This window comes from Ranitomeya variabilis, chromosome 3 (assembly GCF_051348905.1).
Source record: "Ranitomeya variabilis isolate aRanVar5 chromosome 3, aRanVar5.hap1, whole genome shotgun sequence".
Classification (NCBI taxonomy): domain Eukaryota; kingdom Metazoa; phylum Chordata; class Amphibia; order Anura; family Dendrobatidae; genus Ranitomeya; species Ranitomeya variabilis.
Genome location: NC_135234.1, coordinates 763221379 through 763365557, shown reverse-complemented (window position 1 = coordinate 763365557; position 144179 = coordinate 763221379). Strand labels below are relative to the sequence as shown.

At 46.3% G+C, this 144179-nt stretch overlaps 1 protein-coding gene and 1 long non-coding RNA gene across 2 annotated transcripts; both read left to right on the top strand.

The window, feature by feature from the left end:
- Window positions 1–38416: 38416 nt before the first annotated feature.
- On the top strand, window positions 38417–132605 carry MOGAT2 (monoacylglycerol O-acyltransferase 2). Its single transcript, XM_077298737.1, has 6 exons — window positions 38417–38858; window positions 52545–52723; window positions 122221–122425; window positions 122618–122792; window positions 128186–128385; window positions 131665–132605. The coding sequence occupies exons 1-6, from the start codon at window positions 38765–38767 to the stop codon at window positions 131817–131819; spliced, it is 1008 nt and encodes a 335-aa protein (XP_077154852.1). The 5' UTR covers window positions 38417–38764; the 3' UTR covers window positions 131820–132605.
- On the top strand, window positions 117002–117484 carry LOC143817365 (uncharacterized). Its single transcript, XR_013224126.1, has 2 exons — window positions 117002–117186; window positions 117293–117484. It is a non-coding gene; the product is annotated as an uncharacterized LOC143817365 (long non-coding RNA).
- Window positions 132606–144179: the final 11574 nt, after the last annotated feature.

Genomic DNA, 144179 nt, shown 5'->3' with positions numbered 1-144179 from the left:
GGGTCCCTGCCCACCAAATCGGAGGCCGAGGGTCCCCGCCCACCAAATCGGAGGCCGAGGGTCCCCGCCCACCAAATCGGAGGCCGAGAGTCCCCGCCCACCAAATCGGAGGCCGAGGGGCCCCGCCAACCAAATCGGAGGCCGAGGGGCTTCGCCAACCAAATCGGAGGCCGAGGAGCCCCGCCCACCAAATCGAAAGCCGAGCGGCCCCGCCCGTCCAAAGCGGAGGCCGAGGGGCCCCGCCCACCACATCGGAGGCCGAGGGGCCCCGCCCACCAAATCGGAGGCCGAGGGTCCCCGCCCACCAAATCGGAGGCCGAGGGTCCCCGCCCACCAAATTGGAGGCCGAGGGTCCCCGCCCACCAAATTGGAGGCAGAGGGTCCCCGCCCACCAAATCGGAGGCCGAGGGTCCCCGCCCACCAAATCGGAGGCCGAGAGTCCCCGCCCACCAAATCGGAGGATAAGGGGCCCCGCCAACCAAATCGGAGGCCGAGGGGCCCCGCCAACCAAATCGGAGGCCGAGGAGCCCCGCTCAACAAATCAAAGGCCGAGCGGCCCCGCCCACCAAAGCGGAGGCCGAGGGGCCCGGCCCTGCCCACCAAAGCGGAGGCCGAGGGGCCCCGACCACCACATCGGAGGCCGAGGGGCCCCGCCCACCAAATCGGAGGCCGAGGGGCCCCGCCCACCAAATCGGAGGTTGAGGGTCCCCGCCCATCAAATCGGAGGCCGAGGGTCCCCGTCCACCAAATTGGAGGTCGAGGGTCCCCGCCCACCAAATCGGAGGCCGAAGGGCTTCGCCAACCAAATCGGAGGCCGAGGAGCCCCGCCCACCAAATCGAAGGCCGAGCGGCCCTGCCCACCAAAGCGGAGGCCGAGGGGCCTGGCCCCGCCCACCAAAGCGGAGGCCGAGGGGCCCCGCCCACCACATTGGAGGCCGAGGGGCCCCGCCCACCAAATCGGAGGCTGAGGGTCCCCGCCCACAAAATCGGAGGCCGAGGGTCCCCGCCCACCAAATCGGAGGCCGAGGGTCCCCACCCACCAAATCGGAGGCCGAGGGTCCCCGCCCACCAAATCGGAGGCCGAGGGTCCCCGCCCACCAAATTGGAGGCCGAGGGTCCCCGCCCACCAAATCGGAGGCCGAGGGTCCCCGCCCACCAAATCGAAGGCCGAGCGGCCCCGCCCACCAAAGCGGAGGCAGAGGGACCCCGCCCACCAAATCGGAGGCCGTGGGGCCCCGCCAACCAAAGCGGAGGCCGAGGGTCCCCGCCCACCAAATCGGAGGCAGAGGGACCCCGCCCACCAAATCGGAGGCCGAGGGGCCCCGCCCACCAAAGTGGAGGTCGAGGGTCCCCGCCCACCAAATCGGAGGCCGAGGGTCCCCACCCACCAAATCGGAGGCCGGTCCCCGCCCAACAAATCGGAGGCCGAGGGTCCCCACCCACCAAATCGGAGGACGAGGGGCCCCACCAACCAAATCGGAGGCCGAGGAGCCCCGCCCACCAAAAGTAAGTGCGGCCCCAAAAGTAAGTGCGCCCCCGGGTGCAAAAGTAAGTGCGCCCCCGGGTGCAAAAGTAAGTGCGCCCCCGGGTGCAAAAGTAAGTGCGCCCCCGGGAGCAAAAGTAAGTGCGCCCCCTGGTGCAAAAGTAAGTGCGCCCCCGGGTGCAAAAGTAAGTGCGCCTCCGGGTGGAAAAGTAAGCGCGCCCCCGGGTGCAAAAGTAAGCGCGCCCCGGGTGCAAAAGTAAGCGTGCCCCCCAGTCCCGTGTGTGAAAAGTGCTGCTGTAAAGCTGGTAGCGCTGTTCAAGCACCATGTATTTCCTTCAGGAAATGCCCATCTAATATATAATTGCCTAGAATACTACTTCCTGCAATTTGTGCCAACTTCCGTGGCTTTGTCCGGAGCTAATGTCCGGAGCTAATGTCCGGAGCTAATGTCCGGAGCTAATGTCCGGAGCTAATGTCCGGAGATAAGTGACGTCACCAGTGTCCTACACCCAGGCAGAGCACAGGGGCCCCAGGCAGCATATGGGGCCCCAGGCAGAGCACAGTGGCCCCAGGCAGAGCACAGGGGCCCCAGGCAGCATATGGGGCCCCAGGCAGAGCACAGTGGTCCCAGGCAGAGCACAGGGGCCCCAGGCAGCCTACGGGGCCCCAGGCAGAGCACAGTGGCCCCAGGCAGAGCACAGGGGCCCCAGGCAGCATATGGGGCCCCAGGCAGAGCACAGGGGCCCCAGGCAGAGCACAGTGGCCCCAGGCAGAGCACAGGGGCCCCAGGCAGAACATGGGGCCCCAGGCAGAGCACAGGGGCCCCAGGCAGAGCACAGAGGCCCCAGGCAGCATATGGGGCCCCAGGCAGAGCCCAGGGGCCCCAGGCAGAGCACAGGGGCCCCAGGCAGCATATGGGGCCCCAGGCAGAGCACAGAGGCCCCAGACAGCATATGGGGCCCCAGGCAGAGCACAGTGGCCCCAGGCAGAGCACAGGGGCCCCAGGCAGAACATGGGGCCCCAGGCAGAACATGGGGCCCCAGGCAGAACATGTGGCCCCAGGCAGAGCACAGGGGCCCCAGGCAGAGCACAGGGGCCCCAGGCAGCATATGGGGCCCCAGGCAGAGCACAGGGGCCCCAGGCAGCATATGGGGCCCCAGGCAGAGCACAGTGGCACCAGGCAGAGCACACACCAAATCGGAGGCCGAGGGGCCCCGCCCACCAAATCGGAGGCCGAGGGTCCCCGCCCACCAAATCGGAGGATAAGGGGCCCCGCCCACCAAATCGGAGGCTGAGGGGCCCCACCAACCAAATCGGAGGCCGAGGAGCCCCGCCCACCAAATCGAAGGCCGAGCGGCCCCGCCCACCAAAGCGGAGGCAGAGGGACCCCGCCCACCAAATCGGAGGCCGTGGGGCCCCGCCAACCAAAGCGGAGGCCGAGGGTCCCCGCCCACCAAATCGGAGGCAGAGGGACCCCGCCCACCAAATCGGAGGCCGAGGGGCCCCGCCCACCAAAGCGGAGGCCGAGGGTCCCCGCCCACCAAATCGGAGGTCGAGGGTCCCCGCCAACCAAATCGGAGGCCGAGGAGCCCCGCCCACCAAATCGAAGGCCGAGCGGCCCCGCCCACCAAAGCGGAGGCCGAGGGGCCCGGCCCCGCCCACCAAAGCGGAGGCCGAGGGGCCCCGCCCACCACATCAGAGGCCGAGGGGCCCCGCCCACCAAATTGGAGGCCGAGGGTCCCCGCCCACCAAATCGGAGGCCGAGGGTCCCCGCCCACCAAATCGGAGGCCGAGGGTCCCCGCCCACCAAATCGGAGGCCGAGGGTCCCCGCCCACCAAATCGGAGGCCGAGGGGCCCCGCCCACCAAATCGGAGGCCGAGGGTCCCCGCCCACCAAATTGGAGGGTAAGGGGCCCCGCTTACCAAATCGGAGGCCGAGGGGCCCCACCAACCAAATCGGAGGCCGAGGAGCCCCGCCCACCAAATCGAAGTCCGAGCGGCCCTGCCCACCAAAGCAGAGGCAGAGGGACCCCGCCCACCAAATCGGAGGCCGCGGGGCCCCGCCAACCAAATCGGAGGCCGAGGGTCCCCGCCCACCAAATTATTCTTACATTTGAATAAATAAAGTATATATGGATTCTAGACTCCCGATTCTTTAGAATCGGGCTGCCATCTAGTGTTAATGTATAAATATATGAGGGGACAGTACAAAGACATTTCTGATGATCTTTATAATCATAGACCGGTGACAGGGACAAGGGGGCATCCTCTACGTCTGGAGGAAAAAAGGTTTAAGCATAATAACAGATGCGGATTCTTTACTGTAAGAGCAGTGAGACTATGGAACTCTCTGCCGTATGATGTTGTAATGAGTGATTCGTTACTTAAATTTAAGAGGGGACTGGATGCCTTTCTGGAAAAGTATAATATTACAGGGTATATACACTAGATTCCTTGATAGGGCGTTGATCCAGGGAACTAGTCTGATTGCCGTATGTGGAGTCGGGAAGGAAGTTTTTTCCCCATGGTTGAGCTTACTCTTTGCCACATGGGTTTTTTTTTCCTTCCTCTGGATCAACATGTTAGGGCATGCTAGGTTATGGGTTGAACTAGATGGACTTAAAGTCTTCCTTCAACCTTAATAACTATGTCACTATGTATAGTAAATGAAAAGCCCCCGAAACAATTATGGAATTGCATTTTTTTTTTGCACTTAGATTTTTTCCCCCCATTTTCCCATGCATCAGATGATATAATAAAATATGCCATTCAACTCATCCCGAAAAAAAAGAAGCCCTCATAGGGCTATAAGGATGGAAAAATAAAGAAGTAAAATAAGGGGAGGAAAAAACAAAACTGCAAAAAAACTGAAAATTGCAAGGTGTTGAAGGGGTTAAAAGCAAGGGGTTTGTTATTCCTTGCAGGAAAAGTGAAGCTCCAGACTCTCATAAAATCTACAGAATTAAAAAAAAAAATTACTCAGTACATAATTTTTTTAACTATTGAAACTAAAGAAACATTTAGACGACTAATATAATATAGAATTAATAATCATATTATTCTCATGTGTTTCTTGTCATACATGCATCTACCTGTATCGCCTACCCCATCTCTCCCTCCATATATCATCCTGACCCCCTGCTCTTCCGCTGTGTTACCTCTGGCTGCTATCTGGAGCAATATTAATCTGGTCAGCACTCGGCCATCTGTCACAGCTGTGCTGCCATACGAGTCACAGAAAATGGACCGCTCCTCCAATAATGTCCGCTCATTCTACATAGAGGAAGAATAGCCAAACTACAGGATGCAAGAAATGAAGAATAATAACATGGAAACTCAGTATGTCAGCATAGCATCAATAGTAGCCCAGTATTACAACTACTATTATTATCTGGGGGCAGTATTATAGCAGTCATATTCTTGTACATAGGAGCAGTATTATAGTAGTTATATTCTTGTACATAGGAGCAGTATTATAGTAGTTATATTCTTGTACATAGGAGCAGTATTATAGTAGTTATATTCTTGTACATAGGGGCAGTATTATAGTAGTTATATTCTTGTACATAGGAGCAGTATTATAGTAGTTATATTCTTGTACATAGGGGCAGTATTATAGTAGATATATTCTTGTACATAAGGGCAGTATTATATAGTGATATTCTTGTACATAGGGGCAGTATTATAGTAGTTATATTCTACATAGGGGCAGTATTATAGTAGTTATATTCCTGTACATAGGGGCAGTATTAGAGTAGTTATATTCTTGTACATAGGGGCAGTATTATAGTAGTTATATTCTTGTATATAGGAGCAGTATTATAGTAGTTATATTCTTGTACATAGGGGCAGTATTATAGTAGTTATATTCTTGTACATAGGGGCAGTATTATAGTACTTATATTCTTGTACATAGGGGCAGTATTATAGTAGTTATATTCTTGTACATAGGAGCAGTATTATAGTAGTTATATTCTTGTACATAGGAGCAGTATTATAGTAGTTATATTCTTGTACATAGGAGCAGTATTATAGTAGTTATATTCTTGTACATAGGGGCAGTATTATAGTAGTTATATTCTTGTACATAGGAGCAGTATTATAGCAGTCATATTCTTGTACATAGGGGCAGTATTATAGTAGTTATATTCTTCTACATAGGGGCAGTATTATAGTAGTTATATTCTTGTACATAGGGACAGTATTATAGTAGTTATATTCTTGTACATAGGGGCAGTATTATAGTAGTTATATTCTTGTACATAGGAGCAGTATTATAGCAGTCATATTCTTGTACATAGGGGCAGTATTATAGTAGTTATATTCTTCTACATAGGGGCAGTATTATAGTAGTTATATTCTTGTACATAGGGACAGTATTATAGTAGTTATATTCTTGTACATAGGGGCAGTATTATAGTAGTTATATTCTTGTACATAGGGGCAGTATTATAGTAGTTAAATTCTTGTACATAGAGGACAGTATTATAGTAGTTATATTCTTGTACATAGGGGCAGTATTATAGTAGTTATATTCTTGTACATAGGAGCAGTATTATAGTAGTTATATTCTTGTACATAGGAGCAGTATTATAGTAGTTATATTCTTGTACATAGGAGCAGTATTATAGTAGTTATATTCTTGTACATAGGTGCAATATTATAGTAGTTATATTCTTGTACATAGGAGCAGTATTATAGTAGTTATATTCTTGTACATAGGGACAGTATTATAGTAGTTATATTCTTGTACATAGGAGCAGTATTATAGTAGTTATATTCTTGTACATAGGAGCAGTATTATAGTAGTTATATTCTTGTACATAGGAGCAGTATTATAGTAGTTATATTCTTGTACATAGGAGCAGTATTATAGTAGTTATATTCTTGTACATAGGGGCAGTATTATAGTAGTTATATTCTTGTACATAGGAGCAGTATTATAGTAGTTATATTCTTGTACATAGGGGCAGTATTATATTAGTTATATTCTTGTACATAGGGGCAGTATTATAGTAGTTATATTCTTGTACATAGGAGCAGTATTATAGTAGTTATATTCTTGTACATAGGGACAGTATTATAGTAGTTATATTCTTGTACATAGGAGCAGTATTATAGTAGTTATATTCTTGTACATAGGAGCAGTATTATAGCAGTCATATTCTTGTACATAGGAGCAGTATTATAGTAGTTATATTCTTGTACATAGGAGCAGTATTATAGTAGTTATATTCTTGTACATAGGGGCAGTATTATAGTAGTTATATTCTTGTACATAGGGGCAGTATTATAGTAGTTATATTCTTGTACATAGGAGCAGTATTATAGTAGTTATATTCTTGTACATAGGGGCAGTATTATAGTAGTTATATTCTTGTACATAGGGGCAGTATTATAGTAGTTATATTCTTGTACATAGGAGCAGTATTATAGTAGTTATATTCTTGTACATAGGAGCAGTATTATAGTAGTTATATTCTTGTACATAGGAGCAGTATTATAGTAGTTATATTCTTGTACATAGGGGCAGTATTATAGTAGTAATATTCTTGCATATAGGGGCAGTATTATAGTAGTTATATTCTTGTACATGGGGCGGTATTATAGTAGTTATATTCTTGTACATAGGGAGCAGTATTATAGTAGTTATATTCTTGTATATAAGGGCAGTATTATAGTAGTTATATTCTTGTACATAGTAGGCAGTATTATATTAGTTATATTCTTGTACATAGGGGCAGTATTATAGTAGTTATATTCTTGTACATAGGGGCAGTGTTATAGTAGTTATATTCTTGTACATAGGAGCAGTATTATAGTAGTTATATTCTTGTACATAGGGGCAGTATTATAGTAGTTATATTCTTGTATATAGGACCAGTATTATAGTAGTTATATTCTTGTATATAGGAGCAGTATTATAGTAGTTATATTCTTGTACATAGGGAGCAGTATTATAGTAGTTATATTCTTGTACATAGGAGCAGTATTATAGTAGTTATATTCTTGTATATAGGGGCAGTATTATAGTAGTTGTATTATTCTACATAGGGGCAGTATTATAGTAGTTATATTCTGGTACATAGGGGCAGTATTATAGTAGTTATATTCTTGTACACAGGAGCAGTATTATAGTAGTTATATTCTTGTACATAGGGGGCAGTATTATAGTAGTTATATTCCTGTACATAGGGGCAGTATTATAGTAGTTATATTCTGGTACATAGGGGCAGTATTATAGTAGTTATATTCTTGTACACAGGAGCAGTATTATAGTAGTTATATTCTTGTATATAGGAGCAGTATTATAGTAGTTATATTATTCTACATAGGGGCAGTATTATAGTAGTTATATTCTTGTACATAGGGGCAGTATTATAGTAGTTATATTCTTGTACATAGGGGCAGTATTATAGTAGTTATATTCTTGTACATAGGAGCAGTATTATAGTAGTTATATTCTTGTACATAGGGGGCAGTATTATAGTAGTTATATTCCTGTACATAGGGGCAGTATCATAGTAGTTATATTCTGGTACATAGGAACAATATTATAGTAGTTATATTCTTGTATATAGGAGCAGTATTATAGTAGTTATATTCCTGTACATAGGGGCAGTATTATAGTAGTTATATTCTTGTACATAGGGGCAGTATTATAGTAGTTATATTCTTGTACACAGGAGCAGTATTATAGTAGTTATATTCTTGTATATAGGAGCAGTATTATAGTAGTTATATTCTTGTACATAGGAGCAGTATTATAGTAGTTATATTCTTGTACATAGGGGCAGTACTATAGCAGTTATATTCTTGTACATAGGAGCAGTATTATAGTAGTTATATTCTTGTACATAGGGGCAGTATTATAGTAGTTATATTCTTGTACATAGGAGCAGTATTATAGTAGTTATATTATTCTACATAGGGGCAGTATTATAGTAGTTATATTCTTGTACATAGGGGCAGTATTATAGTAGTTATATTCTTGTACATAGGGGCAGTATTATAGTAGTTATATTCTTGTACATAGGGGCAGTATTATAGTAGTTATATTCTTGTACACAGGAGCAGTATTATAGTAGTTATATTCTTGTACATAGAGGGCAGTATTATTATAGTTAGAAATATCATCATGTGTTCCTTCTCCCCTTGTCTTGGCAGCTTACACTTGTCTGTTTTCCTAGCAGGGGGCAGCCGTGATGTCTTGTGATTGTGGCATGGTTAGATGCTCTCAGGACATTATGGGGAGGGACTACCAGTATATAATAGCGCATTAATATGATGTGTGATTGGCGGGATGGGTCTGATTAGTGGGAGATATAATAACTATGTGGTCACTCCATCGTTTGCACTTTCTGGTTATATTGTTACTCTTCACTTCCAGATTCCTTCTCTTTGCATAGAGGATTCTTGTGGTCAGAGCTGGTAAGTACTGAATGGATCCGCTCATGCATGAATGGACTTTCCTGGGAAAGTGCAGACTTGGAAAAGCAGGGTCTTTGTTTCTGGGGGCCTAGGAGAGGTTTCTGGGGGTGCGCTGGGTGTTGGCTCTGCAGGGTGTTGGCAGAAGAGCTGACAGTCTGCAGTTGCTGTAGTATAGACGCGTCTATACAGCAATATCATAGATTCGCCAGCAGGTAATATATAATGTCCCACGTATAACATAGGAATAAGAAAAGATGAAATCTGACATAAAAGCCTCCGTGGAGCAATGTTCACACTGTGACGTCTGTACCACTCGGTGAATGGGAGCTGCAAGCAGATGATCGCGGTGACCGCTTGCAGTCCCAGTGCGCTTTTTGGACTTGTCACATGATCGCTAGATTTCTGCCAAGCATAGCTCCTGGGTCCTATAAGAGTCAGATTAGTCCTATCTGTTACTAATGTCAGGAGGACGGCTCCCATAGACGCTGCGGCTGCAGAGGAAGAAGTGAACAATAAGGAAAAAAAAATCATAATTTCCCTAGATATTTTTTACGATCTCTTGTGGGGGTAAAACGTACGTAAAAAAAATTATTTATTAATATAATATTGGAAACATTTATTAAAAAATCAAATTAAAATAATAACAGGATGCAGCAAACCAATATAGCAAAGATGGCGGCAAAATACTGGTCTAACAACCATCCACAGCCCAACAATCCATGGAGGGGACATTGCTTAATACATGAGGCATGAATAGGGCGCTGGTCACACCCAGGCAGGGCCGCCATCGGGACAGTACTGCCAGTACAGGCGCATGGGGCCCAGACTGGGTGAGAAACGCTGCGCGGCCTGTGCTGAGGCAGCATAGCCGAGACACTGTATACACGGCCTGGCAGACTGCGTGGCCCTCGGGGGCCCGGTCTAGTTACTTTGTGTTGTTTAGCCCCGGGTCCCCAGTCACTCACAGCCGCAGCTACTTACATAGTTTGGCCGCAGCAGATGGGGCCGACCACGTCTGACATCAGTGATATTACACGTTACCATCTACCCGGTCATTGTGTCATATTATATGCAGTGAACACCTTTTAGAGCAGGGGTGGGGAATCTTTTTTTTGGGAAGGGCCATTTGGATATTTATACCGTCCTTCGGGGGCCGTACAAACTCGGCCCACAAAGTACATCCTGACTCTGGCACTGGTTTCAGGACGTAATCTTTCATTGCATGCCCTTCGGTGTTCGGTAGTGAACACTGCGTGTGTGCGCTAACAGAGCAAGAAGAAATTAATAAGCTTGTGGCAATCAAACTACACATCCCTGCCCAAGAATGCGGTCCTTGAGAATCTGCCCGTGGGCCTGATAAAAGGTAATCAAGGGCCGTAAATGGCCCTGGGGCCTGAGGTTCCCCACCCCTGCTCTAGTGGATTCGTAAACTGAATATGGTGTGAGTTTCCCCTAGTGGTGTCTGTATATATCTGTATGTAGTGAGCTCCCCCTAGTGGTGGCTGTATATATCTGTATGTAGTGAGCTCCCTCTAGTGGTGGCTGTATATATCTGTATGTAGTGAGCTCCCTCTAGTGGTGGCTGTATAAATCTGTATGTAGTGAGCTCCCTCTAGTGGTGGCTGTACAACATCTGTATATAGTGAGCTCCCTCTAGTGGTGGCTGCATATATACATATGTAGTGAGCTCCCCCTAGTAATGGCTGTGTATTTCTGTATGTAGTGAGCTCCTTCTAGTGGTGGCTGTATATATCTGTACTAGATGGTGGCCCGATTCTAATGCATCGGGTATTCTAGAATATGTATGTAGTTTATTTATGAAGTTTTCAGAATAATGCAATTTATACACAGGATTCGGCCGGCCGCGACCAATTAGCGAAGCGTGGTTCAAATCCCCCACCAATTCAAGGGTGGACTGAGACTGTCGCTGATTGTTCGCGGCCGGGTGTGACCAATCCGTGAAGCCAGGGCCGGCTCCATGTTTTTGAGGCGAAAGAGTCTCAGTGGGCCCCCCTCTTTAACACATACCACGATTCATGATGCACAGATACAGCAGAGAAATATAGCACAGCCAAGTAGCATACAGCCCACGTAGTATATAACACAGCCCACGTAGTAAATAGCACAGACACGTAGTATATTGCCCAGCCACGTAGTATATTGCCCAGCCACGTAGTATATTGCCTAGCCACGTAGTATATTGCCCAGCCACATAGCATATTGCCCAGCCACGTAGTATATAGCACAGACACATAGTATATAGCACAGACACGTAGTATATAGCACAGACACGTAGTATATAGCACAGACACGTAGTATGTAGCACAGACACGTAGTATATTGCCCATCCACGTAATATATTGCTCAGCCATGTAGTATATAGCACAGAGACGTAGTATAGAACACTACCCATTTAGTATATAACACAGCCACATAGTATATTGCCCATCCACATAGTATATTGCACAGCCACGTAGTATATAGCACAACCACATAGTATATAGCACAGCCACGTAGTATATAGCACAGCCACGTAGTATATTGCACAGCCAAGTAGTATATAGCACAGAGACATAGTATATAACACTGCCCATGCAGCATATAACACAGCCACATAGTATATTGCCCAGCCACGTAGTATATAGCACAGCCACGTAGTATATTGCATAGCCACGTAGTATATTGCACAGCCACGTAGTATATAGCACAGAGACATAGTATATAACACTGCACATGCAGTATATAACCCAGGCCATGTAGTATAAAGCACAGCAATGTAGTATATTGCACAGCCACCTAATATATAACACATATAACAGAGCCACGTAGTATATTGCACAGCCCACATAGTATATAGCACAGAGATGTAGTATATAACACAGCCCACGCAGTATCTAACACAGCCCACGTAGTATATAGCAATGTGAGCACCATATCCCTGTTTAAAAAAATAATTAAAATAAAAAATAGTTATATACTCACCCTCCGTCGGCCCCCGGATCCAGCCCAGGTGTTTACCGATGCTCCTCGCGACGCTCCGGTCCCAAGAGTGCATTGCGGTCTCGTGAGATGATGACGTAGCGGTCTCGCGAGACCGCTACATCATCATCTCGCGAGACCGCAATGCATGGACCCGAGCATTGCGAGGAGCAGGAAAGGCGCCGGAAAGTGAGTATATAATGATTTTTTATTATTTTTAACAGTAGATCTTTTGGTCACACAGGGTTAATAGCGGCGTTAACGGAGAGTGTTACACCGCGGCATAACGCGGTATAACTCAGCCATTAACCCTGTGTGAGCGCTGACTGGAGGGGAGTATAGAGCGGGCACTGATGGCAGGGGAGTAGGGAGCGGCCATTTCGCGGCCGGACTGTGTCCGTCGCTGATTGGTTGTGACCAATCAGCGACTTCGGATTTCCATGACAGACAGACAGACAGAAAGACGGAAGTGACCCTTAGACAATTATATAGTAGACTAGATGGTGGCCCGATTCTAACGCATCGGGTATTCTAGAATATGTATGTCCACGTAGTATATTGCCCAGCCACGTAGTATATTGCCCAGCCACGTAGTATATTGCCCAGCCACGTAGTATATTGCCCAGCAACGTAGTATATTGCCCAGCGATGTAGTATATTGCCCAGCGACGTAGTATATTGCCCAGCGACGTAGTATATTGCCCAGCCACGTAGTATATTGCCAAGTGACGTAGTATATTTCCCAGCAACGTAGTATATTGCCCAGTGACGTAGTATATTGCCCAGCGACGTAGTATATTGCCAAGTGACGTAGTATATTTCCCAGCAACGTAGTATATTGCCCAGTGACGTAGTATATTGCCCAGCGACGTAGTATATTGCCCAGCGATGTAGTATATTGCCCAGTTATGTAGTATATTGCCCAGTGACGTAGTATACAGCACAGAGCCACGTAGTATATTGCCCAGCCACGTAGTATATTGGGCAGCCATGTAGTATATTGCCCAGCTACGTAGTATATTGCCTAGCCCACGTAGTATATTGCCCAGCCACGTATGTCACAGGTTAAAAAATAAAAAATAAACATATACTCACCTTCCGCAGGCGCGTTGTAGTTCTGTCGCCTGTGTAGGGTGCAGGCGGCAGCTTCCGGTCCCAGGGTGTGATGACGTCGCGGTCACGTGACCGTGACGTCATGGCAGGTCCTTCTCCCAGACCATCCTTGCCACCGGAACCTGCCGCTTGCATGGAGCGGCCGGAGCATCGCGAGGAGCAGGAAAGGTGGCGGTAGGTGAGTATATAATGATTTTTTATTATTTTTAACATTAGATGTTTTTACTATTGACGCTGCATAGGCTGCGTCAATAGTAAAAACTTGGTCACACAGGGTTAAAGCGGTGGTAACGGAGTGCATTACCCGCGGCATAACGCGGTCCGTTACCGCCGGCATTAACCCTGTGTGAGCGGTGACCGGAGGGGAGTATGCGGGCGCCGGGCACTGAGTGCGGGGAGTAAGGAGCAGCCATTTTCTTCCGGACTGTGCGTGTTGCTGATTGGTCGTGGCAATGGTCGTGGGCGTTTTGCCACGACCAATCAGCGATGTGGATTCCATAACAGACAGAGGCCGCGACCAATGAATATCCGTGACAGAGAGAAAGACAGAAGGACAGAAAGACGGAAGTGACCCTTAGACAATTATATAGTAGATGTAGTGAGCTCCTTCTAGTGGTGGCTGTATATATCTGTATGTATTGAGCTCCCCCTAGTAATGGCTGTATACATCTGTATGTAGTGAGCTCCCCCTAGTAATGGCTCTATATAACTGTATGTAGTGAGCTCCCCCTAGTGGTGACTGTATATATCTGTATGTAGTGAGCTCCCCCTAGTAATGGCTCTATATAACTGTATGTAGTGAGCTCTCCCTAGTGGTGGCTGTATATATACAGTTAAGTCCATATATATATTTGGACAGAGACAACATTTTTCTAATTTTGGTTATAGACATTACCACAATGAATTTTAAACAAAACAATTCAGATGCAGTTGAAGTTCAGACTTTCAGCTTTCATTTGAGGGTATCCACATTATAATTGGATGAAGGGTTTAGGAGTTTCAGCTCCTTAACATGTGCCTCCCTGTTTTTAAAGGGACCAAAAGTAATTGGACAGATTCAATAATTTTAAATAAAATGTTCATTTCTAGTACTTGGTTGAAAACCCTCTGTTGGCAATGACTGCCTGAAGTCTTGAACTCATGGACATCACCAGACGCTGTGTTTCCTCCTTTTTGATGCTCGGCCTTCACTGCGGTGGTTTTCAGTTGCTGTTTGTTTGTGGCCTTTCTGTCTGAAGTTTAGTCTTTAACAAGTGAAATGCTGCTCAGTTGGGTTGAGATCAGGTGACTGACTTGGCCATTCAAGAATATTCCACTTCTTTGCTTTAATAAACTCCTGGGTTGCTTTGGCTTTATGTTTTGGGTCATTGTCCATCTGTAGTATGAAACGACGACCAATCAGTTTGGCTGCATTTGGCTGGATCTGAGCACACAGTATGGCGGCTCTGAAGACCTCAGAATTCATTCCTGTGTCACATCATCAATAACCACTAGTGACCCAGTGCCACTGGCAGCCATGCATGCCCAAGCCATCACACTGCCTCCGCCGTGGTTACAGATGATGTGGTATGCTTTGGATCATGAGCTGTACCACGCCTTCGCCATACTTTTCTCTTTCCATCATTCTGGTAGAGGTTGGTCTTGGTTTCATCTGTCCACAGAATGTTCTTCCAGAACTGTGCTGGCTTTTTTAGATGTTTTTTAGCCTTTTTCTTCTTGATGCTTATGAGTGGCTGCACCGTGCAGTGAACCCTCTGTAGTTACTTTCATGCAGTCTTCTCTTTATGGTAGATTTGGATATTGATACGCCGACCTCCTGGAGAGTGTTGGTCACTTGGTTGGCTGTTGTGAAGGGGTTTCTCTTCACCATGGAGATTATTCTGCGATCACCCACCACTGTTGTCTTACGTGGGCGCCCAGGTCTTTTTGCATTGATCAGTTCACCAGTGCTTTCTTTCTTTCTCAGGATGCACCAAACTGTAGATTTTGCCACTCCTAATATTGTAGCAATTTCTCGGATGGGTTTTTTCTGTTTTCACAGCTTAAGGATGGCTTGTTTCACCTGCATGGAGAGCTCCTTTACTGCATGTTTACTTCACAACAAAACCTTCCAAATGCAGCACCACACCTCAAATCACCTCCAGGCCTTTTATCTGCTTAATTGAGAATGACATAATGAAGGGATTGCCCACACCTGTCCATGAAATAGCCTTGGAGTCAATTGTCCAATTACTTTTGGTCCCTTTAAAAACAGGGTCGCAAATGTTAAGGAGCTGAAACTCCTAAACCCTTCATCCAATTTTAATGTGGATACCCTCAAATGAAAGCTGAAAGTCTGAACTTCAACTGCATCTGAATTGTTTTCTTTAAAATTCATTGTGGTAATGTCTATAACCAAAATGAGAAAAATGTTGTCTCTGTCCAAATATATATGGACTTAACTGTACGTATGTAGTGAGCTCCCCCTAGTAATGGCTGTATATATCTGTATGTAGTGAGCTCTCCCTAGTGGTGGCTGTATATAGCTGTATGTAGTGAGCTCTTCCTAGTGGTGGCTGTATATATACATATGCAGTGAGCTCCCCCTAGTAATGGCTGTATATATCTGTATGTAGTGAGCTCTTCCTAGTGGTGGCTGTATATATACATATGTAGTGAGCTTTCCCTAGTAATGACTGTATATATCTGTATGTAGTGAGCTCTCCCTAGTGGTGGCTGTTTAAATCTGTATGTAGTGAGCTCCCTCTAGTGGTGGCTGTATATATCTGTATGCAGTGAACTCCCCTTGTGGTGGCAGTATTAATATGTATGCTGTGAGCTCCCCCTAGTGGCGGCTGTATTAATCTGTATGCTATGAGTTCTCCCTGTGAAGGTGAACATGGCTAGTGAAATCAATTAACCTTACATAAGCTAGTAATATATGTGGTGTGGCAAGATGGCTTCTACATCCTGGAACTGCGCCCTGGGACCCTTGGAATGTGAGGTGGATACACTGAAGACCATATATGGAATAGACCCAGCAGAGACCTAACACAGACTGATACATTGGCTGCTGAGAAGCTGTGCAACGCTCCTCTTCCTGGCTGCTACATGATCTTTTGTTTATACTAATAAAGTTCAGTTCTGTGCCAGCTCTTGCCGAGACAGGAGTGCACATCCGACCTTGCGTCCGACGTCTTTCTTTCATGCATGCACTTGGCTCATATTTATCAGGTCAGGGACAGGCAATCACTAAGATCTCACCTTAAGAGATCACCCCAAAACCCCTAATAGTGGCTGTATAAATCTGTATGCTGTGAGCTCCCCCTAGTGGTGGCGCATATAAATCTAACTACAGTGTGCGCCTCCTATTGGTGGCTAGTTAGATTTATATGTAGTGCACTCCTCCTAGTGGTGTTTCTATATATCTAAATGCAGTGAGCTTTCCCTAATGGTGGCTGTATAGATCTATATAACACTACTCAAAAAAATAAAGGGAACACTTAAACAACAGAATATAACTCCAAGCAAATCAAACTTCTGTGAAATCAAACTGTCCACTTAGGAAGCAACACTGATTGACAATCAATTTCACATGCTGTTGTGCAAATGGAATAGACAACAGATGGAAATTATTGGCAATTATCAAGACACCCTCAATAAAGGAGTGGTTCTGCAGGTGGGGACCACAGACCACATCTCAGCACCAATGCTTTCTGGCTGATGTTTTGGTCACTTTTGAATGTTGGTTGTGCTTTCACACTCCTGGTAGCATGAGACGGACTCTACAACCCACACAAGTGGCTCAGGTAGTGCAGCTCATCCAGGATGGCACATCAATGCAAGCTGTGGCAAGAAGGTTTGCTGTGTCTGTCAGCATAGTGTCCAGAGACTGGAGGTGCTACCTGGAGACAGGCCAGTACACCAGGAGACGTGGAGGGGGCCGTAGGAGGGCAACAACCCAGCAGCAGGACCGCTACTTCAGCCTTTGTGCAAGGAGGAACAGGAGAAGCACTGCCAGGACCCTGCAAAATGACCTCCAGCAGGCCACAAATGTGCATGTGTCTGCACAAACGGTTAGAAACCGACTCCATGAGGATGGTCTGAGTGCCTGACGTCCACAGATGGGGGTTGTGCTCACTGCCCAACACCATGCAGGACACTTGGCATTTGCCACAGAACACCAGGATTGGCAAATTCGCCACTGGCGCCCTGTGCTCTTCACAGATGAAAGCAGGTTCACACTGAGCACATGTGACAGATGTGACAGAGTCTGGAGACGCCGTGGAGAGCGATCTGCTGCCTGCAACATCCTTCAGCATGACCGGTTTGGCAGTGGGTCAGTAATGGTGTGGGGTGGCATTTCTTTGGAGGGCCGCACAGCCCTCCATGTGCTCGCCAGAGGTAGCCTGACTGCCATTAGGTACCGAGATGAGATCCTCAGACCCCTTGTGAGACCATATGTGGTGCGGTTGGCCCTGGGTTTCTCCTAATGCAGGACAATGGCAGACATCATGTGGCTGGAGTGTGTCAGCAGTTCCTGCAAGATGAAGGCATTGAAGCTATGGACTGGCCCGTCCGTTCCCACACCTGAATCCGATTGAGCACATCTGGGACATCATGTCTCGCACCATCCACCAACGTCACGTTGCACCTCAGACTGTCCAGGAGCTGGCGGATGCTTTAGTCCAGGTCTGGGAGGAGATCCCTCAGGAGACCATCCGCTGCCTCATCAGGAGCATGCCCAGGCATTGTAGGGGGGTCATACCGGCACGTGGAGGCCACACACAATACTGAGCATCTTTTCCTTGTCTTGAGGCATTTCCACTGAAGTTGGATCAGCCTGTAATTTGATTTTCTACTTTGATTTTGAGCATCATTCCAACTCCAGACCTCCGTGGGATATTCATTTTGATTTACATTGAAAATTGTTATGTTTTATTGTTCTGAACACATTCCACTATGCAAGGAATAAAAATTTTCAACTGGAGTATTTTAGTGTTCCTTTATGTTTTTTGAGCAGTGTAATATGAGCTCCCCCTTGGGGTGGCTTCTGGTAGTGAAATTTCAGTAATCATTGCTAGGATTTCCTCACATAACAGTTGTGTCTTCACTCTCTATGGCAGATGCACCTTTGGGGATAGGATGTCCTAAAGTAAATCTTCAAGGTTACCACTGTTATTATTATCCTTCTGTGTTATGTTCCCTGTATCTGATGGAGGGAGGAGGTGTATGGGCCACGTGGGTCTTTTCCTGAACATTTCTATCAATACTCCATTACTGACCTCCACACATTAATGATTGTCAGCCACAAACTTATAATTTATAAAGAAAATGACAGAATTGTGCTGCTCCTGATACACAAGTGCACTGACAAAGTGGAGACCCCCTAAATTACATCACGGGATGCCCCCGTGATACAGTCATATGGGAAGCCAGGAGCCCAGAACCATTATTAACTGCTGTGCATACAGTACATGTCACGTAGGAGAATACTCCAGCTCGTAGTTCTACAACCCCTGGCAAAAATGATGGAATCACCGGCCTTGGAGGATATTCATTCAGTTGTTTACTTTTGTAGAAAAAAATCAGATCACAGACATGGCACAAAACTAAAGTCATTTCAAATGGCAACTTTCTGGCTTTAAGAAACACTAAAAGAAATCAAGAACAATAAATGTGGTAGTCAGTAACGGTTACTTTTTTTTAACCAAGCATAGGGGAAAAATTATGGACTCACTCAATTATGGAATCATGAAAAACAAGCAAACAAAAAACCCTCCCACACATCACTAGTATTTTGTTGCACCACCTCTGGTTTTTATAACCGCTTGCAGTCTCGGAGGCCTGGACTTAATGAGGGTCACACAGGACTCTTCATCAATCTGGCTCCAACTTCCTCTGATTGCTGTTGCCAGATCAGCTTTGCAGGTTGGAGCCTTGTCATGGACCATTTTATTCAACTTCCACCAAAGATTGTCAATTGGATTGAGATCCGGACTATTTGCAGCCCATGACATTGACCTTATGTGTCTATTTTCAAGGAATGTTTGCACAGTGTTTGCTCCGTGGCAGGATGCATTATCATCTTGAAAAATGATTTCATCATCCCCAAACATCTTTTCAATTGATGGGATAAGAAAAGTGTCCAAAATATCAACATAAACTAAGATGTAATGACAGCCGTCTCCCCAGTGCTTTCACCTGACATGCAGCCCCATATCATCAATGACTGAGGAAATTTGCATGTTCTCTTCAGGCAGTCATCTTTATAAATCTCATCGGAACGGCACCAAACAAAAGTTCCAGCATCATCACCTTGCCCAATGCAGATTCACGATTCATCACTGAATATGACTTTCATCCAGTCATCCACAGTCCACGACTGCTTTTCCTTAGCCCATTGTAACCTTGTTTTTTTCTGTTTAGGTGTTAATGATGGCTTTTGTTTAGCTTTTCTGTATGTAAATCCTATTTCCTTTAGGCGGTTTCTTACAGTTCGGTCACAGACGTTGACTCCAGTTTCCACCCATTCGTTCCTCATTTGTTTTGTTGGGCATTTCCTGTTTTGGAGACATATTGCTTTAAGTTTCCGGTCTTGACGCTTTGATGTCTTCCTTGGTCTACCAGTATGTTTGCCTTTAACAACCTTCCCATGTTGTTTGTATTTGGTCCAGATTTTAGACACCGCTGACTGTGAACAACCAACATCTTTTGCAACATTGTGTGATGATTTATCCTCTTAAGAGTTTGATAATCCTCTTCTTTGTTTCAATTGACATCTCTCGTGTTGGAGCCATGATTCATGTCAGTCCACTCTGTGCAACAGCTCTCCAAGGTGTGGTCACTCCTTTTTAGATGCAGAATAAAGAGCAGATCTAATTTGATGCAGGTGTTAGTTTTGGGAATTGAAATTTAGAGGGTGATTCCATAATTTTTCCCCACATAATTGAGTGAGTTCATAATTTTTGCCCTTTGCTTGTTCTAAAAAAAATTAGTAGCAATGCTAGCTTCTTCCTGAATGCTCCCCGTCCACTTTCCCCATCCTGGGCAAAACAAAAGGATGCCATGGCCAATCCTTGTCAGACCGTAGGTGTTTTTTACGTTCTGGGATTTATCATTAATAGTGATGAGCGAATATACTCGTTACTCGAGATTTCTCGAGCACGCTCGGGGGTCCTCCGAGTATTTTTTAGTGCTCGGAGATTTAGTTTTTCTTGCCGCAGCTGAATGATTTACATCTGTTAGCCAGCATAAGTACATGTGGGGGTTCCCTAGCAACCAGGCAACCCCCACATGTACTTATGCTGGTGAACAGATGTAAATCTGACGGTTCTGCTCAACTCTTCTAACTGATTACCTCAGGGAGACACTCTTTACGCCACTACCTGGCCCCGCCTCCTTTCTCAACTGTCACTACTCTGATTGACACCAGTTCTGAACCTAACCCAATCTAATCTCCTACTCTACAGTGCCCCCCAGTGTTCTATCACCTAAATGACCCCTTATTAATACTGAACTCTATTACTAAATCTCTCTATCTCTATCCCTAACCCATAAAGATATATATATCTTACTCAGTACATATACATAAGCACGCTGTGTACATGTTAATACACAAGAGATATCACATAACACATCACTTTACGTGTGAAATGTACCCGCTGTATTAGGAAAGTGTGCAAAGGCATGCAGGGCATAAGCTAGCCCTTCATACACCCCTTACATATGCACTGTGTGGCGGTTATGTAGATACTGCATTCTGATTATGCATGAACTGAATGGCGGTTATATATGCACAGTATGGCGGTTATGTATGTAATTTGTGGCAGTTATGTATGCCCTGAATGGCAGTTATATATGCACTGTATAGCGGTTATATATGCACTGTATGGCAGTCATGTATGCACTGTGACAGTTATGTATGCACTGTATGGCGATTATGTATGCAGGGGTGGATTAAGGGTAGCCAGGGCCCCGGGCTGTTCAGACACTGTGGGCCCCCCGGTCATGTGACGGGGGTCATGTGATGGGGGTCATGTGACGGGGGTCATGTTATACCTGAACCAGATTATTCCAGAAAAATGGTCGGGCCCTACTCTACTGTAACCTATTAAATATTTGTTAAAATATGCAATACAATTTAGGTATATTTGGATTTATTTTTCAATTTTTAAAATGACCAATAATATCACATACAAGGAAGAAATACCACCGCACCATGACCAGACCACAAATTACAACCACAGTGATCGAATAATATCACATACAAGGAACAAATACCACCGCACCATGTCAAGACCACATATTACCACCACTTGGTGACCAAATAGCACATTCAAGGGACAAATACCGCAACACCATTTCCAGACCACATATTACCACCACATAGTGACTGAATACTACAATACTGATCAGTAATAAAAAAAAAAACAACACAATACTATCACCATAAGTGCCAGTATTCACAGGAGATCTGTACTTAGTATGCAGTGTCTCTGTAGAGGTAATACAGAGATAACTGGTGACATTGTACACAGGAGCTCTGTATATAGTATACAGTGTATAGTGTCAGTGTATAGGTAACACTGACTCACCAGTGACGTCTCTAGGTGAAGTCCTTCATCTTTCATCCAGCACAGACCGCCATCATTTCTTCCAGCCAGGACTCGTGTCTGCAGGAAATAACACAGTTATCTCGAGCTCCACTTGGAGAACACATTACTTAATTTTTCCCAACTTCTACATTACACCACATGAAGAAAAAAAGGCGACATAGTGTCACTCTGCACAGTAACAGGACCGCCCCCCCCATTTAAAACAGTGTCCTCAAAAAATAAAATAAATACATCACTGTAGTAATAATATCCCTTAATTAGCCCCTATGTCCAGCATTGCCCCCAGACAGTGTGTTCAACAATCTGCCCCAGTATGTCCAGCATATTGCCCCATAGTGTCCAGCATTGCCCCCAGAGAGTGTGTCCAGCAATCTGCCCCAGTGTGTCCAGCATATTACCCCCAGTGTGTCCAGCAATCTGCCCCAGTATGTCCAGCATTGCCCCAGTGTGTCCTCCAGCGTTGCCCCAGTGTGTCCAGCAATCTGCCCCAGTGTCTCCAGCATTGCCCCCAGTGTCCAGCAATCTACCCCAGTGTCTCCAGCATTGCCCCAGTGTCTCCAGTAATCATCTGCCCCAGTGTGTGTGTAGCGCCCCCACTGCCGCAGGGCCGAGGGGTACCCGGTACCGGGCCTCTGAGTCTCTGCTCTGGGGTTGTCACGGTGGCTAGGCCCGGTCCGTGACCCTGCTGAGGGGCGTACAGTAAATGATGGTTGTGGATGGTGGTAGTGGAGGTGGTGGTGCGGTGCAGTAAATAACGAGGACACCAGGTTGCAGTCTCTTTACCTCTTTACTGAAGGTCTCTGGGTCCTCAGTCCGGAATACGGTTCACCAGGCTGCGCAAGTCCGGCCGGTCCAATGGCACCTCCAGAGTTCTCTTAGCAGGTGGAAATCTGTGCCTTCCTTCTAGCGCTATGTGTTGTGGTCCTTCCCTGCTGTGCTTACGGGATAGTCCCCACAACTGTTGTGTCTGTTTCTTAAGTTCCCTCACAACTCGATTAGATGATGTTCTGCTAATCCTCCGTCCCTCCCTGATGTTACGGTTAGGACGGCACCCGTATGACGGGTAGGCTCGGAGCTCTTCCGGGACCCTAGAGTCGCCCCTCTCCACAAGTTGCCCCCTATGTCTTCGTAGGTGATTTAGGGGAGACAGCCCGCCTGTGACTGACTGTCCTGCCGTTGGTTTGAAGTATTGCCTGAAGCTGAATATAGTAATACTTCCTCGGCGTTCCGGCCGCCGGTTGTGCGCCTCAGTAGGATGTTGCCTCGGTCTTACAGCACGACTCCTACTGGTATTTCTCCTTCTTGCTTTGATCTCGTTTCTCACTCAGCACAATATATCTCGCTTCTGATCCTTTCTTAGGGCACCGCCGCTATGCTGAGCAGGCACGGTCCCGTTACATTCCTTCTTGTAGCCAGGCCTCTGTCAGGGTCCCAAACCTGACAGGGACCCTACCGAATCTTCTCCCACAACACCCTCTGCCACAAGGTGTTGTCTGGTCCAACCCAGTCAGCTTTCTGATCTAACTTCCTGCCTGACCCCCAGTTTACCCACAGTGGTGAGGAGTGGCCTAATACATAGCACCCTTAGCTCCCCCCGGAGGCCCGACTGTGAAATGTATTGGTGTCTGTGATACCTGATCAGATGAACTCCTTCAGTGCCATCAGACGTACCATAGCTCCCCTTAGTGGCGGAGCCACAGTACTGCAACGACCAGGACTCTGGGGCGCTGCATGTGTGTCCTCCAGCATTGCCCCAGTCAGTGTCTCCAGCATTGCCCCAGTCACTGACTGTCCAGCATGCAGCATTATTGCCGTTACTTAGGTTAGCAAAATACACAAAAAAAACCAAACAACCGAGTTCTCCTCACCTGACCAGCGCTCCAGGCGACGAGCTTCCTCCAGCAGCGCACACTCGCTGGCGTCTGACAGACGCCGGCGACGTGTGCACTGTGCATGCGGCCGCCGACTTCAGCTGCCAGCCTCCAATTGGCTGGCGGCTGCCTGTTGTTAACTATTGACGTGCGGGCCGGCGCCCGCACATCAATAGGAAACCGCCGCAGTGTCGGTAGGGGCCCGGAGAGCAGATGAGATGGGGCCCGATGCGGGTCTGGGCCCATAAATTATACATACGCCAGTAATCAGTCAGGGGGCCGTGCAGCGGTGCAGACAGTAATGCCCTCATGGCGGCGGGCAATCTGCGGTAGTAGCCCAGGGCCCCCCCACACCACTGGGCCCTGGGCTACCGTCCAGATTGACCCTCTTATAATCCGCCCCTGTATGTATGTATTGTATGAAGGTCATGCATGCACTGTATGGAGGATATGTAAGCACTGTGTGGCAGTTATGTATGCACTGTATGGTGGTCATGCAGGCACCATATGGCAGGTATGTATGTACTGTACGGTTGTGGAATTTAAACACCTTGGGATATTATTGTGACTTTTCTCTGTTGTGGTATCTCATTTGCATTCTATGGCGGTTTTATACATTTTATAGTAGTGCTGTTGTTTTGTACAGTATGGTGGCAGCTTATTTGGGCTTTGTGCAGCACTTTATACATGCACTTTATGATACTATTATATGGAATATGTAAATCAACATTATATAATACTACATGAAAAATACAAACTAAATAGGTGCCTTCAAAATGCCAGCAACAGTGGTCCTATAACTGGCAACCCTGGTCCAAATGATCAAAAAATACTGTTAACTGAAGCTGATGTTGTATAATAACATAGATTATATTGTGATATTAAAAATATAGTTAGAAAAAAATTGTTCAGATGACTGCCATCTTGTGGACACCATGGTGAAGTGCAGAAAACCTGAAATGATACTGAACCAGGACCCTTTTTTGGCTCCTTGTATATCCGCCTCACAAGCTTCCAGACTGCTTCTACAACTATATATATTTACTGGGGAAATACTTATATAATCATCTTGCCCCATAAAACAATTTTATCATGTATCTCTGTATACAGGGAGCTCCCCCTAGTGGTAACTGCAGACAGGATCTTATCATGTATCTCTGTATACAGGGAGCTCCCCCTAGTGGTGGCTGCAGACAGGAACTTTTCATGCATTTCTGTATACAGAGAGCTCCCCGTAGTGGTGACTGCAGACAGGATTTTATCATGTGTCTCTGTATACAGGGAGCTCCCCCTAGTGGTGACTGCAGACAGGATCTTATCATGTATCTCTGTATACAGGGAGCTCCCCCTAGTGGTGACTGCAGACAGGATCTTATCATGTATCTCTGTATACAGGGAGCTCCCCCTAGTGGTGGCTACAGACAGGATCTTATCATGTATCTCTGTATACAGGGAGCTCCCCCTAGTGGTGGCTGCAGACAGGATCTTATTATGTATCTCTGTATACAGGGAGCTCCCCCTAGTGGTGGCTGCAGACAGGATCTTATCATGTATCTCTGTATACAGGGAGCTCCCCCTAGTGGTGACTGCAGACAGGATCTTATCATGTGTCTCTGTATACAGGGAGCTCCCCCTAGTGGTGACTGCAGACAGGATCTTATCATGTATCTCTGTATACAGGGAGCTCCCCCTAGTGGTGGCTACAGACAGGATCTTATCATGTATCTCTGTATACAGGGAGCTCCCCCTAGTGGTGGCTGCAGACAGAATCTTATTATGTATCTCTGTATACAGGGAGCTCCCCCTAGTGGTGACTGCAGACAGGATCTTATCATGTATCTCTGTATACAGGGAGCTCCCCCTAGTGGTGGCTGCAGACAGGATCTTATCATGTATCTCTGTATACATGGAGCTCCCCCTAGTGGTGGCTGCAGACAGGATCTTATCATATATCTCTGTATACAGGGAGCTCCCCCTAGTGGTGGCTGCAGACAGGATCTTATCATATATCTCTGTATACAGGGAGCTCCCCCTAGTGGTGACTGCAGACAGGATCTTATCATGTATCTCTGTATACAGGGAGCTCCCCTGTTGTGAATTTGCTTTTTGGCTCCCTCTAGTGGTTACTAGTTATTTGACTCTGGGTTTTTCTGTCATCCCTTGTATGCTCACCTGGGTCGTTAGGTCAGGGGTGTTGCTATATAAGCTCCCTGGACCTTCAGTTCAATGCCTGGCAACGTTGTAATCAGAGCTAATCTGTTGTGCTCTTGTCTACTGATCCTGGTTCCTGCTAGATTAAGCTAAGTCTGCTTTCTTGCTTTTTGTTATTTGTTTTTGTTTGCATTTTTGTCCAGCTTGTACTTAATCTGTATCCTGTCCTTGCTGGAAGCTCTAGGGAGCTGGTGTTCTCCCCCCGGGCCGTTAGACGGTTCGGGGGTTATTGAATTTCCAGCGTGGATGTTTGATAGGGTTTTTGTTGACCATATAAGTTATCTTACTACATTCTGCTATTAGTAAGCGGGCCTCTCTTTGCTAAACCTAGTTCATTTCTATGTTTGTCATTTCCTCTTACCTCACCGTTATTATTTGTGGGGGGCTTGTATCCTACTTTTGGGGTCCTTTCTCTGGAGGCAAGAGAGGTCTTTGTTTTCCTCTTCTAGGGGTAGTTAGTTCTCCGGCTGGCGCGAGACATCTAGCGACCAACGTAGGCATGTTCCCCGGCTACTTCTAGTGTTGGCGTTAGGAGTAGATATATGGTCAACCCAGTTACCACTGCCCTATGAGCTGGATTTTTGTACTTCGCAGACTTGCTGATATCTCTGAGACCCTCGCCATTGGGGTCATAACAGTTTGCCAGGCCAGTATTAAATGTTAAATGCATTGCAGAAGCGGGATTATAAGAAAGAAAATTCTGAGTTTTTTTTTTTTCTCTCTCTCATTTTTTTTTTTCTTTTCCCCTTTACCTCTGAGTGGCTCAAGCTTGCTGCAGACATGAATGTCCAGACCTTGATTACAAGTGTGGACCAGCTTGCTGCTCGTGTGCAGGGCATACAAGATTTTGTTACCAGAAATCCTATGTCAGAACCTAAGATACCGATTCCTGAACTGTTTTCCGGAGACCGATTTAAGTTTAGAAATTTCAGGAATAATTGTAAATTATTTTTGTCCCTGAGACCCTGTTCATCTGGAGACTCCGCTCAGCAAGTGAAAATTGTTATGTCTTTTTTACGGGGCGACCCTCAGGATTGGGCCTTCTCGCTGGCGCCAGGAGATCCGGCATTGGCGGATATTGATGCGTTTTTTCTGGCGCTCGGTTTACTTTATGAGGAACCCAATCTTGAGATTCAGGCAGAAAAAGCCTTGCTGGCTATGTCTCAGGGCCAGGACGAGGCTGAAGTGTATTGCCAAAAATTTCGGAAATGGTCCGTGCTGACTCAGTGGAACGAGTGTGCACTGGCCGCAAATTTTAGAAATGGCCTTTCTGAAGCCATTAAGAATGTGATGGTGGGTTTTCCCATTCCCGCAGGTCTGAATGATTCTATGGCCCTGGCTATTCAAATTGACCGGCGGTTGCGGGAGCGCAAAACCGCAAATTCACCTATGGTGTTGTCTGAACAGGCACCTGATTTAATGCAATGTGATAGAATCCTGACTAGAAATGAGCGGAAAATTCATAGACGCCAGAATGGCTTGTGTTTTTACTGTGGTGATTCTACACATGTTATCTCAGCATGCTCTAAACGTCTAACTAAGGTTGTTAGTCCGGTCGCCATTGGTAATTTGCAACCTAAATTTATTCTATCTGTAACTTTGATTTGCTCACTGTCATCGTATCCTGTCATGGCGTTTGTGGACTCGGGTGCTGCCCTGAGTCTTATGGATCTGTCATTTGCCAAGCGCTGTGGTTTTGTTCTTGAGCCATTAGAAAATCCTATCCCTCTTAGGGGTATTGATGCTACGCCGTTGGCAGAAAATAAACCGCAGTTTTGGACACAGGTTACCATGTGCATGACTCCTGAACATCGGGAGGTTATACGTTTTCTTGTTTTGCATAAAATGCATGATTTGGTTGTTTTGGGGTTGCCATGGTTGCTGACCCATAATCCAGTCTTGGATTGGAAGGCCATGTCAGTGTCAAGTTGGGGATGCCGTGGAAATCATGGAGATTCCCTGCCCGTGTCTATTACTTCTTCTACGCCTTCGGAAGTTCCTGAGTATTTGTCTGATTATCAGGATGTTTTCAGCGAGTCCAGGTCCAGTGCACTGCCTCCTCATAGGGAATGTGACTGTGCAATAGATTTGATTCCAGGCAGTAAGTTTCCTAAGGGAAGATTATTTAACCTGTCGGTACCTGAACATACCGCTATGCGTTCATATATTAGAGAGTCTCTGGAGAAGGGGCATATCCGTCCTTCTTCTTCCCCTCTTGGTGCGGGATTCTTTTTTGTGGCCAAGAAAGACCGGTCTTTGAGACCTTGTATAGACTATCGGCTTCTGAATAAAATCACTGTTAAGTTTCAGTATCCTTTGCCGCTGTTGTCAGACTTGTTTGCCCGGATTAAAGGTGCCAAGTGGTTCACCAAGATAGATCTTCGTGGTGCGTACAACCTTGTGCGCATTAAGCAAGGAGATGAATGGAAAACCGCATTCAATACGCCCGAAGGTCATTTTGAGTACTTGGTGATGCCTTTTGGGCTCTCTATTGCGCCTTCAGTTTTTCAGTCCTTTATGCATGACATTTTCCGGAAGTATCTGGATAAATTTTTGATCGTTTATCTGGACGATATTCTGGTTTTTTCTGATGATTGGGACTCGCATGTAGAACAGGTCAGGATGGTTTTCAAGATTTTGCGTGAAAATTCTTTGTTTGTTAAAGGCTCAAAGTGTCTCTTTGGTGTACAGAAGGTTCCCTTTTTAGGGTTCATTTTTTCCCCTTCTGCTGTGGAGATGGACCCAATCAAGGTCCGAGCTATTCATGATTGGACTCAGCCCTCGTCAGTTAAGAGTCTTCAGAAGTTCTTGGGTTTTGCTAACTTTTACCGTCGTTTTATCGCTAATTTTTCTAGCGTTGTTAAACCTTTGACGGATATGACCAAGAAAGGCTCTGATGTGGCTAACTGGGCTCCTGCTGCCGTGGAGGCTTTCCAGGAGTTGAAACGCCGGTTTACTTCGGCGCCTGTTTTGTGCCAGCCTGATGTCTCACTGCCCTTTCAGGTTGAGGTGGATGCTTCGGAGATTGGGGCAGGGGCCGTTTTGTCTCAGAGAGGTCCTGGTTGCTCTACTATGAGACCTTGTGCCTTTTTCTCTAGGAAGTTTTCGCCTGCAGAGCGAAATTATGATGTGGGCAATCGGGAGTTGTTGGCCATGAAGTGGGCATTTGAGGAGTGGCGTCATTGGCTCGAGGGTGCTAAGCATCGTGTGGTGGTTTTGACTGATCACAAAAATCTGATGTATCTCGAGTCTGCTAAACGCCTGAATCCTAGACAGGCCCGCTGGTCATTGTTTTTCTCCCGTTTTGACTTTGTGGTCTCGTATTTACCAGGTTCGAAGAATGTGAAGGCCGATGCTCTGTCTAGGAGCTTTGTGCCTGATGCTCCTGGAGTCGCTGAGCCTGTGGGTATTCTTAAGGAAGGAGTTATCTTGTCAGCTATTTCTCCGGATCTGCGACGTGTGTTGCAGAGATTTCAGGCTGGTAGGCCTGACTCTTGTCCACCTGACAGATTGTTTGTGCCTGCTAGGTGGACCAGTAGAGTCATTTCCGAGGTTCATTCCTCGGTGTTGGCAGGGCACCCGGGAATTTTTGGCACCAGGGATCTGGTGGCCAGGTCCTTTTGGTGGCCGTCCTTGTCTAGGGATGTGCGGTCTTTTGTGCAGTCCTGTGGGACTTGTGCTCGAGCTAAGCCTTGCTGTTCTCGTGCCAGCGGGTTGCTCTTGCCCTTGCCTGTCCCGAAGAGACCTTGGACACACATCTCTATGGATTTCATTTCTGATCTTCCGGTGTCTCGGGGCATGTCTGTCATCTGGGTGATTGTTGTGAATTTGGATTCTGGGCTCCCCCGGTGGCTACTGGTGGAATTGAACTGGTGTCTTCATCTTCTCTGTTCACCTGTTCCCATCAAGATGTGGGAGTCGCTATATAACCTTGCTGCTCTGTTAGTTGCTTGCCGGTCATCAATGTTATCAGAAGCCTCTCTGTGCTTGTTCCTGCTCCTAGACAACTACTAGATAAGTTGGACTCTTGTCCATGTTTGTTTTTTGCATTTTTGTTCCAGTTCACAGCTGTAGTTTCGTTACTGTGTCTGGAAAGCTCTTGTGAACAGGAATTGCCACTCTGGTGTTATGAGTTAATGCCAGAGTTTTAAAGTAATTTCTGGATGGTGTTTTTGATAGGGTTTTCAGCTGACCATGAAAGTGTCCTTTCTGTCTTCTGCTATGTAGTAAGTGGACCTCAAATTTGCTAAACCTATTTTCATACTACGTTTGTTATTTCATCTCAACTCACCGCCAATACATGTGGGGGGCCTCTGTCTCCTTTCGGGGTATTTCTCTAGAGGTGAGCTAGGACTAATATTTTCCTCTGCTAGTTTTATTTAGTCCTCCGGCTGGTGCTGGGCATCTAGAATCAACGTAGGCATGCTACCCGGCCACTGCTAGTTGTGCGTTAGGTTTAGTTCATGGTCAGCTCAGTTCCCATCTTCCAAGAGCTAGTTCCTATATATGCTTATGCTATGATCTCTTGCCATTGAGATCATGACAGTTTGACCGGCCGACAAAGTGTTAATTGTTTGGGCTGAAGCAGGAGAAAAAGAAGTGTTGAAGGGAAATTTTTTTTTTTTTTTTCCCCTCAGAGTTTTGCTGCCTAGCCCTTAATTGCTGTCTAGCTGCTTCTTACCTCCTCTTAACCCTTGAATGGCTCTGTGTCCACCTGTTTGTAATGGATCTTCAGAGTGTAACTGCAGGTTTGCATAATCTCGCCACGAAGGTACAAAATTTGCAAGATTTTGTTTGTCATGCACCTGTATCTGAGCCGAGAATTCCTTTGCCGGAATTTTTCTCGGGGAATAGATCCGGGTTTCAGAATTTTCGAAATAATTGCAAATTATTTTTGTCCCTGAAATCTCGCTCTGCCGGAGACCCTGCACAGCAGGTCAGGATTGTGATTTCCTTGCTCCGGGGCGACCCTCAAGACTGGGCTTTTTCATTGACACCAGGGGATCCTGCGTTGCTCAATGTGGATGCGTTTTTTCTGGCCTTGGGGTTGCTTTATGACGAACCTCATTTGGAGCTTCAGGCAGAAAAAACTTTGATGTCCCTATCTCAGGGGCAAGATGAAGCGGAAATTTACTGCCAAAGATTCCGTAAATGGTCTGTGCTTACTCAGTGGAATGAGTGCGCCCTGGCGGCGACTTTCAGAGAGGGTCTCTCTGATGCCATTAAGGATGTTATGGTGGGGTTCCCTGTGCCTGCGGGTCTGAATGAGTCCATGACAATGGCTATTCAGATCGATAGGCGTTTGCGGGAGCGCAAACCAGTGCTCCATCTGGCGGTGTCCACTGAGAAGTCGCCAGAGAGTATGCAGTGTGATAGAATTCTGTCCCGAAGCGAGCGGCAGAATTTTAGACGGAAAAATGGGTTGTGTTTCTATTGTGGTGATTCTACTCATGTTATATCAGCATGCTCTAAGCGCACTAAAAAGCTTGGTAAATCTGTTTCCATTTGCACCTTACCGTCTAAATTTATTCTATCTGTGACCCTGATTTGCTCTTTGTCATCTATTACCACGGACGCCTATGTCGACTCTGGCGCCGCTTTGAGTCTTATGGATTGGTCCTTTGCCAAACGCTGTGGGTATGATTTAGAGCCTTTGGAGACTCTTATTCCTCTGAAGGGGATTGACTCCACCCCATTGGCTAATAATAAACCACAATACTGGACACAAGTAACTATGCGTATTAATCCGGATCACCAGGAGATTATTCGCTTTCTGGTGCTGTATAATCTACATGATGATTTGGTGCTAGGATTGCCTTGGCTGCAATCTCACAACCCAGTCCTCGACTGGAGAGCTATGTCTGTGTTGAGCTGGGGATGTAAGGGGACTCATGGGGACGTACCTTTGGTGTCCATTTCATCATCTATTCCCTCTGAAATCCCTGAGTTCCTGTCTGATTATCGTGACGTCTTTGAAGAATCCAAGCTTGGTTCGTTACCTCCGCACCGAGAGTGCGATTGTGCCATAGATTTAATCCCGGGTAGTAAATACCCAAAGGGTCGTTTATTTAATCTGTCTGTGCCTGAACATGCTGCTATGCGAGAATATATAAAGGAGTCCTTGGAAAAGGGACATATTCGTCCATCGTCATCTCCCTTAGGAGCCGGTTTTTTCTTTGTGTCAAAAAAAGACGGCTCTTTGAGACCATGTATTGATTATCGGCTTTTGAATAAAATCACTGTTAAATATCAATACCCATTGCCGTTGCTGACTGATTTGTTTGCTCGCATAAAGGGGGCCAAGTGGTTCTCTAAGATTGACCTTCGTGGGGCGTATAATTTGGTGCGAATCAGGCAGGGGGATGAGTGGAAAACCGCATTTAATACGCCCGAGGGCCACTTTGAGTATTTAGTGATGCCTTTTGGTCTTTCTAATGCTCCGTCAGTTTTCCAGTCCTTTATGCATGATATTTTTCGCGATTATTTGGATAAATTTATGATTGTGTATCTGGATGATATTCTGATTTTTTCGGATGACTGGGACTCTCATGTCCAGCAAGTCAGGAGGGTTTTTCAGGTTTTGCGGTCTAATTCTTTGTGTGTGAAGGGTTCTAAGTGTGTTTTTGGGGTACAGAGGATTTCCTTTTTGGGATATATTTTTTCCCCCTCTTCCATTGAAATGGATCCTGTCAAGGTTCAAGCTATTTGTGATTGGACGCAGCCCTCTTCTCTTAAGAGTCTTCAGAAATTTTTGGGCTTTGCTAACTTTTATCGTCGATTTATTGCTGGTTTTTCGGATATTGCTAAGCCATTGACCGATTTGACTAAGAAGGGTGCTGATGTTGCTGATTGGTCCCCTGATGCTGTGGAGGCCTTTCGGGAGCTTAAGCGCCGTTTTTCCTCTGCCCCTGTGTTGCGTCAGCCTGATGTTGCTCTACCTTTTCAGGTTGAGGTCGACGCTTCTGAGATCGGAGCTGGGGCAGTGTTGTCGCAGAAAAGTTCTGATTGCTCCGTGATGAGGCCTTGTGCCTTCTTTTCCCGTAAATTTTCGCCCGCTGAGCGGAATTATGATGTTGGAAATCGGGAGCTTTTGGCCATGAAGTGGGCTTTTGAGGAGTGGCGCCATTGGCTTGAGGGGGCCAGACATCAGGTGGTGGTATTGACTGACCACAAAAATTTGATTTATCTTGAGACCGCCAGGCGCCTGAATCCTAGACAGGCGCGCTGGTCATTATTTTTCTCTCGGTTTAATTTTGTGGTGTCATACCTACCGGGTTCTAAGAATGTTAAGGCGGATGCCCTTTCTAGGAGTTTTGAGCCTGACTCGCCTGGTAACTCTGAGCCCACAGGTATCCTTAAGGATGGAGTGGTATTGTCAGCCGTTTCTCCAGACCTGCGGCGGGCCTTGCAGGAGTTTCAGGCGGATAGACCTGATCGTTGCCCACCTGATAAACTGTTTGTTCCTGATGATTGGACCAGTAGAGTCATCTCTGAGGTTCATTCTTCTGCGTTGGCAGGTCATCCTGGCATTTTTGGTACCAGGGATTTGGTGGCAAGGTCCTTCTGGTGGCCTTCTCTGTCACGAGATGTGCGAGGCTTTGTGCAGTCTTGTGACGTTTGTGCTCGGGCCAAGCCTTGTTGTTCTCGGGCTAGTGGATTATTGTTGCCCTTGCCTATTCCTAAGAGGCCTTGGACACACATCTCGATGGATTTTATTTCAGATCTGCCTGTTTCTCAGAAGATGTCTGTCATCTGGGTGGTGTGTGACCGTTTTTCTAAGATGGTCCATTTGGTTCCTCTGCCCAAGTTACCTTCTTCTTCCGAGTTGGTTCCTCTGTTTTTTCAAAATGTTGTTCGTTTGCATGGTATTCCTGAGAATATCGTTTCTGACAGAGGGACCCAATTCGTGTCTAGATTTTGGCGGGCATTCTGTGCTAGGATGGGCATAGATTTATCTTTTTCGTCCGCTTTCCATCCTCAGACGAATGGCCAGACCGAGCGGATTAATCAGACCCTGGAGACATATCTGAGGTGTTTTGTGTCTGCTGACCAGGATGATTGGGTTGCTTTTTTGCCATTGGCGGAGTTCGCTCTCAATAATCGGGCCAGCTCTGCCACTTTGGTGTCCCCGTTTTTCTGTAATTCGGGGTTTCATCCTCGATTTTCCTCTGGTCAGGTGGAATCTTCGGATTGTCCTGGAGTGGATGCTGTGGTGGAGAGATTGCATCAGATCTGGGGGCAGGTGGTGGACAATTTGAGGTTGTCCCAGGAGAAGACTCAGCTTTTTGCCAACCGCCACCGTCGTGTTGGTCCTCGGCTTTCTGTTGGGGATTTGGTGTGGTTGTCTTCTCGTTTTGTCCCTATGAGGGTCTCTGCTCCTAAGTTTAAGCCTCGGTTTATCGGCCCGTATAAGATATTGGAGATTCTTAACCCTGTTTCCTTCCGTTTGGACCTCCCTGCATCCTTTTCTATTCATAACGTTTTTCATCGGTCATTATTGCGCAGGTATGAGGTACCGGTTGTGCCTTCCGTTGAGCCTCCTGCTCCGGTGTTGGTTGAGGGTGAGTTGGAGTACGTTGTGGAGAAAATCTTAGACTCTCGTGTTTCCAGACGGAGACTCCAGTATCTGGTCAAGTGGAAGGGATACGGCCAGGAGGATAATTCTTGGGTGAATGCATCTGATGTTCATGCCTCCGATCTGGTTCGTGCCTTTCATAGGGCCCATCCTGATCGCCCTGGTGGTTCTGGTGAGGGTTCGGTGCCCCCTCCTTGAGGGGGGGGTACTGTTGTGAATTTGGATTCTGGGCTCCCCCGGTGGCTACTGGTGGAATTGAACTGGTGTCTTCATCTTCTCTGTTCACCTGTTCCCATCAAGATGTGGGAGTCGCTATATAACCTTGCTGCTCTGTTAGTTGCTTGCCGGTCATCAATGTTATCAGAAGCCTCTCTGTGCTTGTTCCTGCTCCTAGACAACTACTAGATAAGTTGGACTCTTGTCCATGTTTGTTTTTTGCATTTTTGTTCCAGTTCACAGCTGTAGTTTCGTTACTGTGTCTGGAAAGCTCTTGTGAACAGGAATTGCCACTCTGGTGTTATGAGTTAATGCCAGAGTTTTAAAGTAATTTCTGGATGGTGTTTTTGATAGGGTTTTCAGCTGACCATGAAAGTGTCCTTTCTGTCTTCTGCTATGTAGTAAGTGGACCTCAAATTTGCTAAACCTATTTTCATACTACGTTTGTTATTTCATCTCAACTCACCGCCAATACATGTGGGGGGCCTCTGTCTCCTTTCGGGGTATTTCTCTAGAGGTGAGCTAGGACTAATATTTTCCTCTGCTAGTTTTATTTAGTCCTCCGGCTGGTGCTGGGCATCTAGAATCAACGTAGGCATGCTACCCGGCCACTGCTAGTTGTGCGTTAGGTTTAGTTCATGGTCAGCTCAGTTCCCATCTTCCAAGAGCTAGTTCCTATATATGCTTATGCTATGTTCTCTTGCCATTGAGATCATGACAGGTGATATGTGATCGTTTCTCCAAGATGGTCCATTTGGTTCCTTTGCCTAAGCTGCCTTCCTCTTCCGATCTGGTTCCTGTGTTCTTCCAGAACGTGGTCCGTTTACACGGCATTCCTGAGAATATTGTGTCGGACAGAGGATCCCAGTTTGTTTCCAGGTTCTGGCGATCCTTTTGTGGTAGGATGGGCATTGATTTGTCGTTTTCGTCTGCTTTTCATCCACAGACTAATGGACAAACGGAGCGAACTAATCAGACTCTGGAGGCTTATTTGAGGTGTTTTGTCTCTTCTGATCAGGATGATTGGGTGACCTTCTTGCCGTTGGCTGAATTTGCCCTTAATAATCGGGCTAGTTCCGCCACCTTGGTTTCGCCATTTTTCTGCAACTCTGGTTTCCATCCTCGTTTTTCCTCGGGACATGTGGAGCCTTCTGACTGTCCTGGGGTGGATTCTGTGGTAGATAGGTTGCAGCAGATCTGGAATCATGTGGTGGACAACTTGAAGTTGTCACAGGAGAAGGCTCAGCGTTTTGCCAACCGCCGCCGCGGTGTGGGTCCCCGACTTTGTGTTGGGGATTTGGTATGGCTGTCTTCTCGATTTGTCCCTATGAAGGTCTCCTCTCCCAAATTTAAGCTTCGCTTCATTGGTCCGTACAAGATATTGGAAATCCTTAATCCTGTGTCCTTTCGCCTGGATCTTCCGGTGTCGTTTGCCATTCACAACGTATTTCATAGGTCCTTGTTGCGGCGGTACGTTGTGCCTGTGGTTCCTTCTGCTGAGCCTCCTGCTCCGGTGTTGGTTGAGGGCGAGTTGGAGTACGTGGTGGAGAAGATCTTAGATTCTCGTCTCTCCAGGCGGAGGCTTCAGTAGCTGGTCAAGTGGAAGGGCTATGGTCAGGAGGATAATTCCTGGGTGGTCGCCTCTGATGTGCATGCGGCCGATTTAGTTCGGGCCTTTCACGCCGCTCATCCTGATCGCCCTGGTGGTCTTGGTGAGGGTTCGGTGACCCCTCACTAAGGAGGGGGTACTGTTGTGAATTTGCTTTTTGGCTCCCTCTAGTGGTTACTAGTGATTTGACTCTGGATATGTCAGTCATCCCTTGTATGCTCACCTGGGCCGTTAGTTCAGGGGTGTTGCTATATAAGCTCCCTGGACCTTCAGTTCAATGCCTGGCAACGTTGTAATCAGAGCTAATCTGTTGTGCTCTTGTCTACTGATCCTGGTTCCTGCTAGATTAAGCTAAGTCTGCTTTCTTGCTTTTTGTTATTTGTTTTTGTTTGCATTTTTGTCCAGCTTGTACTTAATCTGTATCCTGTCCTTGCTGGAAGCTCTAGGGAGCTGGTGTTCTCCCCCCGGGCCGTTAGACGGTTCGGGGGTTCTTGAATTTCCAGCGTGGATGTTTGATAGGGTTTTTGTTGACCATATAAGTTATCTTACTACATTCTGCTATTAGTAAGCGGGCCTCTCTTTGCTAAACCTAGTTCATTTCTATGTTTGTCATTTCCTCTTACCTCACCGTTATTATTTGTGGGGGGCTTGTATCCTACTTTTGGGGTCCTTTCTCTGGAGGCAAGAGAGGTCTTTGTTTTCCTCTTCTAGGGGTAGTTAGTTCTCCGGCTGGCGCGAGACATCTAGCGACCAACGTAGGCATGTTCCCCGGCTACTTCTAGTGTTGGCGTTAGGAGTAGATATATGGTCAACCCAGTTACCACTGCCCTATGAGCTGGATTTTTGTACTTCGCAGACTTACCTATTTCTCTGAGACCCTCGCCATTGGGGTCATAACACTCCCCCTAGTGGTGGCTGCAGACAGGATCTTATCATGTATCTCTGTATACATGGAGCTCCCCCTAGTGGTGGCTGCAGACAGGATCTTATCATATATCTCTGTATACAGGGAGCTCCCCCTAGTGGTGACTGCAGACAGGATCTTATCATGTATCTCTGTATACAGGGAGCTCCCCCTAGTGGTGGCTGTAGACAGGACCTTATCATGTATCTCTGTATACAGGGAGCTCCCCCTAGTGGTGGCTGCAGACAGGATCTTATCATGTATCTCTGTATACAGGGAGCTCCCCCTAGTGGTGACTGCAGACAGAATCTTATCATATATCTCTGTGTACAGTGAGCTCCCCCTTAGTGGTGGCTGCAGACAGAATCTTATCATGTATCTCTGTATACAGGGAGCTCCCCCTAGTGGTGGCTGCAGACAGGATCTTATCATGTATCTCTGTATACAGGGAGCTCCCCCTAGTGGTGGCTGCAGACAGGACCCTATCATGTATCTCTGTATACAGGGAGCTCCCCCTAGTGGTGGCTGCAGACAGAATCTTATCATATATCTCTGTGTACAGTGAGCTCCCCCTAGTGGTGACTGCAGAAAGGATCTTATCATGTATCTCTGTATACAGGGAGCTCCCCCTAGTGGTGACTGCAGACAGGATCTTATCATGTATCTCTGTATACAGGGAGCTCCCCCTAGTGGTGACTGCAGACAGGATCTTATCGTGTATCTCTGTATACAGGGAGCTCCCCCTAGTGGTGGCTGCAGACGACCTTATCATGTATCTCTATGTACAGTGAGCTCCCCCTAGTGGTGGCTGCAGACAGGATCTTATCATGTATCACTGTATACAGGGAGCTCCCCCTAGTGGTGGATGCAGACAGAATCATGTATCACTGTATACAGTGAGCTCCCCTTAGTGGTGACTGCAGACAGGATCTTATCATGTATCTCTGTATACAGGGAGCTCCCCCTAGTGGTGGCTGCAGACAGAATCTTATCATGTATCTCTGTATACAGGGAGCTCCCCCTAGTGGTGGCTGCAGACAGGACCTTATCATGTATCTCTGTATACAGGGAGCTCCCCCTAGTGGTGGCTGCAGAGAGAATCTTATCATATATCTCTGTATACAGTGAGCTCCCCCTAGTGGTGACTGCAGACATGATCTGAAAGGGAATCTGTCACCCCTGGTCAATTTTTATCTATTACTATGGGCCTACAGGTAATTGAATTGTTAAACCCGTCTTACCTTTATGCGTGTAGACAGTGAGAAATTGATTTATAATCTTTTATGTGAATGATTTCTTCCAGGCTCCGGGGTTTGGGGTCCCTAGAAGAAATAATTGCCTCCTCGCTTCATTATACTATCCCCTCCATCCCATCAGCATCATACTGACCTGGTCGGCGCTGTGCGATTCCGCGGTTACACGCACATTGTCCGTTCTTGTCTGGGCGGTGTCGGAATTGATCTTCTGTGCAGATACATTGTAGCAAACAATCAGAATGAGACCCGTTCATGACCCGGCAGAAGTGTGGATCTGTTCTGGGCTGTAGTGGGTTAATTATGCTGGTTGTGGCTCATCCACGGATGGGTGCGGGGCGCATGGATCAGTATAATCTCCGCTGATAGCGGTAGGGCTGATATCGCACGGATCCGTGCAGCTTATTACACTTCATCCCACAGGCCGACGTTCACATTGCAACACGTCGTCTCGTCCCGGCAGACTTTGGACCCCGGTATCCAGCCTGCAGGACACCACTCTCTGCACCTGGGCTGACAGCAATGGCGATCAAATTTGCCTCTCGGTCCCTTCCCTTAGAGCGGAGGCTGCAGACGGCGGCCGTGCTCCAGTGGGTGTACTCCTTCCTGGCGCTGGGTAAGAACGGACCGATGTTTGTGTTATCAGTGAAAAGTTGTATCTAAGCACATTGGGCCCCAGGTGTTATTGCATTTGCCTCTTGTTTGCCTTGTTGTTTGTGTTGTTTGTTTGTTAATCTCTATTTTATATGTGATGACTTCAAATGTTTGTAATTGGTTTCTGCTATTTATCAACTGCAGCTTTCAAAAAATAACAAAAAATGCCCAACTGTTTTTTGCATTCAAGAAAACTTCCTACAAATCTCGCGTGCTTTTAACAAACATCGGACTTTTTGTACTAAAAAGTCATAAAAAAAATAAAATAAAGAGCATTTTTTATTTTGAGCAAAAAATTTAAGAATAATCTGCACCTTTTTGAAGAATTTGTGCAAGAAAAATTCCAGAAAAGTGACTTAAAAACGCAAATGACGAATTGGGCCCATTGCTTGAGTAGTCTGAGAAGTGTATCTAATCCTATCCTGTGTGATACTGTCTGCTGAGCCGTGTATCTAATCCTCTCCTGTGTGATACTGTCTGCTGAGCCGTGTATCTAATCCTCTCCTGTGTGATACTGTCTGCTGAGCCGTGTATCTAATCCTCTCCTGTGTGATACTGTCTGCTGAGCTGTGTATCTAATCCTATCCTGTGTGATACTGACTGCTGAGCTGTGTATCTAATCCTATCCTGTGTGATACTGTCTGCTGAGCTGTGTATCTAATCCTCTCCTGTGTGATACTGACTGCTGAGCTGTGTATCTAATCCTATCCTGTGTGATACTGTCTGCTGAGCTGTGTATCTAATCCTCTCCTGTGTGATACTGTCTGCTGAGCCGTGTATCTAATCCTATCCTGTGTGATACTGTCTGCTGAGCCGTGTATCTAATCCTCTTCTGTGTGATACTGACTGCTGAGCTATGTATCTAATCCTATCCTGTGTGATACTGTCTGCTGAGCCGTGTATCTAATCCTATCCTGTGTGATACTGTCTGCTGAGCCGTGTATCTGATCCTATCCTGTGTGATACTGTCTGCTGAGCTGTGTATCTAATCCTATCCTGTGTGATACTGTCTGCTGAGCTGTGTATCTAATCCTCTCCTGTGTGATACTGTCTGCTGAGCTGTGTATCTAATCCTCTTCTGTGTGATACTGTCTGCTGAGCTGTGTATCTAATCCTATCCTGTGTGATACTGTGCTGAGCCGTGTATCTAATCCTATCCTGTGTGATACTGTCTGCTGAGCTGTGTATCTAATCTACTCCTGTGTGATACTGACTGCTGAGCTGTGTATCTAATCCTCTCCTGTGTGATACTGACTGCTGTTCTGGCCTCTTAGTGATACAGGAAAGCTGTGGCGTCTTCTCTTGTAATGGAGCATTTTAAGAAGGGTCCTGGTGAGGTGGTGGGCGGTTATGGTGGCTCTGTGTCTTCCTTCACAGTCTCTGGAGTTTTCCCTTAATCCTCCATTTATTTAATTGGATAATTAAATACACGGAGCATCGACTGTATGACCCGACACCGTCTCCTGTACAAGGGTGACATCAGGGGTTCAGGACTCTTCATGAATAATAGATGCAATAATGTGTCTGAGACCCCGCACTTATGATGTGGCTGCACCTGCGCCCGACCGCATGAGGTGAACGTGAAGCCAATCTGCTTCTAAGGACTCAAATAGTGAAAATCTGCTCATTAGCAAAATGATGATAAACTATCTTGGTGTTGGAGTCACACAGCTAGGATTCACCACTAGGGGGAGCTCCCTGTATAAAGAGATATATGAGATCCTGTCTGCAGTCACCACTAGGGGGAGCTCCCTGTATACAGAGATATATGATAAGATTCTGTCTGCAGCCACCACTAGGGGGAGCTCCCTGTATACAGAGATACATGATGAGATCCTGTCTGCAGCCACCACTAGGGGGAGCTCCCTGTATACAGAGATACATGATAAGATCCTGTCTGCAGCCACCACTAGGGGGAGCTCCCTGTATACAGAGATACATGATAAGATCCTGTCTGCAGCCACCACTAGGGGGAGCTCCCTGTATACAGAGATACATGATAAGATCCTGTCTGCAGCCACCACTAGGGGGGGCTCCCTGTATACAGAGATACATGCTAAGATTCTGTCTGTAGTCACCACTAGGGGGAGCTCCCTGTATACAGAGATACATGATAAGATCCTGTCTGCAGCCACCACTAGGGGGGGCTCCCTGTATACAGAGATACATGCTAAGATTCTGTCTGTAGTCACCACTAGGGGGAGCTCCCTGTATACAGAGATACATGATAAGATCCTGTCTGCAGCCACCACTAGGGGGGGCTCCCTGTATACAGAGATACATGCTAAGATTCTGTCTGTAGTCACCACTAGGGGGAGCTCCCTGTATACAGAGATACATGATGAGATCCTGTCTGCAGCCACCACTAGGGGGAGCTCCCTGTATACAGAGATACATGATAAGATCCTGTCTGCAGCCACCACTAGGGGGAGCTCCCTGTATACAGAGATACATGATAAGATCCTGTCTGCAGCCACCACTAGGGGGAGCTCCCTGTATACAGAGATACATGATAAGATCCTGTCTGCAGTCACCACTAGGGGGAGCTCCCTGTATACAGAGATACATGATAAGATCCTATCTGCAGCCACCACTAGGGGGAGCTCCCTGTATACAGAGATACATGATAAGATTCTGTCTGCAGTCACCACTAGGAGGAGCTCCCTGTATACAGAGATACATGATAAGATCCTGTCTGCAGCCACCACTAGGGGGGGCTCCCTGTATACAGAGATACATGCTAAGATTCTGTCTGTAGTCACCACTAGGGGGAGCTCCCTGTATACAGAGATACATGATAAGATCCTGTCTGCAGCCACCACTAGGGAGAGCTCCCTGTATACAGAGATACATGATAAGATCCTGTCTGCAGCCACCACTAGGGGGAGCTCCCTGTATACAGAGATACGTGATAAGATCCTGTCTGCAGTCACCACTAGGGGGAGCTCCCTGTATACAGAGATACATGATAAGATCCTGTCTGCAGCCACCACTAGGGGGAGCTCCCTGTATACAGAGATACATGATAATATCCTGTCTGCAGCCACCACTAGGGGGAGCTCCCTGTATACAGAGATACATGATAAGATCCTGTCTGCAGCCACCACTAGGGGGAGCTCCCTGTATACAGAGATACATGATAAGATCCTGTCTGCAGCCACCACTAGGGGGAGCTCCCTGTATACAGAGATACATGATAAGATCCTGTCTGCAGTCACCACTAGGGGGAGCTCCCTGTATACAGAGATACATGATAAGATTCTGCCTTCAGCCACTTAGCATGATGGCTTCTTATTCCGTACATTATGATTCCATACATTCCCCACACGTAACATGATGGCCTCCCACACAGTATTATGTCCCCACAAAGTATGATGGCTCTACAATCTCCCCACACACTGCATGATTCCCCAACATTGCCTTCCAGACAGTATGATGAGCCTCCAATCTGCGCACACAACCTTTACAGAGTATGATTCCCCTGTGTCCCCTTTACACAGTACAATGCCACCCCCCCCCCAAACACAATATAATGTCCCCACACACAGTATGATGCCCCCACAGTCTCCACACACATGACACTGGTATTGTCGAAGGTGTAGTATCTCCAACAGTAAAGTACTGCCCCCAACCCCATCATTTTAAAATACCCCTTAGCCCGCCAACTATGAAATATTCCCCCAATAAAGGCAGGACCAAATTATTTCTTTGGAATGATATAGGCCACAGTAGCCTTTATTTAACATATAACAATTAATACAGTGAATGCAAATGCATTAATTTTAAGACTAGGAGTCCTTGGAGCCCCAAGAATCTGGTGATTGACAACCCATGCCATGAACATAACATAACACCAATTTACTCCCAGCCGTTCTAACCCTGGCTCGGGAGCACCAAAAACCCAAAAGAGGGTTCACTGTTCATGGTAAAATTCCAGGAGATCCGACCACCCCTGCCGGAACTCCCCAACCACCATTCACCAGATCCGAAACATATTAAACTCCAAAAACAGAGGAGACATATGCCAAATGGATCCCCCAAACCAATTTCCACCAACTCCCAGGACTCCCCCCAGCCGCCACAACGAGAAGCCATTGAAAACCTCAAAGGCCCGAGACCCCACCACACTGAAAAACTATGGCCCGTTCAAAGCCTTCCTGTAAACCAAGCGCCCGAAAGTCCATCCCCACCGCATTCAAATGAACTCCGTCGGCCAGCCAAAATGCCCCTTCCCCTCTTTCCAAAATGTCTCACCGCTACGCCTCCATTCGTAGACACAAATGAAGACACAGCCCTATTAACCTTTATCCGTGCCTTGTTTATTTTATCCAATGACCGCATGTTCCTCTAACGTTTACGCGGCACAATTTCAGACCAAACAATGGTCAAACCAGGATACAAAACCCATAAACGCAAAAAATCCTGTTTGATATCTTTTATTAATTCCCTAAAAGGCCGAACCCCCAAATCATTACCCCCAACGTGCAAAACTAAAATATTAGGAACCTTATCCAACTTGACATTGTTATGGATCTCCTGTAAAACTCTATTCCAGGCCATCCCCCTAAAACCAAGCCAACGAATTACCGCCACACTGCGTTCAAAACCAAGCTGTCTACCCTCGTTCCGCACATCGGTACGCTGTGCTCCCCAGTGGACATACGAGTGGCCGAAAATCCACACCAATAAAGGCGGGGGACCTGGAAAACACAAAACAAAGTCACAAAATGTAGAACAGCCAATATGACAACACTACTGTCCCACACCTGCTAAAACACCACAGACCGCACTTTGCGGACGCACATAGCTGCGATATCTATCTGACTGCCACCTACCAATACGCCAAATTGCAGCAGCCCCTAGTCCCCCCAACGCTGCATCTGTTGCGGCCCCAATCCTAAAAGAATGAGGGGCGAAACAAGAATCGTCCAAACCCAGCAACACAATAGCCTTCCTGAAAACCACCGTAAATTGACAAAAAGGAACCATCCTTATGGCATAACAACGACCGATCCCGACTAGGCCGAAGCCCCCTGAAATTTGCCAGACAGGTAACCGGACACATAACCGAACCAGCAACCGAACCCAAAACAATTCTACTACCCCTACCTTCCTGATCGGACTTCAATCACCGCAACCACAACTCGACATAACCAGCTGACAGAAACACGTCTCGAGCCAACAGTCCCCCCATCACTTTTTTGCTAGGTGATACCAATTCACCCACTTGCAATGCCCCAAAAAAGGCTAAAGAAAAAGCCAAACGAAACACAGTTCAAAAACCGACTAACATAAAGAAGGCAAAACCCCACCTAACTTACAAACTAAAAGACACAGGACGCCTAGAATCCACTCGTCTCGGCCGCCGACGAAAACCTTTTACTGCCTGTTTTACCAAAAAGATCTTGGTTAAATCCGGTTGACCGCGCAATTTAAAACCAAACGCCAAGGCCGACATGACTCATGACACTTTAGCAGAAGGCCATCCTGTCGAGGCTCCCCGACTCAACCAAGAACTGTTGATTGCGCAAACCACCCCTATGTTGTCACAGTGAAATCGAACCCGCCTGTTTTGAAAAACCTGCTGCCACAGGTGCACCGCCACCAAAATGGGAAAAATCTCCAAAAGCGCAATATTCCGAACCAGGCCAGAAGAAATCCAAGACGCAGGCCATTTTGACGCACACCATTGTCCCTGAAAATACGCTCCAAAACCCGACCCACCTGCTGCATCAGTGAACAAATCCAATGACTCATTATCAACCACTCCCTCGATGAACAGAGACCAACCGTTATAATTCTGTAAAAACCCACTCCAAACCGCCAAATCCTCTTTGTGTTCTGCTGACAACCTTACAAAGTGATGAGGAGCGCGAACTCCCACCGTAGCACTGACCAACCTCCTGGAAAAGGCTCTACCCATTGGCATGACACGACAGGCAAAATTACTTTTTCCCAGGAGCGATTGCAAGTCCCGCAATGACAATTTATTCAACCGACAAGCCCGCAGCACATCTTCCTGCAATCCAGCCACTTTCTCCACGGGCAACCTAAACTCCTACTGAATGGTATCAATGACGGTGCCTAAAAAGCATAGGCATGTGCTCGGGCACTCCGTTTTCCCGGGAGCCAAAGGAGCTCCAAAGCGATGCACCACCCATTCAACTGCTCTCAAAATCCTTTGACAACGGTTGAACCCAGGCGGGCCGACGCACAAAAAGTCATCAAGATAATGAATAACGGAATCGCAACCAGAAACATCCCGAACCACCCACTCCAAAAAGGAACTAAAAGCCTTAAACAAAGCACAAATTAGAGAACAGCCCATGGGCAAACATCTATCCACAAAGAAACGATCTTCCCAAAAACAACTTAAAAGCCTAACACTATTTGGATGAACTGGCAACAAACGAAAGGCCAATTCTATATCCTTCTTAGCCAGGAGAGCCCATTTTCCACATTTTTTAACCCAATCCACCGCTACGTCAAAAGACGCATAAACCACTGACCAAAGCTCAGGATCAATCCCGTCATTGACGGACAAACCTCTAGGGAATGACAGCTGCTGAATCAAACGGAATTTCCCTTCTTCTTTTTTAGGCACAACCCCCAAAGGGGAAACAACCAAATCATCAAAAGGTGCCAGCTCGAAAGGGCCCGCCATACGACCCAACGCCACTTCCTTCCGCAACTTCTCTGAAACCACATCCGCGTGCAACAACGCCGACCGCAGATTTTTTCTAACACAAGGAATAGCAAAAGAAGGAGCAGCAATAACGAAACACTCTTGAAAACCTGACAACAACAAAACCGCCTTTTCCCTATCCGGATATCTATTTAGATAAGGGACTATCCTTTCCCACTTCACCGGTGTCTCCCCCATGGGTATTACTGCTTCCTGGTTTCCCTTTACCCTTTTTGAAGCATTTTGCAGCCCCGTGAGAGGAACCGCTACAATGGGAGCACAAGTGTTTGAACTTGCAATTGACTCCAAATTTACACTGTCCTTCATTAAACTGCCAACATACCCCCAATTTCTGCCCCCCTGCCTGACCGGCGTGACTTGAGGACCCTGCAGTACTGGACTGAAAACCCTGGCCGGAACCCCCAGCCCCTCCGTGAAAGGGATGGCCGAACTTGTACTGCGCCATCACCCGTAACCAGAGCCCGATGTCTTTCTGGTCCCACCTAATAGCAGGCCGGACCGCTTTTCTCTGTCTAAACTGCTCATCATACCTGACCGCCATACACCCTATGAGCTTCGCTATTGGAATCCATATATCAAAACAACCCCAAGCAATTCTCAGGCACCTTTTCCCCAATCACGCTGGCCAAGATGGCAAAAGCCTGAAGCCAGTTAGCAAACGTCTGAGGAATCAAGCGCCAACGCTGCTTTTCCTCCTCCTCTTTTTTGCTATCCTCTTTCTTCCCTTTATCAAGATTAAATTTTTCCAACGGGAGCAATGAAAATATCTCGACATATTCGTCTTTCGCAATCTTTTCCCTAACCTCCTTTGTAAGATGTGCCCCTAGCGGACCCTCAAAACACACATAAACTTCCCCATGTGCCCTATCATCCAAGTGGATCCTGCACTCCTTTTCCTTATCTGTTTGCACCGAAATCGAAATTGGCTCCGCAGCCACCACTAGCGCCACTACTGAACAAACGGACCCCTGCTGCAGGCCCAACCAAGCACCCAAATGTCCCTGCGCTACCATACCCTGTACCAACCTAGTCAACAAATCCTGAACATTAACTAAAATCTCGCAGACCCCCATTCTTTCTACGTCACCTGTCACCTCCGCCACCCTTGGACCACTAAAAACTCCCTGCGTACCACTGAAAGCAGGTGATGACAAATCTGGAGGACATAGACCCGACACAGATGTATACTCACCGGGCTGCAAGGGAGCCGGAGTGCTGGCATCTAGACATCCCCGAACTGCAGCATCCACGACCGACCCATCCGTCCCTGGTTGTTGGCGAAGTGTTATGATCCCAGTGGCTTAGGATCACAAATCTAACCAGCTAAGTCAGAGATAATAGGACAAGCTCTGGGGATGTGGTAACTGGACTGACCGCAAACCTGATTCTAACCAAACACACTAAAGGTAGCCGTGGAACGTTTCCTGAAATCCTAGACGTCTCTTCACGGCCTGAGAAACTGACTACCCCTAAAGAGAAAGTAAAGACCTCACTTGCCTCAGAAAAAACCCCCCAAAGATATAGAAGCCCCCCACAAATAATAACGGTGAGTTAAGAGGAAAAGACGCAGAGATGAAACAGGTTAAGCAAATGAGGCCCGCTAACGCTAGATAGCAGAAAATAGCAAGGGATCTGTGCGGTCAGTAAAAAACCCTATGCAAAAATATCCACGCAGAGAATGCGAGAACCCCCACACCAACTAACGATGTGGGGGGAGCAACTCAGCACCCCAGAGCACCAGCGAGCAGGGAAATCACATATTAGCAAGCTGGACCAAACACGTCATATACTAGGACACATCTTGAACACAGATGAGCAAAAATAAGCAAACAAAACTTAGCTTCTCTTGGAGAGACTGATAACGGATGTAGACAGGAGCAATCAGAATAGCACTGAATACAACGACAGCAGGCAACCACTGAGAGTCCAGGTGAACTAAATAGGAACCAGCTAACAGATAACGAGACAGCTGATCCAACCTCAGACCTGCAGAATGACAAAAGAGCCACCAGAGGGAGCCCAAAGACAACACTCACACAGTACCACTTGTGACCACAAGAGGGAGCCCAAAAACAGAGTTCACAACAGCGAAGCCCCAGAAGGTCAGATTGCGTGCCCTGGACCGCAACAGGCATGGAGAACAGGGGGCCCGAACTCTGGATTCCCGGGGATAACTATACCTGCGTGGATGTGCCTGCAGCGTGCCTGCAGCGCGCCAGCTCCCATCAGCCACAGCGCCGGATGAAAAAGGAGTCTGTTATGATCTGGTGGTTTAGGAGCAACATGGGGTGAGCTCTGGAGGAGGTGGTACCTGTACTGACCGCAGTTCCTGAGCTTAACACAACACTAGAAGTAGCCGTGGGATGTTCCTGTCACTCCCTAGACACCTCGTCACAGCCAGAGGACTAACTACCCCTAAAGATAGAAACAGGAAAGCTATCTTGCCTCAGAGAAAATCCCCAAAGGATAGCCAGCCCCCCACAAATATTGACTGTGAGTGGAGAGAGAAATGACATACGCAGAATGAAACCAGGATGAAGCAAAGGAGGCCACGCTATCTCGATAGATAGAATAGGACAGAATACTGTGCGGTCAGTATTAAAAAACTAGAAAAATCCACCACAGAGTTTACAAAAATCTCCACACCCGACTAAAGGTGTGGAGGGTAAATCTGCTTCCCAGAGCTTCCAGCTTAACTGAATAAATCCATACTGACAAGCTGGACTAGAAAAAACATAGAATGTGCTGAACGATAAAGTCCACAAAATGTGGACTGCAAAAGAACAAAGCAAGGACTTATCTTTGCTGAACTGGTCAGAATATCAGGGAAATCCAAGAAGAGATGTGAATCCAACCAGGAACCATTGACAACTGGCCCAGGCTGAAGGATAGAGCCAGGATAAATAGCCGAGCCAGAAAGACGATCAGTGGAAGCAGCTGCTGACTGCTAAATCCAAGGAGCAGCAGTTCCACTCAAAACCACCGGAGGGAGCCCAAGAGCAGAACTCACAAAAGTGCCACTTACAACCACCGGAGGGAGCCCAAGAGCGGAATTCACAACAACAAAGTATCTCACCTACAATATGCAAATCAGCACAGAGACAAGCCTCAAAACTTCTGGAACAAGGTAATTTGGAGTGATAAAACCAAAATTGAACTTTTTGGCCACAACCATAAACGTTACATTTGGAGAGAGGGCAACAAGGCCTATGATGAAAGGAACACCATTCCTACTGTAAAGCACAGAGGTGAATCACTGATGTTTTGGGAATGTGTGAGCAACAAAGGCACAGGAAACTTGGTCAAAGTTGATGAAAAGATAAATGCAGCATGTTATCAGCAAATACTGGAGGCAAATTTGCCCTCATCAGCCCGGGAGCTGCGCATGGGACGTACTTGGATGTTCCAACATGACAACGATAAAAAACACAAGGCCAAGTCTGTTATGATCGAACTGGTGGTTAGGAGCACAAGAAATGACCAGATGAGCAAACTAGCAATACAGGACGAGCTCTGGGAAGTGGGAGCTCTGCTGACCGCAGCCTCTAATCCTATCAACAACTAGAAATAGCCGTGGAGCGTTCCTTACTCTGCCTAGACGCCTCTTCACAGCCTAAGAGCTAACTACCCCTAAAGATAGAAAATACAGCCTAGATTGCCTCAGAGAAATTCCCCAAAGAAATTGGCAGCCCCCACATATATTGACTGTGAGTTAAGATGGAAGTCACAAACACAGGAATGAAACAGGTTTCAGCATAGGAGGCCAGACTTAACTAAACAGACTGAGGATAGAAAAGGTATCTTTGCAGTCAGCATAAAAAACTAACAAAAAAACCACGCAGAGTGTGCAAAAGAAACCACCGCACTGACTCACGGCGCGGTGGTGCCACTCTGCATCCCAGAGCTTCCAGCTAACAAGATAAACTCATAATAGAAAGCTGGACAAAAACACAGTGGTAACAAATAAGCTAGCAAGGACTTAGCTTTTGCTGAAATAGATAGGTCATCTGAAAGATCCAAGAGAACTGAACCAGTACTAGGACATTGACAGCTGGCATCAAGTAACGATCTGAGTGGAGTTAAATAGAGCAGCCAGCCAAGGACTGAACCAGATCAGCTGGAGAAGGAATCTCAGAACCAGCAGCTCCACTCACAGCCACCAGAGGGAGTCCATGAACAGAACTCGCCGAAGTACCATTCATAACCACAGGAGGGAGCTCGAGAACAGAATTCACAACACAAGTCGACCTGTCATTGGCTACAGCAGAACAAAGTAAAGGTTCTGGAGTGGCCATCTCAGTCTCCTGACCTCAATATCATTGAGCCACTCTGGGGATATCTCAAGCGCGCAGTTCATGCTAGACAGCCCAGGAATTTACAGGAACTGGAGGCTTTTTGCCAAGAAGAGTGGGCAGCTCTATCATCTGAGAAAAGAAAGAACCTCATCCACAACTACCACAAAAGACTTCAAGTTGTCACTGATGTTAGAGGGGGCAATACACGGTATTAAGAAATGGGGTATGTGAACTTTAGATCAGGGTCATTTGGATGTTTTGGGCAGTAGTTTGACAATAAATGGCTTCACCCAACCACTAACCTTGAGTGGAGAAAAAGTTTTGGTGTTATCATTCACATTCTCTGAAAAAAGGCCAAGAAAGCCAAAGTTCTGCCGGGGTAAGTAAACTTTTGAGCACAACTGTACATATATGGCTGTCACAGTATATCGTAACTCAGCTTCTCTTACTTCCTGACACAGTTACATGATTTTCCTGCTGTCACCGCTAAGGAGAGCTAACAGCAAACAGATTTCACAGCTCCTAATAAGCCCTAGTGGTCACTGTATAAATCAGTATGTAGTCAGCTCCCCCTAGTGGTGGCTATATAAATCAGTTTGAAGTGTGCTCCCGCTAGGGGTGGCTATGTAAATTATTATGCAGTGTGCTCCCTCTAGTGGTGAATGGAGGCAGTTAGAATTTTGTCATTAACCATGAGACGTAGCAAATTTGGAGATCACTAGAGCAGATTTCTATTTTTGCTTATAGCATTCTTATAGCAGTTGGACGTAACACCAGCTTTATGAACCCTTGTGTAGCTATTTCTTTATTAAAAGGGTTGTTTGGGCTGAAATGAAAAATTTGCAATCATCTTTGTGACTTAAGAGTGCAGAGTCATGACAGTGTGCCGTGTGCACGTTTTTAAGGTTCCCTGTACTCACCGTGCAACTGGGTAGTCACAAGACCGCATTTGTCACATGCCGACTAGTCTCATCCAGCTTCTCTCAATACATAGAAGAGAACTGAGGGAAGCACAGGAGTCTAGTCTGCATGTGACCACAAGTATTGAGGGAAGCACAGGAGTCTAGTCTTCATGTGACCTCAAGTATTGAGGGAAGCACAGGAGTCTAGTCTGCATGTGACCGCAGGTTTTGAGGGAAGCACAGGAGTCTAGTCTGCATGTGACCACAAGTATTGAGGGAAGCACAGGAGTCTAGTCTGCATGTGACCGCAAGTACTGAGGGAAGCACAGGAGTCTAGTCTGCATGTGACCGCAAGTATTGAGGGAAGCCCAGGAGTCTAGTCTGCATGTGACCGCAAGTATTGAGGGAAGCACAGGCGTCTAGTCTGCATGTGACCACAAGTACTGAGGGAAGCACAGGAGTCTAGTCTGCATGTGACCGCAAGTACTGAGGGAAGCACAGGAGTCTAGTCTGCATGTGACCGCAAGTATTGAGGGAAGCACAGGCGTCTAGTCTGCATGTGACCACAAGTACTGAGGGAAGCACAGGAGTCTAGTCTGCATGTGACCACAAGTATTGAGGGAAGCACAGGATTCTAGTCTGCATGTGACCGCAAGTACTGAGGGAAGCACAGGAGTCTAGTCTGCATGTGACCGCAAGTACTGAGGGAAGCACAGGAGTCTAGTCTGCATGTGACCACAAGTATTGAGGGAAGCACAGGATTCTAGTCTGCATGTGACCGCAAGTACTGAGGGAAGCACAGGAGTCTAGTCTGCATGTGACCGCAAGTACTGAGGGAAGCACAGGAGTCTAGTCTGCATGTGACCGCAAGTATTGAGGGAAGCACAGGCGTCTAGTCTGCATGTGACCACAAGTACTGAGGGAAGCACAGGAGTCTAGTCTGCATGTGACCACAAGTATTGAGGGAAGCACAGGATTCTAGTCTGCATGTGACCGCAAGTACTGAGGGAAGCACAGGAGTCTAGTCTGCATGTGACCACAAGTATTGAGGGAAGCACAGGATTCTAGTCTGCATGTGACCGCAAGTACTGAGGGAAGCACAGGATTCTAGTCTGCATGTGACCGCAAGTACTGAGGGAAGCACAGGAGTCTAGTCTGCATGTGACCGCAAGTACTGAGGGAAGCACAGGAGTCTAGTCTGCATGTGACCGCAAGTACTGAGGGAAGCACAGGAGTCTAGTCTGCATGTGACCGCAAGTATTGAGGGAAGCACAGGAGTCTAGCCTGCATGTGACCGCAAGTACTGAGGGAAGCACAGGAGTCTAGTCTGCATGTGACCGCAAGTACTGAGGGAAGCACAGGCGTCTAGTCTGCATGTGACCACAAGTATTGAGGGAAGCACAGGAGTCTAGTCTGCATGTGACCACAAGTATTGAGGGAAGCACAGGAGTCTAGTCTGCATGTGACCACAAGTACTGAGGGAAGCACAGGAGTCTAGTCTGCATGTGACCACAAGTATGCATTGTAACAATCCCAGCAGCCCTGTGAGAAGAGTTAGATCAGGATGAGTTTTCACCCTTTGCAGATCAATTGACAAACTGCCTGTAAGCGGTCAGACTATTATACTGCACAATTATAAACTGCTGTGACGTTATATGATAATGAGATGATACATAGTGTAGATAAGACTACAGTCCCTATAGCAGATCAGCAATGATCCGTGACTTCGGCTCTTCCTCCTGCAGCGCAGACCTGCATCATCCTCTTCTTCGTTCTTCTCTTCACCCGCTTCTGGATCATCAGTGTCCTATATGCATTATGGTGGTTCATAGACTGGGACACCCCCTTCCTGGGGGGCAGGAGGGGCCGCTGGCTGCAGAGGAGCGTCGTATGGAAATACCTCAGAGACTATTTCCCTATAAAGGTAAGTGAGCAGAAGTTTTTCTAAAGAGAAATAATACTTCACACCAGACCTCCAGCAGCTTGGATTGTGGCCTCTCCACTCTTCCTCCAGTCTCTGGGACCTTCATTTCCAAGGTCTAGTGTGAAGTCTCCACAATCAGTGATGGTTTGGGGAGCCATGTCATCTGCTGGTGTAGGTCCACTGTGTTTTATGAAGACCAAAGTCAGTGCAGCCGTCTACCAGGACATTTTATAGCACTTCATGCTTCCCTATGCTGACAAGCTTTCTGGAGATGGAAATGTCATTCTCCAGCAGGACTTGGCCCCTGTCCACACTGCCAAAAGTACCAATACCTGGTGTACAAACAACAGTATCACTGGGCTTGATTGGCAGCAAACTCGCCTGACCTTAACCCCATAGAGAATCTATAGGATATTGTCAAGAGGAAGATGGGAGACACCAGATCCAACAATGCAGACGAGCTGAAGGCTTCTATCAAAGCAACCTGGGCTTCCATAACCCCTCAGCAGTGCCACAGGCTGATCACCTCCATGCCACGCCACATTGATGCAGGAATTGATGCTGAAGGACCAAGTATTGAGGGCATTTACTGATCATACATTTCAGGAGGACAACATTTCGGATTTTAAAATCATTTTTCAAGCTGGTGTTATAAAGTATTCTAATTTACTGAGATAATGACTTTTGGGTTTTCATTGGCTGTAAGTCATAATTATCAACATTAACAGAAATAAATACATAGATAACTCTGTGTGTAATGACTCTATAGAATATATGAGTTTCACTTTTTGTATTGAAGAACTGAAATAAAATAACTTTTTGATGATATTCTAATTTTGTGAGAAGCGCCTGTATATTATGCAGCTAGTGGTCTGATTCATACTATGCAGCATGCCCTCTAGTGGTCTGATTCATACTATGCAGCATGCCCTCTAGTGGTCAGATTTATGTTGCCCTCTAGTGGTCGGATTTATGTTGCCCTCTAGCGGTCTGATTTATGTTGCCCTCCAGCCGTCTGATTTATGTTGCCCTCTAGCGGTCTGATTTATGTTGCCCTCTAGCGGTCTGATTTATGTTGCCCTCTAGCGGTCTGATTTATGTTGCCCTCTAGTAGTCGGATTTATGCTGCCCTCTAGTGGTCTGATTTATGCTGCCCTCTAGTGGTCTGATTTATGCTGCCCTCTAGTAGTCGGATTTATGTTGCCCTCTAGTGGTCGGATTTATGCTGCCCTCTAGTAGTCGGATTTATGCTGCCCTCTAGTGGTCGGATTTATGCTGCCCTCTAGCGGTCTGATTTATGTTGCCCTCTAGTGGTCTGATTTATGCTGCCCTCTAGTGGTCGGATTTATGCTGCCCTCTAGTGGTCTGATTTATGCTGCCCTCTAGTGGTCTGATTTATGTTGCCCTCTAGTGGTCTGATTTATGCTGCCCTCTAGTGGTCTGATTTATGTTGCCCTCTAGTGGTCGGATTTATGCTGCCCTCTAGTGGTCTGATTTATGTTGCCCTCTAGTGGTCGGATTTATGCTGCCCTCTAGTGGTCGGATTTATGCTGCCCTCTAGTGGTCGGATTTATGCTGCCCTCTAGTGGTCTGACCCTGCAGACATTTGTTGCTCTCCTCCATTTACCGCCTCTTCTATCTGAAGGTTATATATATAAGGAGAGGATAGCGAACAGGCGACTGCAGGTTACACTGCAGATAGTCTAATTATAGACACAAGTGGATCTTCATGGGAGCCGTATGCACAAAATGGATGGAGATTTTTAATCAAGATTATCAGCAACATTTTGGCTGCAGAAAGGTCTCCATGCACTGTAACCTTATTGTCAGGACAATGGCGTCTAAGGCTACTCTCACATTTCCAGCCAGGAAAGAGACAGAGAAGACATTTCCTGCCGGACGTGCGCAGACGGGAAAGCTGGATACAACGCACAGAAGAACGTTCCCTTGAACATTTTTCCCAGATGACGGTCCGCCAAAACCCGACGCACCGTGTGGCCATACGTCACAATACAAGTCTATGCGGGCACATTTGCAGGATGCGTTTTTTTTATCAAAACGACGCATTGTGATGGGGAGTGCCCGACGGAAAGGTGAAACTTTTTATAATTCCTCTCCGTTCTCCAGCACAGAGGGATTTCTAATCTTATAGTTTACAGATCACTGTCTAAGTTATCGGCCACTTCTGCAGTCTATCAGAGGTGGCCGGTCTACTAATCGAAAACTGTGTGTTTGCTATAGAGCTTGTAAGCGCTGCTCTGATGCTGCAGCTTGAGCAGAGGCTCTGCCCCGTCTCCTCCCAAACTATTAATCTTCAGGAGCGCAGGGAGGCAGAGGAGAGGGCTGAAGAAAACAGAGCAGACAAGCCCTGGAAGGCCATGTCCCAAACAGCGTGTAATACCACCTATGGCCACTAGATGTCTCCCGTCTGTATTTCCTGCAGGTAGAGGCCAATTAATGTAATCACTGCTATTAATGTCTGATAATTAATCTGGCCTTTGTGCTTGAAGTTATCACCATTTCCAAGATCTCTACTTGCTGTCAGTGAATTGAAAAACCCTTCTTTACCTTCATAGCTTGAAGCTAGTCTGGTTGGAGGAGCCATCGGGACCCGGCTGTCCGCTGTGTGCCCCTAGAACTCTGTCCCTGTCTCAGGATGACATAATATGATGATTTTTTAGATTTTTTTTTTCAATTAACTCATCATTATTGATATGAATATGGTTTTCGCAGTCCCGTGCTCTTCCACCAGGGGCACTGCAGATAACCATAAAGGTTATATAGAACTTCACAGGAAAGTGTTAATCCCCTGATTGTGGTTACATAGGACAGGCGATTATTGGCAGCTCAGTACAGATACTTGTATCCGCTGTCACTAAACATCAGCCATCAGTCTGGTCATAAGGACGGGACCTGAATGAATGATTTAGAGATGCTGCATCAGTGTGAAGGATGAACTCAAAAACCAGAGCTGAAATCCCCAGTGTATCATCTGCTGCAGCATTTGGAAAAAGTTAGTAATCAGGAGGAATCGGGAGGCGATGATTGCCCCTGGTGAAGGGCTGATCAATGGGACGGGGTGCACAAATCATAGGGCTCCTAAGGTTAACAATCCCTGGATAATATAGTTCCTAACATACCAAAACAGAAGTAAAAAAAGAAGGTGTAGAGCTCAGATAGCGCTGTATATAGTGTACTAGCTATTGAACCCGTTCTACGCCCGGGTGGCGAGCATTTATATTGGTATATGGTCTCCATCCTGGTATGTGCTGCTCCCATCTTGCTCTCCCATCCTGTCATGTGCTGCTCCATCCTGCGCCCCCATCCTGTCATGTGCTGCTCCACCGTGTCATGTGCTGCTCCATCCTGCATCCCCATCCTGTCATGTGCTGCTCCACCGTGTCATGTGCTGCTCCATCCTGCATCCCCATCCTGTCATGTGCTGCTCCACCGTGTCATGTGCTGCTCCATCCTGCATCCCCATCCTGTCATGTGCTCCCTTCCTGCGCCCCCATCCTATCACGTGCTGCTCCATCCTGCGCCCCCTGTTGTGATTTTGCTTTTTGCTCCCTCTAGTGGTCATTAGTGATTTGACTCTGGAGCGTCTGTCTTTTCCTATATCCTCACCTGGGCCGTTAGTTCAGGGGCGTTGCTATATAAGCTCCCTGGACCTTCAGTTCAATGCCTGGCATCGTTGAAATCAGAGCTAATCTGTTGTGCTCTTGTCCTCTGATCCTGGTTCCTGTTTTTCAAGCTAAGTCTCCTTCCTTGCTTTTTGCTTTTGTTTTGTTTGGTATTTTTGTCCAGCTTGTTCCTATCTGTATCCTGACCTTTGCTGGAAGCTCTAGGGGGCTGGTGTTCTCCCCCCGGACCGTTAGACGGTTCGGGGGTTCTTGAATCTCCAGCGTGGATTTTTATAGGGTTTTTGTTGACCAGATAAGTTATCTTGCTATATTCTGCTATTAGTAAGCTGGCCTCTCTGTGCTGAACCTGGTTCATTTCTGTGTTTGTCATTTCCTCTTACCTCACCGTTATTATTTGTGGGGGGCTTGTATCTTGCTTTGGGGTCCCTTTCTCTGGAGGCAAGAGAGGTCTTTGTTTTCTTCTCCTAGGGGTAGTTAGATTCTCCGGCTGGCGCGAGTCATCTAGCGATCACCGTAGGCATGATCCCCGGCTACTTCTAGTGTTGGCGTTAGGAGTAGCTATTTGGTCAACCCAGTTACCACAGCCCTATGAGCTGGATTTTTGTATCTTGCAGACTTACACGTTCCTCTGAGACCCTGTCCACTGGGGTCACAACAGTATGCCAGGAGTGTATTAAATGTTTAATGCATTGCAGAAGTGGGATTATAAGAAAGAAAATTTTGAGTTTTTTTTTTCCCTCTCATTTTTTTTTTTTTTCTTTTCCCCTTTACCTCAGAGTGGCTATGCTTGCTGCAGACATGAATGTCCAGATCTTGATTACAAGTGTGGACCAGCTTGCCGCTCGTTTGCAGGGTATACAAGATTATGTTACCAGAAATCCTAGGTCTGAACCCAAGATTCCGATTCCTGAACTGTTTTCAGGAGACCGATTTAAGTTTAGGAATTTCAGGAATAATTGTAAATTATTTTTGTCCCTGAAACCTTGTTCGTCTGGAGACTCTGCTCAACAAGTAAAAATTGTTATTTCATTCTTACGGGGTGACCCTCAGGATTGGGCTTTTTCGTTGGCGCCAGGAGATCCGGCATTGGCTGATATTGATGCGTTTTTTCTGGCGCTCGGTTTACTTTATGAGGAACCCAATCTTGTGATTCAGGCAGAGAAAGCCTTGCTGGCTATGTCTCAGGGCCAGGACGAGGCTGAGGTGTATTGCCAAACATTTCGGAAATGGTCCGTGCTGACACATTGGAACGAGTGTGCACTGGCCGCTAATTTTAGAAATGGCCTTTCTGAGGCCATTAAGAATGTTATGGTGGGTTTTCCCATTCCCACAGGTCTGAATGATACCATGTCCCTGGCTATTCAAATTGACCGGCGGTTGCGGGAGCGCAAAACCGCAAATTCCCTCATGTTGTTGTCTGAACAGACACCTGATGTGATGCAATGTGATAGAAAAACCGCAAATTCCCTCATGGTGTTGTCTGAACAGACACCTGATTTAATGCAATGTGATAGAATCCTGACTAGAAATGAGAGGAAAATTCATAGACGCCGGAATGGCTTGTGCTACTACTGTGGTGATTCTACACATGTTATCTCAGCATGCTCTAAACGTATATCTAAGGTTGTTAGTCCTGTCACCGTTGGTAATTTGCATCCTAAGTTTATTCTATCTGTAACTTTGATTTGCTCACTGTCATCTTATCCTGTCATGGCGTTTGTAGATTCAGGTGCTGCCCTGAGTCTCATGGATCTCTCATTTGCTAAGCGCTGTGGTTTTATTCTTGAGCCGTTGGTAAATCCTATTCCTCTTAGAGGTATTGATGCTACGCCATTAGCAGAAAATAAGCCGCAGTATTGGACACAGGTTACCATGTGCATGACTCCTGAACACCGCGAGGTGATACGTTTTCTCGTTCTACATAAAATGCATGATTTGGTTGTTTTGGGGCTGCCATGGTTACAGACCCATAATCCAGTCCTTGACTGGAAGGCTATGTCAGTCTCAAGTTGGGGCTGTCGTGGTATTCATGAGGATTCCCTGCCTGTGTCTATTGCTTCTTCTACGCCTTCGGAAGTTCCTGAGTATTTGTCTGATTATCAGGATGTCTTCAGTGAGTCTGAGTCCAGTGCACTGCCTCCTCATAGGGAATGTGACTGTGCAATAGATTTGATTCCAGGCAGTAAATTTCCTAAGGGAAGACTGTTTAATCTGTCTGTACCTGAACATACCGCTATGCGTTCATATATCAAGGAGTCTCTGGAGAAAGGACACATCCGTCCGTCTTCTTCCCCTCTTGGTGCGGGATTCTTTTTTGTGGCTAAAAAGGACGGATCTTTGAGGCCTTGTATTGACTATCGGCTTTTAAATAAGATCACTGTCAAATTTCAGTATCCTTTACCGCTGTTGTCTGACTTGTTTGCCCGGATTAAGGGTGCCAAGTGGTTCACCAAGATAGACCTTCGTGGTGCGTACAACCTTGTGCGCATTAAGCAAGGTGATGAATGGAAAACCGCATTCAATACGCCCGAAGGTCATTTTGAGTACTTGGTGATGCCTTTTGGGCTCTCTAATGCCCCTTCAGTTTTTCAGTCCTTTATGCATGACATTTTCCGGAACTATCTGGATAAATTTCTGATCGTTTATCTGGATGATATTCTGTTTTTTTCTGATAATTGGGACTCGCATGTGGAGCAGGTCAGGATGGTCTTTAAAATTTTGCGTGAAAATTCTTTGTTTGTCAAGGGCTCAAAGTGTCTTTTTGGTGTACAGAAGGTTCCCTTTTTGGGGTTCATTTTTTCCCCTTCTGCTGTGGAGATGGACCCAGTCAAGGTCCGAGCTATTCTTGATTGGACTCAGCCCTCGTCAGTTAAGAGTCTTCAGAAGTTCTTGGGTTTCGCTAACTTCTACCGTCGTTTTATCGCTAACTTTTCTAGCATTGTGAAACCTTTGACGGATATGACCAAGAAGGGCTCCGATGTGGTTAATTGGGCTCCTGCTGCCGTGGAGGCTTTCCAGGAGTTGAAACGTCGGTTTACTTCGGCACCTGTTTTGTGCCAGCCTGATGTCTCGCTTCCCTTTCAAGTTGAGGTGGATGCTTCAGAGATTGGAGCAGGGGCCGTTTTGTCGCAGAGAGGCCCTGGTTGCTCTGTTATGAGACCTTGCGCCTTTTTCTCTAGGAAGTTTTCGCCTGCGGAGCGAAATTATGATGTGGGCAATCGGGAGTTGTTGGCCATGAAATGGGCATTTGAGGAGTGGCGTCATTGGCTCGAGGGTGCTAAGCATCGTGTGGTGGTCTTGACTGATCACAAAAATCTGATGTATCTCGAGTCTGCTAAACGCCTGAATTCTAGACAGGCCCGCTGGTCATTGTTTTTCTCCCGATTTGACTTTGTTGTCTCGTATTTACCAGGTTCAAAGAATGTGAAGGCCGATGCTCTTTCTAGGAGCTTTGTGCCTGATGCTCCTGGAGTCGCTGAACCTGTTGGTATTCTTAAGGATGGTATTATCTTGTCAGCTATTTCTCCTGATCTGCGACGTGTGTTGCAGAGATTTCAGGCTGATAGGCCTGATTCTTGTCCACCTGACAGACTGTTTGTGCCTGATAAGTGGACCAGCAGAGTCATTTCCGAGGTTCATTCCTCGGTGTTGGCAGGTCACCCAGGAATTTTTGGCACCAGAGATCTGGTGGCCAGATCCTTTTGGTGGCCTTCCTTGTCTAGGGATGTGCGGTCATTTGTACAGTCCTGTGGGACTTGTGCTCGAGCTAAGCCTTGCTGTTCTCGTGCCAGCGGGTTGCTCTTGCCCTTGCCTGTCCCTAAGAGACCTTGGACACATATCTCCATGGATTTCATTTCTGATCTTCCGGTGTCTCAGGGCATGTCTGTTATCTGGGTGATATGTGATCGCTTCTCCAAGATGGTCCATTTGGTTCCTTTGCCTAAACTGCCTTCCTCTTCCGATCTGGTTCCTGTGTTTTTCCAGAACGTGGTTCGTTTGCACGGCATCCCTGAGAATATTGTGTCAGACAGAGGATCCCAGTTCGTTTCCAGATTCTGGCGATCCTTTTGTAGTAGGATGGGCATTGACTTGTCGTTTTCGTCTGCTTTCCATCCTCAGACTAATGGACAGACGGAGCGAACTAATCAGACTTTGGAGGCTTATTTGAGGTGTTTTGTCTCTGCTGATCAGGACGATTGGGTGACCTTCTTGCCGTTAGCTGAGTTTGCCCTTAATAATCGGGCTAGTTCCGCCACCTTGGTTTCGCCGTTTTTCTGCAACTCTGGTTTCCACCCTCGTTTTTCTTCGGGTCATGTGGAACCTTCTGACTGCCCTGGGGTGGATTCTGTGGTGGATAGGTTGCAGCGGATCTGGAATCTTGTGGTGGACAACTTGAAGTTGTCACAGGAGAGGGCTCAGCGCTTTGCCAACCGCCGCCGCGGTGTGGGTCCCCGACTACGTGTTGGGGATTTGGTGTGGCTTTCTTCCCGCTTTGTTCCTATGAAGGTTTCCTCTCCCAAATTTAAACCTCGTTTTATTGGTCCTTACAAGATATTGGAAATTCTTAATCCTGTATCCTTTCGCCTGGATCTACCTGTGTCGTTTGCTATCCACAACGTGTTTCATAGGTCCTTGTTGCGGCGGTACGTTGTGCCTGTGGTTCCTTCTGCTGAGCCTCCTGCTCCGGTGTTGGTTGAGGGCGAGTTGGAGTACGTGGTGGAGAAGATCTTGGATTCTCGTCTCTCCAGGCGGAGGCTTCAGTACCTGGTCAAGTGGAAGGGCTATGGTCAGGAAGATAATTCCTGGGTGGTCGCCTCTGATGTTCATGCGGCCGATTTAGTTCGTGCCTTTCACGCCGCTCATCCTGATCGCCCTGGTGGTCGTGGTAAGGGTTCGGTGACCCCTCACTAAGGGGGGAGGGTACTGTTGTGATTTTGCTTTTTGCTCCCTCTAGTGGTCATTAGTGATTTGACTCTGGAGCGTCTGTCTTTTCCTATATCCTCACCTGGGCCGTTAGTTCAGGGGCGTTGCTATATAAGCTCCCTGGACCTTCAGTTCAATGCCTGGCATCGTTGAAATCAGAGCTAATCTGTTGTGCTCTTGTCCTCTGATCCTGGTTCCTGTTTTTCAAGCTAAGTCTGCTTCTTTGCTTTTTGCTTTTGTTTTGTTTGGTATTTTTGTCCAGCTTGTTCCTATCTGTATCCTGACCTTTGCTGGAAGCTCTAGGGGGCTGGTGTTCTCCCCCCGGACCGTTAGACGGTTCGGGGGTTCTTGAATCTCCAGCGTGGATTTTTATAGGGTTTTTGTTGACCAGATAAGTTATCTTGCTATATTCTGCTATTAGTAAGCTGGCCTCTCTGTGCTGAACCTGGTTCATTTCTGTGTTTGTCATTTCCTCTTACCTCACCGTTATTATTTGTGGGGGGCTTGTATCTTGCTTTGGGGTCCCTTTCTCTGGAGGCAAGAGAGGTCTTTGTTTTCTTCTCCTAGGGGTAGTTAGATTCTCCGGCTGGCGCGAGTCATCTAGCGATCACCGTAGGCATGATCCCCGGCTACTTCTAGTGTTGGCGTTAGGAGTAGCTATTTGGTCAACCCAGTTACCACAGCCCTATGAGCTGGATTTTTGTATCTTGCAGACTTACACGTTCCTCTGGGACCCTGTCCACTGGGGTCATAACAGCCCCCATCATTGCGGGCGGCTGTGCGGAGTGCGGGCGGCTGTGCGGAGTGCGGGCGGCTGTGCGGAGTGCGGGCGGCTGTGCGGAGTGCGGGCGGCTGTGCGGAGTGCGGGCGGCTGTGCGGAGTGCGGGCGGCTGTGCGGAGTGCGGGCGGCTGTGCGGAGTGCGGGCGGCTGTGCGGAGTGCGGGCGGCTGTGCGGAGTGCGGGCGGCTGTGCGGAGTGCGGGCGGCTGTGCTGAGTGCGGGCGGCTGTGCTGAGTGCGGGCGGCTGTGCTGAGTGCGGGCGGCTGTGCTGAGTGCGGGCGGCTGTGCTGAGTGCGGGCGGCTGTGCTGAGTGCGGGCGGCTGTGCTGAGTGCGGGCGGCTGTGCTGAGTGCGGGCGGCTGTGCTGAGTGCGGGCGGCTGTGCTGAGTGCGGGCGGCTGTGCTGAGTGCGGGCGGCTGTGCTGAGTGCGGGCGGCTGTGCTGAGTGCGGGCGGCTGTGCTGAGTGCGGGCGGCTGTGCTGAGTGCGGGCGGCTGTGCTGAGTGCGGGCGGCTGTGCTGAGTGCGGGCGGCTGTGCTGAGTGCGGGCGGCTGTGCTGAGTGCGGGCGGCTGTGCTGAGTGCGGGCGGCTGTGCGTGGCGCTGCTGGGTGTGGCTGTGGGCGGCGGCTGTGGGCGGCTGTGCTGGGTGCAGCGGCTGTGCGTGGCTGTAGGCGGCTGTGTGTGGCTGTGCTGGGTGCGGCGGCTGTGCGTGGCTGTAGGCGGCTGTGCGTGGCTGTGCTGGGTGCGGCGGCTGTGGACGGCTGTGCTGGGTGCGGTGGCTGTGCTGGGTGCGGCGTGTTGTGAAATTGGATTCTGGGCTCCCCCGGTGGCCACTTGTGGAATTGTACTTGTGTGCATCATCCCCTCTGTTCAGTTTCATGCCGGTCAACAATGTAATCAGAAGCCTTCTGTGCATGTTCCTGCTACTAGACAACTCCTAGCTAAGTTGGACTTTTGTCCTTGTGTGTTTTTGCATTTTGTTCCTGTTCACAGCTGCTGTTTCGTTACTGTGTCTGGAAAGCTCTTGTGAGCGGAAATTGCCACTCTGGTGTTATGAGTTAATGCTAGAGTCTTAAAGTAATTTCTGGATGGTGTTTTGATAGGGTTTTCTGCTGACCATGAAAGTGCCCTTTCTGTCTTCATGCTATCTAGTAAGCGGACCTCGATTTTGCTAAACCTATTTTCATACTACGTTTGTCATTTCATCTAAAATCACCGCCAATATATGTGGGGGCCTCTGTCTGCCTTTTGGGAAAATTTCTCTAGAGGTGAGCCAGGACTGTCTTTTCCTCTGCTAGGATTAGGTAGTTTCCGGCTGGCGCTGGGCATCTAGGGATAAAAAACGTAGGCATGCTACCCGGCCACTTCTAGTTGTGCGGCAGGTTTAGTTCATGGTCAGTATAGTTTCCATCTTCCAAGAGCTAGTTCTCATATATGCTGGGCTATGTTCTCTCGCCATTGAGAATCATGACAGTTTGACCGGACAGAAAAAAGGGTTAAATTACTGGCTGAGAAAGGAGAGAAAAAAGAAGTCTGCTACAATTTTTTATTTTTTTTTTCCTCTAGTTCTGAGTGTGCTCTTAATTGAATCACTTGCTAGTTTGCCTATGCTGCAGCCTTCCTCTCTTTCTCTCCTTCTAATCCTTGAATGGCTCTGTGTTCACCTGTTTCAAATGGATCTTCAGAGTGTAGCTACAGGTTTGAATAATCTCGCCACAAAGGTACAAAATTTGCAAGATTTTGTTGTTCATGCACCTATGTCTGAGCCTAGAATTCCTTTGCCTGAATTCTTCTCGGGGAATAGATCTCACTTTCAAAATTTTAAAAATAATTGCAAATTGTTTTTGTCCCTGAAGTCTCGCTCTGCCGGAGACCCTGCACAGCAGGTCAGGATTGTAATTTCCTTGCTCCGGGGCGACCCTCAGGACTGGGCTTTTGCATTGGCACCAGGGGATCCTGCGTTGCTCAATGTGGATGCGTTTTTTCTGGCCTTGGGGTTGCTTTATGAGGAACCTCATTTAGAGCTTCAGGCGGAAAAGGCCTTGATGTCCTTGTCTCAGGGGCAAGATGAAGCTGAAATATACTGCCAAAAATTCCGCAAATGGTCTGTGCTTACTCAGTGGAATGAGTGCGCCCTGGCGGCGATTTTCAGAGAAGGTCTCTCTGATGCCATTAAGGATGTTATGGTGGGGTTCCCTGTGCCTGCGAGTCTGAATGAGTCCATGACGATGGCTATTCAGATCGATAGGCGTCTGCGGGAGCGCAAACCTGTGCACCATTTGGCGGTGTCTACTGAGAAAACGCCAGAAAATATGCAATGTGATAGAATTCTGTCCAGAAGCGAGCGGCAGAATTTTAGACGAAAAAATGGGTTGTGCTTCTATTGTGGTGATTCAACTCATGTTATATCAGCATGCTTTAAGCGTACTAAGAAGCCTGACAAGTCTGTTTCAATTAGCACTTTACAGTCTAAGTTTATTCTATCTGTGACCCTGATTTGTTCTTTGTCATCTATTACCGCGGACGCCTATGTCGACTCTGGCGCTGCTTTGAGTCTTATGGATTGGTCCTTTGCCAAACGCTGTGGGTATGATTTGGAGCCACTGGAGGCTCCGATACCTCTGAAAGGGATTGACTCCACCCCATTGGCTAGTAATAAACCACAATACTGGACACAAGTGACTATGCGTGTTAATCCGGATCACCAGGAGGTTATTCGCTTTCTGGTGCTGTATAATCTACATGATGTTTTGGTGCTGGGATTGCCATGGCTGCAATCTCATAACCCAGTCCTCGACTGGAGAGCTATGTCTGTGTTAAGCTGGGGATGTAAAGGAACTCATGGGGACGTACCTTTGGTTTCCATTTCATCATCTATTCCCTCTGAGATTCCTGAATTCTTGTCTGACTTTCGTGACGTTTTTGAAGAACCCAAGGTTGGTTCACTACCTCCGCACCGGGAGTGCGATTGTGCCATAGACTTGATTCCGGGTAGTAAATACCCTAAGGGTCGTTTATTTAATCTGTCTGTGCCTGAACACGCGGCTATGCGAGAATATATAAAGGAGTCCTTGGAAAAGGGACATATTCGTCCTTCGTCATCTCCCTTAGGAGCCGGTTTTTTCTTTGTGTCTAAGAAAGACGGCTCTTTGAGGCCGTGTATTGATTATCGACTTTTGAATAAAATCACGGTTAAATATCAATATCCGTTACCACTGCTTACTGATTTGTTTGCTCGTATAAAGGGGGCCAAGTGGTTCTCTAAGATTGATCTCCGTGGGGCGTATAATTTGGTGCGAATCAAGCAGGGGGATGAGTGGAAAACCGCATTTAATACGCCCGAGGGCCATTTTGAGTATTTGGTGATGCCTTTTGGTCTTTCAAATGCCCCTTCAGTCTTCCAGTCCTTTATGCATGACATTTTCCGCGATTATTTGGATAAATTTATGATTGTGTATCTGGATGATATTCTGATTTTTTCGGATGACTGGGACTCTCATGTCCAGCAGGTCAGGAGGGTTTTTCAGGTTTTGCGGTCTAATTCCTTGTGTGTGAAGGGTTCTAAGTGTGTTTTTGGGGTTCAAAAGATTTCCTTCTTGGGATACATTTTTTCCCCCTCTTCCATCGAGATGGATCCTGTCAAGGTTCAGGCTATTGGTGATTGGACGCAACCCTCTTCTCTTAAGAGTCTTCAGAAATTTTTGGGCTTTGCTAACTTTTATCGTCGATTTATTGCTGGTTTTTCTGATGTTGTAAAACCATTGACTGATTTGACTAAGAAGGGTGCTGATGTTGCTGATTGGTCCCCTGATGCTGTGGAGGCCTTTCGGGAGCTCAAGCGCCGCTTTTCTTCCGCCCCAGTGTTGCGTCAGCCTGATGTTGCTCTTCCTTTTCAGGTTGAGGTCGACGCTTCTGAAATCGGAGCTGGGGCGGTGTTGTCGCAGAGAAGTTCCGACTGCTCCGTGATGAGACCTTGTGCCTTTTTTTCCCGTAAATTTTCGCCCGCCGAGCGGAATTATGATATTGGGAATCGGGAGCTTTTGGCCATGAAGTGGGCTTTTGAGGAGTGGCGTCACTGGCTTGAGGGGGCCAGACATCAGGTGGTGGTATTGACTGACCACAAAAATTTAATTTACCTTGAGTCTGCCAGGCGCCTGAATCCTAGACAGGCGCGCTGGTCGTTGTTTTTCTCTCGGTTTAATTTTGTGGTGTCTTTCCTACCGGGTTCTAAGAATGTTAAGGCGGATGCCCTTTCTAGGAGTTTTGAGCCTGACTCCCCTGGTAATTCTGAGCCCACAGGTATCCTTAAAGATGGAGTGATATTGTCTGCCGTTTCTCCAGACCTGCGGCGGGCCTTGCAGGAGTTTCAGGCGGATAGACCTGATCGTTGCCCACCTGGTAGACTGTTTGTTCCTGATGATTGGACCAGTAGAGTCATCTCTGAGGTTCATTCTTCTGCGTTGGCAGGTCATCCTGGAATCTTGGGTACCAGGGATTTGGTGGCAAGGTCCTTCTGGTGGCCTTCCCTGTCACGAGATGTGCGAGGCTTTGTGCAGTCTTGTGACGTTTGTGCTCGGGCCAAGCCTTGTTGTTCTCGGGCTAGTGGATTGTTGTTACCCTTGCCTATCCCGAAGAGGCCTTGGACGCACATCTCGATGGATTTTATTTCGGATCTGCCTGTTTCTCAGAAGATGTCTGTCATCTGGGTGGTGTGTGACCGTTTCTCTAAGATGGTCCATCTGGTTCCCTTGCCTAAGTTGCCTTCTTCTTCCGAGTTGGTTCCTCTGTTTTTTCAAAATGTTGTTCGTTTGCATGGTATTCCGGAGAATATCGTTTCTGACAGAGGGACCCAATTCGTGTCTAGATTTTGGCGGGCATTCTGTGCTAGGATGGGCATAGATTTGTCTTTTTCGTCTGCTTTCCATCCTCAGACTAATGGCCAGACCGAGCGGACTAATCAGACCTTGGAGACATATTTGAGGTGTTTTGTGTCTGCGGATCAGGATGATTGGGTTGCTTTTTTGCCTTTGGCGGAGTTCGCCCTCAATAATCGGGCCAGCTCTGCCACCTTGGTGTCCCCGTTTTTCTGTAATTCGGGGTTTCATCCTCGATTTTCCTCCGGTCAAGTGGAATCTTCGGATTGTCCTGGAGTGGATGCTGTGGTGGAGAGGTTGCATCAGATTTGGGGGCAGGTGGTGGACAATTTGAAGTTGTCCCAGGAGAAGACTCAGCTTTTTGCCAACCGCCGTCGTCGTGTTGGTCCTCGGCTTTGTGTTGGGGACTTGGTGTGGTTGTCTTCTCGTTTTGTCCCTATGAGGGTTTCTTCTCCTAAGTTTAAGCCTCGGTTCATCGGCCCGTACAAGATATTGGAGATTCTTAACCCTGTGTCCTTCCGTTTGGACCTCCCTGCATCCTTTTCGATTCATAATGTTTTTCATCGGTCATTGTTGCGCAGGTATGAGGTACCGGCTGTGCCTTCCGTTGAGCCTCCTGCTCCGGTGTTGGTTGAGGGTGAGTTGGAGTACGTTGTGGAAAAGATCTTGGACTCTCGTGTTTCCAGACGGAAACTCCAGTATCTGGTCAAATGGAAGGGATACGGTCAGGAGGATAATTCTTGGGTCACTGCCTCTGATGTTCATGCCTCCGATCTTGTCCGTGCCTTTCATAGGGCTCATCCTGATCGCCCTGGTGGTTCTGGTGAGGGTTCGGTGCCCCCTCCTTGAGGGGGGGGTACTGTTGTGAAATTGGATTCTGGGCTCCCCCGGTGGCCACTTGTGGAATTGTACTTGTGTGCATCATCCCCTCTGTTCAGTTTCATGCCGGTCAACAATGTAATCAGAAGCCTTCTGTGCATGTTCCTGCTACTAGACAACTCCTAGCTAAGTTGGACTTTTGTCCTTGTGTGTTTTTGCATTTTGTTCCTGTTCACAGCTGCTGTTTCGTTACTGTGTCTGGAAAGCTCTTGTGAGCGGAAATTGCCACTCTGGTGTTATGAGTTAATGCTAGAGTCTTAAAGTAATTTCTGGATGGTGTTTTGATAGGGTTTTCTGCTGACCATGAAAGTGCCCTTTCTGTCTTCATGCTATCTAGTAAGCGGACCTCGATTTTGCTAAACCTATTTTCATACTACGTTTGTCATTTCATCTAAAATCACCGCCAATATATGTGGGGGCCTCTGTCTGCCTTTTGGGAAAATTTCTCTAGAGGTGAGCCAGGACTGTCTTTTCCTCTGCTAGGATTAGGTAGTTTCCGGCTGGCGCTGGGCATCTAGGGATAAAAAACGTAGGCATGCTACCCGGCCACTTCTAGTTGTGCGGCAGGTTTAGTTCATGGTCAGTATAGTTTCCATCTTCCAAGAGCTAGTTCTCATATATGCTGGGCTATGTTCTCTCGCCATTGAGAATCATGACAGCGGCGGCTGTGTGTGGCTGTGGGCGGCTGTGCGTGGCTGTGCTGGGTGCGGCGGCTGTGCTCGGTGCGGCGGCTGTGCTGGGTGCGGCGGCTGTGCGTGGCTGTGCTGGGTGCGGCAGCTGTGCGTGGCTGTGAGCGGCTGTGCGTGGCTGTGCTGGGTGCGGCGGCTGTGGACGGCTGTGCTGAGTGTGGCGGCTGTGCTGGGTGCGGCGGCTGTGGGCGGCTGTGCTGGGTGTGGCGGCTGTGCTGGGTGCGGCGGCTGTGCTGGGTGCGGCGGCTGTGCGTGGCTGTGGGCGGCTGTGCGTGGCTGTGCTGGGTGCGGCGGCTGTGCGTGGCTGTGCTGGGTGCGGTGGCTGTGCGTGGCTGTAGGTGCCTGTGCGTGGCTGTGGGCGGCTGTGCGGCGGCTGTGCTGGGTGCGGCGGCTGTGCGTGGCTGTGCTGGGTGCGGCGGCTGTGCTGGGTGCGGTGGCTTGCGTGGCTGTAGGTGCCTGTGCGTGGCTGTGGGCGGCTGTGCGTGGCTGTGCTGGGTGCAGCGGCTGTGCGTGGCTGTAGGCGGCTGTGCTGGGTGCGGCGGCTGTGCGTGGCTGTGCTGGGTGCGGTGGCTGTGGTGGGTGCGGCGGCTGTGGGTGGCTGTGCGTGGCTGTGCTGGGTGCGGCGGCTGTACTGGGTGCGGCGGCTGTGGGCGGCTGTGTGTGGCTGTGGGCGGCTGTGCGTGGCTGTGGGCGGCTGTGCGTGGCTGTGGGCGGCTGTGCGTGGCTGTGCTCGGTGCGGCGGCTGTGCTGGGTGCGGCGGCTGTGCTGGGTGCGGCGGCTGTGTGTGGCTGTGGGCGGCTGTGCGTGGCTGTGGGCGGCTGTGCGTGGCTGTGCTCGGTGCGGCGGCTGTGCGTGGCTGTGCTGGGTGCGGTGGCTGTGGTGGGTGCGGTGGCTGTGGACGTAAGTGGCGTAAGTAACAAATAGCTGTGGCATGAAGTGCCACAGCCTCATGGCACAGCAATTTGTTACTTGCGGAGGGTGAGTATACTTACCTGTCCCGTTCCACCGACGCCATTCCGGGCCATGACTATCCCCCTGCTCCCGGAATCGGCGCCTGCGCAGTCCGCGCTTTCCGGCGCCATTTTCTTGAAGACATTGCAGTGTGTCTTCAAGAAAATGGCGCCGGAAAGCGCGGACTGCGCAGGCGCCTTTTCCGGCACCAGGAGGTCATAGCCTGACATAGCCTTCCAGTCAAGGACTGGATTATGGGTCTGTAACCATGGCAGCCCCAAAACAACCAAATCATGCATTTTATGTAGAACGAGAAAACGTATCACCTCGCGGTGTTCAGGAGTCATGCACATGGTAACCTGTGTCCAATACTGCGGCTTATTTTCTGCTAATGGCGTAGCATCAATACCTCTAAGAGGAATAGGATTTACCAACGGCTCAAGAATAAAACCACAGCGCTTAGCAAATGAGAGATCCATAAGACTCAGGGCAGCACCTGAATCTACAAACGCCATGACAGGATAAGATGACAGTGAGCAAATCAAAGTTACAGATAGAATAAACTTAGGATGCAAATTACCAACGGTGACAGGACTAACAACCTTAGATATACGTTTAGAGCATGCTGAGATAACATGTGTAGAATCACCACAGTAGTAGCACAAGCCATTCCGGCGTCTATGAATTTTCCTCTCATTTCTAGTCAGGATTCTATCACATTGCATCAAATCAGGTGTCTGTTCAGACAACACCATGAGGGAATTTGCGGTTTTTCTATCACATTGCATCACATCAGGTGTCTGTTCAGACAACAACATGAGGGAATTTGCGGTTTTGCGCTCCCGCAACCGCCGGTCAATTTGAATAGCCAGGGACATGGTATCATTCAGACCTGTGGGAATGGGAAAACCCACCATAACATTCTTAATGGCCTCAGAAAGGCCATTTCTAAAATTAGCGGCCAGTGCACACTCGTTCCAATGTGTCAGCACGGACCATTTCCGAAATTTTTGGCAATACACCTCAGCCTCGTCCTGGCCCTGAGACATAGCCAGCAAGGCTTTCTCTGCCTGAATCACAAGATTGGGTTCCTCATAAAGTAAACCGAGCGCCAGAAAAAACGCATCAATATCAGCCAATGCCGGATCTCCTGGCGCCAACGAAAAAGCCCAATCCTGAGGGTCACCCCGTAAGAATGAAATAACAATTTTTACTTGTTGAGCAGAGTCTCCAGACGAACAAGGTTTCAGGGACAAAAATAATTTACAATTATTCCTGAAATTCCTAAACTTAAATCGGTCTCCTGAAAACAGTTCAGGAATCGGAATCTTGGGTTCAGACCTAGGATTTCTGGTAACATAATCTTGTATACCCTGCAAACGAGCGGCAAGCTGGTCCACACTTGTAATCAAGATCTGGACATTCATGTCTGCAGCAAGCATAGCCACTCTGAGGTAAAGGGGAAAAGAAAAAAAAAAAAAATGAGAGGGAAAAAAAAAACTCAAAATTTTCTTTCTTATAATCCCACTTCTGCAATGCATTAAACATTTAATACACTCCTGGCATACTGTTGTGACCCCAGTGGACAGGGTCTCAGAGGAACGTGTAAGTCTGCAAGATACAAAAATCCAGCTCATAGGGCTGTGGTAACTGGGTTGACCAAATAGCTACTCCTAACGCCAACACTAGAAGTAGCCGGGGATCATGCCTACGGTGATCGCTAGATGACTCGCGCCAGCCGGAGAATCTAACTACCCCTAGGAGAAGAAAACAAAGACCTCTCTTGCCTCCAGAGAAAGGGACCCCAAAGCAATTGACTTGTCGTTTTCGTCTGCTTTCCATCCTCAGACTAATGGACAGACGGAGCGAACTAATCAGACTTTGGAGGCTTATTTGAGGTGTTTTGTCTCTGCTGATCAGGACGATTGGGTGACCTTCTTGCCGTTAGCTGAGTTTGCCCTTAATAATCGGGCTAGTTCCGCCACCTTGGTTTCGCCGTTTTTCTGCAACTCTGGTTTCCACCCTCGTTTTTCTTCGGGTCATGTGGAACCTTCTGACTGCCCTGGGGTGGATTCTGTGGTGGATAGGTTGCAGCGGATCTGGAATCTTGTGGTGGACAACTTGAAGTTGTCACAGGAGAGGGCTCAGCGCTTTGCCAACCGCCGCCGCGGTGTGGGTCCCCGACTACGTGTTGGGGATTTGGTGTGGCTTTCTTCCCGCTTTGTTCCTATGAAGGTTTCCTCTCCCAAATTTAAACCTCGTTTTATTGGTCCTTACAAGATATTGGAAATTCTTAATCCTGTATCCTTTCGCCTGGATCTACCTGTGTCGTTTGCTATCCACAACGTGTTTCATAGGTCCTTGTTGCGGCGGTACGTTGTGCCTGTGGTTCCTTCTGCTGAGCCTCCTGCTCCGGTGTTGGTTGAGGGCGAGTTGGAGTACGTGGTGGAGAAGATCTTGGATTCTCGTCTCTCCAGGCGGAGGCTTCAGTACCTGGTCAAGTGGAAGGGCTATGGTCAGGAAGATAATTCCTGGGTGGTCGCCTCTGATGTTCATGCGGCCGATTTAGTTCGTGCCTTTCACGCCGCTCATCCTGATCGCCCTGGTGGTCGTGGTAAGGGTTCGGTGACCCCTCACTAAGGGGGGAGGGTACTGTTGTGATTTTGCTTTTTGCTCCCTCTAGTGGTCATTAGTGATTTGACTCTGGAGCGTCTGTCTTTTCCTATATCCTCACCTGGGCCGTTAGTTCAGGGGCGTTGCTATATAAGCTCCCTGGACCTTCAGTTCAATGCCTGGCATCGTTGAAATCAGAGCTAATCTGTTGTGCTCTTGTCCTCTGATCCTGGTTCCTGTTTTTCAAGCTAAGTCTGCTTCTTTGCTTTTTGCTTTTGTTTTGTTTGGTATTTTTGTCCAGCTTGTTCCTATCTGTATCCTGACCTTTGCTGGAAGCTCTAGGGGGCTGGTGTTCTCCCCCCGGACCGTTAGACGGTTCGGGGGTTCTTGAATCTCCAGCGTGGATTTTTATAGGGTTTTTGTTGACCAGATAAGTTATCTTGCTATATTCTGCTATTAGTAAGCTGGCCTCTCTGTGCTGAACCTGGTTCATTTCTGTGTTTGTCATTTCCTCTTACCTCACCGTTATTATTTGTGGGGGGCTTGTATCTTGCTTTGGGGTCCCTTTCTCTGGAGGCAAGAGAGGTCTTTGTTTTCTTCTCCTAGGGGTAGTTAGATTCTCCGGCTGGCGCGAGTCATCTAGCGATCACCGTAGGCATGATCCCCGGCTACTTCTAGTGTTGGCGTTAGGAGTAGCTATTTGGTCAACCCAGTTACCACAGCCCTATGAGCTGGATTTTTGTATCTTGCAGACTTACACGTTCCTCTGGGACCCTGTCCACTGGGGTCATAACAGCCCCCATCATTGCGGGCGGCTGTGCGGAGTGCGGGCGGCTGTGCGGAGTGCGGGCGGCTGTGCTGAGTGCGGGCGGCTGTGCTGAGTGCGGGCGGCTGTGCTGAGTGCGGGCGGCTGTGCTGAGTGCGGGCGGCTGTGCTGAGTTCGGGCGGCTGTGCTGAGTGCGGGCGGCTGTGCTGAGTGCGGGCGGCTGTGCTGAGTGCGGGCGGCTGTGCTGAGTGCGGGCGGCTGTGCTGAGTGCGGGCGGCTGTGCTGAGTGCGGGCGGCTGTGCTGAGTGCGGGCGGCTGTGCTGAGTGCGGGCGGCTGTGCTGAGTGCGGGCGGCTGTGCTGAGTGCGGGCGGCTGTGCTGAGTGCGGGCGGCTGTGCTGGGTGCGGCGGCTGTGCGTGGCTGTGGGCGGCTGTGCGTGGCTGTGCTGGGTGCGGCGGCTGTGGACGGCTGTGCTGAGTGTGGCGGCTGTGCTGGGTGCGGCGGCTGTGGGCGGCTGTGCTGGGTGTGGCGGCTGTGCTGGGTGCGGCGGCTGTGCTGGGTGCGGCGGCTGTGCGTGGCTGTGGGCGGCTGTGCGTGGCTGTGCTGGGTGCGGCGGCTGTGCGTGGCTGTGCTGGGTGCGGTGGCTGTGCGTGGCTGTAGGTGCCTGTGCGTGGCTGTGGGCGGCTGTGCGGCGGCTGTGCTGGGTGCGGCGGCTGTGCGTGGCTGTGCTGGGTGCGGCGGCTGTGCTGGGTGCGGCGACTGTGCGTGGCTGTAGGTGCCTGTGCGTGGCTGTGGGTGGCTGTGCGTGGCTGTGCTGGGTGCAGCGGCTGTGCGTGGCTGTAGGCGGCTGTGCTGGGTGCGGCGGCTGTGCGTGGCTGTGCTGGGTGCGGTGGCTGTGGTGGGTGCGGCGGCTGTGGGTGGCTGTGTGTGGCTGTGCTGGGTGCGGCGGCTGTACTGGGTGCGGCGGCTGTGGGCGGCTGTGTGTGGCTGTGGGCGGCTGTGTGTGGCTGTGGGCGGCTGTGCGTGGCTGTGGGCGGCTGTGCGTGGCTGTGGGCGGCTGTGCGTGGCTGTGCTCGGTGCGGCGGCTGTGCTGGGTGCGGCGGCTGTGCTGGGTGCGGCGGCTGTGTGTGGCTGTGGGCGGCTGTGCGTGGCTGTGGGCGGCTGTGCGTGGCTGTGCTCGGTGCGGCGGCTGTGCGTGGCTGTGCTGGGTGCGGTGGCTGTGGTGGGTGCGGTGGCTGTGGACGTAAGTGGCGTAAGTAACAAATAGCTGTGGCATGAAGTGCCACAGCCTCATGGCACAGCAATTTGTTACTTGCGGAGGGTGAGTATACTTACCTGTCCCGTTCCACCGACGCCATTCCGGGCCATGACTATCCCCCTGCTCCCGGAATCGGCGCCTGCGCAGTCCGCGCTTTCCGGCGCCATTTTCTTGAAGACATTGCAGTGTGTCTTCAAGAAAATGGCGCCGGAAAGCGCGGACTGCGCAGGCGCCTTTTCCGGCACCAGGAGGACAGATTTTCTGTGTCCTCCTGGTGCCGGAAAAGGCGCCTGCGCAGTCCGCGCTTTCCGGCGCCATTTTCTTGAAGACACACTGCAATGTCTTCAAGAAAATGGCGCCGGAAAGCGCGGACTGCGCAGGCGCCGATTTCGGGAGCAGGGGGATAGTCATGGCCCGGAATGGCGTCGGTGGAACGGGACAGGTAAGTATACTCACCCTCCGCCTCCTGGCTCGTCCCTGTTTCTCTGTTGGAGATCGCGGTGTGCGTTCAGCGCTTACGCATACCGCGATCTCCTAGGAGCGTCGCTCTGTGGGGTCCAGACTGCGCCGGCGCTTGCGCTTGCGCAGTCTATAAAGGCTTCGGACAGAGTGACGCTCCCAGCGTTATATTATAGATATAATGAGCTCCCCCTAGTGGTGGCTGTATAAATCTGTATATAATGAGCTCCCCCTAGTGGTGGCTGCATATATCTGTATGTAGTTAGCTCCCCCTAGTGGAGGCTGTATAATCTGCACGTGGTGAGCTCCCTCTAGTGGTGGCTGTATAAATCTGTATATAATGAGCTCCCCCTAGTGGAGGCTGTATAATCTACACGTGGTGAACTCTTTTATTATAAAAATACAAAACTTACAATCAATAAATAGCAAAGATCAAAACCCCAGCAAAAGCAACTGTCCGAGTCCAACATTACCCCCCCAGTCCAAAGCGAAGTCTGAGTCCAGCATAACTGCCCCCAGTCAAAGCAACCCCACAAAAGAAAACGAAAAAAAACTTCTTCTTTCTCAAAGAAGCTTCCTCCATTTTTCTTTCGTATGCGGTTTTCTGTCCTTTACTCATCTTTTCACTTTTTTACTTTTTGATTCCTCCAGATCTCCTCCTCCCCAGGTTACCTCACCCAAGGAGAGAACAAACATTTTATTAATACACACGCACATACACACTTCATACCAAACCTGACAAAGAAAACTCTGGTCCATCCCCCAAAAAGAAACATTATAGCCACCTGGCTTAACCCCTTCACCCCCAAGGGTGGTTTGCACGTTAATGACCGGGACGATTTTTACAATTCTGACCACTGTCCCTTTATGAGGTTATAACTCTGGAACGCTTCAACGGATCCCGGTGATTCTGACATTGTTTTCCCATGACATATTGTACTTCATGATTGTGGTAAAAATTCTTTGATATTACCTGCGTTTATTTGTGAAAAAAACAGAAATTTGGCGAACATTTTTAAAATTTCGCAATTTTCCAACTTTGAATTTGTATGCAATTAAATCACAGAGATATGTCACACAAAATACTTAATAAGTAACATTTCCCACATGTCTACTTTACATCAGCACAATTTTGGAACCAAATTTTTTTTTGTTAGGGAGTTATAAGGGTTAAAAGTTGACCAGCAATTTCTCATTTTTACAACACCATTTTTTTTTAGTGATCACATCTCATTTGAAGTCATTTTGAGGGGTCTATATGATAGAAAATACCCAAGTGTGACACCATTCTAAAAACTGCACCGCTCAAGGTGCTCAAAACCACATTCAAGAAGTTTATTAACCCTTCAGGTGTTTCACAGCAATTTTTGGAATTATTAAAAAAAAAACGAACATTTAACTTTTTTTCACAAAAAATTTAATTCAGCTCCAATTTGTTTTATTTTACCAAGGGTAACAGGAGAAATTGGACCCCAAAAGTTGTTGTGCAATTTATCCTGAGTACGCTGATACCCCGTGTGTGGGGGTAAACCACTGTTTGGGCGCATGGCAGAGCTTGGAAGGGAAGGAGCACATTTGACTTTTCAATGCAAAATTGACTGGAATTGAGATGGGACGCCATGTTGCGTTTGCAGAGCCACTGATGTGCCTAAACACTGAAACCCCCTACAAGTGACACCATTTTGGAAAGTAGACCCCCTAAGGAACTTATCTAGATGTGTGGTGAGCACTTTGACCCATCAAGTGCTTCACAGAAGTTTATAATGTAGAGCCGTAAAAATAAAAAATCATATTTTGAGATGGGACACCATGTCGTGTTTGGAGAGCCCCTGATGTGCCTAAACATTGAAACCAGTGTCAGACTGAAGAAAATTAGGCCCACCGGAGGATTTGATTCTGAGGGCCCACCTTTCTCCCCCACTGAAGAGCCCCATAGCAAATGCAAGGTTTGCACTATGAACACTCCTGAAGGAGAAGCCAGGGCCCAATGGAGGATTCTCCGGTTCCCTGGTGGGCCAGTCCAACCCTGATTGAAACCCCCCACAAGTGACACCATTTTGGAAAGTAGACCCCCTAAGGAACTTATCTAGATGTGTTGTGAGAGCTTTGAAGCCCCAAGTGTTTCACTATAGTTTATAACGCAGAGCCGTGAAAATTAAAAAAAAAATTCTTTTTTTTTTCACAAAAATTCTATTTTGGCCCCCAGTTTTGTATTTTCCCAAGGGTAACAGGAGAAATTGGACCCCAAAAGTTGTTGTCCAATTTGTCCTGAGTACGCTGATACCCCATATGTGGGGGGGAACCACCGTTTGGGCACATGGCAGAGCTCGGAAGGGAACGAGCGCCGTTTAGAATGCAGACTTAGATGGATTGGTCTGCAGGCGTCATATTGCGTTTGCAGAGACCCTGATGTACCTAAACAGTAGAAACCCCCCACAAGTGACCCCATATTGGAAACTAGACCCCCCAAGGAACTTATCTAGATGTGTCATGAGAACTTTGGACCCCCAAGTGTTTCACTACAGTTTATAACGCAGAGCCTTGAAAATAAAAAATCATTTTTTTTTTCACAAAAATGTTTTTTTAGCCCCCCAAATTTTTATTTTCCCAAGGGTAACAAGAGAAATTGGACCCCAAACGTTGTTGTCCAATTTGTCCTGAGGATGCTGATACCCCATATGTTGGGGTAAACCCCTGTTTGGGTGCACGGGAGAGCTCGGAGGGGAAGGAGCACTGTTTTACTTTTTCAACGCAGAATTGGCTGGAATTGAGATCAGACGCCATGTCGCGTTAGGAAATCCCCTGATGTGCCTGAACAGTGGAAACCCCCAATTCTGACTGAAACCCTAATCCAAACACACCCCTAACCCTAATCCCAACCCTAACCATAACCCTAACCACACCCCTAACCCCAACATACCCTTAACCCTAATCCCAACCACACCCCTAACCCCAACACACCCCTAATCCCAACCCTAACCACACCCCTAACCCTAATCAAAACCCTAACCACACCCCTAACCCTGACACACCCCTAACCCTAATCCCAACCATAAATGTAATCCAAACCCTAACCCTAAATTTAGCCCCAACCCTAACTTTAGCCCCAACCCTAACTGTAGCCCTAACCCCAACCCTAGCCCTAGCTCTAACCCTAATGGGAAAATGGAAATAAATACATTTTTAACCCCTTCACGACCTTTGACGCATATGCTGCGTCATGAAAGTCGGTGCCAATGCGACCTATGACGCAGCGTATGCGTCATGGAATGATCGCATCCCTGCAGATCGGGTGAAGGGGTTAACTCTCATTTTACCCGATCTGCAGAGACAGGGGGAGTGGTGCTTCAGCCCAGGGGGGGTGGCTTCACCCCCCCGTGGCTACGATCGCTCTGATTGGCTGTTGAAAGTGAAACTGCCAATCAGAGCGATTTGTAATATTTCACCTAAAAAACTGGTGAAATATTACAATCCAGCCATGGCCGATGCTGCAATATCATCGGCCATGGCTGGAAAACCTGAAGTGACCCCCCCCCACCCCACCGATCGCCCCCCCAGTGCTCCGTTATGGGGTCCGGTCCCCTCCGTCCGCCTGCCGGCTCCCCCGTCCTCCTGTCTGCTCCCCCCTGTGGTCCGATCACCCCCCCTGTGGTCCGATCACCCCCCCTGTGCTCCGATCACCCCCCCTGTGCTCCGATCCACCCCCCCACCACCCCTTCATACTTACCGATCCTCCCGGTGTCCGGATGTCTCCTCGCTGGGCGCCGCCATCTTGGAAAATGGCGGGCGCATGCTCAGTGCGCCCGCCGAATCTGCCAGTCGGCAGATTCCTTACAAGTACATTTTGATCGCTGTGGTAGGTTCTATCACAGCGATCAAAATAAAAAAAATAATGAATACCCCCCCCCCCTTTATCACCCCCATAGGTAGGGAGAATAATAAAATAAAGAAAATATATATATATTTTTTTTTTTCGTTTTCCACTAGGGTTAGGGTTAGAACTAGGCGTAGGGTTAGGGGTAGGGTTAGGGTTACGGGTAGGGTTAGGGTTAGGGTTATGGCATGTGCGGATTTGGCTGTGGATCCGCAGCGGATTGGCCGCGGATCCGCAGCGGATTGGCCGCGGATCCGCAGCGGATCCGCAGCGGATTTGGCTGCGGATCCGCAGCGGATTGGCCGCTGCGAATTCGTTGCAGTTTTCCATCAGGTTTACAGTACCATGTACACCTATGGAAAACCAAATCCGCTGTGCCCATGGTGCGGAAAATTCCGTGCAGAAACGCTGCGTTGTATTTTCTGCAGCATGTCAATTCTTTGTGCGGATTCCACAGCGTTTTACACCTGTTCCTCAATAGGAATCCGCAGGTGAAATCCGCACAAAAAAAACACTGGAAATCTGCTGTAAATCTGCAGGTAAAACGCAGTGCCTTTTACCTGCAGATTTTTCAAAAATCGTGCAGAAAAATCTCACACGAATCCGCAACGTGGGCACATACCCTTAGGGTTAGGGTTGGAATTAGAGTTAGGGTACCGTCTCACAGTGGCACTTTGATCGCTACGACGGTACGATCCGTGACGTTCCAGCGATATCCATACGATATCGCTGTGTCTGACACGCAGCAGCGATCAGGGACCCTGCTGAGAATCGTACGTCGTAGCAGATCGTTTGGAACTTTCTTTCGTCGCTGGATCTCCCGCTGTCATCGCTGGATCGTTGTGACAGCGATCCAGCGATGCGTTCGCTTGTAACCAGGGTAAACATCGGGTTACTAAGCGCAGGGCCGCGCTTAGTAACCCGATGTTTACCGTGGTTACCAGCGTAAAAGTAAAAAAAAAAAAAACGTACATACTCACATTTCGGTGTCCTTCAGGTCCCTTGCCGTCTGCTTCCCGCTCTGACTGTCTGCCGGCCGGAAAGTGAGAGCACAGCACAGCAGTGACGTCACCGCTGCGCTCTGCTCTCACTGTACGGCGGCACTCAGTCAGAGCGGGAAGCAGACGGCAAGGGACCTGAAGGACACCGAAATGTGAGTATGTACTTTTTTTTTTTTTAACTTTTACGCTGGTAACCACGATAAACATCGGGTTACTAAGCACGGCCCTGCGCTTAGTAACCCGATGTTTACCCTGGTTACCCAGGACCTTGGCATCGTTGGTCGCTGGAGAGCGGTCTGTGTGACAGCTCCCCAGCGACCACACAACGACTTTCCAACGATCACGGCCAGGTCGTATCGCTGGTCATGATCGTTGGTAAATCGTTATGTGAGACGGTACCCTTAGGGTTGGAATTAGGGCTAGGGTTGGAAATAGGGTTAAGATTAGGCTTGTGGTTAGGGTTAAGGATAGGGTTAGGGTTGTGTTGGGGTTACAGTTGTGGGTAGGGTTGGGATTAGGGTTAGGATTAGGGTTGTATTTAGGGTTTCGGGTGTGTTGGGGTTAGGGTTGTGGTGTGTTGGGGTTAGGGTTGTGATTAGGGTTATGGCTACAGTTGGGATTAGGGTTAGGGGTGTGTTGGGGTTAGTGTTGAAGTTAGAATTGAGGGGTTTCCACTGTTTAGGCACATCAGGGGTCTCCAAACGCAACATGGCGCCACCATTGATTCCAGCCAATCTTGCGTTCAAAAAGTCAAATGGTGCGCCCTCCCTTCCAAGCCCCGACGTGCGCCCAAACAGTGGTTTACCCCCACATATGGGATACCAGCGTACTCAGGACAAACTGGGCAACAACTGTTGGGGTCCAATTTCTCCTGCTACCCTTGTGGAAAAAAAATTGCTTGCTAAAACATCTTTTTTGAGGACAGAAAAATGATTTTTAATTTTCACGGCTCTGCGTTGTAAACTTCTGTGAAGCACTTGGGGGTTGAACGTGCTCACCACACATCTAGATAAGTTCCTTGGGGGGTCTAGTTTCCAAAATGGGGTCACTTGTGGGGGGTTTCTACTGTTTAGGCACATCAGGGGCTCTGCAAACGTAACATGATTCCCGCAGACCATTCCATCAAAGTCTGCATTCCAAATCGTCACTACTTCCCTTCCGAGCCCCGGCATGTGCCCAAACAGTGGTTTACCCCCACATATGGGGTATCAGCGTACTCAGGAGAAACTGCACAACAACTTTGGGGTCCAATTTCTCCTGTTACCCTTGGGAAAATAAAAAATTGTGGGTTAAAAAATCATTTTTGAGGAAAGAAAAATAATTTTTTATTTTCATGGCTCTGCGTTATAAACTTCTGTGAAGCACTTGGGGGTTCAAAGTGCTCACCACACATCTAGATTAGTTCCTTGGGAGGTCTAGTTTCCAAAATGGGGTCACTTGTGCGGGAGCTCCAATGTTTAGGCACACAGGGGCTCTCCAAACGCGACATGGTGTCCGCTAATGATTGAAGCTAATTTTCCATTCAAAAAGCCAAATGGCGTGCCTTCCCTTCCGAGCCCTGCCGTGCGCCCAAACAGTGGTTTACCCCCACATATGGGGTATCATCGTACTCAGGACAAACTGGACAACAACATTTGGGGTCCAATTTCTCCTATTATCCTTGGGAAAATAAAAAACTCTGGGCTAAAAATCATTTTTGAGGAAAGAAAAATATTTTTTTTATTTTCATGGCTCTGCGTTATAAACTTCTGTGAAGCACCTGGGGGTTTAAAGTGCTCACTATGCATCTAGATTAGTTTCTTGGGGGGTCTAGTTTCCAAAATGGGGTCACTTGTAGGGGAGCTCCAATGTTTAGGCACACAGGGGCTCTCCAAACGCGACATGGTGTCCACTAACGATTGGAGCTAATTTTCCATTCAAAAAGTCAAATGGCGCACCTTCCCTTCCGAGCCTTGCCGTGCACCCAAACAGTGGTTTACCCCCACATATGAGGTATCAGCGTACTCAGGAGAAATTGCCCAACAAATTTTAGGATCCATTTTATCCTGTTGCCCATGTGAAAATGAAAAAATTGAGGCTAAAATAAATTTTGTGTGAAAAAAAGTACTTTTTCATTTTTACGGATTAATTTGTGAAGCACCTGGGGGTTTAAAGTGCTCACTGTGCATCTAGATAAGTTCCTTGGGGGGTCTAGTTTCCAAAATGGGGTCACTTGTGGGGGATCTCCAATGTTTAGGCACACAGGGCCTCTCCAAACCTGACATGGTGTCCGCTAACAATGGAGATAATTTTTCATTCAAAAAGTCAAATGGCGTTCCTTCCCTTCCGAGCCTTACCATGTGCCCAAACAGTAGTTTACCCCCACATATGTGAGGTATTGGTGTACTCATGAGAAATTGCCCAACCAATTTTAGGATCCATTTTATCCTGTTGCCCATGTGAAAATGAAAAAATTGAGGCTAAAAGAAATTTTGTGTGAAAAAAAAGTACTTTTTCATTTTTACGGATTAATTTGTGAAGCACCTGGGGGTTTAAAGTGCTCACTATGCTTCTAGATAAGTTCCTTGGGGGGTCTAGTTTCCAAAATGGGGTCACTTGTGGGGGAGCTCCAATGTTTAGGCACACGGGGGCTCTCCAAACGCGACATGGTGTCCGCTAAAGATTGGAGCCAATTTTTCATTCAAAAAGTCAAATGGCGCTCCTTCCCTTCCGAGCCCTGCCGTGCGCCCAAACAGTGGTTTACCCCCACATATGAGGTATCAGCGTACTCAGGACAAATTGGACAACAACATTCGTGGTCCAGTTTCTCCTTTTACCCTTGGGAAAATAAAAAAATTGTTGCGAAAAGATCATTTTTGTGACTGTTTGTTGCTTCTGCTGCTGTGAAACACCTGAAGGGTTAATAAACTTCTTGAATGTGGTTTTGAGCACCTTGAGGGGTGCAGTTTTTAGAATGGTGTCACTTTTGGGTATTTTCAGCCATATAGAACCCTCAAACTGACTTCAAATGTGAGGTGGTCCCTAAAAAAAATGGTTTTGTAAATTTTGTTGTAAAAATGAGAAATCACTGGTCAAATTTTAACCCTTATAACTTCCTAGCAAAAAAAAAATTTGTTTCCAAAATTGTGCTGATGTAAGGTAGACATGTGGGAAATGTTATTTATTAACTATTTTGTGTCACAAAACTCTCTGGTTTAACAGAATAAAAATTCAAAATGTGAAAATTGCAAAATTTTCAAATTTTTCGCCAAATTTCCATTTTTTTCACAAATAAACTCAGAAATTATCGACCTAAATTTACCACTAACATGAAGCCCAATATGTCACGAAAAAACAATCTCAGAACCGCAAGGATCCGTTGAAGCGTTCCTGAGTTATTACCTCATAAAGGGACACTGGTCAGAATTGCAAAAAATGGCAAGGTCATTAAGGCCAAAATAGGCTGGGTCATGAAGGGGTTAAAAATTTTACTATTTTTCTCTAACTAAGGGGGTGATGAAGGGGGGTTTGATTTATTTTTATAGCGGGTTTTTTAGCGGATTGGATGCCGTCACGCACTAAAAGATGCTTTTTATTGCAAAAAATAGTTTTTGCGTCTCCACATTTTGAGAGCTATAATTTTTCCATATTTTGGTCCACAGAGTCATGTGAGGTCTTGTTTTTTGCGGGACGAGTTTATGACTTTTTGATCGCTTTTTATTCCGATTTTTGTGAGGCAGAATGACCAAAAACCAGCTATTCATGAATTTCTTTTGGGGGAGGCGTTTATATCATTCCACGTTTGGTAAAATTGATAAAGCAGTTTTATTCTTCGGGTCAGTACGATTACAGCGATATCTCATTTATATCATTTTTTTATGTTTTGGCGCTTTTATACGATAAAAACTATTTTATATAAAAAATAATTATTTTTGCATCGCTTTATTCTGAGGACTATAACTTTTTTATTTTCTCACACATGATGCTGTATGGCGGCTCGTTTTTTTTGTGGGACAAGATGACGTTTTCAGTGGTACCATGGTTATTTATTTCCGTATTTTTGATCGCGTGTTATTCCACTATTTGTTTGGCGGTATGATAATAAAGTGTTGTTTTTTGCCTCGTTTTTTTTTTTTTACGGTGTTCATTGAAGGGGTTAACTAGTGGGACAGTTTTATAGGTCGGGTCATTACGGACGCGGCGATACTAAATATGTGTACCTTTATTGTTTTTTTTTTTTTTATAAAGAAATGTATTTTTGGTAACAATATATTTTTTTTTTTCTTTATTTAGGAATTTTTTTATTTTTTTTACATGTGTGAATATTTTTTTTTTTTACTTTATAACATTGCCCCAGGGGGGAGATCATGTTTTAGGGTCAGATTGCTGATGTGACACTTTGCAGAGCACTGTGTCAGATCAGCGATCTGACGTGCACTGCTGGAGGCTTGCAGGCGCCTGCTCTGAGCAGGCACCTGCAAGTCACCTCCCTGCAGGACCCGGAAGCAGCCCCGTGGCCATATTGGATCCGGGGCCTGCAGGGAGGAGGAGGTAGGAGACCCTCGGAGCAACGCGGTCACATCGCGTTGCTCTGGGGGTCTCAGGGACGCACGCAGGGAGCCTGATCACGGCCGGGTGTCAGCTGACTATCGCAGCAGACATCCGGCACTATGTGCCAGGAGTGGTCACGGACCGCCCCTGGCACATTAACCCCTGACACACTGCAATAAAACATGATCGCAGTGTTCCGGCGGTATAGGGAAGCATCGCGCATGGAGGGAGCTCCCTGCGTGCTTCCCTGAGACCCTTGGAGCAACGCGATGTGATCGCATTGCTCCGAGGTTCTCCTGCCTTCTTCTCCCTGCAGACCCGGATCCAAAATGGCTGCAGGGCTGCATTCGGGTCCTGCAGGGAGGCATACCTCCCAACTTTTGAAGATGGCAAAGAGGAACAAAGTTTGTGGCGCGCAACGCGCGCCGCGGCAAATTTTAGACCACGCCTCTGACCACACCCATTCATAATTAGTCACACCCATATCCACGTCCCAACCACACCCATTTAGCACTGCTGATCACACTGTTTCATATACAATAATTCTAAACAAAAAAATATGGCCACACAGTGCTCCATACCGTATAATGGCCACACATGATGCTCCATACTGTATAATGGCCACACATGATGCTCCATACTGTATAATGGCCACACATGATGCTCCATACTGTATAATGGCCACACATGATGCTCCATACTGTATAATGACTGCACATGATGCTCCATACTGTATAATGGCCACACATGATGCTCCATACTGTATAATGGCCGCACATGATACTTCGTACCATATAATGGCCACACATAGCTACTCCTACACACACGGCTGCGCTCCGTACACTTTGCACACACGGCTCCGCTACGTACACACGCGCTCCGCTCCATACACCTCGTACACATTCTGCTCCGCTCCATACACCTCGCACACACACGGCTCTGCTAAATCTACCTCGTACACACGCGCTCCGCTCCATACACCTCGTACACATTCTGCTCCGCTCCATACACCTCGCACACACACGGCTCTGCTAAATCCACCTCGCACACACACGGCTCCGCTCCATACACCTCCTACACACACGGCTCTGCTACATCCACCTCGTACACACATTGCTCCGCTCCATACACCTCGCACACACACGGCTCCACTCCATACACCTCGTACACACACGGCTCCGCTCCATACACTTCGCACACACAAGGCTCCGCTCCATACACCTCGTACACACACGGCTCCGCTCCATACACCTCGCACACACACGGCTCCGCTCCATACACCTCGCACACACACGGCTCCGCTCCGTACACCTCATACACACATGGCTCCACTCCATACACCTCGCACACACACGGCTCTGCTACATCCACCTCGTACACACATTGCTCCGCTCCATACACCTCGCACACACACACGGCTCCGCTCCATACACCTCGTACACACACGGCTCCGCTCTATATGCAGCGCCCCAGAGTCCTGGTCGTTGCAATAACATCGCTCTGCCACTAAGGGGAGTGATGGTACGTCTGATTGCACTGAAGGAGTTCACCTGACCAGGTATCACAGTCACACATTACACTTCACAGTCTGGCCTCCAGGGGGAGCTAAGGGTTCTATGTATTAGGCCACTCCTCACAATCTGGTAAAACTGGGGGATAGGAAGTTAGACAGAAGCTGACTGGATTTGATCCAGGCAACATCCTGTGGCAGAGGGTGTTGCAGGGGAAGATTCAGGGGGTCTCTGTCAGGCGTGGGACCCTGGCAGTGACCTAGCGAACAGGACAGACAGATACGGAGCCGCGCCTCCACTCGAATGCGGTGGCATCCTAAGAAAGGAAACAAAGCGAGGTTTATTGTGGAGCAGTGAGAAACGAGATCACAGCAAAACGGAGATAACACCAGTAGGAGTCGTGCCCCGAGATCGGCAACATCCTACTGAGGCGCGTAGCCGGTGGCCGGAACGCCGAGGAAGTATTGGGCTCCAAGCATTACTTCAAACCAACGGCAGGGCAGTTAATTCTAGGTTGGCTGTCTCACCTAAATCACCTAAGCAGACATAGGGGGCAACTGTGGGAGAGGGGTGACACTAGGGTCCCGGAAGAACTCCAGGCCTACCCGTCATACGGGTGCGTCCTAGCCATATCATCTGGGGGACAGAGAAGAACATCAGAATAGAAACGAGAGTTGTGAGGAAGAACATCAGACATAGACACAACAGTTGTGAGGACTATCCCGTGGTGCTCAGCAGGGAAGTACTACAACACACAGGCGCTAGAAGGTAGGCACTGATTTCCACCTGCAAAGGGAACTCTGGATGTGCCTTTGGACCGGCCGGTCTCAGCCAGCCCTGTTAGCAGTGCTCTGGATTGAGGATACTGAAACCTACAGTAAAGAGGAAAAGAGACTGCAACCCTGTGTCCTCGTTATTTAATCGCACCACCACCTTTAATTGGACGCCCCTTAGCAGGGTCACGGACCGGGTCAGGCCACCGTGACAACCCCAGGACCGAGACAGAGAGGCCTGGTACCGAGTGCCCCGCGGCCCTGCGTCTGGGGGCGCTCCACATACACCTCGCACACACACACAGCTCCGCTCCATACACCTCGTACACACACGGCTCTACTCCATACACCTCTCACACACACACGGCTCTGCTACATCCACACTGTACACCTGACCCCACACAAGGCATCATCGACTACTCACTGATCTGCATCTGTCGCTCTGCAATAACACAGCAGTGAGCACTGAGCAGCCGAGGCAAACAGGGAGGCTGTGAGTGTGTCCATCCCTCCCTGCTCAGCCCCACTCATTCCACGTACCTCAAAGGAGCTATGCTCAAACTAGAACTGTCCCCTCTCTCTCCCTCTCTGAACAGTGACGCACAATGGGAGACTCAGGAACATACGGAAGGGGAAGGGGCGTGGCCTAACAAAAGGGGGTGTGACGGAGTTTCTCCTGCTGTGTCCGGGATGAGAGCGTCCTGCGCTGGACAGCGGGGCAAAGCATGAAATCTGGGACAGTCCCGCACAACGAGGGACGGTTGGGAGCTATGAGGGAGGTAACTTACAAGCGCCTGCTCAGAGCAAGCGCTGGTAAGCCTGCAGCCCTGCATGTCAGATCGCTGATCTGACACAGTGCTCTGTAAAGTGTCAGATCAGCGATCTGATCTTATAACATGATGCCCCCCCCCCCGGGCAATGTTATAGTGTAAAAAAAAAAAATTCCTAAATTAAGAAAAAAGATTGTTGTTCCCACAAATACATTTCTTTACCTAAATAATAATTAAAAAAAAACAATAAAAGTACACATATTTAGTATCGCCGCGTCCGTAATGACCTGACCTATAAAACTGTCCCGCTAGTTAACCCCTTCAGTGAACGCGGTAAAAAAAAAACGAGGCAAAAAACAACGCTTTATTATCATACCACCGAACAAAAAGTGGAATAACACGCGATCAAAAAGACAGATATAAATAACCATGGTACCGCTGAAAACGACATCTTGTCCCGCAAAAAACAAGCCGCCATACAGCATCATCAGCAAAAAAATAAAAATGTTATAGTCCTCAGAATAAAGGGATGCAAAAATAATTATTTTTTCTGTAAAATAGTTTTTATCATATAAAAGCGCCTAAACATAAAAAAATGATATAAGTTAGGTATTGCTGTAATCGTACTGACCCGAAGAATAAAACTGCTTTATCAATTTTACCAAACGTGGAACGGTATAAACGCCTCCCCCAAAAGAAATTCATGAATAGCTGGTTTTTGGTCATTCTGCCTCACAAAAATCAAAATCAAAAGCGATCAAAAAATGTCACGTGCCCGAAAATGTTACCAATAAAAACGTCAACTCGTCCCACAGAAAACAAGACCTCACATGACTCTGTGGACCAAAGTATGGAAAAATTATAGCTCTCAAAATGTGGTAACGCAAAAACTATTTTTTGCAATAAAAAGCGTCTTTTAGTGTGTGACAGCTGTCAATCATAAAAATCCACTAAAAAAACCCGCTATAAAAGTAAATCTAACCCCCCTTCATCACCCCCTTAGTTAGGGAAAAATAATAAAATTAAAAAAATGTATTTATTTCCATTTTCCCATTAGGGTTAGGGCTAGGGTTAAGGCTAAGGTTAGGGCTAGGGGTAGGGTTAGGGTTAGGGTTGGGGCTAAGGTTAGGGTTTCAGTTAGAATTGGGGGTTTCCATTGTTTAAGCACACCAGGGGCTCTTCAAACGCGACATGGCGTCCGATCTAAATTCCAGCGAATGCTGCGTTGAAAAAGTAAAACAGTGCTCCTTCCCTTCCAAGCTCTCCTGTGTGCCCAAACAGGGGTTTACCCCAACATATGGGGTATCAGCATACTCAGGACAATTTGGACAACTTTTGCAGTCCAATTTCTCTTGTTACCCTTGGGAAAATAAAAATTTTGGGGGCTAAACAACAATTTTTGTGGGGAAAAAAGGATTTTTTATTTTCACGGCTCTACGTTATAAACTGTAGTGAAGCACTTGGGGGTTCAAAGCTCTCACAACACATGTAGATAAGTGCCTTAGGGGGTCTACTTTCCAAAATGGTGTCACTGTCACATGTTTAGGCACATCAGGGGCTCTCCAAATGCAACATGGCGTCCCATCTCAATGCCAGTCAATTTTGCATTGAAAAGTCAAATGGTGCTCCTTCCCTTCCGAGCTCTGCCATGCGCCCAAACAGTGGTTTACCCCCACATATGGGTATCAGCGTACTCAGGACAAATTGGACAACAACTTTTGCAGTCCAATTTCTCTTGTTACCCTTGGGAAAATAAAAATTTGGGGGGCTAAATAACCATTTTTGTGGGGAAAAAATGATTTTTTATTTTCACGGCTCTACGTTATAAACTGTAGTGAAGCACTTGGGGGTTCAAAGTTCACACAACACATCTAGATAAGTTCCTTGGGGGTCTAGTTTCCAATATGGGGTCACTTATGGGGGGTTCTACTGTTTAGTTACATCAGGGGCTCTGCAAATGCAACGTGACACCTGCAGACCAATCCATCTAAGTCTGCATTCCAAATGGCACTCCTTCCCTTCCGAGCTCTGCCATGCGCCCAAACGGTGGTTCCCCCCACATATGGGGTATCAGCGTACTCAGAACAAATTGGACAACAACTTTTGGGGTCCAATTTCTCCTGTTACCCTTGGGAAAATACAAGACTGGGGGCTAAAATATAATTTTTGTGGGAAAAAAATATTTTTTTTCACGGCTCTGCGTTATAAACTGTAGTGAAACACTTGGGGGTTCAAAGCTCTCACAACACATGTAGATAAGTGCCTTAGGGGGTCTACTTTCCAAAATGGTGTCACTGTCACATGCTTAGGCACATCAGTGGCTCTCCAAATGCAACATGGCATCCCATCTCAATGCCGGTCAATTTTGCATTGAAAAGTCAAATGGTGCTCCTTCCCTTCCGAGCTCTGCCATGCGCCCAAACAGTGGTTTACCCCCAGATATGGGTATCAGCCTACTCAGGACAAATTGCACAACAACTTTTGAGGTCCAAATTCTTCTCTTGCAATGGGAAAATAAAAAGTGCGGGGCGAAAAAATCATTTTTGTGAAAAAATATGATTTTTTATTTTTACGGCTCTGCATTATAAACTTATGTGAAGCACTAGGTGGGTCAAAGTGCTTACCACACATCTAGATAAGTTCCTTAGGGGATCTACTTTCCAAAATGGTGTCACTTGTGGGGAGTTTCAATGTTTAGGCACATCAGGGGCTCTCCAAACGCAACATGGCGTCCCATCTCAATTCCAGTCAATTTTGCATTGAAAAGTCAAATAGCACTCCTTCCCTTCTGAGCTCTGCTATGCGCCCAAACAGTGGTTTACCCCCACATATGGGGAAACGGCGTACTCAGGACAAATTGTGCAACAACTTTTGAGGTACATTTTTTATCCTGTTACCCTTGGTAAAATAAAACAAATTGGAGCTGAAGTAAATTTTGTGTGAAAAAAAGTTAAATATTCATTTTTATTTAAACATTCCAAAAATTCCTATGAAACACCTGAAGGGTTAATACACTTCTTGAATGTGGTTTTGAGCACCTTGAGGGGTGCAGTTTTTAGAATGGTGTCACACTTGGTTATTTTCTATCATATAGACCCCTCAAAATGACTTCAAATGAGATGTGGTCCCTAAAAAAAAATGGTGTTGTAAAAATTAGAAATTGCTGGTCAACTTTTAACCCTTATAACTCCCTAACAAAAAAAAATTTTGGTTCCAAAATTATGCTGATGTAAAGTAGACATGTGGGAAATGTTACTTATTAAGTATTTTGTGTGACATATCTCTGTGATTTAAGGGCATAAAAATTCAAAGTATGAAAATTTTGAAATTTTCAAAATTTTTGCCAAATTTCCATTTTTTTCACAAATAAACGCAAGTCTTTTGGCACTCTTTGTACCCTTGTTACACATTTCTTTTGGCTGTTCCCCTCCATCCTCTCATCAAAACTTTCATATTGGGAGGCATCTGAGAGATCAGCCACTTCCTCATTCTCCATCCGTCTGATCTTCTCATTCACCGCATCCTCCTCCGGAGCCTCAGTGACATGGGCCGTCGCCTTGGAGGAGGGGGCACCCATTACCCCAGTTTCCTGAGGCTCCTCCTGCCCCCTGCTGTCCTGATGCCTTGCCTGCCTCCGCTGGTAAGAGGGGCCCCTAGCCCTGCCATTCCTCATCAGCCCCTCAGCTCCTCCCCCACTGCCACCTCCAACCAGGAACTTCCTCGCGGCTCCCCTCTGCCCGGCTGGCCACGGCATTCGAGAAGGAACGAGGGCAGCGGCTGAACGGGTGACCTAGATCACCACACAGGTGACACCGAATGACACCGCAGGATGCGGCGAGGTGACCCACCTCGCCACACAAGGCACATTTCTGCACCTTGCAGCCCGCATTGAAATGGCGAGGATCACCGCACCTGTGGCAGACCTTCGGCTGCCCCGGTAGAAGACCAGAATCCGATCCCTTCCCAGGAAAGCCGAGGAAGGGATGTGGGTGACAGTGCCCCCTGAACGCTTCAACTTTAACATGAAGGTCAAAGCCTCCTGACCAGATGCCAAAATCGTCCCGATTCTTCTTAGGGACCTTCACAACCTCGCCGTAGCGGCTCAACCAGGTCATTATGTCAACGCCAGAAAGAGACTCATTACATGTTAAAACGGTCACTTTCTTCGGCCCAGCCGGGCTCCTCTTTTACCAGCTCACAATTCGACTAAAAGAGCTCCAAGCCCTCCGGCCGAACAAAGCTAATATCAAAGGTGGAGGTCCCAAAAGGATGTATCAGAGCAAAGATGTCAATAGCTCTGAAGTCCATCTTCATGAGGAGCTTCACCACATTTGTCCTGGATGGACACGCCTCATCGCCCCTCCAGCGAAGACGAACCACATTTCTCCTGGAGACCCCCTGCACGGCTGTTGGGAGGGACCACACGGTCCCCCCACTTTTTCTCTTGGAAGGCAGCTAGACCAAACTTTTCTAGCCAGTAGGACAACGCCACCTCTCTTCCCTCTACATTGATCGTCCGCTCCCCTTTTTTGAGGGCCTCCAGGAAACGGCAGCGAAAAGCATCATTCCCTGGGTCCGGAGATGAGGAAGACCCCTGTGGAACCACACTGGCAGCAGCCGCATAACTAATGGCGGCTGCAGGTAAGGGGGACGATGGACCAGCCCCTATATTCCCTGAACCCTCAACCTCACAGTCAACCATCTCCACCTCACTTACCTCAGCCTCACCATTTTCACTGGTAGAAATCACCGCACTGGCACCATTCACACCAACCATACCTCCAGCAGAAACCGCCCCTGACCCGTCACCATTATCACAGACAATATTCACATCACTTGCACCACTTCCATTCTTATTTACATTTTTGTTTGCATTTTTTTTTCTGCTTTCTGCTGGGGTTGTTGCTATTTGCAGTGCAGCTGCCCCTTTAAGATCCACACTGCAGGGTTTGATTACCACACCCTGCTTTTCAGCAGAGCATGTGCTGGCAGCTGCAGACTGTTGCTCCTGCCTCTCCTGCAGACCATCTCCACGCTCCTGTGTGCACTTCACCGCCGGGACCCCCACAGATACAGGTGACACACATGCAGAGGACCCCGGCGGTGCGACCCCCTCCAGCGAGGGTGTGATCCGGTCCTGCATTACCGCAGCCATTACAGCTGCACCCGAGATGATAACCGGTGCCGGGGTCCCGGACTTTGACCCAGCATCGGATCTGCATGTGGGGGACCCCAACACCACAGCACACGCCGCCGATGATGTGGCCCCGGCTGACAGCGCACCGCCAACACTGCGGGGAGCGGTGACCACCGGTAAGGTACCCACAGCCTCCACCCCCCGAGCGTCAGCGGGTGCAGCAGGCACCAGGCCGTCCCCCATTTCCACAGAGGATCGGGCCTGGACACCTCCGCAGATCTTATTACTGCCCGCCACAGGGCCACACTCCAGACCATGCACACTGTCCGGCTCTGCAGCCGCATGCCCACTCTCGCCCCCTCTGCTACCGCCAGCAGAGACGGCGACCTGCGCCATATGACTTGTACTCTCCCCGCTCCCTCGCACCGGGCCCACTGCAGGTCCCGGGCCGGGGTGGGTAGCGGGCTCCACATAGCGGGACCGGGGGGGTCCCAGGAAGGGGGACAAACACCAACCTCTCCTCCGATGTTTTCTTCCTTTTTTTCTGTTTCTTTTTCCCCCTCCTGGTTGCCTCGTCCCCGCAGACCTCATCCCCAAACTTCAGGTGGGCATAATTTACTGGGGACTCTAGCTGACGGATCTGCTGCAAGACGAGGCAACCCCCACTACTGCTGTTATCGCTGCTGCTATCATCCGCATCACCCCCATCATCCTCTGAAATGCTATTGTCTGATGGGAGTGGGACCTGCACTGGATCTATCCCGCTGTGTGTGGCCTGGAGATCACTTACCAAGCCCCCAGGTGGGTACGGTGCCTCCTCCATCTCCTCATGGTCCACCTCCTCCACCTGGGTCGGACGCCGAGACCCCTCTGGCTCCTTTGCAGCAGCCATGTTGTGGAATCGGTCCTCATTTTCCAGCTTTTCCCGGAAGGGCCCGCTATTGTTCAATATCGCCGCTCTCCGGGCTTCCATGCCCTCAATGCAGATCCCCAGGCTGGATATCCTGGCTGTTAGGGCAGACTTCTCTGTGCGGGAGGCTCTGTCTGCAGCTTGCCTCACCTCCTTCATCTCCTGCCGGGGCCTCAGGGTCTTCCCAGCCTCCTTATACTCGCCGAGGTACGCATGGACGTGGGAGCCATAGCTGGTAACCGGCTCCCGTGTGGCCCTAGCAGGGCCGGACTGGCCATCGGGCAGTTCTGGCAAATGCCAGAAGGGCCGGTGGCAGTAGTGGGCCACTCGAGTGTGCCGCTGTCGGCACACTCCCCCCGCTGTCGGCACACTTCCCCCGCTGTCGGCACACTTCCCCCGCTGTCGGCACACTTCCCCCACTGTCGGCACACTTCCCCCACTGTCGGCACACTCCCCGCCCTGCATTCAACTATACCGGCGTCTATGACGCCAGTACAGTTGAATGCAATGATGGAGGAGAGAGCGTCTGCTGTCACTCCCTCTCCCATCATTCCCCGCTCTGCCTCTGACACTGTGGATGCGCGATGACGTCATATCATCGCGCACCTGCTGTGTGTCGGGCCGGGCACACTGCAGCCGCCGAGACAGGAGCCAGGGGCAGTGCGGGGCATGAGGAAAGGTGAGTAGAGTGCTTTTTTTTTATTTATATATCTCAATGAGTGATAACTGGATTGTGGGGCCATTGGGGGGGCTGCATTACATTCTATGGGGGCTGTGCTGCATTACATTCTATGGGGCTGTGCTGCATTACATTCTATGGGGGCTGGCTGCATTACATTCTATGGGGACTGAGCTGTATTACATTCTATGGGGGCTGTGCTGTATTACATTCTATGGGGGCTGTGCTGTATTACATTCTATGGGGGCTGTGCTGCATTACATTCTATGGGGACTGTGCTGTATTGCATTCTATGGGGGCTGTGCTGCATTACATTCTATGGGGACTGTGCTGTATTGCATTCTATGGGGGCTGTGCTGTATTGCATTCTATGGGGGCTGTGCTGCATTACATTCTATTAGGGGCTGTGCTGTATTACATTCTATGGGGGCTGTGCTGCATTACATTCTAAGGGGGCTGTGCTGTATTGCATTCTATGGGGGCTGTGCTGCATTACATTCTATGGGGGCTGTGCTGCATTACATTCTAAGGGGGCTGTGCTGTATTACATTCTATGGGGGCTGTGCTGCATTACATTCTAAGGGGGCTGTGCTGTATTGCATTCTATGGGGGCTGTGCTGTATTGCATTCTATGGGGGCTGTGCTGTATTGCATTCTATGGGGGCTGTGCTGCATTACATTCTATGGGGGCTGTGCTGTATTACATTCTATGGGGGCTGTGCTGCATTACATTCTAAGGGGGCTGTGCTGTATTACATTCTATGGGGGCTGTGCTGCATTACATTCTAAGGGGGCTGTGCTGTATTGCATTCTATGGGGGCTGTGCTGTATTGCATTCTATGGGGGCTGTGCTGTATTGCATTCTATGGGGGCTGTGCTGTATTGCATTCTATGGGGGCTGTGCTGCATTACATTCTATGGGGGCTGTGCTGTATTACATTCTATGGGGGCTGTGCTGCATTACATTCTAAGGGGGCTGTGCTGTATTGCATTCTATGGGGACTGTGCTGTATTGCATTCTATGGGGGCTGTGCTGCATTGCAAATGTGGCGCCCCTAGGGGTATTTGCCACAAAAATAGTTATTGACACCAAATACAAATATTAAAATAGCAAGACTGCACTACCATCTCCGGCCAGAAGGGGGAGCTCCAGAGACTCCCCTTGATCTATTCTGGTCTGAGAAAAGGATTGGCAGTTGGGTTGAGGAGCTGAAAGTGAGAGGTCGTATAACTGAACTCCTAACAGCCCTATGACGGATTATAGGCCCGTAATACCCATAGTAGGAAAAGAGGAATAGAGAAAAAGGACATTGTGAGAACCGGCTAGCAATAACCTCTACCCAAAATAGGCGCAGAGACGGATACCGGATCCGTGGCTATATTCGTTATATATAATACAGCAACCGGAAGGAAGTGAGGTGATATCAGCTTCACCAGGGTAAGACGCAGCAACAGACAGAGTTCAGCGGTACTCCCAGAGGGGGTAAGCCGACAAAAAGGACTCGGGTTGTCCGTCGAACCAGAGCACAGAAGAGACAGATTGGGTCGGCAGCCAGTTCACATACAGCAGCAGGGCCATACATAAACTGCGCATAATAAGAGGTGGAAATCCTGACAGGGTCAAAGTAATTCAGAGTTCTTATACAGACTCCGGTGACAGTATTGGTTGCAAATCCCTTTTTGTTGAAGTAAACTGGTTAAACGTTTCAGCGCCTCAGTCTTTCATTTGGACAATAGCCATCGATCCAGGATCGGGGCCATCACAGCTGAGAAGACCTGCTGCTGACCAAGTAAGTGCCTGTTCCTTCATGATATCCCTTACATTGTGCATCGCCTGAGGCCACAGCACCGGGTCAAGCCACTAGTGACATCCCCCTCAAGAGACGGACCCAGAGGCGTAGCTAGGGTTTCAAGTTAGGGGGGGCGAAACATCTGAGTGGGCCCCTAACCAGCTAACCCTGATTACAGCTACGGTTGCGCACTCTAATTGTGAATATAGGGGAACCTCAGAATATGACCCTACTGTTATTGAAAATAAATCTTTATACAAAAACGAACGTTGACTTTACCGCCATATTGTGACCATATGCAACTTTGATGGTCACAATACTCTGAGTGCCCCTATAACAATAATGCTTAAGTGCCCACTTAACATTTAATAATGTCCCCTAAGTTCCCCCATGTACTGCTCCATTATACACAGTATGGTGAGCTTAAAGCTTCCCTATACACAGTTTAAGGCCCCCACAGCTCCCCTATACACAGTATGGTGAGCTCAAAGCTTCCCTATATACAGTATAAGGCCCCCACAGCTCCCCTATACACAGTATGATGATTCTATAACTCCCCTATACGCCGTATGATGTTCCCACTGCTCCCCAATTTACACAGTATGATGTTCCCACTGCTCCCCTATAGATAATATGAGCCCAATGCTCCCCTATACACAGTATAATGCTGACAGAACTCCACCATCGAAAGTATAATGCCCCCCAGAGCTCCCCTATATACAGTGTAATGGGCCAACAGCTCCCATATGCACAATATGCCTTCACAGTTTCCTATACAAAGTATGATGGGCCGGCAGCTCCCGTCAAACAGTATGATGTCCCCCACAGCTCCCCTGTACACAGTATGATGGGCCCACAGCTCCCTTATACACAATGATGGGCCCCCAGCTCCCTTATACACAGTATGATTGGCCCGCAGCTCCCTTATACACAGTATGATGAGCCCGCAGCTCCCTTATACACAGTATGATGGGCCCACAGCTCCCTTATACACAGTATGATGGGCCCACAGCTCCCTTATACACAGTATGATGGGCCCACAGCTCCCTTATACACAATGATGGGCCCCCAGCTCCCTTATACACAGTATGATTGGCCCGCAGCTCCCTTATACACAGTATGATTGGCCCGCAGCTCCCTTAAACACAGTATGATGGACTCACAGCTTCCTTATACACAGTATGTTTGGCCCGCAGCTCCCTTATACACAGTATGATGGACTCACAGCTCCCTTATACACAGTATGATGGGCCCGCAGCTTCCTTATACACAGTATGATGGACCCACAGCTTCCTTATACACAGTATGATGGGCCCACAGCTCCCTTATACACAGTATGATGGGCCCACAGCTCCCTTATACACAATGATGGGCCCCCAGCTCCCTTATACACAGTATGATTGGCCCGCAGCTCCCTTATACACAGTATGATTGGCCCGCAGCTCCCTTATACACAGTGTGATGGACTCACAGCTTCCTTATACACAGTATGTTTGGCCCGCAGCTCCCTTATACACAGTATGATGGGCCCGCAGCTTCCTTATACACAGTATGATGGACCCACAGCTTCCTTATACACAGTATGTTTGGCCCGCAGCTCCCTTATACACAGTATGATGGGCCTGCAGCTCCCATATACACAGTATGATGGGCCCGCAGCTCCCTTATACACAGTATGATGGGCCCGCAGCTCCCTTATACACAGTATGATTGGCCTGCAGCTCCCTTATACACAGTATGATGGGCCCGCAGCTTCCTTATACACAGTATGATGGGCCCGCAGCTCCCTTATACACAGTATGATGGTCCGGCAGCTCCCTTATACACAGTATGATGGGCCTGCAGCTCCCATGTACACAGTATGATGGGCCCGCAGCTCCCTTATACACAGTATGATTGGCCCGCAGCTTCCTTATACACAGTATGATGGTCCGGCAGCTCCCTTATACTCAGTATGATGAGTCCGCAGCTCCCTTATACACAGTATGATGGTCCGGCAGCTCCCTTATACACAGTATGATGGGCCCGCAGCTCCCTTATACACAGTATGATTGGCCCGCAGCTCCCTTATACACAGTATGATTGGCCCGCAGCTCCCTTATACACAGTATGATTGGCCCGCAGCTCCCTTATACACAGTATGATTGGCCCGCAGCTGCCTTATACACAGTGTGATGGGCCCGCAGCTCCTATACACAGTATGATGGGCCCGCAGCTCCCTTATACACAGTATGATGGGCCCGCAGCTCCCTTATACACAGTATGATGGGCCCGCAGCTCCCTTATACACAGTGTGATGGACTCACAGCTCCCTTATACACAGTGTGATGGACTCACAGCTTCCTTATACACAGGATGATGGACTCACAGCTCCCTGTCATGATTTGGATACCCCGGTCATTTACTCATCCTCCGGCGTAGTCACTATTTTGTGGCACTGCTGCAGTGTCGCTGCTCATACTTGTGAGCGCAGCTTCTGACTGGTCAGAAGTTAGAAGCTATGTCACAAGTGCTCAATGTAAGACTATGAGGCTATGTGCACTTTGTTGCGGATTTGTGCGGACTTCCTGTGTTTTTTGTGCAGATTTCACCAGCGTTTTACCACCTGTGGATTCCTATACAGGAGCAGGTGTAAAACGCTGCGGAATCCGCACAAAGAATTGACATGCTGCAGAAAATAAAATGCAGCATTTCCGCGTGGTATTTTCCGCACCATGTGCACTGCGGATTTGGTTTTCCATAGGTTTACATGGTACTGTAAACCAGATGGAAAACTGCTGCGAATCCGCAGCGGCCAATCCGCACCGTGTGCACACAGCGTGAGAGTGAGAAAGAGGCCGAGGCTCCCACAGACTCACACTGATTAGTGACCTCTGCGCTGCTCCATGAAACACTGGAGCCTCGGACAGGTCACAAACTGCAGGAGACGGAGCCGAGCGGAGACAAAAACAGATGAAAACGCCAGAAGGTGAGTATCAGACAGGGGGCAGGGGACATGGATTTTCAGCACCGCTCCAGCAATGAAATAAATAATAATGCTGGAGTGGTGCTGTAAATGTGAGGCAGCTCTTGGTTACTGTATGGGGGCTCCTAATACTAATACTCATAAAAGACCCAGGTGGTCCGTATCAAAAGCCCTCGACCCCCCATCTCCAGCCTCCCCAGACAGCAAATATTACATGATGGAGCACATATAATATCATAACAAAACATTATAATATTCAGCCCCCAGTGACCTGTCCCCCCTCCCCCAAAGCAGCCCCAATGCCCCCATCAACTCACATCTACCCAATCAGTGCCCTGTCCCACCTTCTCCCCTCACAACCCCCAAATGGTCTCACACTCACCCCCCAGTACCCTGTCCCCCCTCCCCCACAATACCCCCATGGTCTCACACTCACCCCCCAGTACCCTGTCCCCCCTCACCCACCTTCTGCCCTCACAACACCCAAATGGTCTCACATTTACCCCCCAGTGCCCTGTCCCCCCTCACCCACTTTCAGCGCCCACAATACCCCAACGGCCTCACACTGACATACCTGAATTTAATAAACCTAATAAGTCCCATCCCCAGCACTTACTGATGAAGTTTGCACTGCAGGCAGGACCAGGAAGTGTCAGTGTAATGCAAGGTGTGGGCACTAGGACCCAGCGTGCCTGAGCCAATCCCAGCGTGCACAGAGTGAAGAAAACTGCAGCCGGGAAAAGCTTCATCAGGTCAGAGGGGCGAAACCATTCACTGCAGGGGGAAACTCTGCAGCCGGCCACTGTGCTAGCAGCGTGCAGAGTCTCCGTCAGACGGGAGAAGACATTACACTGCTCTCCTCCTATGCGGTGTTCTGCCTCCTCACAGAAGTGGCCCTGGCTCCCAGTGGGCCCCTTCATGTGACAGGGCCCGGGGCGATGGCCCCCTCTGCCCCCCCAGTAGCTACGCTACTGGACGGACCTCTTTGATCTGGTGCTGGGTACCTCGGTCTTCGGCGTCACACATTCTATGGGGGCTGTGCTGTATTACATTCTATGGGGGCTGTGCTGCATTACATTCTATGGGGGCTGTGCTGTATTACATTCTATGGGGCTGTGCTGTATTACATTCTATGGGGGCTGTGCTGCATTACATTCTATGGGGGCTGTGCTGTATTGCATTCTATGGGGGCTGTGCTGTATTACATTCTATGGGGCTGTGCTGTATTACATTCTATGGGGCTGTGCTGTATTACATTCTATGGGGGCTGTGCTGCATTACATTCTATGGGGGCTGTGCTGCATTACATTCTATGGGGGCTGTGCTGCATTACATTCTATGGGGGCTGTGCTGCATTACATTCTATGGGGGCTGTGCTGCATTACATTCTATGGGGGCTGTGCTGTATTACATTCTATGGGGGCTGTGCTGCATTACATTCTATGGGGGCTGTGCTGCATTACATTCTATGGGGGCTGTGCTGCATTACATTCTATGGGGGCTGTGCTGTATTACATTCTATGGGGGCTGTGCTGCATTACATTCTATGGGGGCTGTGCTGCATTACATTCTATGGGGGCTGTGCTGCATTACATTCTATGAGGGCTGTGCTGCATTACATTCTATGGGGGCTGTGCTGTATTACATTCTATGGGGGCTGTGCTGTATTACAGTCTATGGGGGCTGTGCTGTATTACAGTCTATGGGGCTGTGCTGCATTACATTCTATGAGGGCTGTGCTGTATTACATTCTATGGGGGCTGTGCTGTTTTACATTCTATGGGGCTGTGCTGCATTACATTCTATGAGGGCTGTGCTGTATTACATTCTATGGGGGCTGTGCTGCATTACATTCTATGGGGGCTGTGCTGTATTACATTCTATGAGGGCTGTGCTGTATTACATTCTATGGGGCTGTGCTGTATTACATTCTATGGGGCTGTGCTGCATTACATTCTATGAGGGCTGTGCTGTATTACATTCTATGGGGCTGTCCTGTATTACATTCTATGGGGGCTGTGCTGCATTACATTCTATGAGGGCTGTGCTGTATTACATTCTATGGGGGCTGTGCTGTATTACATTCTATGGGGGCTGTGCTGTATTGCATTCTATGGGGGCTGGCTGTATTACATTCTATGGGGCTGTGCTGCATTACATTCTATGGGGGCTGGCTGTATTACATTCTATGGGGCTGTGCTGCATTACATTCTATGGGGGCTGGCTGTATTACATTCTATGGGGCTGTGCTGCATTGCATTCTATGGGGGCTGTGCTGCATTACTTTCTATGGGGGCTGTGCTGTATTACATTCTATGGGGACTGGCTGTATTACATTCTATGGGGCTGTGCTGCATTACATTCTATGGGGGCTGGCTGTATTACATTCTATGGGGCTGTGCTGCATTGCATTCTATGGGGGCTGTGCTGCATTACTTTCTATGGGGGCTGTGCTGCATTACATTCTATGGGGGCTGGCTGTATTACATTCTATGGGGGCTGGCTGCATTACATTCTATGGGGGCTGAGCTGTAATGCTGGATACAGCTGTAATTATATGTTATATAGTCGTGTTACACTCCCCTCACTTCTTGTAACCTACAAGTGTACAAAGATATTATACAGTCACCATGTGACAAGTGGGCCTGTGTGACTTCAAATGCCAGGGCTGAATTTTAGTCCCAGTCCGGCTCTGGGCCCTAGAGCCCCAATCCTTCTGCACCGCCGCCACTGCACCTCTGCGAGTACTCCGCTCACCTCCGGAAGGAGATGCCGCAGTGGCCCTTGCCTCAGCCTTAGGGGCTTTGCAGCCCTCCTGGGTCTTCCTGGGCTCCTCCATGTTTTGGGCCTTGCCGGATCTGGAGACCCTCTTTGACGGTAGCAATGAGCTCCCACCCCTCGCCGGCTTAGACCGAGGGGTGGGAGACGGGGACTCATCCCCACAGTTCATCCACTACACCCCTCTCTTTCCTAGGTCAGAGGGGGGGGGGGGAGATTCCTGGTGTAATAAAAAAACTGGTGACCCTCCTGGAGCAAACAGAACAGCACCTTCCTCCGCAGACTACTGGCTGTAGAAATCTGTATGCAGTGAGCTCCCCTTACTGGTGGCTGCTGCAGACTCCTTTTGCGGAGGTACATACTCTAGTTCAATGTAGGACCTTTTCTCTCTACAGATCAGTATCCGTTGGCATTATTTGTATCTACGGTGGATTGATGGTTCATATATGTGACCAACAAGTTACCTGGCATTATAGTAGAGATCCAAATCTTAGTATGTTCTTGATCAAATTTAGTAATTAGTTGCAACTTTAGCAGCGCTAAATCTTCTGTAACTCAGGATCAGTAATGTAATGTATGTACACAGTGACTGCACCAGCAGAATAGTGAGTGCAGCTCTGGGGTATAATACAGGATGTAACTCAGGATCAGTAATGTAATGTATGTACACAGTGACTGCACCAGCAGAATAGTGAGTGCAGCTCTGGAGGATAATACAGGATGTAACTCAGGATCAGTAATGTAATGTATGTACACAGTGACTGCACCAGCAGAATAGTGAGTGCAGCTCTGGGGGTATAATACAGGATGTATCTCAGGATCAGTAATGTAATGTATGTACACAGTGACTGCACCAGCAGAATAGTGAGTGCAGCTCTGGGGTATAATACAGGATGTAACTCAGGATCAGTAATGTAATGTGTGTACACAGTGACTGCACCAGCAGAATAGTGAGTGCAGCTCTGGGGTATAATACAGGATGTAACTCAGGATCAGTAATGTAATGTATGTACACAGTGACTGCACCAGCAGAATAGTGAGTGCAGCTCTGGGGTATAATACAGGATGTAACTCAGGATCAGTAATGTAATGTATGTACACAGTGACTGCACCAGCAGAATAGTGAGTGCAGCTCTGGGGTATAATACAGGAGGTAACTCAGGATCAGTAATGTAATGTATGTACACAGTGACTGCACCAGCAGAATAGTGAGTGCAGCTCTGGAGTATAATACAGGATGTAACTCAGGATCAGTAATGTATGTACACAGTGACTGCACCAGCAGAATAGTGAGTGCAGCTCTGGAGTATAATACAGGATGTAACTCAGGATCAGTAATGTAATGTATGTACACAGTGACTGCACCAGCAGAATAGTGAGTGCAGCTCTGGAGTATAATACAGGATGTAACTCAGGATCAGTAATGTATGTACACAGTGACTGCACCAGCAGAATAGTGAGTGCAGCTCTGGAGTATAATACAGGATGTAACTCAGGATCAGTAATGTAATGTATGTACACAGTGACTGCACCAGCAGAATAGTGAGTGCAGCTCTGGGGTATAATACAGGATGTAACTCAGGATCAGTAATGTATGTACACAGTGACTGCACCAGCAGAATAGTGAGTGCAGCTCTGGAGTATAATACAGGATGTAACTCAGGATCAGTAATGTAATGTATGTACACAGTGACTTCACCAGCAGAATAGTGAGTGCAGCTCTGGAGTATAATACAGGATGTAACTCAGGATCAGTAATGTAATGTATGTACACAGTGACTGCACCAGGAGAATAGTGAGTGCAGCTCTGGGGTATAATACAGGATGTAACTCAGGATCAGTAATGTATGTACACAGTGACTGCACCAGCAGAATAGTGAGTGCAGCTCTGGAGTATAATACAGGATGTAACTCAGGATCAGTAATGTAATGTATGTACACAGTGACTGCACCAGCAGAATAGTGAGTGCAGCTCTGGGGTATAATACAGGATGTAACTCAGGATCAGTAATGTAATGTATGTACACAGTGACTGCACCAGCAGAATAGTGAGTGCAGCTCTGGAGTATAATACAGGATGTAACTCAGGATCAGTAATGTAATGTATGTACACAGTGACTGCACCAGCAGAATAGTGAGTGCAGCTCTGGAGTATAATACAGGATGTAACTCAGGATCAGTAATGTAATGTATGTACACAGTGACTGCACCAGCAGAATAGTGAGTGCAGCTCTGGAGTATAATACAGGAGGTAACTCAGGATCAGTAATGTAATGTATGTACACAGTGACTGCACCAGCAGAATAGTGAGTGCAGCTCTGGAGTATAATACAGGAGGTAACTCAGGATCAGTAATGTATGTACACAGTGACTGCACCAGCAGAATAGTGAGTGCAGCTCTGGGGTATAATACAGGAGGTAACTCAGGATCAGTAATGTAATGTATGTACACAGTGACTGCACCAGCAGAATAGTGAGTGCAGCTCTGGAGTATAATACAGGAGGTAACTCAGGATCAGTAATGTAATGTATGTACACAGTGACTGCACCAGCAGAATAGTGAGTGCAGCTCTGGGGTATAATACAGGAGGTAACTCAGGATCAGTAATGTATTGTATGTATACAGTGACTGCACCTGCAGAATAGTGAGTGCAGCTCTGGGGTATAATACAGGGTATGGTTCACCATTAGTTAGATTTCTTCCGAGGTGTTTTTTCCGGCTGTACATTGACATTTCGGACTTTCACCTCTAGGTGGCAGTACAGGAGAGGAGCCGTTGGCTTCGTCCCTTTGTGGAGTCTCTTCTTTCTTGTAGTTTCCCCTGTAACTGACCCTAAACAGACGTTCTTCAAGCCCCTCGTAGCTGAGCGCGTCTTACCGCCGATCGCTCTCGTATTGCATCTGAAATCCACGGAATCGTCTTAGACACCCTAGTAAATAGCCCCTATTTTTAGTGATAGAGCCGACATTGTCATGGAAACGCGTCGGGTCAGTAATCCATAATGACAGAATTTAGATCAATCTATATAATCCATGAGTCTAATCCATAGCTGTTATCCCGCACCCTCAGTATAACATATGTCTTGTTGGTAAGCCTGCAAATAGCCCCTGTCCTCAGCGGGAAGGTGAAGGTCACAAGTGAAGAGGTGAGGAGCAGATCATCAGGCTACAAAAGCCCCGGGGAGCAGGCGGACGGAGCCATTCACTTACCTTGTAAGCTATGGACCGAGACATGTGAGGGGTCTCCATCATGACTGTTAGAGGGTCTGCACCTACGGTGACCATATACCTAATGGTGGACAGTGTTTGCATGGAATGTATCTGGGTCAATAAAGTCATGAAAGTTTCTGATATACTTTGTGTCATAATTCCATTTTCAAGAACTCTGCTTGCTGTCAGTCAATGTAAACATTCAATCTGGGGCAGAGCTTAGAAAATGTCCTTGTCCAGGGGTCAGTGGTGCTCCTGCTGTTGGGAAACTACAACTCCCAGCAAGCCATAACAACCTCATGCTCTGAGGTCTGGCTGGGAGTTGTAGTTCCACAACAGCTGGAGTACTGTAGACTCTAGGTTAAGAACTTGCCATCAATATAAGAACAAGAATGTTTCCATTCACTGGCTGCAAGCAGAGGTCACAAACTGCGCTTCTTAGGAGACCATGATTTTCAACATATACTGAATATTCCAGCCGATAATGTCTGTAAATCGCTGTGGAATTAATAGCGTTATATAAGTGAGTAAAATACCTAAATAATAAAAAAATATATAGAACAAGTGATCAAACAATCAAGTTCAAGTTCCCCTGGAAATAATAAAAAAAAGTTAAAACTAAAGATAAAAGCTAAAATAATAATCATAAAATAAATTAAAAAACAAACATTTGAAATAGTAGAAACAATAAAAAATATTACAAATATAAAAAATAACAAGAATAACAATAATTGTAATAATAATGAAAAATGTTATTATTAATACAAATAACAAAAATAGCCAGAATGAAAATATTAAAAAATATTAAGAATAAAAATTAGAATAATGGAAATATGAATACTAAAAATTAATATAATAATAATAATAATAATATTAAAAATAATCAAAATAGCCACAATAAAAATCTAATAATAATAATAATAATTATTATTATTATTATCGAACAAAAATAATAGCAAAATAATAATTATAAAGAAAATATGAATAATACAAATAACAATTAAAATTACCAGAATAAAAATAATAGCAATAATAATAATAATAAAAATAGTAGTAATGAAAATATGAATAAGAATAAAAATAACCAGGATAAAAATTGCAAAAATAAGAATAAAATAATAATGAAAATATTAACAATATTGAACAATAATGAAAATAACAAAAATAACCCAAATAAAAATGGTAAAAATAATAATCATAATAATAATGAAAATATTAATAGCAAAAATAACAATAATAATAATAATAATAAAGATAATAACAAAATTTATTTTGTTATTAAGAATGGAGATATTTCTAATAAGGATAGTAATACATCATAACAATACAAATAATAATGGAAATATTAATGATAACAATAATAGTAATATTCATAATATAAAACCATAATATAAACACACTGATCTATGGCCACAGAAAACTTATTTATCAGTGGGGTAAATACTGTCAAGAAAAAAAATCTCAAAATACAAGAAATTGACGTCTTCTAGTTCTGCAACTATGCCAAAACATTATATGAAAAATGATCAAAGCGACCACAATGGTTCGTATTAAGAGTACAGCTCAGCACACACCGAGCTCCATCAATGAAAAAATAAAAAGTTATAGGTCTCAATTTCAGAAGTTTGTAAAAGAAAACTTGGGTGAAACAAACCCAAGTTTTCTTTTACAAACTTCTGATTTCTTTTTTACTACTAAAATAGAAAACAACTGTACAAGTGTGTAATCGGACCAACCTGGAGAATGATGTTTCCAGGTCATTTTTTTATGCATGAAGATCTCTGCAAAAGCAAAACCCAAAAAAGCAATATTGAAATTGCATTTTTTTTGTACTATTTTCCCCCACTTGGAATATTTTTTTTTTATGTTTGTCAGTACATTACATAATGGCGTAATTTAAAACTACAACTCGTCACAGAAAAAAGTCTGCTTGTACACCGATACTGACTGTAAATAAAAAAAAATAGACCCTTGGTAAGAGGGGAGAAAAAACAAAATTGTGCACCAGTCAAATAAAAAAAAATTCCTAGTAAAGATAGAATTAATGTCAGTATTGCATCTGCAAGACGCCATGTTGTTCTACTGATCCTCGGGATATGAATAAGAACGTTTCCATTCTCTGACAGCGAACAGAGGTCTTAAAAATGAATTGTAAAGTAAGGATCGGTTTCGGATGACCATTAAAGCTCCAGTGTTGCATAAAGTTCCGCAGGGGCGGGTCCAAGTGTTGTCAGACAGACACTGTAATGCTGCCATGTTATGTAGCATATTGTGTTGATTTGGAACTACAAGCCCCAGCATTACAGAGATGCCGGCGACGGTATAGAGAACGGGGCCCCTTTATGGTGCCGACTATGGGGCCCCTTTCCTCCATACTCACAGCTTTCTCTGCACAGGATGTTATTATATAGCAATAATAACAATATGTGAAGGTAAAACATTAATCAGCAACAGGACCCAGCGCAGAAAAAAACATGTTTATTCCTACATCTCCCTGGAGTTCAAGGTTGTGTAATCCGTAACTGGGGGTCAATGATTAACTAATTAGAGAGGCCTTTAATGAAATAAATCGGTGACCGGGGTGATCGTGGGACGCCCCCCTGATCATCAATAGCTCCAGGACATGATGTGCCGACCGGGGGGTGGATCACCACCTTACCTGGAAAAATCCGAGCACATGAACTAATGCAGAAGGAAGAAATCTGCAACTTTGTAACATACTTTGTGCTTTGATTTCGGACCATTATTCTGATCTCTGCTTGCAGTCAGTGAATGGGAACATTCCGGTTTACACCCAGAGGCTGAAAAAACCTGCAGAGAACAAAGACTTTTAGAAAGGAGAAGTTGTTACTAACTCACTATTGTATCCTCAAAACTTTCCTTTAAGCCTGGATAGTTTGATACATTTTACCTGCACTGATACATTGTATCAATCTGGAGTTCCGGATCAGTTAGACTGGATACAATTGTAATTAGGGCCCAACAGTGAGGAGTGTAAGGTCTGTACAACTGGTACAAGATAATATTTCCATTCATTGCCATTAATGTAAAAAAAAGGGAGCATAAAGGAACCTGAGAGCATTTGTATCACTTCCCATAACTCCTAACCTGCTCGGTAAAATAGCACCCGCTCTATAAATGGCTGATAACAGAGAACAACAGATTGGATTCATGTGTTTCATAGCCAGTCTGGCCTGAAATGTCTGCTGTCAGGAAATAATAAATTGATCTCTCTTGCACTGCAACTGGAGAAAAAGTAGACAGCAAGTGTACTGTCCCTTTAAGATATAAATTCCGATAGTCACACTTTATATTAAGCGCGACTATTCTATTTCTTTTTGATACGTAATCTTCACATGTTTCATCGGCAAGAAAATGGATTTGTCAGAGGTTACATAAAAATCCAGAATAGACTGTTACGAATGAGGCACAAAGAAGTCATTATATTGTATGGACCGTTGTGCCGTCTAGGGGAGCGGTACACTAATCCTGCCTGTTGTCTCCCATTCCCACATTTTTATTGATGTTTTCGGGGAGGCTGTCATGCGGCCCCCCAGTGTGTCTAGGTACAGGGGTGCGGATGTGGGAGACAGAGAAAAGAGCAGCTCGGTGACCGAGAGACCCATACAGTCTGCCCAATACCACCACAATGGCCGACTATGGCAGGACCCCCCCCCAAAGGGCAACAAAATAGGGGCCATTACAGCCACGGGGCAAGTGGCCCCAGATCGTATTAATGGTCCGACTAATGGTGACCAGTGCATAACATTCTAGTCTGCCCTTTATGGAGTTTTTATATGCTATTTATTTATTTATTGGATTGTGTTTATTTATTTTATTATTTTTTGCAATTTTTATTTGTTTTCCACCATTGTCTTTGACATGCGGCAGCCTTATGTCTATGGAATGGTTAATCTTTTTTTTTATTATTTTACCTAATTTGGTACAAATTCCATCAGGATCATGCACTTTCTTTTTTTTCCACCAGGAAAGAGAAGAGAAAAAGAATTGCTGTAAAAAAATAAAACCACACCAAAAAGTGGTCCCTGGTCTTGCGATGGGGGTCATTGGCTGTGATACGGACACACTGGCTCCTATGAGAGACATAGGGGCTGCAATGGGTCACTGCAGATAAATCTTATGGGGTCAGTCAAGCTGTTAGGTTACACACATGGGGGGCTGTTATGGGGACACACAAGCCCCCCCCCCCCCCCCCCCCGGCCTGTGCTTGCGAGAAGAGCCACCTTTGCTTTGTTTTGTATATGTAACTTATTGGGTGACCGGAGGCTTAATGACGGGGGAGGATGATAGTCATGGTTTTAGTGTAACTAACTGGTTTTGGACACTAAGACAAAACATTTGATCCTGAAAGATTCAGGTTCATGGAGAAACCAGTGAGGACGGGGCGAGAGTAACCCTGTCAGCTCAGGAGAGAAGTGCAAAGGGAGATGGTCAACAACAGATACAAGTAAACAGTGACTGCACCAACAGAATCGTGATCGCAGCTCTGGAGTATAATACAGGATGTAACTCAGGATCAGTAATGTAATGTATGTACACAGTGACTGCACCAGCAGAATAGTGAGTGCAGCTCTGGAGTATAATACAGGAGGTAACTCAGGATCAGTAATGTATGTACACAGTGACTGCACCAGCAGAATAGTGAGTGCAGCTCTGGAGTATAATATAGGATGTAACTCAGGATCAGTAATGTAATGTATGTACACAGTGACTGCACCAGCAGAATAGTGAGTGCAGCTCTGGGGTATAATACAGGATGTAACTCAGGATCAGTAATGTAATTTATGTACACAGTGACTGCACCAGCAGAATAGTGATCGCAGCTCTAGAATATAATACAGGATGTAAATGTCATGTCGGACGTTCAGACCAGGTCGTCCGACAGACAGTGGTAATTCCGCTTTTGTCCACTATGCGCTCATTGGCGTCGGCTAGATTTTATCTAGCTGGTCCAGGGTTAATTTACCTGGTGCTCGGATTGGAGGCTGGGCCATGCCCACTGCCTTTAAATAGTTCTCCTGAACATTGGGCGTCGCCGATTATAGCTTCTGTCTAGTGCTTGGTTATCTCGGTCTGGAGTGGTGAGCTAGTAGTTGAAGTATCGTATCTGGTGGTGTATTTCCCTTTGTCTTATTTGCTCCTTCCCATATTTGTATTTGTTTTGCCCTTTGCATTTATAGTGTATTCCTGAGCAGGGCCGGACTGGGACTAAAATTCAGCCCTGGCATTTGAAGTCACACAGGCCCACTTGTCGCATGGTGACTGTATAATATCTTTGTACACTTGTAGGCTACAAGAAGTGAGGGGAGTGTAACACGACTATATAACATATAATTACAGCTGTATCCAGCATTACAGCTCAGTCCCCATAGAATGTATTACAGCACAGCCCCCATAGAATGTAATACAGCACAGCCCCCATAGAATGTAATACAGCACAGCCCCCATAGAATGTAATGCTGCAAAGCCCCCATAGAATGTAATGCTGCACAGCCCCCATAGAATGTAATGCTGCACAGCCCCCATAGAATGTAATGCTGCACAGCCCCCATAGAATGTAATGCTGCACAGCCCCCATAGAATGTAATGCTGCACAGCCCCCATAGAATGTAATGCAGCACAGCCCCCATAGAATGTAATGCAGCACAGCCCCATAGAATATAATGCAGCACAGCCCCATAGAATATAATGCAGCACAGGCCCATGGAATGGAATGCAGCCAGGCCCATAGAATATAATGCAGCACAGGCCCATAGAATGTAATGCAGCCAGCCCCATAGAATATAATACAGCACAGGCCCATAGAATGGAATGCAGCCAGCCCCATAGAATATAATGCAGCACAGGCCCATGGAATGGAATGCAGCCAGCCCCATAGAATATAATGCAGGCAGCCCCCATAGAATGTAATGCAGGCAGGCAGCCCCCATAGAATGTAATGCAGGCAGGCAGCCCCCATAGAATGTAATGCAGGCAGGCAGCCCCCATAGAATGTAATGCAGGCAGGCAGCCCCCATAGAATGTAATGCAGGCAGGCAGCCCCCATAGAATGTAATGCAGGCAGGCAGCCCCCATAGATTGGAATGCAGGCAGGCAGCCCCCATAGATTGGAATGCAGGCAGGCAGCCCCCATAAAATGTAATGCAGGCAGGCAGCCCCCATAAAATGTAATGCAGGCAGGCAGGCCCCCCCCCCCCACAGCTCCACAATCCAGTCATCACTCATTGATAAAAAAAAACAAACACTCTACTCACCTCTCTCCTCGTGCCCCGCGCTGCTCCTGGCTCCGGCCTCAGCAGATGCAATCAGCCCGGCGCCCGGTCACACAGCAGGTGCGCGATGATATGATGTCATCGCGCACCCGCAGTGTCAGCGGCAGGCAGAGCGGGGAATGATGGGAGAGGGGGCGTCAGCAGACAGACGCTCTCTCCTCCATCATTGCATTCAACTGTACCGGTGTCTATGACGCCGGTATAGTTGAATGCGGGGCCGGGAGTGTGCCGCGACAGCGTGGGGAGTGTGCCGACAGCGGCACACTCGAGCGGCCCACTACTGCCACCGGCCCTTCTGGCATTTGCCAGAACTGCCCTATGGCCAGTCCGGCCCTGTTCCTGAGTGACTGCGGCGTGATGCTTATTTTTTCCGTTATCCTTGTCTGTGCTAACTGTGGGTATTGGAGTGTGGTCTCTTCACTGGGTGGAGGGTGGTTGTTTCAGCCTAGGGTTGAAACAACAGGAGACAGAGTGAGGGTGGAGGCCCAGACATGCACTCCATCAGTGTAAACTCTGGGAGAGGGTCAGTCAGGGTTTCCCTAGACTGAGGGAAATCGCAGGGGCCCGGGTTATTAGCTCTTTCCTACCTAGGTCTCCCGTGACATTATAATCGGCCAACATTATTTCCATGGATCCCATGACTTCCATAACCCGCCAGTTGAGGGCGCTGTTCCTACAGGTCACTGAGTTGAGGGGGGCAGTGCAGCAACAGGGACTAGCAGTATCTAATGTGCAAGCTGGAGTTACAGGTAAAGTTGCTGAGCCTAAGTTTCCTTTGCCTGAAAAATTTGCTGGGAAAAGCAGTAAATTTGTTTCTTTTCGGGAAGCTTGCAAACTATATTTCTGTATGCGCCCGATCTCCTCCGGTAATGAGGCTCAGCGTGTGGTCCTAGTGTTGTCATTATTAAGCAGGGATCCCCAAGCATGGGCGTTTTCTTTGCCGTCTGATTCTGCTACATTTAACTCTGGGGAGAGTTTTTTTTCTGCTCTAGGACACATTTACGACGATCCAGACAGAATGGCTCTAGCAGAATCTAAGATACGCACTATTTGCCAGGGGGAGCGTGTTGCAGAGGATTACTGTTCTGAATTTCGCCGCTGGGCGGTCGACACACAGTGGAATGATCCGGCGCTGCGGAGTCAATTTATTCATGGAGTTTCTAATAGGGTTAAAAAAGCCCTCCTGATGTACGAGACTCCTACTTCACTAGATTCCGCTATGAGTCTTGTTGTCCGCATTGATCGCCGTTTTTGTCTGGGGGAGCATGAGACGCCGCCTGTGGGAGGAGGTTTAGGTTCACGTGAGGTTGCTGCATGTGAGCCCACGGAACCTATGCAAATCGCAGGGGTGTCACATGTTAAGAATCGAGTCCCTGTACTCAGGAAGCAGGGAGCCTGTTATTACTGTGGTAAAACTGGTCATTTTATTAATATCTGTCCTCTGCTGTGAAAGAAAAACGCAACGTTGGAAAACTTCTAAGCTCAGAGGGTGGGGAGGAGTCTGATCTGAGCTTATGTGTTTCCTCCATGATGGTTTCTCAGTACATGCTCCCTGCCAAAGTTATTAGAGAGCTGAAAATCACTGTTTTTGTGGATAGTGGTGCACAAAAACAAGTGGACGCCACTAAGGTGCAAGCGGTGTTGCATTGGGAACGGCCTGATAACCTGAAAGCACTTCAGCGGTTCTTTGGGTTTTCTAACTACTATAGGAAGTTTATCAAGGATTTTTCTATCATTGCTAAACCGCTAACTGACATGACTAAAAAGGGTACCAATTTCTCCGTTTGGCCTGAGGCTGCTATGTGCGCATTTGAATCTCTTAAAAACAGGTTTGTTTCGGCCCCCATTCTTGTGCAGCCAGACGTATCAAAACCTTTTGTTGTAGAAGTCGATGCGTCTGAGGTTGGAGTGGGGGCGGTGTTGTCACAAGGCTCATCCTTGAGCGGTTTGCGTCCATGCGCCTATTTTTCCAAGAAACTGTCGCCCGCCGAACGTAACTACGATATCGGCAACAGGGAGTTGTTGGCAATCAAATTGGCCTTTGAGGAATGGCGACACTTCTTGGAGGGGTCGGTACATCAGGTTACTGTTATTACAGATCATAAGAATCTGCTGTATTTGGAGTCAGCCAAGCGTCTGTCCCCCAGGCAGGCTCGCTGGGCATTGTTTTTCACGCGGTTCAACTTTGTTGTCACTTACAGACCTGGTTCTAAAAACACTAAGGCGGATGCTCTGTCCAGGTGTTTTCTGGGGGGAGAACCTCGGGAAGATCCAGTACCCATCCTCCAAAAGGGTGTTGTGGTTTCGGCTCTCACTACCGAGGTTGAGGCTGAGATTGCCGAGGATCAGGAGGAGGTACCATCAGAGTTTCCCATCAACAAAACGTTTGTACCGCTTCATCTCCGCTTAAAGGTAGTGTTGAGCGATACCTTCCGATACTTGAAAGTATCAGTATCGGATACCCGAAAAATGTCAGATATCGCCGCGTGAGCGGTCACATGAGCGGCACGCGACCAATCACAAGCCGCGACGTCATGGAAGGTCCTAAACGCGCTCATTCTTAGGAAAGAAGGCTGCCGGTTACATCGGTAAGGTGCAGGGGCCGCCGGAGAGGTGAGTATATCCATATTTTTTATTTTAATTATTTATTTTATACATGAATATGGTTCCGATACCGATTCCCAATACCACAAAAGTATCGGAACTCGGTATCGGAATTCCGATACCGCAAGTATCAGCCGATACCCGATACTTGCGGTATCGGAATGCTCAACACTACTTAAAGGTTTTGGCGGAGCATCATGATACCGTCCTGGCTGGCCACCCAGGGGTTAGAGGTACCTTGGAGTTGGTGTCATATATATATATATATGTCATTGAGACACACACATATATATATATACTGTATTTATATATGAGACATGATTACATACAGTAAACCATCTCATATCCCCTTTTTTTTTTTGCATATTCCACACTACTAATGTTAGTAGTGTGTATGTGCAAAATTTGGGCGCTGTAGCTTGTAAAATAAAGGGATAAATGGCGGAAAAAAATTGGTGTGGGCTCCCGCGCAATGTTCTCCGCCAGAGCGGTAAAGCCGGTATGTACTGTACATCTGGAAGATGCGCCTATTCTGGCACTTGGCCACTCTCTTCCCACTCCCTGTAGCGGTGGGATATGGGGTAATGAAGGGTTAATGCCACCTTGCTATTGTAAGGTGACATTAAGCCAGATTAATAATGGAGAGGGGAATGTTATGGAGAGGGAAATATAGAGAGGGGTAATGTGTGTGTAATATTATGGAGAGGGGCAGTGTGTGTGCGGTGGGAATATTATGGAGCAGGGAAAATGAGAGAAGTGAGGTGCTATAAGTAACCACAGATATTTACTATGCCCAGGCAACGCCGTGTTCTTCAGCTACTATCTAATATATAAAGCTGAATGTGTGTATGTATGTATGTGTGTATGTCCGGGATTGGCATCTGAACCGTCGCAGCTACAGCCACAAAATTTTGCACAGTCACACGTCTGGACCCCGAGAGCATCATAGGCTATGTTGTGAGGTGAAATTTTAACCCCGCGCTTTCCAATTCACCAAACAATTTTGCCCCTATCTACATAATGGGGAAAAAGTGAAAGGAAAAGTGTTGGAGGAAAATTAACAGCTGCCAGATGTGAACAAGGGGGACTTAAAGAGTGAGAGCGATGGCGCCAAAGAGTATATAATGTACAGTTGCTAAGGTGGGGCCCCGACATGGGATAATCACCACACCACCACGGGGATATGAACACACACACAAAATGCGCCACACACTACCACGTGCTCGAACACATATACCACCCTCAGCGCACATTTCACCACACACACACCAACCTCGCCACATAAAAGTTGAAACACAAAAGTCGCCACTCAAAACTCGCCACGCGCAAAACTCTCCACATGCAAAACTCGCCACACGTGCAAAACTCACCTCATGGAGAACTCGCCACACGCAAAACTTGCACACGCAGAAAAATTGCCACATGCACAAAAGTTGCAACACATGCAAAAGTTGCCTCACACAAAACTTGCACATACTCAAAAGGCACCACACATAAAACTCGCCACACGCAAAACTCGCCATGCGCAAAACTTGCTGCACATAACTTGCTACACTAACCTGTCACATGCAACTCGACACACAAAAAGTTGCTACACGCATGTCGCCACACAAAACTCATCTCACAAAAGTCGCTACATGCATGTCGCCACACGCAACTCAACACACACAACTTGACACACGAAACGCCCTAAAACACACACAAGTCTGGTATTATCCTTCAAAAATAAAAATCTGATTAATAAGCAGACAAACTACAAGAGCAACAAATGTACCATATAGGAAATACGGCAGCTATCAGTCACATGACCTGTCTATTATGTGTCTGTGTGAGCTAATATATATACTGCCAGGGGGGAGGGCTTCCTGTTGGCTGGGGAGTTATCAGGCTGCCAATTTAGCTTACAAATACTGAGGTAAAAATACTGAGCAAATAACGTGTGAACGAGGTCTAATACAGGAGGAGATGACACACACATATATACTATATACAGGAGGAGATGAAACACAGGTATATACTATTTACAGGGGAGATGACATACAGATATATACTATATACAGGGGAGATGACATACAGGTACATACTATATACAGGAGAGATGACACACAGATATATACTATACACAGGAGGAGATGACATACAGGTATATACTATATACAGGGGAGATGACATACAGGTATATACTATATACAGGGGAGATGACATACAGGTACATACTATATACAGGAGAGATGACACACAGATATATACTATACACAGGAGGAGATGACATACAGGTATATACTATATACAGGGGAGATGACATACAGGTATATACTATATACAGGGGAGATGACACACAGGTATATACTATATACAGGGGAGATGACTTACAGGTATATACTATATACAGGAGGAGATGACATACAGGTATATACTATTTACAGGGGAGATGACACACAGGTATATACTATATGCAGGAGGAGATGACACACAGATATATACTATATACAGGAGAGATGACACACAGGTATATACTATATACAGGAGCAGAGTACCTACAGGTATATAGTATATACAGGAGGAGATGACATACAGGTATATACTATATACAGGAGGAGATGACACACAGATATATACTATATATAGGTGAGATGACACACAGGTATATACTATATACAGGAGGAGATTACATACAGGTATGTACTATATATAGGAGGAGATGACATACAGGTATATACTATATACAGGGGAGATGACACACAGCAGGTATATACTATATACAGGGGAGATGACATACAGGTATATACTATATACAGGAGATGACATACAGGTGTATACTATATATAAGGGAGATGACAAACATGTATATACTGAGGTGAAAATGAGAGGTGTGAGGTGAAAATGAGAGGTGTGAGTGCAAAATGAGAGGAGTGAGGGAAAATAGTGGAGTGATCGGAAAATGACAGATGTGAGGTCGAAATGACAAGTGTTAGGGGGGAATGAGAGGAGTGAGAGGAGTGAGGGGGAAAATGAAAGATGTGATGGGGAAAATGAGAGGCGTGATGGGAAAATAAGAGAAGTGAGGTGCTATAACTAACCACAGATATTTACTATGCCCAGGCAACGCCGGGCTCTTCAGCTAGCTTAGATTTACAATCTCTATGCTTTTCTCATGGTCAACTTTATGTGGCCTGTTCAAGAGTTGGAACAGCCAAAAATCTGTTTGTCTTTGCACCTGAAGGAAAAACTAAGAATGTCGTTTATCAAAAGGCTCTCAAATAAGTAGTAGAAGATTACTTCACATTACTTGGCCAATTTAGTTAAATCTGTGTGGAATATCTCTGGTGTTGAAATATATGTTGTAAAATGCTTCTATTAGCTTAGTTTTTGCCTTTTAATAATTACATTTCTATCTATTTGTTTTGTGTTTTTTTTGTGCAGAATAAATTTTTGTTAACACATTCTATTTTGCTAACAGCAGTTATTACCCTGGGCGAAGCCGGGTAGTACAGCTAGTATATATATATATTTTCAATCTTTTTACTTGAGTAATTCTGTTAATGAAGCATGCCCACCACCATATTCACAAACAGAGCGGCCAACCCTATCTAGCCAACATTCCCTTCCATCATACAGGTGATCTCACAGCTACTAGGCAATGAGAGAGCGTTCTACGTGTCATAATGGCCTCAGAGTGTAGGACATTCTACTGGCCGCCCACAAGTTATTAGCAACCCTCCTGGTACCATCAAGACATCATGGCTGTTCACCAGAAAAGCAGATCCTTTCCCAGGAGGAGAAGGACTCGCAGCCCCCATATAATGGGTAAGTGTTATTGAGCCTACACTAAACAGTATAACCTCCATTATAATGCTATACATGTAATTCCTGGCAATGGACAACCTTATATTTATACATCGGCTTCTTCTAGGTTACTATAAATGTACACAGCGTTATTATTCGGGAGGATGGCGCAAGACCAAGACCGAGCTGATACTGGTGTCACCGATGACCACTTCTCTCCTGATCGAGTCCACTGTGGAAGACTAGAAATGCAGCAGTTCATAAAATGTCACCAATTCAATAGCAGGGCACCAGCATGAAATAAACGAGCATGAGCAGATTGCAGTCTCTTCTCTTACTATTATAGAACTAAAATTATTTATATTAAATAAAGTAAAATAGGACTTAACCCCTTCACCCCCGGAGCTTTTTCCGTTTTTCCGTTTTCGTTTTTCGCTCCCCTCCTTCCCAGAGCCATAACTTTTTTATTTTTCCGTCAATTTGGCCATGTGAGGGCTTATTTTTTGCGGGACGAGTTGTACTTTTGAACGACATCATTGGTTTTAGCATGTCGTGTACTAGAAAACGGGAAAAAAATTCCAAGTGCAGTGAAATTGCAAAAAAAGTGCAATCCCACACTTGTTTTTTGCTTGCCTATTTTGCTAGGTTCACTAAATGCTAAAACTGACCTGCCATTATGATTCTCCAGGTCACTACGAGTTCATAGACACCTAACATGACTAGGTTATTTTTCACCTAAGTGGTGAAAAAAAATTCCAAACTTTGCAAAAAACAAAACAAAACAAAATTGCGCCATTTTCCGATACTCGTAGCGTCTCCATTTTTCGTGATCTGGGGTCAGGTGAGGGCTTATTTTTTGCGTGCCGAGCTGGCGTTTTTAATGATAGCATTTTGGTGTAGATACGTTCTTTTGATCGCCCGTTATTGCATTTTAATGCAATGTCGTGGCGACCAAAAAAACGTAAATCTGGCGTTTCGAATTTTTTTCTCATTACGCCATTTAGCGATCAGGTTAATGCTTTTTTTTAATTGATAGATCGGGCGATTCTGAACGCGGCGATACCAAATATGTGTAGGTTTTTGGTTTTTTTTATTGATTTATTTTGATTGGGGCGAAAGGGGGGTGATTTAAACTTTTATGTTTTTTTTATTTTTTTCACATTTTTAAAAACTTTTTTTTTTTACTTTTGCCATGCTTCTATAGCCTCCATGGGAGGCTAGAAGCAGGCACAGCCCGATCGGCTCTGCTACATAACAGCGATCATCAGATCGCTGTTATGTAGCTAAAATGCAGGTGTGCTGTGAGCGCCGACCACAGGGGGGCGCTCACAGCCACCGGCAATCAGTAACCATAGAGGTCTCAAGGACCTCTATGGTTACAATGGAGGAGCATCGCCGACCCCCGATCATGTGACAGGGGTCGGCGATGCGCTCATATCCGGCCGCACGGCCGGATGCGGTAGTTAAATGCCGCTGTCTGCGCTTGACAGCGGCATTTAACTAGTTAATAGCGGCGGGTGATCGCGATTTCACCCGCCGCTATTGCGCGCACATGTCAGCTGTAAAAAACAGCTGACATGTCGCGACTTTGATGTGCGCTCACCGCCGGAGCGCACATCAAAGCGGGGGTCCCGACATGTGACGTACTATACCGTCACATGTCGGGAAGGGGTTAAAGTGGATATAAAAAGTCTACACACCCCTGTTAAAATGCCAGGTTTTTATCATGTAAAGTAAAAATCATAGTTAGGCCGGCCTCACACTCAGCGTATGTAATTACGGTCCATTTTTTACGGCCGTAATACGCAGAAAAGTCCCCAAAATAGTGATCCGTATGTCATCCGTAGGCAGGGTGTGTCAGCGCATTTTGCGCATGGCATCCTCCGTATGTAATCCGTATGGCATCCGTACTGCGATATTTTTTATCGCAGGCTTGCAAAACCGACATCTAATGGATTTATGTGCTCAAATGTTCGGTAAAACATATATACAGTATATATATATATATATATATATATATATATATATATATATATATATATATATATATATATATATATATATATATATATATATATATATATATATATGTCATTGAGACACATATATATATATATATTCTGTATTTATATTTAATTCAGCGCGAGATATGTGAGAAGCCGGTAATTCAATTGCCGGCTTTTCATTTCTCCTTCCCAAACCCGACATGATATGAGACATGGTTACATACAGTAAACCATCTCATATCCCCATTTTTTTTGCATATTCCACACTACTAATGTTAGTAGTGTGTATGTGCAAAATTTGGGCGCTGTAGCTTGTAAAATAAAGGGTTAAATGGCAGAAAAAATTGGCGTGGGCTCCCGTGCAATTTTCTCCGCCAGAGCGGTAAAGCCAGTGACTGAGGGCAGATATTAATAGCCTAGAGAGGGTCCATGGTTATTGGCCCCCCCGGCTACAAACATCTGCCCCCAGCCACCCCAAAAAAGGCACATCTGGAAGATGCGCCTATTCTGGCACTTGGCCACTCTCTTCCCACTCCCGTGTAGTGGTGGGATATGGGGTAATGAAGGGTTAATGTCACCTTGCTATTGTAAGGTGACATTAAGCCAGATTAATAATGGAGAGGCGTCAATTATGACACCTATCCATTATTAATCCAATAGTACGAAATGGTTAATAAAACACACACACACACATTATTACAAAGTCCTTTAATGAAATAAACACACAGGGTGTTGTAATATTTTATTATTCTCTTAATCCAGCTGAAGACCCTCGTTCTGTAACAAAGTAAAAATAAAAAATCAACAATATACATACCTTCCGATGATCAGTCACGTCCCACGAAGTAAATCCATCTGAAGGGGTTAAATCATTTTACAGCCAGGAGCTGTGCTAAAGCAGTGCTCGTGGCTGTAAAACCCCAGGGACTGAATGAAATGCAGGGTGACCTGGAGTTACCTTGAGTTGCGGTGAGGCGCCCTCTGCTGGATGTCCTCATATGAACTCGAGCGTGGGAACTTTTACCAGGCTCCAGTTCATGAGGACATCCAGCAGAGGGCGCCTCACCGCAACTCAAGGTAACTCCAGGTCATTCCCCTGCAATCCATTCATTCCCGGGGGTTTTACAGCCACGAGCACTGCTTTAGCACAGCTCCTGGCTGTAAATACGGTGACAAACGCAGCATGCTGCGATTTTGTACGGCCGTAGAAGACCGTATAATACGGATCCATAAAATACGGCTGATAGGAGCTGGGACATAGAGAATCATTGGGCCATGTGTTATGAGTATTTTACGGGTGTATTTTCTGCGCTCATACGTCCGTAAAACTCGCCAGTGTGACGCCGGCCGAATAGTGAGTGCAGCTCTGGAGTATAATACAGGATGTAACTCAGGATCAGTAATGTAATGTATGTACACAGTGACTGCACCAGCAGAATAGTGAGTGCAGCTCTGGAGTATAATACAGGATGTAACTCAGGATCAGTAATGTAATGTATGTACACAGTGACTGCACCAGCAGAATAGTGAGTGCAGCTCTGGGGTATAATACAGGATGTAACTCAGGATCAGTAATGTAATGTATGTACACAGTGACTGCACCAGCAGAATAGTGAGTGCAGCTCTGGAGTATAATACAGGATGTAACTCAGGATCAGTAATGTAATGTATGTACACAGTGACTGCACCAGCAGAATAACGAGAGCAGCTCTGGAGTATAATACAGGATGTAACTCAGGATCAGTAATGTAATGTATGTACACAGTGACTGCACCAGCAGAATAGTGAGTGCAGCTCTGGAGTATAATACAGGATGTAACTCAGGATCAGTAATGTAATGTATGTACACAGTGACTGCACCAGCAGAATAACGAGAGCAGCTCTGGAGTATAATACAGGAGGTAACTCAGGATCAGTAATGTAATGTATGTACACAGTGACTGCACCAGCAGAATAGTGAGTGCAGCTCTGGAGTATAATACAGGATGTAACTCAGGATCAGTAATGTAAGGTACGTACACAGTGACTGCACCAGCAGAATAGTGAGTGCAGCTCTGGGGTATAATACAGGATGTAACTCAGGATCAGTAATGTAATGTATGTACACAGTGACTGCACCAGCAGAATAGTGAGTGCAGCTCTGGGGTATAATACAGGATGTAACTCAGGATCAGTAATGTAATGTGTGTACACAGTGACTGCACCAGCAGAATAGTGAGTGCAGCTCTGGAGTATAATACAGGATGTAACTCAGGATCAGTAATGTAATGTATGTACACAGTGACTGCACCAGCAGAATAGTGAGTGCAGCTCTGGAGTATAATACAGGATGTAACTCAGGATCAGTAATGTAATGTATGTACACAGTGACTGCACCAGCAGAATAGTGAGTGCAGCTCTGGGGTATAATACAGGATGTAACTCAGGATCAGTAATGTAAGGTACGTACACAGTGACTGCACCAGCAGAATAGTGAGTGCAGCTCTGGGGTATAATACAGGATGTAACTCAGGATCAGTAATGTAATGTATGTACACAGTGACTGCACCAGCAGAATAGTGAGTGCAGCTCTGGGGTATAATACAGGATGTAACTCCGGATCAGTAATGTAATGTATGTACACAGTGACTGCACCAGCAGAATAGTGAGTGCAGCTCTGGAGTATAAAACAGGATGTAACTCAGGATCAGTAATGTAATGTATGTACACAGTGACTGCACCAGCAGAATAGTGAGTGCAGCTCTGCAGTATAATACAGGATGTAACTCAGGATCAGTAATGTAATGTATGTACACAGTGACTGCACCAGCAGAATAGTGAGTGCAGCTCTGCAGTATAATGCAGGAGGTAACTCAGGATCAGTAATGTATGTACACAGTGACTGCACCAGCAGAATAGTGAGTGCAGCTCTGGAGTATAATACAGGAGGTAACTCAGGATCAGTAATGTAATGTGTGTGGAGTGACTCCTCATTATATCCAGATTATTTCATATTAGAGTTGAAAATTCACATCAAGAAAAATGTTGTGTTTTTTTTTTTTTTTTACAGTTGATTAAAACGGCAGATTTGGATCAGAATCAGAACTACATATTTGGCTTCCATCCACATGGCGTCCTCATAGCCGGAGGGTTCACAAATTTCTGCACTGAGGCCACTGGATTTTCTGACCTGTTCCCGGGAATTACACCGTACCTCCTGATGTTACCACTTTGGTTCCGGGCGCCATTTTTCAGGGACTACATTATGAGTGGTGGTAGGTACTGTACAGGGATCACGGATATTAATACATTTTTTATTTTAACCTTTTGGGTTTAGTGAATGTTTTTACACATAATGATAACACCCAGGTGAAGGTGGGGAAGGAGTCACATGGAACATTTGTCCTGGGTATTAGGTGTCAGGAGGGGGAGAGACATCAGGAGCTAAAACCAGTGCTATCTTCCAGGATTAATCCCATCTGACAAGGAAAGTGCGACCTACCTGCTAAAGAAAAAGAAAGGTGGAACCGCTGTGGTCATCGCCGTGGGCGGAGCGGCGGAATCTCTGGACGCTCGTCCTGGTGCTTTCACCCTACTGCTGAAAGACCGGAAAGGATTCATCAGACTTGCCATTAAAAATGGGTAATTTCACATGACAACTTATTTTTGCAATTTTTATAACTTACAGCAAAACAAAGTCCAGCTCACCACAGTCCACATCCTTGAAGTCTCGGAGCACGGAACCGCCGTGTCAGGGCGTGGACAAAACAGGAAAAAAGAAGGAAGATCCGGCTCAACGATGTAGTGAAAAAATCCGTAACTTTATTCACTTAGAATCGTGTTATGTGAGGAATAAAAACATCAGCAACAATGAGAATAAAAACAATATCAATGTATATAGACCAAACATTATAAAGGAAAAAAGGACAAAATAATAAATAAACAAACAAATACTTTGGCTAGATGGAGATACATAGAATTGCATATAAAGTTATAAACTTCTTGAAAAAGTTATTATTTAAAATATGCAAAGCTTCAGTTAACACCATTATTTGGATCTGAGAAATTCAGGTATAATGATTTACACATCAAATGTAAGAATAGGCTTTGTCCCGAGAAATATCTGGATCAAGACCTGATAGTGTGGTTCTAATATTAATTTGTTTCTGCACGGCTATAACCTGTATAAATGCCATCATGAATAAAAATAGTGGCTGAAACAGAAACATTTTCCGTGATTTCCGATATGGAAAAGAAACAAAGTAAAAAAATTCCATGTATATTTATTATTTATAGTTTTGTAATTTTTTTGAATAAAGCTGACAGCAGTGAAGAAATAGATAAAGAAGGCAAATAACCCAAGAGATAAGTAGATACTATATGTAGGTCTTTACAGATTATGGTGCAAACTCTCTTAGTTTGAAGAACACTCATGATCTATAAATATATAAATGGGCTCGCAGATGAGTCCCAGGGACAGGAGGCAGAGGGCCGTGCGAGTTAAACCATATGATGAGAAGGGGGGGGGGGGGCACAAATAGATATTGACCCCAAAAATAATAGCCGAATTTACAGGGAACCCCCATACTAGTACTAGAACCCAAAAATGATTAATAAAAAAGCATGATGCCCTTCCTTCTATTCAAACCATGCGGTATTCTGGTTCCCAGTTTAAAAATCCACCAAGTTTCTCTGTTTCTAAGGGTTACCTCAATATCTCCTCCTCTGAATGGTCTATGCGTTTTTTCAATCGCATAGACTCTGAGTGACTCAAGATTGGATTGATGTTGATTAATAAAATGTTGTGAAACCTGTGATGTGTTCCTATTAATATTGACATTCTCCACATCATAGATGTGTTCCCGAATTCTTGTTTTGAAAGAACGTATAGTGCTGCCGACCTATTTAAGATGACAAATTGTGCATTCCAAAATATAAACTACATTGTTAGTTTTGCAGTTCAGGAATGTCTTTATTGTATACGTGTTCTGATTGCCGGCATCAGTGAAGTCACGACATTTTTGCGAAAATTTGCAAGTTTTGCATCTTGTGGCACCACATTTATGGAAGCCTTTAGTACTAAGCCAATTAGAAGGCTGTGCGTGAGGAATATTTAACGAACTCGGTGATAAGCTATGGCCCAAAGAGGGTGCTTTTCTTGACACAATTCTACATCCATTTTTCAATATTTCAGCTATGTCAGGGTCTTCTTTCAAAATAGTTAAATTGTCCCTGATTAGTTTTCTAATTGAGGAAAATTGATTACTATATTGAAAGACCACAGTAATGGGATTTATGGAACATGCGCTTTTGTTTTGTTTAGTTTTAAAGCGTGGTCTTCGTTCAACTATTTTTTTTCTGCTCTATGTAAATGCCAATTACTGTATCCCCCTCTGTGTGAGTCTTTCTTTTATACACTCAACCTCTTGGGAATAATCTTCCTGTGTGGTGCAGTTACGTTTTGCCCTCACCATCTCACCCACAGGTATGCTTTTAATTGTGTGTTTGGGATGGTGGCTATTAGCACGTAGTATCGTGTTACCTGCTGTAGTTTTTCTAAAGGTGGATGTAACGACAGGAGTATTAGATATACCCCTGAGTTTTAGATCAAGGAACTCTATGCATGTGGGTTCCTGACGAACAGTAAAACTAAGATTGAAGGGGTTACAGTTGAAATAGTCAGTTAAGTCCTGTACGGTAGATACATCAGAATTCCAAATCAAAATTATATCATCGATGTATCTACCGTACCAACATATATAGTCTTTGAATGGGTTCTCAATGCTGTAAATATGATTCTTCCCACCAACTCATCACCAAATTAGCGATGGATGGCGAGTATTTAGCGCCCATAGAAACACCGCTGATTTGCATGTAGTACACCTGGTTGAAACAAAAAAAATTTGTAGTCATGAGAAAGAGAGTAACTCTCTATCACATAACACTGAAGATCTGGTGTGAAGTCACTGTATTTTTCCATGTGAAACTTAAGTGCGTGTAACGCTACCTCATGTGGTATGGACGTGTACAAAGAGACAACATCTGAGGTAATCCATGAAAATTTAGACTGCCATATGAAATCCTTCATAACATTTAGGACATCTGTACTGTCCTTTAGATATCCAGGTATTCTCTTGCCGAGAGGCTGCAGGAGCAGATCTAGCCACTCTCCCAGCCTCTCACCCAGAGATCCAATGCCCGACACAATTGGCCTCATAGGAGGTGGCGGGCATAGATTTTTGTGGGTTTTAGGTAAGGCATACAGTATTGGGGTCACCGGACTGGAGACTTTCAGATAATCACTTTCTTTTTTATTAAAGATACCCAAACTAAAACCTTCATCTATAATTTGAAAAATGTTGTCTTTTATCAGTAAAGTGGGATTAGCAGACAGACGTTTGTACACAGTAGAATCCAAAAGCATATTATCGACCCAAGAAATATAATTGTCCCTGTCCATTATGACAACGGAGCCACCCTTGTCAGAGTTTTTAATCACAAGGTAATCATTTTTTTGTAATTCACGCAGGGCTTTTTGTAATTTGGGTTTTAGGTTGTTACTGTGCAAGCGTCTTGTCACGCATACCTTCTGAAAGGTTTCTCAGCTGTGATTCCATGGCATTTTGAAATCTATCCATAGCAGGTTTACGTGCTTGCACAGGATAAAAGTGAGGGTTAGGCACTTTCATAAGGTTTTTTTGAAGGAGTTTGGCCATCTCTAGAGCTGAAATCATCATCCTGCAATTCTAATAAACACATAAGTGATAACTGATCTGTGAAACCAAAAGATTGAAATACATTATCACAAACATTAGTGTCACATTTGGCTTCAGTATGATCATCCTTAAAGTGCAATTTAAGAGCGATATTCCTAATAAACCTGTTCACATCACAAATAGTGGAAAAAAGGTCAAAATTGCAACTTGGAGTAAAATTAAGTCCATACGATAAGAGTTCTTTTTGGTCATCTGTAAGGAAGGTAGAAGAAATATTAACGACATCAAAATGTCCTAACGTTGGTATCTGAGGTGATATCTCGGAGGATTTCTGTTTATATCGATGTTTCCTTCCTTTTCTCCGGTAAGCCTTTTTTTGGTGATTGGTGGAGGCTTGCTTTTTTTGAAGTAGGAGTTTTTTGATCCCTGTGGAGGTTCCGAGTCTGAATCCTCTGTGACTCCAGTGGAAGTATCTAGATCTGATAAACTAAACGTGACTTGTCTTTGCATGCGATTTCTATAGGTGCGGTTTTTTGGGGGGTTTTAGAATTGATTTCTGGGATCGGTTCGCTTTGTCCCATCTTCCCCATTCATAGACCTGTTCATTAGCATAGTCATAGAGGTCACGGTCTAATTTACGTTTTTTCATGTCCATGATATTTTCTTCTGCTTTAGAAATTTTAGAATTGCTGGTATTCAAGAATTCATCAAATTGAGCAGATGTCATTTTGTCCTTCACATCCTTGATTGTGGTTTCAATATCTTGTTGGATTTTTAAACTGGGAACCAGAATACCGCATGGTTTGAATAGAAGGAAGGACATCATGCTTTTTTATTAATCATTTTTGGGTTCTAGTACTAGTATGGGGGTTCCCTGTAAATTCGGCTATTATTTTTGGGGTCAATATCTATTTGTGCCCCCCCCCCCTTCTCATCATATGGTTTAACTCGCACGGCCCTCTGCATCCTGTCCCTGGGACTCGTCTGCGAGCCCATTTATATATTTATATATCATGAGTGTTCTTCAAACTAAGAGAGTTTGCACCATAATCTGTAAAGACCTACATATAGTATCTACTTATCTCTTGGGTTATTTGCCTTTTTTATCTATTTCTTCACTGCTGTCAGCTTTATTCAAAAAAATTACAAAACTATAAATAATAAATATACATGGAATTTTTTACTTTGTTTCTTTTCCATATCGGAAATCACGGAAAATGTTTCTGTTTCAGCCACTATTTTTATTCATGATGGCATTTATACAGGTTATAGCCGTGCAGAAACAAATTAATTAATATTAGAACCACCCTATCAGGTCTTGATCCAGATATTTCTCGGGACAAAGCCTATTCTTACATTTGATGTGTAAATCATTATACCTGAATTTCTCAGATCCAAATAATGGTGTTAACTGAAGCTTTGCAAATTTTAAATAATAACTTTTTCAAGAAGTTTATAACTTTATATGCAATTCTATGTATCTCCATCTAGCCAAAGTATTTGTTTGTTTATTTATTATTTTGTCCTTTTTTCCTTTATAATGTTTGGTCTATATACATTGATTTTGTTTTTATTCTCATTGTTGCTGATGTTTTTTATTCCTCACATAACACGATTCTAAGTGAATAAAGTTTACGGATTTTTTTCACTACATCGTTGAGCCGGATCTTCCTTATTTTTTCCAATTTTTATAACTGCATTCAAAATTCTGCAGCTTCAGAGCTGAAATCTTCCTACATTCTTTGCTTTTTCAGTGTCAACACAACTGCCTTTTTTAGAGAAAGTGGGGTTGACGTATGACCTGTGCAGCCGGAGTAGCTCCCAATTACACAGTGTCGCTGTACTGCTCTTACCCAGGATTCAAACTCAGAACCTTTAGCATGAAAGGCGGCAGCATTATTAATGAATCACAGGTTGTACGCCTACATACAGGAAGGTTTTTTTTCTGCCTCTAGATCGTATTGGTGTTCTTCTTCATTACAGGCATAGTGTACTGGTACATGGATGTGCATCGCCATATACTGTATCTGTAACACTTACACACTGTATGCCTATGGTAAAATTCAACTTAAAAACTACAAATCTTATATAGTAAGGATTATGCTAAAAAAAAGGTTATGTCTCTGAATGTGGGAGAATTCATCTGAGCAAAAAACTCAATTTCCATTAGTAAAGAGATTAAATTACAAATTTAGGGTAAAATGTATTTCCATGTATTAGAAAATAGGAGGATTACAGGCACAAAAAGGCAGAATAATTGGAGGCACTTAGTATTTGGAATGACGCTTCAGTCTGGTCCTTGCTCTCTTCTGTGTCCAGCGCTTCCTTGGTCCCGGTCTTTTCCTTTGGGGAGAATGAACTCTTCGACCAAGTGGAGAATCCCAAAGGATCATTGCTGAGGAGCGTCCAGGAGAAGATGCAGAAACTCCTGGGTGTGGCCTTCCCCCTGTTCCACGCGCGGGGCGTCTTCCAGTACAGCTTTGGTCTAATCCCGTATCGAAGGCCGATCAACACGATTGGTAAGTTGTGGACCTGGGGAGGGGGAGTGAATAGTTTTATTATAATCATTACATTAAAGGGGTTGTGACACCCTGGCGATATGCCATTTACATGATGTACATGTACTTTTATATGCCACGAGATACCCAGGTTATACCAGCTCTACATATATAATTATATACAGGAGATGCCCAGATTATACCAGCTGTATATATATATAATTATATACAGGAGGTGCCCAGGTTATACCAGCTCTACATATATAATGATATACAGGAGATGCCCAGGTTACACCAGCTGTATATATATGACTGTATTCAGACAATACCCATGTTATACCAGCTATATATAATTACATACAGGGATGCTCCAGCTTCCTACTGGCGTGTCGCGGTGTTATTGTGCTGAGTTGTAGGAAACCTGTGTAGTAATTGATTGTTTCGCACTCTGATATTCCGCGCACGGACTGGAGGGTGACATGTGTCCTCCCAGTGAGGCGGAAGCAATGAGTGAGCGGCCCATATGGCAGCACTGGAACATTTTCAGCAATGAGACAATGGTCACATGACTGAGGAAGCAGCCGATGAATCCTGCCGTCCAGCTGACCGGTCGCCATGACAGCGGGGCTGATTGATCGATGTATAATTCCACCTGTAACCAGGACTAATGTGACAAACAAACGGTTCAGTGCACTCAGTGTCCTATCAGATACTATTACACAGTACTAATAGCAGCACATCACTGTGCTAATGGGCCCAGAGGACAGGAGGCAAGCGACGAGCGAACAGTCTGCTGATAAACCGTTACTCCAAAATGATATGCTGCTATAACCTAGGTATTGTCTGTATAATTATACATGTGCAGCTGGTATAAACTGGGCATCTCCTGTATATAATTATATATGTACAGCCGGTATAACCTGGGCATCTCCTGTATATAATTATATATGTATAGCTGGTATAACCTGGGCATCTCCTGTATATAATTATACATGTACAGCTGGTATAACCTGGGTATCTCCAGTATATAATTAGATATGCACAGCTGGTATAAACTGGGCATCTCCTGTATATAATTATATATGTACAGCCGGTATAACCTGGGCATCTCCTGTATATAATTATACATGTACAGCTGGTATAACCTGGGCATCTCCTGTATATAATTATATATGTACAGCTGGTATAACCTGGGCATCTCCTGTATATAATTATACATGTACAGCTGGTATAACCTGGGTATCTCCTGTATATAATTATACATGTACAGCTGGTATAACCTGGGTATCTCCTGTATATAATTATATATGCACAGCTGGTATAACCTGGGCATCTCCTGTATATAATTATATATGTACAGCTGGTATAACCTGGGCACCTCCTGTATATAATTATATATGCACAGCTGGTATAACCTGGGCATCTCCTGTATATAATTATATATATGTACAGCCGGTATAACCTGGGCGTCTACTGTATATAATTATACATGTGCAGCTGGTATAACCTGGGCATCTCCTGTATATAATTATACACGGAAAGTATTCAGACCCCTTTACATTTTTCACTCTTGCAGTCATTTGGTAAATCCTATAAAGTTCAATTTTTCTCATTAATGTTCACTCTGCACCCCATCTTGACTGAAAAACACAGAAATGTAGACATTTTTGCAAATTTACTAAAAAGGAAAAACTGAACTATCCCATGGTCTTAAGTCTTCAGCCCCTTTGCTCAGTATTGAGTAGAAGCCCCTTTTGAGCTCGTACAGCCATGAGTCTTCTTGGGAATGATACAACAAGTGTTTCCCCCCTGGATTTGGGGATCCTCGGCCATTCTTCCTTGCAGATCCTCTCCAGTTTTGTCAGGTTGGATGGTGAACGTTGGTGGACGCCATTTTCAGGTCTCCCCAGAGATGCTCCATTGTGTTTAGGTCGGTCTCTGGGCCGGTCAGGAATGGTCACAGAGTTGTTCTGAGGCCGCACCTTTGTTATTTTAGCTGTGTGCTTAGGGTCATTGTCTTGTTGGAAGGTGAACCTTCGGCCAAGTCTGAGGTCCAGAGCACTCTGGAAGAGGTTTTCATCCAGGATATCTCTGTACTTGGCAGCATTCATGTTTCCATCAATGACAACCAGTCGTCCTGTCCCTGCAGCTGAAAAACACCCCCATAGCATGATGCTGCCACCACCATGTTTCACTGTTGGGATTGTATTGGGCAGGTGATGAGCAGTGCCTGGTTTTCTCCACACATACCACTTAGAATTATCACCAAAAGGTCTATCTTCATTTCATCAGACCAGAGAATCTTATTTCTCAAACACCGTGTTCCAAATTATTATGCAAATTGGATTTAAGTGTCATAAAGATTTAATTGTTTTGTTTTTCAAATAAACTCGTGGATGGTATTGTGTCTCAGGGCTCAATGGATCACTGAAATCAATCTTAAACGCATGTGATAATTAGTTTTCCAGGTGATTCTAATTAAAGGAAAACTACTTATAAATGATGTTCCACATTATTAAGCAGGTCTCAGGTTTCAAGTAACATGGGAAAGCAAAAGGATCTCTCTGCTGCTGAAAAGCATCAAATAGCACAATGCCTTGGACAAGGGATGAAAACATTAGATATTTCCCAAAAACTTAAGCGTGATCATCGTACTGTTAAGAGATTTGTGGCTGAATCTGAGCACAGATGTGTTTGTGCTGATAAAGGCAGAATGAGGAAGGTTTCTGCCAGGCAAGTTCATTGGATTAAGAGAGCAGCTGCCAACATACCATTACAAACCAGCAAACAGATTTTTGAAGCCACTGATGCCTCTGGAGTCCCTCGAACCTCAAGGTGTAGGCTCCTTCAAAGGCTTGCTTTGAGTCATAAACCTACTATTCGGCCACCCCTAAACAGTGTTCACAAGCAGAAACGGTTGCAGTAGGCCCAGACATTTATAATTACCGGTATATATGTACAGCTGGTATAACCTAGGCATCTCCTGTATATAATTATATATGTACAGCTGGTATAACCTGGGCATCTCCTGTATATAATTATATAGGTACAGCTGGTATAACCTGGGCATCTCCTGTATATAGTTATATATGTACAGCTGGTATAACCTGGGTATCTCCTGTTTATAATTATATGTGTGCTGCTTGTGTAAATTATACATCTTCTGTATATAAGTGTATGTGTGTGTGTGTATATATATATATATATATATATATAATGTATGTAGCATGCTGCTATAACCTGGGTATCTTGTGTTATAATATTATTGAATATCGTTTATATGTTTCTTTTCTTTTGCAGTTGGGAGGCCGATTCCAGTGGTAGAGAATCCCAACCCCACTAGTGAGGAAGTGGACCGCCTGCACAAGCTCTACACCGAGAAACTCTCTGAACTCTTCGAGGAGCACAAAACCAACTACAACGTTCCGGCCGACAGACACCTGACCTTCATGTGACGACTCCTGGGATTCCTGCTGCTGCCGCTCACTGATCTGATCACTGCATTAATAATAATTAATCATAATTACATTACATTAATGTAATCACTCCGTTAATGACATCCTGGGGTTGTAAAGTAATTAATGCTAAATTTTCTAAAAATGGGGAGAAACGTAACAAATTTTCTAAAAAAAAAAAAAGAAATCTGAATATTTCTGTAATTTTTTTTTCTCTAGATTTGTTTTTTTTTTTAAATAAAAAAAATATTTTTCAGTATACTTTTTTTTTTCAGTCCATCATTTTTTTTTCTTATGTAGCAACATCAGTCAAATTATTCCGTAAGAGGGCGCTATTCTCCACCAGCCTATAGAGTTTAGAGGTCACTTTTGGCTATACCCCGGAATCCTCACATTAAAAATGTACATATTCGCTCATTTTTTTTCTCCTTTTTTCATGGACCATATCTGTATTATTCCATCACCGTATGACGTCCAAACTTATAGTTTTTTTTTTTATATTTAAATAGTGAAAATAATTTCAGAGTTTTGCAAAAAAAAAAAAAAAAAATAGTTTGTGTTGATATTTCCGAGACATATAAGTATTTTATTTTTCCACTGACAGAGCTGCTGCCTTCATGTCTTCATTGATATTCCTTTTGATCGTTTTTAATTCATTTTCTTTTACCCCCAAATTTATAATTCTGAAGTTTGTTTTTTTGAAATCTTTGTTTTGCTTTCTCGGTGATGCAAATATGTTTATATTTTGTTAAATCTGTAGCAATACCAAATATAGTTATTTTTGTATTGGGAAAAGGTGACCGATTCAAACTTTTTAAAGTTTTTTTTAAAATATTTGTTAACTTTTTTGATGCTTTTAAAAAAACATTTTTTTTAAACTTTTTTTTTTTTTTTTCCGATCATTTGTTCAGTATTGCAGTATGTAGTGAATAGCCTATGAAGGCCCGGTGACATCTGCCGTTATAGGTAGGTGCTGACTGTTTAATACAGCTGGCACCTGTTATGAATAGTGCAGGCTCAGCTACTGAGCCTGCTCCGTACAACTACACACGTCCTGTGATTTATCAATACATTTTATGTAGCGAAGAGGTTAAAATGAATGAAGCAGAGCTGCAATGCCAGCCACAACCTGTAATGGAGTGTGGCGCTGTTTTTGGAGGTCCGCAGGTATGCTTTTCTATTCCTGGACATCCCCTTTAAGACATACCTTGGTGAAATTTTTAGCAACTCAGCATAGTCTCCCTCGTGACTTACATTTTTTCGGCATTGGGACGGCTCCTTCCATGTCCTCACTTGACTTTCCTTACTTATAGCTTTTTTCATATAATCCTATAACAAAACCCCCGTTCTGTTCCTCGCAGGACTTTCTAATGTCAGTGACAGTCTCATGGCGATTAAGCCGAATTAATGCAGCTACGGTCCGTCTCCCACAGTGCACGGGATATAGGGTCTGTCTCCCACCACCAGCTTAGCCTATAGATTTATGGGGGGAGGGGACATTGGTTTGGGACCCCTCGATCTCAGTAAATATCTTCAGCTAATATTGTGGTTAATGGTTAATTTCCACCTTTATTTGATATTTCCCATGTTAGATGCCGCGTCCGTGCCTTCCCTGCCTTCCCACCACTGCAGACCGACCTTAGCTTCTATGTAAGATTACAGATACGTAAAGTTTCTGGGACAAAATGCAAATGTTAACAGGACCCCATCTAGTGTATGGCGTTCTCTGCCCCCCTATAATGGATTATATACTATTATTGTGGCTTCAATACATCATTATCTCTGCAAACTCCACTCCATGAATGTCCTCCGGCTCCTGATCCTCCATTCATCCTGTGCCGGTGAGTCTGGGACATGATGACATCAATACTCACACGGCACTGTCCGGAGCAGCGCGCCGGGGGATCAGGGAGAGGTGAGTATTATTAGTATTCTATATGTATATATCAGTAGCTGTGGGTCCATCATACTCACTGGGGAGGTGGACTGCGGGGACATCATACTGAGTGGAAGCTTTGGGGGACATCATACTGAGTGTGGGGTGGGCTGTGGGGACATCATAATGAGTGGGGGCTGTGGGAACATCTTAGTGAGTGCGGGGGCTTGCATTGGGGTCCATCATACTGAGTGGAGGCTGGCATTAGGGGCCATCGTAGTGAGTTGGGGGCCATCATACAGAACAAGGGGCTGTGGGCGCATCATACCAAGGTGCAATCCTACTGTGCAGGGCTCTGTGAAGACCAGGATACTGTGTTGGTTGGGGGGCTGTTAGGTATCATACTGAGGGGGGTGATTATACTGTGTGGGGGTCGTGGGAGCCTTATACTGAGTGGGTATTTGTGGTGGAAATAATATTTTGTGGGAACATCATACTGGGGGGTCTCTGTATTGTGTAGTGATTTATGGGGGTATCATACTGAGTGACAGCTTTGGGGGCATTGCATCCATCGTACTGGCAGGTGTGGGGGTGTTATATACTCTGTGTGTGAGTGGGGGGCATTTTTGGAAACCTCATACTCTATAATAGCCATGGTAGGGGTTTTGTGGTGAGGACACGGAGGGGCTTCAGTCGGGGCTTAGTTACGGTGTACATGCCACAATACATGTCCCTACCTGTTTATAACAGGCTGGAGACAGGACCTCGGCTACTCTGCCAATTTTTATTTATTTTTTCAGAAGAGGGGCCCAATTAAACCTTTTTCTTGCTATGGGGCCCCATGAAGTTGGTGTATGCCCATACTTCTAGAAAATATATTTGTCCTCTTGGATAAAAACAGAGGGGGCAGATTAAATGTAGACAGTTCATATAATAGGGGAACAGCCTGAAAACCAGAGGGGCTGTGGAACTAAAATCTGACAACCTTTGCTTTCCCGTGACTGCTTCTACCCGTGACTGCTTCTACAAGAGCGCATCGAGGCAGCGAGGAGGGCGTTTGTGGTCCTGGGACATTATGGGTGGGCACCGGTCATTTTGGACTTTGTATACACTAGATGTTCAGGGGGTCCTCACTAGCACAATGATTGTTTCTATGTGCACTTGTTAGTTGTTGACCTTGCTGTATATGATGGGGCTCCCTTGGGTTGCTCCCATACCCCACACTGGACTTTGCCCATCCTTGTACATTTTCATGTTTCCTCCTTATTTGACCTTAATATTTTATATGTTTGATATTTGACACTTATAAATTTCCTAATAAACTTGTACTTTTTTAATTGGAGGTTTGTGGTTACTCCAGTTTCTGGTGGTTTCACAAGTTTTCAATATGTATCGGAGAACTCCACCGCTTTATTCTCTTTTCATGGAATTATAGGGAGAACACCTTAAAATATTGTGGGTATGTTCTCAACCCGGATATATGACCTGTGCTACATGAATATTGTTATAGATCGTGCCCATTCTGCAGAGCTTCAGACCACAAGCTGCAGGGACCGGAGCAGCAGGGGAACAGGGAGAGGGGAGTGCATTGTAGGGGTCATTATACTATTTGGATAGCTGTGTGGAGGACATTATGCTATTTACAGGGCTATGCGGGGGGCATTATATTATTTGGAGAACTATGTGGGGCCATTATACTATTTGGAGGGCTATGTGGGGCAATTATACTGCATGAGGCTCAATTATACTGTTTGGAGGGCTATGTGGGGAACATTATACTGTTTGCAGGGCTATGGGGGCTCATTATACTATTTAGAAAGCTATGTGGTCACAATTATAGTATTTGGAGCGCTACGTGGGGGCCATTATACGCTGTGGGGTCCAATTACACTGTTTGGAGGGCTATGTGGGGGACATTATACTGTTTGCAGGGCTAAGTGGGGGTCGTTATACTATTTGGAAAGCTATGTGATGGCCATTATACACTGTGGGGTCCAATTATACTGTTTGGAGGCTTATGCGAGGCCCATTATACTGTATGAAGGGCTATGTGGGGGCTTTTATACTTTTTAAAGGGCTATGTGAGGGTCATTATACTATTTGGAGGGCTGTGTGGTGCCCTTATACAATTTGAAAAGTGGGAGCCATTATACTGTGTGGGGGGCAATTATACTGTTTGGAGGGCTGTATGGGGGCAATTATACTATTTGGAGAGGTATGTGTGGGCCATGATACTGTATGGAGGGCTATATTGGGGCCATCATAGTGTGTTGGGTCACTGTGGGGCATCATACTGTGCGTGTGGAGGGTACTGTGGAGTTATTCACTGTCGGGGTATCTTATTGTCTTTGGGGGCACATTTGTTGGCATCATACTTTTTGTGGACCATGGAATAGCTATTATATTAGGAGCAAAATTACTTTCTAAGGGCTGTGAAGTTTTGAGCTACTGTGACCCATCCAAATATTACTTTATTTTTGGGATGAGGAGCCCAATTAGGATGTCTGCTATGGGGCCCCATGATTTCTAAGTATGACCCTGTATATAGTGTCTTATCATTCTGACCCTATCAACCTACAAGGCGAACCACCTCCCTCTGTAAAACCATTTGGGCGTTGCTGTCGCTAATATCCCTGACATCTAAGGGGTTAGGTAACCGAGATCAGAGTTCTCTCTGATCCTGGCTCAACCACCTGCTATATACCGTTGTAGCAAAGCGCAAAAACGAGTCAAAGGGGTTGTTGAAGATTAGAAAAAAATGGCTGCTTCTTTCTTTTAGAAATGGCACCACGACAGTTAATAGGTTGAGTCTGGTATTGCAATTTAGTTTAATTAAAGTGAATTATGTTGAGTTGCAATACCACACAAAACCTGGGGACAGGTGTGGCACTGTCTACTATTTCTTAACTCTAACCATCCCCTTTATATATTACCTGCTTGTCACCCAATTTTACATCCCAATCCTCAACATAAGATGTATCACTCATAATTAACCCGCATCATTAACAATGTATCTCCTCCTATGTCACTACAAGCCGCCATATGTAGAAATCCCAGAATATCCTCCCGCCCTCCTGTGCACTGTGAGGTCAGGTAAATAGTAGTTATCACAGGTTGGACCAAGATAAGATTTACATTTCACAGCAAATTCTTCAGCCTCCAATGTATATGTCATCACATGACACAGAAAGCGAAAAACAGCGTGTTCCCGTATTCCGGAAGTAGATTATAAAGTATATCGTTGTATTGGTTACATAGTGCTGCCATATAGCGTGTGATAGCGACTCGGAGAACCTCATGGCTGAATATCTCCTTTGAAATGAGTAAATAACGTCCAGTGATTTAGAAATAGTTTTCAATGTGCGCATGGTATGGCGGTATTATTATTAATGTTTAAACATGATAATAACAGTATTAATCTGTAGTGTAATTATTTCAGCCATGGTACAGTCATGTTATTTGATCAATGCATGGCAGTAATATTTGTTTCCATCAGTGATATTAAAACAACATAGTGCGGTATTATGCAGCCATGTTACGGTTATATTATATGAGAACAGTGGTTCGGCAGTGTTATCTCAGCACTGTATAATGATATGGTCTGAGGAAGGAAAGGACACAAAGAAAGATGGAGACAAGGAAAGAAAGAAAGAAAGAAAGAAAGAAAGAGAAAGAAAGAAAGAAGGAGACAAGGAAAGAAAGAAAGAAAGAAGGAGACAAGGAAAGAAAGAAAGAAAGAAGGAGACAAGGAAAGAAAGAAAGAAGGAGACAAGGAAAGAAAGAAAGAAAGAAGGAGACAAGGAAATAAAGAAAGAAAGAAAGAAGGAGACAAGGAAAGAAAGAAAGAAAGAAAGAAAGAAGGAGACAAGGAAGGAAGGAAAGAAAGAAGGAGACAAGGAAAGAAAGAAAGAAAGAAAGAAGGAGACAAGGAAAGAAAGAAAGAAGGAGACAAGGAAAGAAAGAAAGAAGGAGACAAGGAAAGAAAGAAAGAAAGAAAGAAAGAAGGAGACAAGGAAAGAAAGAAAGAAAGAAAGAAGGAGACAAGGAAAGAGAAAGAAAGAAGGAAGGAGACAAGGAAAGAAAGAAAGAAAGAAAGAAGGAGACAAGGAAGGAAGGAAAGAAAGAAAGAAGGAGACAAGGAAGGAAATAAAGAAATAAATAAAGAAGGAGACAAGGAAAGAAAGAAAGAAAGAAAGAAAGAAAGAAAGAAGGAGACAAGGAAAGAAAGAAAGAAAGAAAGAAAGAAGGAGACAAGGAAAGAAAGAAAGAAGGAGACAAGGAAAGAAAGAAAGAAAAAAGGAAGAAAGAAAAAGAAAGGAAGAAAGAGACAAGGAAGAAGGAGACAAGAAAATATGGAAAGGAGACAAGGAAAGAAAGGATGAAATGAGTGAGAGAGAGAGAACAGCAGCGTCCTCCATAGCAAATGTTCCAATTGCCCACTGCACCAAAGAAGGAAAAATAAAATTGTATTTCCCTTTTGAAGCCCCTTAATGTTCTCACAGGCAGCATCTCTTTACTGGTCATTTTAGAGTATGATGAATGAATTCTCCCCCACAAACACACACAGTTTCACCCCACACATACAGTGTAGTACCTGTCTGTATTAAAGCCCCCACAGCCCTCCACTCAGAAGGAGGGCCTCCATACAGCCCCACAGAGACTGAGAGCCCTCACTTACTATAGGAGCCAATCAATATGGTGGCCTTCACAATCCCTCATAGCCCCTCACACAGTATTATGGCTCCGCCAACGACCCACTCAGTATGAGGCCCCCAGAAATACTGACATTAAAAAGAAAAAAGAACTGCTCACCTCGCCCCGTTCCCCTCTGTGCAGTGTGAGTAGTGAGGCTTCTGCACTGCAGGAATGATGTAGTGACTATTCAACGGTATCCTCATCCTGGGGATGAGATTGTGATGACGGGGAGAGGAGAGGGGCCCAATAGGGGCTGCGCAGGCTGCTGATATGGATGGTACACCCCTGATAGATAGATTGATAGATAGATAATAAATAGATAGAAAATAGATAGATAGATGATAGATAATAGATAGATAGATGATAGATAATAGATAGATAGATGATAGATAATAGATAGATAGATGATAGATAATAGATAGATAGATGATAGATAATAGATAGATGATAGATAATAGATAGATAGATGATAGATAGATAGATAATAGATAAATAGAGACATGCTGCCGTAGTTATACTGGGGGCCATCCTGTTCTCCCCTTCTCCACCAGTTCTCCATTCTCGGTTGCTCATCTATAACCCACAGTGCCATTTGTGGAGAGGACAGCCTCCGGCCCTTCTATACAGGCTGTTATAGTGTCGGCCATTACTGCCTCTTGTGGTCGGCATTCTCCCGTCTCACTGCTCTAACTGTAAAGATTCCTTTCCTATTTAGCTGCCGGATTCGCCTTTCCTCCTCACATAATGAATGCCAACATCTGCAAGGAGTTTCTATGTTCTCCCTATGATGGCGTGCGTTTCCTTCAGGTTCTCCGGTTTCCTAAGACAAACTCATAGGGAATGTAGAATGTGAGCCCCAATGGGGACGGATGTCTGTACAGCGCTGCGGAATATGATGGCGCTATATAAGCTAATACCATTAATGAAGCATCTTTTTTTCTAAGTTACACAAGCCCAACTTCTCTACCAGCTGATTATAGCGGAGACCTTTCATCCCGTGTAATAATAACACAACCTCATTTATTAGAACTCCGTGTTTGTTATTTCTGTTCTATGTGACACTTTTGGATACATTTTACCCTGCAGGACACATTTAGATAACGACACAATATTCCTCATCGCGATAAGATACGGGCGGGCGCTGTATGTAAACACTGGCGACCTTTGTAGTATGGAGCAGGAGGGCAGCGCAGTGGCAGCGCAGGTTTATTACTGTTTAGTCAGGGATTAGGGCAGCAGTGGTAGAGATCACACTACTGTGTGTATGGAGGGAATTTAAAGGGGATGTACCCGCATGTCTGCAGGGCGGCTGAAATCAATCATTTTACAACCACAGGCATATTGAATAATGTTAAAGCTGATAGAGACGTTCGGATCCTCATGTTTGGAGCGAGCTCACTAGCTGAGTTATACAGCCGAACTTGTCTGAAACAGCAGAGATTAGAGCTAGCTCTGTCAGAGAAAAATTAAAATCAATAAAATCATCTCCAGAGAGGGGACATATCACCCTTACATTGAACATATGGGATTAATTGTGGCCGAGGGAGTGAGAAGCTAATTATAACTGAGGAAGAGCTAAACTAATTATAACAGGGGAATTCAGAGAAAGCTGACACTTCCATCTCCATTGAAGTAGGGGCCTCCTGCAATGACCAGGTAATTACCAAAGGAGATGTCCTCTGGGAAAAAGACACCAAGTCTGAAATTTGTTTATACAGAGGTAGGGAAGTACACTTCTAAACCAAAGAGCTTCCTCTGGTCAAAGCACAGCTCCTTTTGGAGCCAGTGGTCAGTGATGAAGATTGGAGTTTGTATCAATCCAATATTTATGGGAGATATATTTTCAGTGTCATAGCGAAGGGACAAAAATAATGCATTCACTCACATCACCGTAAGGCCATTCTAACCCCTCAAACTTAATAACGACCAATGGATGATGCTATCCGTGCCATGTTTCATCCACATAGAAAGGTAAAATCACGATAAGAAACATGATGACAATATCTACCGCCTGGGACCTCCAGAGGTGAAGATATCCTGAAAGTTGGGGTTGTCATAAAATTCTGAAAGACCCAGCTTATCTAAAAACCAGTCCCTATAGGAACTCACCAAGGGGAGGTATGTGGGCGTAACCCTGATGTAATTAAAAAGCAGAATTTGGGTGTCTGTCATTGTCATTCTGGAAGACATAGTTCGCTGTGAGAGTGTTCCATTTTCCTAGTAGGAGTGCCCCCTTCATAAAGATGAGGACCATTCTTGCAACATCATCTTTAGTCATTTTCTTTTGTTATCCCTTTTATTTTATGCAATTGTACATACTGTATTGTTTTGTTCCCATTTTGTATCATTATATATTTATGATAAGCACTGCCTACCTTTCTGGATTAAATATATAAAATGAAATATATCTGTTCCTCTTGTTCTGTAAACCGCACCCCTGAAGCCATACACTACCTGGAACGGGTGTCCAGTCGATCTATATAAGCGATTGGTGGTGGCAGATAGTAATTCTTTTTGGCATTGGGAAGTTGGCAGTGACTGTACCGGAGTATATATATATACCATGCATTGGAATAGGAGTTAACAGTTTCCCAATAACCGGCCTAGTAGTGGAAATGGCCGTATCCATCACTCATCAGTCAATTGCGTAATTGTCCTAACGATTAGAGGCAGTGGAGTTGCGTCCCCGGACAAACAGGTGACAATGGTGCGACCTGTGTGATCTCCCCAGTGTCATCCATGACAAACTGGTAGCAGCTGTGGGATCTGCTTGATCTCCCTGATCTCATCCATGACAGGGCTGTTTAACCATTTAAGTGTCACCATTAATCACTGAGAGTGGCGTTTAAAGTACAATTTGGTTGCTGGTGTGCATGTTGATGGGATGTGATAATATCCTGACGCCTGCTGAAAGCCTCCATGGCTAATATCTTACTATTCCTGTGAATGCCATTTTCTCAATCTTCTGCAATACGCCAGTTTTGCAATATACAATGCTATGAAAAAGTCTTCACATCTCATGAACTTTTCCACATTTTTCACGTGACACCCACAAACGTAAATGTACAGTATGTTATTGGGATTTTATTTGATACCAACACAAAGTAACAAGTATTTGTGACGTGTAAAGGAAATGATACAAGGTTTTCTAATTATTTTAATTAAATACAGGGTGGTCCATTTATATGGATTCACCTTGGTGGGCCATTTACAAAGTTGGATCCAAAATGGCCGACTTCAATATGGCCGCCATGGTCATTCTCATCCATACGCAGAGCAATGACAGTGTTGAGCTGACTTCCTTCTTTTTTGCACACTTGGATGGAGTCATCTGGGACCAGCAACTTTCACGTCTTGCCACAGATTCTCAATGCTCAATGGGATTTAGGTCTGGATTGTGACTGGGCCACTCACACTCACGCATAGCCGGCATTAGGGGTTCAACTCTTGGCAATTGCCAAGGGCCCTCACTCCCACAGGGGCCTCCAGCCAGTGGCATGCTGCTAATAGCAGCAGACAACGTGGCCCCTATGGGGTCTGTGAGTCGGGAGGAGGGGCCCAGTTCCAGCACTGGCTACGGGCATCCCCCTCCCGGCATTGCACATTCAACTGTATCAGCATCCAGCATGCCAATACAGCTGAAAGCAATGATGGAGGAGGGAAGCTGTCACTTCCTCCCCAATCATCGTCCCTCAGCGTCTGACGCCACTTCATCGTGTTGGGCGGTGAAGCTTCTGGGTAGACATGCTACGGAGATAGTAGCAGCAGTGGAACAAGGACAGGAGAGTATGTATTTATTTTTTTAAATCTTAGAAAAAAAAATATGGAGCGCATTACGCTGTATGGAGGACTATGGGGAGTGCATTATGCTGTGTGGAGGACTATGGGGAGTGCATTATGCTGTATGGAGGACTATGGGGCCCATTATACTTTATAAAAGTCTATGTGGGGACCATTGTAATATTTGAGGGTTATGTGGAGGCCATTACAATTCTTGGTGGGCTATGTGGGGGCCATTATAATGTATGCAAGCAATTATACAGTCTGAAGGTTTGTGTGGAGTCCATCATAGTGTTTGATGGGCTATGTGGTGTCCATTATACTATGTCTCTGTTTGTATATGCTCTTTCCATGCATGTGTCAGTATGTGTGTGCTCCGTCCATACATGCATCTGTGGCGCCCCAGGGTCCTGGTCGTCACAGTAGCATTGCTTTCCTCACGGGGAGAGTGATGTTATGCTTGAAGGCAAGGAGGGATAACTGTAACCAGGTAACACAAGCATGCAACACATTCACACTCCAGGCCACCAGGTGGAGCTTTTGATCCTATTTACTAGGTGGCTCCCTGTATATAGATATCTGGTAGTCTGTAGGGAAAGTCAGTCAGTTCCTGTCAGAGAGACAGAGGGGAAGGAAGCAGAAAGATGTGCTAGAGAGAGAGATTGCCAGAAGGGAGATTGTCGTGGAACATCAGCTGAGGCGGAGCTGGTACGATAGGAGAATAGCTGAGCAGACGTTGGCATCTGCAGCTCCTGGCAGAAAGAGGAAACTGAGAACGAAAGAACATTGTTCAGTCAGTTCTTGCCAGGAAACAGACTGGATCAGCCTGAGGCAGAGGAGGGTTTTACGGAGCTGTGTAGCCGCAGTGCAGCAGTTCCCAGAAAGAGACATCCAGAAAGCCAATTATATTGCAGTGAACGTGCAGGAGAGCAAAGCACAGGAGAGGATACCAGGGGGAGACCAGCCCTGAGCAGGCTGCCTCCTTCTGAGGTGCAGAGACCGGTAGCCGGAACACCGAGGTTGTAAGGACCTCTATGACTTACATCAGAGACCGGCAGGACAGCTGAACTCCAAGTTACCTGTCTGACCTAATACCCAGGAGGCACAGTGGCACCTCTCAGAGCCTGGGGCGTGCTAGAGTCCCTATAAACCGGCTCAAGCCACCAGTCATACGGGTTATGTCCTATCCTATCCGGGGGACAGAGAGAGATAACATCTGTGCGGACCTTATGTGAAGCCATAGGCAGTAAGGGACTACACCACCACGGCACTAGAGGAAGGCTTTGATTTCCACCTGGATAAGGGGACTCCTAACTTGCCTCCAAGCCGGCCGGACCCTACCTGCCCTGTGATCCGGTGCCCCGGACTGTGGCTGCCTGAAGTCGACAGTAAACAAGGTAAAGAGACTGACACACCGGGAGCCCTGGTGATATACTTCACATGTGGGAAGGTATACCATCTAGCTGCCATAACATCACCCCAGAGGACCCCTTAAAGCAGCGTCGGTCCCCACTGACCGAATACCACAGGTGGCGTCATGAACATAAACTTTATTACCTTTAAAGACCTTTCCCTTTTACATGGGCGCCCAGGGCCACGGACCAGGTCGCAGCCACCGTGACATCTTCCTGTGAACAGCAGGACCCGGTACCGAGTACCCAACGGCCCTGGCAGGCGACTCACATCATTGTGTATGTGCAAATTCCATGCATGCATCTGTATGTAGGTGCTCTGTGTACATGTATCTGTATGTACTGCAAGGTGGCTACCAGACACATAGTTGATGGGAGGTATGTATCACAGAGGTTGTTGTCCTTTGTACTGTAAACCTGGAGTAATGCTCTAGAGCACATAGTACTAAGAGTTTTTTTTTTAATCTGGGTCTGGGACTTCTTACCTCTACACACAGACCTTGTGTCCAACAAATAGACTCCAGTTTATCATGTGAACCACACCCAGAGGTGGTGTATATGGGTAGCAAGACCCCCTGTGTGATGTCTCCAGACTAA

Excerpts from the sequence above, each read along its gene's own strand:
- MOGAT2 (XM_077298737.1), top strand. The coding sequence starts at position 38,765 with ATGGCGATCAAATTTGCCTCTCGGTCCCTTCCCTTAGAGCGGAGGCTG. Across the intron at positions 38,859-52,544 it reads GTACTCCTTCCTGGCGCTGG|CGCAGACCTGCATCATCCTC; the intron begins GTAAGAACGGAC and ends TTCCTCCTGCAG. Across the intron at positions 122,426-122,617 it reads GGACTACATTATGAGTGGTG|GATTAATCCCATCTGACAAG; the intron begins GTAGGTACTGTA and ends GCTATCTTCCAG.